This window comes from Melitaea cinxia, chromosome 3 (genome assembly GCF_905220565.1).
Source record: "Melitaea cinxia chromosome 3, ilMelCinx1.1, whole genome shotgun sequence".
In the NCBI taxonomy this organism is placed as follows: Eukaryota; Metazoa; Arthropoda; class Insecta; order Lepidoptera; family Nymphalidae; genus Melitaea; species Melitaea cinxia.
The window spans coordinates 3,743,810-3,860,547 of NC_059396.1; the positions used below are offsets into that span (position 1 = coordinate 3,743,810).

Here is a 116,738-nt window from a genome sequence, read left to right on the forward strand (position 1 = left end):
TAATTTTAAATAGGTATGATTACTGTAAAAGAAAACTTTTTCTGTACACCATTTACCAGTACCTTATTAATAATATTTTTTTTCACTAGTAATCTTATAACTGCCTACGTTAGTACAATCTGTTTTGAAAACAAAGCCAAAAGCCATTTATTATCTATAGCTTGTTAACAGTCATTAGCTAGTCTAGAGGGAATTGGAAAACGCGACGAAAATAAAAAATAAAATGTCGTTTATTAAAAGTCAAGTAAAACAAAACGCATAGAGTGACAGGCCCCGGGGAGCACGTAGCGAGTACAATCAACGGTAGAAGTAACTAAGTAACCTTATAATTAACTAGAGTTTTTAGGCGGTTTGACATGCATTGTCATTTTTGACGACCGTTATCTAAATAATTTATTTATTTGATATTTAAATATGCTAAAAATATCAGGAGGTAATTTTCAAAGGTTCCAAATCACAACATTTTTTACTTTTTGGGCGAAATTTACCACCTGCTTCTACTGAAGAATGGAATCAATTTAATTGATTGCAACCAAATTTTTTTTATATAAATTCCTTAAAGAAGCGTTTTTGAGTTTATTCCTATTTGTAAAAAAAACAGCTTATTTACAAACGAGATTTCTTCCAAACGTTGTCGTAGAAGTTGAATTGTAGAAAAGTGGACTTGGCTAACGTCTTCAACATACAAATACATATTAGGCATAGTGATGTCTAAATATAAGGTTTTAAGCTTTCATGGTTTTTATAACTTTGATTTACCTACCTATTTGTCAAATGAGATATTTATTGTTATGTCATATATGTGTCATGACATGGATGCACTCGACTGATGTGTAATTTCTATTGTCTTGGTAAAAAATTAACCTACCCTCATGTTAGCAGTGACTAAATCGAAAAGAAGTTTAAAGTTTTTTTTTAGTGTATGTGTGTGTGTGTTTTTTTTTGTAGTGTTGCGTAATTTGTTTTCCAAAGCCCAAGTTTTAGCTGAAAACTGCACAAAGGCACAACGTACCCTGGGGCAGGCATACGTCCACTGGTAGAAGTAAAAGGTAGATAATGATGGGGGATATATTGGTCAGATTGGCCGATTCAGGACATTTAATATCTCAACAACGTATGACCTATTTTCCTGGGTCTATCAGATTTGGTTACCATCACAACATTTTGATAGACAATAAGAATGGTATCAAAAGCATTTTTAAAGTTTTCACTAAAGGAACAGTAAAGAACTGCTTGAAATTAATTAATTAATTATAAAAGCACTATAATGTATTCTATTTCATTGTTTGACATTGTTTTATTTGTATTATAATAAATTATCATTTGTACTGATTCTGTAGGTTTTTTAATGTTTATTATAAAACTAAAAATAGTGCAATCGAGTCATCATTTTTTATTCAACGTCAGTTAAATACAATTATAAACTTGTTACAAATTGTAACAACAATAATGTCTAACTTCGTCTAAAACATCATTATATTACAAAATAAAAACTCTTTTATCACTTACCATTAATTGTTAAAAAACCATTAAATCTTTTGATTATTTTTACTATCACTAAAATAACGAAACCATAAAAACGGGATCGACGATAAAATGTAACACAATGAGAAGTTTTAGTGGATTTTTAGCGGAATCGTTAACTTTAATCAAGTGACCGTAAAATTAATTATCTAATCGAGTGTTTTAGACGGAAATTATTAAAAAAAAGTACGTCGCCCGTAGCAATTGGTTGGAAAACAATAAAAATCGTGCCCCGATGGGTCGTTGATTGAGAAAGATGACTGCTGTGTGAACGCTGTGGGCCCTTTATACTTAGCGATGTTTTAAAAGTTAATCTATTTGAATATTATAAATAGAAAACACGTTTGTTAGCATATTTAAAGAAATATACATAACATTATCCAGAATATAGGCTATATAGGCTATAAAACTTACCATAGAGGAACAGAAAACTTGGTTGGATTACAAATAATTGCAACTTTATTTGTTCAAATTGAAATGTGACACTTTATTTTTTAACATTTTTTCATTTCTTATAATTATGTGGGTTTTATTTAGGACGGACTAGTAGGTACATGTATGATTACATTAAAACACAAAACTGTTCTGATAATACTAAAATAATGTATACTTTTTACATATTAACTATTAGTCAATATGTAATTATTTACCTACGTTACTTTATCGGCGATTTTGTTTTCTTTACTAAAAATCGTATTAAAATCGTTCCTATGTCGTACAGTTTAAATAGCTTTGTAGCCATCTGAGTCACTCATTAAACACAAGCTGTGCTTTAATCAGTGGGAATAACATGGAATTAGCTGATATAGAACAACTTGGACTAATCAGCCCTTTGACTGCGCGATGAAGGATACAAAGGCTTACAAATAGCTTAGAGAATATCTATTTTAACCTATTTATTACTTATTAAAAAAAAAGTTTTCTTGTAAATGATAACGTTAATTTCGATTTGTAATAAATATATATACATATTTTATTTTTGAAGTAAAACTTCTTTACGCTCACTTGACTTGGGGAGTAAGCTGGTGAAGGCGTAACGAGAGCGTTATGGAAAGTGTGATCGAGCGAGGCGAACGGAGCAATAGAGAGAGGTGCGAGCACACATTTTTCTCTCTTTCTCTCATAGACACTTGTTTCGTATAACTAAGACAGTGCAGGTTTATTGCTAAAGAAGTGTTAGTTGTTACTTTAATCGTGTGGTCGAAAGGATACTCAATTTTTAATTTATTTGCTGAAAAAAATGATATGTCGAAAACTATTAAAGGTTTGATTTTTCGAAATCTTTATTATTACATTTTGAAATTATTTTTATGTTCTCCGCATTTACTACTGATCATGAATACTTTAACCAATATTCTTAATTTTTAATGTTTTTCTGGTCTAATAAAATAAGTAGTTCACGTAAGTATAAGATTTACACTCAATTGAGTTTATATCATAAATTCCTTCTAATAAACAACACAAGAACAGAAACGCATTTACCACAATGAATTTTTGGATGACTTATAAGTACAAACGTTTAGCATGTATAGGAATCGAAGCCTTAGCGTTACAGATTATATGAATACGTGCCGAAGAAAAAAAATTTAGATATCAAAACAAAAAAGCGTGATAACTTTAAATCAAATTTTGAACCATTGCAATGCTGGTAGCTTAAAATAAATTACATTATTAACAATAAAAGTTTTTTAACTATCCGACATGGGGACACGACTCAAAATAAAAAGCAAACATTTCTACCCCGTGGTCTATCCGTATCCATCACTAAGACAAAGGGTGAACGTACGGTGAACGAAAAAAACAAACAAAACATCGACACCCGCATGTCATTACCGTCACTTAAATGATTATACGTTAATTATAACGTCGCGTCAGATTGTTGATGAAGCAATCATTACGAAGATCATTTTCATTAGCATAATTATCAATGTGGATTTGTTTGTCAGTGTGTTTTAATTGAGGATACAGATAAAGTATTAAATGTATGGCCTGGGTCTCGGAGTTCGGGTAAAGGGTTCAATGGTAACAATATAGTGCTTGTGCTCTGAACTGAGAGTTTTTGTACGTCCAAAATCCTAATGCCGGGCAACCGCGTACTCTAAAGAGGATAAGAGTTGGATTAGTTGAACGTTATTTCAATGCAGGCTAGGCCTGCATGCGACAAAGCCTTTGCTTTGCACTGATGGGAGAATGTCTCCTCTATGAGTCTATATAAGCAGGGATGAATTAGTCCGATATGCATTGCTATGAACCTAGTGTACTAAACGCTTTGAGTAGCCTTTACAAGATCATCTTAAGCCGTAACAAAATAGAGCTAAAAAGACTTAAAAGTTACAGTTAGTTAACTTAGTTACTAAAATAGTTAATTCTCTAGCGTGAAATATTACTTCTAAGCAATGATTTAATTTATTAAATTTAATCATTCCATTAATAAAAGTACAAAGATTTTAATTATACTTTATCACACTTAAAAATGTATTATATTGTGAAGCCGTCAAAAAGCCCTCGTAGCGACGTTCTATATTTAGTGTTACGATAAAAACAATCGCATAGTGATGCGCTGATGCACCGAATTAACTATTTATTAATTACAAACTGTTAAGCCGTCTCTGTACAAAGAATAAAGCCTACAAATAGACATGTTATCTAAGTGTTTGCATTAAAAGTGCTTATATTAAAAAAAAATATAAATTTCAAACGTAAGTCATATACAATCCATGAAATAAGAAAAAAAATTAATTGAAGTTTTTGTTACAACATTGAATAATAACGGTCACTACGCAGGATTGCTAGGGTTAAAACCAAGCTCTTTAGTTTTTATAAAAGGCTTTTCTCTGCTCATTGACAGTTTTTGCTGTAACAAAGACAAAGTTACGCAAGTCATTAATAAAATCTATGAAGCCTCTGTTTTTATATTAGTTAGTCTATGCCAGCGGTTGCGTGAGCGCACATGCGGGCGCAACAGTTTATCAGCTCATCTGTTGACGGACAATTGGTAAAAACGGCCCCAACACTAAATTTACTGTAAATTGCTAAAACGGAGGTTTGATTCGATATTTAAAGATTTCGTTAAAAGATTGCTCGCTTTTGTATGCGGGTTTGGATGATTTTTTTTTACGGTTATTGTTTTCGATTTTTTTCTGATTAATACCGGTTATTGAGATAGTGGTTATGTGTTACTTCCTCTTTTCGGGTAATCTTACGGTAATGGGTCCCGCAAATATGTATGAGTAACTAATAATGGTTGAGAAATGATTACCTTCCGAATATATTGACAGTTTCATAACGTATATTCTTAGCATTTCATTGATTTATAATAAGGCTGATTTGTTAAATATTATAGATAATCTGACTGGCTTATTTTTTAACTAAATCATTTAATGGTTTCAAATGGTTGTTGGTTACTTTCCGAATAAACTGTACTTTAATCATTGGCTTCTACATTAATTATTCGTAAGTCCATAAGCTCTCAGCGCCTTGTCTCATCGGTCAATATAAACCAAACTAAACATTGCATAAGCAGTTCGCTGTAATCGTCACCTCTTAAAACAATAGTTTTAGCAAAGGCAGGTAGTTGATTGACACAATAACTTAATATTTCTGTATAGTGATAAAATGCGTCTCAATTGATAACCGGCAAAGGACAATGTATCGAATTCGCTTTGATCCTTAATCTTGATACGGAAGACTCTTGAAAACTGAAACGAATGTATTGCCTGTGTCTTTACAATACAAAATCTTCTCTTCTGTTTAGTTTGGTAAGGATATCAGTATTAATCTGCGTATAATATAATAATTATTAACAAGCTAAACTTACTCAAAGCCTCTATTGTGTGCCCTTAAGCAAAAGCAATACAAAAAAACGTTTATCAACAAAGTTAAATAAAATGTAACCACAATTGAATAACATCAATAACTCATCTGTAGCAGATACGATCTGCCACATGGACCGTACAAATTAGAAAAAAAATATATTCAATAACCCTCCAAGCGCCGATGGGTGATATCAATGACGTTTAACCCTAAAATAATCGAATACGAATCGAAACTACCTCAGGGACATCGGGGACTTTTTTGTACGGCGTAAAATTGTCGAGTATTTTTTGCAATAAAATTCACCCTTTAAAATGCGGGGTGTCGCCTGGGGGCTCAAGGGTTACGTATGGTTTATAGTTTTGGAGTGATCTCCGTGTAAATGCAGGACTATGTCTGACTTTTTCTTAAATAAATAATGAGTGCGTAGAAAAGACTTTAGTTGAATTTTCTTATTAATAAAGATATTTATCATACGTTTATTATCTTAATATTTTGTTACTATATATTATTTATTACTTATAAGTAACTTTTTTATATGACACACATGAGTTCAAGTTTTTTTTGGCGTAAACTTGTGGAGGCCTATGTCCAGCAGTGGACTGTATAGGCTGTAATAATGATGAACTTTTTTATATCAACCATAAAAGAAAATACGTAGGTACTATACCTATTGTATCTATGATAAATGTCACAGTAAACTGAATTAAAAAATAAGTCACCAAATAAAATAAAACTTATTATCATTAATATTAAATGAATTTATTTTAAACTTAATAAAATAAAAACTATTTTATGTAATATTGCTTAATTAAATGTGACCATAACTTTTATACGCATAAAGAATAAAACAACGTGAGGGGTCTATGTTTATAGTCTTGTTGATTTCAATGAAAAATATCTGATAAAATATATTTATTTCTAAATAACGATTTAATGTAAAGAGTAAAGGTTATGTGCAAAAAGCCCAAAGCTGTGCATGGAATAAATAAAAAATTAAAAAAAAATGATAAATTAAGCACTGAATGATAGAGGATAATTAAGTTATCAACAAATAAAAATTTGTGGAACTCTATAAATTTTATTTTATAAAAAATAAACACAATATAAGATATATTTATTCATCATTTTCGATCACAATATTTATTGGTTTGTGGTAACTAAAATATGACACATATGTTTGAGATCTAATATATATCATACTATAGCGTGTAATGTCAAGAAAAAGTCTTGTTACGCTATTTTCGATTCGCTATTTCGCTTCCATCCCGCTCAGTACATGTACAAAACTAGTACAAAACTTGTTATAAGCAGGTTAATCATGTAAAAAAATATCATAACGATACACGTACCAGTTAATTTCAATGTCGAAACACATAATCAACATTCAGATACAAAAGTTGATAGAAAGCAATGTACAAAAGAGTCAAAGCGCCATAACGCGTTAACCCTTGCGTCCCATATTTCCGCCCGGCGGCACCGTGTCTAAACGACCCCGTAATTGATAAGTAAAGGAAAAGAAGAGTACCGCCTTATACATATTTATGAGGATACCCGAAATTGCTACGGGACCATGCGAACGACAGCACTTGCGTTCGCCGTCTCATTATGTTTTTAGGGTTACTTTGTTATTGCGTCTTTGATGTTCGCTCGAAATCGGTAGACGGATTTCAGTCGGCGGCTACTGGGTTGAAATTGGGATTATCGTATATTGTATGTAATGAAATGATAACGGACATGTTATAATCTTATATTATAATATAATATGATTTGAGAAAAAAATAACTGAAAAGGTTAATTATAAATAATCGTAATGCACAATAAACAAGCACTGAGTTTAGCCAATGTGTCTCTATGTTACGGGTATGTGTTTCTCTACAGAATATATATTTTTTTATATTAAATCAGCTCTTAGCTATTACTAAAAAAATATCTCAACCAGCAAAAGGCTATGCTACAAAATGAATTAAATTGATAATTTAATTGTCTTCTTTACACAAATCGTAATAAAACACTAACATGACAATAGACAAATTGTAAAAAAAAAATATTAATCCGTAATATTAAACAATTGACAGATTAACTATAAACCAAAATATATTTAAAACATTAAACAAGGTCACGACAAATTGTTTCGGATTCTTTATACAATGTTATATTTGAAAAAAGAATGCATTCAAAACCTAAATCATCTCAGTTTAGAAATTCATCCCAATTTATTATCAGCACCGTTCAGAGTACCACGGAGACATATAACAACGGAGTTCGCGTTCAAAAACCACAATAACCAAACATTTTTACCGTCACAAATGCCATTACGACTCTCTTTACGACGATAATCCATTCTCGAATGTTTTCTGAATTCACACAACGTCTAATACGAAAATCCTGAAGTATTTTATCTGTGTTGTACACGAAGAAGGAAATTTCAAAAGAAAACAATGCCGTTGTAGGTACGTAATATACTATATATCGATATATGTATACATAAAGTAGTGCCTTTATATTATATAACAATAAAAAAATTATATGTGTATACACAAAATTTCAAATTTCTAGGTAAATTATCTACAGACGAAAAATAATTGTTGATATCGTCAGTTCTCAAACTCTTATGAAATAAGGTAATTTTTATTTTGCTAGTTAAAAAAAAAAACAAAAAAATTAAAATACAGTCGATTTAAGAACCTCCTCTTTTTTTCAAGTCTGTTTAAAAGCATGTTAAATAACAATGGAAGAAAAAAATATGTATCATAAGAGTAGTAAATAGTAGTATTCAATAGAAAAAAAAACAAAACATATATATATATATATATATATATATGTACAGAAGAATATATATACACACAGAAGCAAACAGCTATTTTAAACTATAAAATTTTGCACATTATAAATTTTCTCGTTCAATTAATTTTGTTGAATGAACGAATGAACGAATGAAATCGTGTTAATTCGCGTGTGAGCTCGTCGCAGATGTTCGCGACTTCCGTCACGACTGACGGACTGACATCCGACATCTCATGATTTGTTGTTTCAATATGTGATTGAAATAAAACAACACAACACTTATCCAAGAAGCACACAATGTGAATGTGAGTATACGCAGACTTCTTTAGAACACGATAGAACCTTTTAGAAAATGTATTCTAATATTTTTCAATGAGTGTAATATTAATATAGATATAGTACTACAAAATACATAAAGATCGGATTCAACGTTGATCTTAATCTGAAAATTATTTTTATTTTTAAAATCTATTCACATGTAAAAAGAAAGATTACTTTTCAAATGAAAAATGCGCACATATAACATTCATAAGATATTAAAAACAATTTTAAAAAATTTCAAAGTAGAAGTCAACTATATAAGAAAAACAATTGTTTATTAAACATTATACATATTTACAATTCACAACATAAGAACTAAATATTTACAGATAGTTTTGGTATAAATCATGTCCGCGTGGAATCGTGCCAAGAATGCTGGCAGTATTTCCCCGTTGAATCGCTATGCCGATTCTCTGGGCAAAAAATGCACCAGCCCTCTTGTCACCAGTGGAGGCAATAAGGCGAGGAGTTATCTCATTTAAAAAATTTTTAGCACTGCTACTCCAAGGTCCAAGTGTTAGTCAACTATATTGCGGTTGGCGATTGGTGCCATTAATATTGACTTTGATTTGGTTTGCTAATCAATATTGTCAGTCAGTCAGTCAGTTCAGCCTAGTGCAGTCCACTGCTGGACATAGGCTTCTTCAAGTTCGCGCCAGATATCCCGGTTTTCCGCAATCCTCGTCCAGCCTACACCGGCAATTTTACGTAGATCGTCGGTCCAACGGGCTGGAGGACGTCCCACACTGCGTTTGCCAAGACGCGGTCTCCACTCTAGGACCCGTGTGCTCCAACGGCCATCGGTCCTGCGACACAGATGACCAGCCCACTGCCACTTTAACTTGCTAATTCTGGGGGCTATGTCGGTTACTTTCGATTTCTCGCGGATAGAATAAATATTGGTAATCTATAAATTAATTTATCATTAAATTAGCAGGATATCTGTACTGACAATAAGGATCATAAACAACAATTAGCTGCTAAACAAAAATTAGCTGTTTTATAATACACATAATGAAGTGACATCATATTGCTTCGTGTGTGACCTCCCCACACATGACGGAGTGTTGAATGATTCCTCGGCTACGCGTACATCTGGACAAGTTGAAAATTTGTTTAGTTTGTGTACAGTAATATTTAAACTAATTTATTAATATTTATACTGTACAAGCAAATGATGAACTTTGTAACTTTTGAGCAGGTCATAATAAACCTATCAATAAAAGGTTTATATTATACTAGCTGAGCCCGCGGCTACGCCCGCGTTGAAATTAGTGTGTCACAATGTTTTCCCGGCAAACTTCTAGTGAAGCTCTCATCAAAATCGGCTTAGCCGTTCTGTAAACCTTCCTCTTGCCACTGGCGGAGTCCTCTCTCCAATGGTGAAACCGCATGAAAATTCGTTCAATAGATTTTGAGCGATTCGATCTTCGTTATGAAGATATGCATTACTATTAAGATGTTTAACGCAATTTTTTTTTTTATTAAATCACTTAAAATGCTTATCAAACTGAGTAACTTTTTAAAAGGCACAATTAAGTATAATTTAATAGTTATTTTTATAAAACCTCTCTATACACCACATTTTTTGTTTTATTTTCAGGCTGTATATGTTTCATACAAACTATCAACCCCAATTAAACCCCTTTGCGGTGGAATATCGTAAAATCCGTTCTTAGCGGACGTCTGCTATCAATAATCTACCTCCCTGCCAAATTTTATCTTTTTCCATCCTGGATGGATAGACCATCCAGCGGTTTTTCTGTTCTCGTGATGAGTAAGTTAGTGACCTTTCTCTTTTATATATATAGATTGCGATGCATTATTTGGACACCTCCTTACCATCTATAGAGCATACATTTTAAATTTCAAGTCGCTTACTTCAAAAACATAGGACTTTCATACAACCTCCCAACCCCCGTTTTATCGCCTTAAGGGTCGAGTTTCGTAAAATCAGCTCTTAGCGGATGTTTACGCCCTATAAGGAACCTACCTGCCAAATTTCAAGTTTGTAGCTGTTATAGTTTCGGAGATTTCGTGGTGAGGGAGTCAACCTACCATCCCCCGTTTTAACCCCAAAAATGAGTTGATTTCTAAAGATACATTATTTGGACACCTTCTCACCATCTAAAGAGCGTACATTTTAATTTCAAGTCTCTTACTTCATACAAACTTCCAACCCCCGTTTTATCCCCTTAGGGGTCGAGTTTTGTAAAATCCGTTCTTAGCGGATGTCTACGCCCTATAAGGAACCTACTTGCTAAATTTCAAGTTTGTAGCTGTTATAGTTCCGGAGATTTCGTGATGAGTGAGTCAATCTACCATCCCCGTTTTAACCCCAAAAGAGAGTTGCTTTCTAAAGATACATTATTTGGACACCTTCTCATCATCTATAAGGCATACATTTTAAATTTCAAGTCTCATACTTCGAAAACATGGGACTTTCACACAAACTTCCAACCCCCGTTTTACCCCCTTAGGGGTCGAATTTCATGAAATTCGTTCTTAGCGAATGTCTACGCTCTATAAGGAGCCTTCCTGCCAATTTTCAAGTTTATGGGTGTTATAATTTCGGAGATTTCGTGATGAGTGAGTCAACCTACCACCCCCCGTTTTAACCCCAAAAGGGAGTTGATTTCTAGAGATACATTATTTGGACACCCTCTCATCATATGTAGAGCTTACATTTTAAATTTCAACTCTCTTACTTCAAAAACATAGGGCTTTCATACAAACTTGCAACCCCCGTTTTACCCCCTTAGGGGCCGAGTTTCGTAAAATCCGTTCTTAGCGGATATCTACGTCCTTTATGAAGCCTACCTGCCAAATTTCAAATTTGTAGGTGTTATAGTTTCGGAGATTTCGTGATGAGTGAGTGACCTTTCGCTTTTATATATATTATAGATAATATAACCTGACGATGTAATTTATAGTAGATAGAAAAGGAGCTGTCAATTACAACGAGGGTTATAATGCGAGAGATCTCCGGTTTTATAATCATTTTCATATTATGTTTGTTGTTTGAAATTGTGGTTTAACAATGAAAGCCTATTTTCTGTTTGAAATAATCAGTTTAGCTTACAATCTCAAGCACACTGATCTCCTTCGTGTCTTTTTTATTCCACGTAACATTAACGAAATCGACTGTGCCCCTGGCACAACTGAAAGCCATTAATCCCAAGAATTAACTAATTAATAATATTCATATTTGATATAGTAACCGTTTCTTACATAAAAATGGTTAGTTATGAATTTTTATTTTTAAAATAAGACAGAGTTTTACAGGGTCGATATTTTAAAATACTGATCTACTAACTTAAGTTTAAGTTTTTTTTCAATAAACATCTCTGTAGCATTCTTCCAATATCACAGGTAAAATATACTTCTTATTATTATTATCGTTACACGTAAGTAAAAATAAAAATCGCTTCAGCCTGTAATATCCCACTGCTGGGCATAGGCCTCTAATCAGTTAGTCTTAATTATTATTATTAATGTAACAAATAACTTTAATTATAAATAATCTTATTCTCTTATAGAATCGTTAAGACACATCTGTAATCAATAAAAATTCGTCTTGGCTGTAAATACTATATATAATTAAAAGTAACAATTACTCGATAAGTTTGTTTATCAAATCATTTACAGTTGGGTATAGGATTTTCTTATTTGGAAGATAAAGGTTTTGATCATAATCTTCCACTCTGGTCACAGGTATCGCAGTGACATCATTTGATAGACGATTATTTCGTAATACCTATTATAAAAACTAGCTGACCCCGCAAAACATTGTTTTGTCATATATGTTATTAACCCCCTTAACCCTGGGGGTACCCTATAACTTAGGAGTAATGAAAAATAGATGTTGGCCAATTCTCAGACCTAACCCGATATGCACACAAAATTTCGGAGGAGTATGGTTACTAGCATTGTGACACGAGAATTATATATATAAGAATATATATTATCATCTTTGTCAGCTCAATACAATAAAAAAAAAATAGAAAGTTAGAAAAGTCATCGATACCGTCATGCATTTGAGCCTGCAACAGATTTTTATATGTATATAAAACGGGATATGCACCATATTTGTTGTTGGTAGTTTGACATGGTGTCAGATGCATTTAGGTCCCAATTTACACATAAATCATTGTGATAGTCACCACGAAAGTATATACGCAATATGGATGTATATTGTATAGTATTTTTCCGATTTCCCTTAAAAATACAATTAAAACATTACTAATTTTTCCAACCGTCGGGTAATTTAATACCTTACTTGTTACGTTCGTTAATGAACCATATGTGGGCTGTTGATGAACGTGGATAAGTTATGCAATGCGAATTTATGAATTGAGACTTTTTTATATCAACAGATGTACGAGCTACGGTACTATTTCAGTCAGAAGTGTTTTTAAGAATTTTTAATCAGTTTTATTTTTAAATAATAAGACACATTGTATGTAAGTACATAGTTGATAAACATATTCTATTATCGAATGGGATATTATTTTTAAACAACATATTTTACATGGAGTTTTCCTAGTCTACAGGTAGGTACGTAAAAACTACCCAAGTGTTTTTTTTTAAATCAGAGTTAATATTGGAAACTATAATAGGATTTTTTATATGACAATGAATGCACACAAAACCATTTATAAAATTTAACTTATGACAATTTAAAATAAAATCATAAAATAATAACAGTTTTTATTGACAGTACGTGAATATACTTTAAAAGATTTTTTTAGCTGTCAAGTAGTCTGTTTATGACAATAGTGTAGGAGCAGATGTAAATAATAAAAAAAGGCTAAGTGCGCGCAGGAAGTCACCCGATTGTCATGTGTCTGGGTGTCAACGACCCGAGCTAGATAGATCTAGACTCGCCTTGCTTCGGTCAAATAAGGTATAATTTTTACACTGAAATAATATAGTGATTCAACAGAATTGTTTTTATTTGTAAATATAAATAAAATAATAATAATAATGAGGTTTCCTAAAGTGTTCTATCGTAATTTTGAATGATACAGCCCCCCTTTTTTTGTTTCATTTTATCAACACCCTCGAAAGAAGAAACCAACCAAATAATAGACAAACTATAAAAATATCATTTACATATTACGCAAATTATTGTTAAAAAAATAAAAATCGTCGAAAATTTACCTTTAACCCTAAAACCTCTAATTTAACCCACGGTCAGTCGTTCAGAAAGTACCCGACTAATGTCACATCTGCATGCAAATTGTTTTGGGTCAGTATTTATACCGACTTTAATTTTCCACGGTGAGCACCGCAAGGGTTGAACTTCTGATCGTTTAAATATTTAATTTTAAAATTATTTTGAAAATCTCTTTTATTATGAAAGAAATAGTAGGTAAGGAATGAATGATTATTTTTGGTATAGAACGAAGTAACCGTAAATAAATCATTGCTTTTTGTTATACAAACAAGCTGTAGGTTGGTGATAGTAATTTGGTGGTAGCCATTGTAATTTCGTAGACTCAAAGAAAACCATAAATAAAGTAGCTAATGTTTATTTATACAAATTAAGTTACTACTTCTGCGCTGTTTATTTATATTACCTATCGCTTCAGCCTGTAATATTCCACTAATGGGCATAGGCCTCTTTCCCCATGTAGGAGAAGGATCAGAGCTTAATCCACCACGCTGCGCCAATGCGGGTTGGCGGATATATTCCCTACTATGAGTAACGATCGCTATCTGGTGTACATGTTATAAATCAGGTGTTACCTATATTAACGTTAAAATGTATTGTACATACATTGCATGCCTTTTTTTGGTACCGCAGGGGAACCCATTTACGGGTGATATCCAGAATGCCCGGGTAGGAAATTACATGCCTAAAACAAATAACATCAGAGACTGAAAAAAAATGTTTAGAAACATATACCGTTCCCGTGTGGTGTTACAGTGTTCCTATGGTAGCCAGAGAAAAGTAGCCAGAGTTCCTGGGGAGGGCAGGGATAGCGACGGCAATGATCTTGTAATGCTTCTGGTGTTACAGGCGTCCATAAGCTACGATATCCGACTTCCATAAGACTAACCTGTTTGCCACCTTTATAATATAAAATTATCTATTATTTTTCCTATACATATGTAGGTATATGGGCCTAGTGTCTAAGAAATAAAAAAATGCAGATGATTATTCAGCCTGTAACATTTTACTGCTTGACATAGGCCTCTTCCTCTATGTAGGCGAAGGTAGCTGACAGCAGACGTCCTTAATGTTATTTGTCGAGATAATTAAAAACGCTCGTCACTCGAGACTTGTACAGCGCCTGAGATAAAATTTGAATTAAAAGTAAACAATTGTGAGGTAATTTAGTTAAATACCTCGGTAGGCGAACTCCAAATGATTTTTGATAGCTAACTACCTGCTTGTGTTTAACTCTTAGTATAAATGTGAAGCCACGAAGCGAGCATTACGTACAAAATAATAAACAAAAAATTACTAATATTTTTTTTTTATCTAACGCTGATATAGTTTTTAGTAATTTTTTATTACATTCTTATATTTTATTTAAGCTGAAAAAGTTTTCTTATTATTATTATTTATGTGTAACTAGCTGTACCCTGCGCGCGTTGCTTTTTTTTTAATTTTTTTTCGTCGTATCAACTCTGAAACCTTTGTGGCCACAACACTTTGCTGAAGATCTTTGATTTACGATTCTATAAAGGACATACAGACAAACATTCATTTATATGTATATAGATTTTTACTACATATAGATAGGAATCGGACGGATACAAAACTCAGTTTGTTTGACTGCATCAATAAGGATTGGTGGTTGTAATAATTAAAACCTGCACAATTGACTTCTCTAAGGACGCTAGCTAATTTATTTATTTATAAGGAATGGTACACAGCACAGAAAAGTTTTAAAGAGACAAAATTGAATATTAATATTTTATGAATCAAAAGACGTCAATATTAGTTCACGTTCGACTGTGTGCAGCGTGCCATGTGTTCTGTTTACAAAGTTATTTCCTGAAAATACAACCGCTATATAAGCGTTTATTAAAATGTAGACCTCTTCTTTAGTGGCCTGTGTCGTAATGTTTTGTATTAATTAACTCGGTATAATTAAAGTGGTGCAAAATACCGGCCCGAGCTTCCACCTTTATCTTTTTCTTGTGCACACACAAAGTTACGCGAATATTACATATAATGTATAAAAACGCGTATGTGTTCTTATTACTTTATTATATGTGTTATGTAGGTATCATACGTATATATTGTAATGAATATTGAAGTTTATATTGAAATATTGTTTTTCGAGGACTATAAGTTTTGTGAAACAAAACGAGTATACTTTAGACCACAAGACATAAGTAAAACTTATGAAACGTATCTATCTCTTTCTATCTTTACTAACTTATACCACCCTCTCAACTTCCGTTCGCCTCGCTCGATCACACTTTTCGTATCGCCCTCGTCACGAATTTACAAGCTTACTCCCCAAGTCAAGCGTGCGTTAAAAAGTTTCACTACTAATATTTGTCAGCTACTAACTAAAATTCGTACAAAAGTATCAAAAACCGCTCACCATAGTTGGAAAACATAGCAATCTCGAATGGGTATGTAAATAAAATAACCTTATTGGGTTTACGACTTGAAACAAAATTGCACCGTGTTTCAACTGCCGGTCGTTTGTGTGTAAATGACGTCTGATCTCGAAAAGGTATTAAAACGAAAAGGATTGTTGTACTGATGGCCGCTATTATTTTATATTGTTACATTTATAATATTAACTCTGATGAAGTATTTTCACGAGGTACGTAAAATTAATTTTGATAGCCTGCAGTTTCACGAATATTTAGTTACAATTAACTCTATCTATTGTATATCTATGTATTTGTAGTGTCGTTATTTAAAAAAAACAACACAATTTGAAAAAAAAATGTTGAATATATTTTCTAGTCCTTGATTTTTTTTAATTTTGTTGTTTTGTTTTAAATTAAGTACAGTAAAAGGATTTAGGAAATTTAGTATTTTAGAAAATAACGAAAACCGTAAAATAAAATAAATCAAACAAAATAATAATTAAATTATTATTAAAACTATTAAGTGAAATAAAAAACATATGTTTTTATTTATTTTTGTCGACAGTATAAAATTACATAAATAATTTAAAAAAAAAAGTTTACTAGTAATATTTTAGTTTTACAAACGTCATATTATACGGTCGTGTGACTGATATTACGTCACTTCCGTTATATATTTTTCTTATAGTTTTATTATCACATTTTTTTCAGTTCGGTCGCCCAGCCATATGTAAAGCTTGCCGTAAGGAACTTCGTTCCAAAAATATTGTGATTTTAAGTAAAAAAAAAATAAACTATATTAGTTTTGATTGTGTTCGTGTAAGCATTTGACTTTTCCGTGTTTACAATATGAACTAGTATAAGTTAACTAAATATTAACTTTTACTAGATTTCGATTCTTGAAGCCCGTCTTACTTTTGCTACTTTATCACTACTTAACTATGAATGTTTGTGTTAAAATTTTCAAATGTTATTATTTATTGTCCGAACGTTAGTGTCTGCAAATTAAAAAATAAATAAATCGTATAGCGCCAAAAAAGATTTCTAGTGTGGACGTTATATGATATGTTACTATAATAAGAGCGCATCAATGAACACAATGTCTTGAAAAAAGTTTACGGTAAGTGATAAAACAAAAAAAAATCTTTCTAAAAAAGGTATCTAATAAATTCAACCCGCGTAAACGTTTACGAATGAAATCCGGAATCAAACGAACAAATCAAAAGTCCGAACCCGAAATTACGATTACGAATTACCATACGATAGCCATCTTTGTTTCGTTCTGAATCGAAAATGATCAAAATATCGTAAACGCAGCTATGAACGACACGTTTTTATATTTTCTATTACCCTTCTAGGTAATATGAGTGAGTTTAATACCCCTTGTTAACCAACATCAAAAAAGGTAGCAGTTTCTTAATTCGACTGTATTTTTTATGTATCTTCATAATTTTTGACTGGGTGTACAAATTTTGACGAAATTTTAATATTTTTTTATCGCAATCTAGTGCTTGTCGCATGGTTTAATTTAAAATGGGTCGAGATAAACAATTACTTTATGAGATATCCCTAATATTGTGTACTTATTTGACACTACCACCTTGGAATTTAAAAAGCAGACCGATGGTGGGATAACAACGCAACTGCTGGCTTCCAAATACACAGGCCGAAGACGGGCAGCAGCGTCTTCGGTGCGACAACCCGTCTGCCCATCGTGGTGACTATGGGCAATACACATGAGTTCGCGCCATTTTTAGCGCGAACTTATGGAGGCCTATGTCCAGCTGTGGACTGCGATAAGATAAAGTTTGACTGCCAACGCTGTAGTACTTGTCGATCTAAATTGAAGGTGGATTGTTTTCCTTTTTAAAGCAAACAATTCAGACGGTCAGAGTGACAAAGAAACGTACGACTCAGCTGATGATAAGCGGTTACTGGAACGTATCACTACATACACTATATACACTATATACACTCAAGCAACACCAGAAGCAATGCAAACGCGACTCTGATACTCCTCATGAGCTCTGGCTACCTTACCATAATACTTCTTGAGAGCACTGTTCTTTGGCTGCAATCTTCTGTACGGTACTTCCCCGATCGGGATTCTCCAGATTTTTGAACAAGATAAATATATTCCGCCTTATAATATGCAAGAGACAGTTTTTTAAAGAATAAGTACATAAAACTTACTACTTCTACAATATTTAGAATTATATTGAATTTATAAAATTGAATGCATTGATCTCCTTCTACTGTTGTCAAATTTACCCAGAATATAAAACTACTATTGTTATTTTAACACTGTTGAAATTAATTATTATTTCATTTCATAATAAACCACCATTAAAACATGAATGAATAAATTTATTTTTCATATCTATTAATAACGTGATGTTTACGTTTCTTCTTGATATTTATATAAATAATTCTAATGCAAAATTAAAATAAACAAAACGTGTGGCACTCGGGGACTGCCGCGGTAAAGCTATTGCATAGCATTTTGTATCAACTTATGCAATTATAATTATTTATTTATTTTATTTATGCAGTATTTCTTTTTCTTTGATATTAATTCAAGTTACACTTTTTGAGCGTGGTGACCGATAAGAAAACAATTTTTTTTCTTTTATTAAATAAATACAAAGTTAATATTGTTTAAAATATTTTTATTATTTTACAATACATGTGGGTTTTATTATCTAACAGTAGCTGTTGGTTATTCAGGAATATTTATCATTGAAACTATAGGTTTGTGATAACTGAAATAAGAAACATAAGTTTGCGACTTAACGCACGCACACAACGCCGTGTCGAAGACTGCCGAACTGAAACGACGTTAGACGATGCACGGCCTTCAAGTCACACCTCTGTGCCCGTCGGAGTGGGGAGCGTGGGGTTTTTTTCGTTACGGAATTTCTGGATTCGGTCCCCGCGCTCAAGGCCCGCGATAGAAGCTATGCAATAGCTTAATATTAAAATCAGTTGAACGGCAGGAATATATTTCCTTTTTTAACTGACTTCCAAAAAAGGAGGAGGTTCTCAATTCGACTGTATTTTTTTTTATAATATTAGTTTGATGCAATTACGTCATAAAAACGCAAATATGAAATAAGCTAGTATACTCAATAACCGGCATTATTTAATAATAAGTTGTACAAAAAACGAAGTGTATTATATCTTGTTATGACGTCACAGTGTTTTGCGTGTTACGATAAGCTTAGGTTACATATATCGTTTTATAATATTCTTAGAATATTGACTTTTAAAGTCACAATTTTTGAATATTCCTAATTCTAACTTATTTTTAAAATTTGAAAATATATTATTACGAAATGAATTGGAAATATTTGCAATTTTATTATCGGTCGGCAGCAGCGGCACTTACTATAGGATCTGCTCTGGATTATGATGGGATTATTTTATCCTGGGTGCTTACTAAAAAAAATTCCGTAACCCAGTCCACGTAGCAATCGTCATTCGAATATCAATCTTACGAGGTTAAGTTTTAGGTTGAAAATTGTATATTATTTTAAATCGGGGAAATTTCATTTTGTTCGAAATAAAAATATCCTATACGACGGCTTTGCTTTATCATTTCGAAGCTTGGGTGTAATTAGTTTTCGCAAAGCGAGCCGACGGGCTTATTCCTTATATTTACGTTTTCATTCGATTAATTTTATATTTCTTATAGAATAATAATGTAATTGTTATAAACAAAATAAACGCACTCATACTATATACTTATTACATTATATTTTAAAGGTTTTCCACACTATTTGTATACAGGATAATATTTGTATCACATAAGTGTCATAGGTAGATACTAGGGTCCTATAGATATATGAGAGCGATGATGTTCTATTGGCCTATTATTATAATAATAATCATCAGGAATGATTGTTTGATTTTCACAGAACAGCATATGTACATACATACATACATACATACCTTTTAGTATGTTGTGGTATATTAATCAGTATTTTCTGTCCTCGGTTACAGATTTGGCAGGGTAGTAAGTACTATTAGTATTCTTACTTAGAGTATCCACTAGTAAGAAATTTGACGCCGTGTTGGCGCAACGGTTACAACCATGGATTGTACCTGTTGCGCTGGCGGTTGCGGGCTCGATCCCCACCCATGACAAACATTTGTATTCGTCATACAGGTGTTTGCCGTGGTCTGGGTGTTTGTGCAGTCCTTGTGGGTCTCCCCACCGTGCCTCGGAGAGCACGATAAGCCGTCGGTCCCGGTTGTTATCATGTACACCTGAAAGGGATCGTTACTCATAGTAGGGAATATATCCACTAACCCGCATTGGAGCAGCGTGGTGGATTAAGCTCTGATCATTCTCCTATATGGGGAAAGAGGCCTATTATTATATTTAAGATACAATTACTTCTTGCAGCGAAAATGTAAAAAAAACAACATATTTTAAGTATGAAAAAAAGTTGTCTAAAGCGTTCTCAAACTGTTGTTTGATAACACCGGAATAAGCACGCGGTTCGGATTAGCGGTGTATTTCGGCGGGGCCGGTGAAAAATTGAGGCGTTCATTGTTTTTAATGTCGGCTCGTGACGCACGCAGTGGCCAACCGTTAGGGGTTCAAGGATTTTAAGGAATATCTTGCTTTTTTTACAGGTCTAATGACGTGACGTGGAGTTGATATGACTTAATTATAAATAATAATTTCTAATTAAATATAAATGGATTTAATATACAAAAATATTGTGGCAGTTGGTTTAGCTACTAGTTACATATCTAAATAAACAATTATTTGTAATATAATATATTAGTGAAATCATTTTATTCATGGCAATTTTTTTTAAACATATATTTATAATGTTCTTATCGTGGTTATCACAATATGCCTCAACACAGAATTAATTAGAATTATTACTAACTATATTAAATTTTCCATTATCCGTTTGTACTGTCTGGGAAAGACAGTTAATTAGCCATAAGTCTACCCATTGTACTACACCATCTACTATTACCATTGAGTTTGTTTTCACTTGCTATAAATTCGTAAATAAATGTTGGTATAAGCGGGACAGTTGTTTAAAAAAGTAAGCTTAAAACCCAGTAATAACTACACCACATCAAAATTAAAATCAAAATAGCCTATTCAAGGCATCAAAAGCACCTTCTAATCGTTATTTTACAAATTAAAATTTTAGTTATTGATGAAAGTGAAGCTATCATCAATTCAGAATGTAGTCTGCAGAGAAGAATCAACAAGAAATTTCGCAGTTAAGAATACTCTTTAAAAAAAAACTGTATTTTAATACAAAATTGATAATATTTTGCATGAAATACAGCGTCAGTGCCAAAGTCCACACGCAGTCTTCACGTCATTACAGATACATATATTTACGTAAATAGAAGTTAGTCATAACTTTCAAAAATCGAATTTAAAAAAATCCCGTATATTCTCAATTCATGGCAAACCTAGCGACACCTCTGCCCTTAATCCCGCTGACGTAACCTGTATATTGCATCTTTACAATAATAATGTTTTGCTGTTGTGTTGAAATATTTAATACCTTTAATCATTTTTATTTTAGAATAATTAAAGTAATATGGAAATTGAAGTACTTCCGAAATAATATGAACACAGATGTAAGCAATAAGATTTTAGTACGTATATCTGTCAGTCAGTTCAGCCTATTGCAGTCCACTGCTGGACATAGTCCTTCCCAAGCTAGCGCCAGACATCCCGGCTTTCCGCAATCTTTATCAAGCCTACACCGGCAAATCATACGTAGATCGTCGGTCCAGCGAGAGTACGTCCCACACTGCGTTTGCGATGACGCGGTTTCCATTCATAGTAAGTATATGATTATTTTTAATTAATTTCCCATAATTTTTCTTTTTCTGGTGTATTGAAAGTATATATAAAAAGTGTTAAAGGATAAAAATTATCAAAATCTTTAAGATCCAGGCCTTAAATAGAACAAGATGAAGTAACTCTAGCAAAGATTAATTTTAAATACTAAGTAAAAACGAAATTTTGATACCCAATAAATGTGAAATACTCTAGTTATTAGCAAATTTAATTTTAGATAATTATAATAGTCGTACCCAGTACTCCGTTCGACAAAAACGTTTAAGACTCTCTCAAGCAAACATTTCAGAATTTCGGAATAAAATAATGTCCAGGGTATACATACAGTGCTCATAGTACGAACTCAAAATCTACTTAAGTGCTGAGTTTAATTCACATTCATTTAATTGATACTTTCAGTATAGTACCTACGCCGCAAGATATAAACAAAGAAAATATGTTACGGCTTCAATACAGATTAGAGTTAGAGTCCAGTGGGATCAATTACAGTTTTATGTATTAATATTAATTACGTTTCAGCCTATAATATCCCACTGCTAGGCATAGGCGTCTTTTCCCATGTAGGAGAAGGATCAGAACTTATTCCACCACGCTGCTCCAATGCGGTATCTACTACATAATACTATGAGTAACGATCGCTATCAGGTGTACATGATAATATTGATTAATTACGTAATATCTAATACTAATATTATAAAGATGAAAAGTTTGTTTGTTTAAATTAAAAAAAATCCATTTCTGTTGGATAGCCTATTTATCGAAGTAGGCTATAGGCTTTTTTCCTCAAACGCGATTGAAACCTCGGAGCACAGCTAGATTATTTATAAATATATTTCAACCAACTTATTTTTTCGTATAAACTTAATTACGGTATAATTACGGAACAAATGCTTTCTGAGAGGAATGGAACTATAGCCCTGAAAAAGTTAACTAGTACCTACTCCTGTTATCAGAATATGTTTTTCTTAGACGTCATAAAGTTTTTTTTACTAAGAAATAATAATAAAAAAATAGAATAACAATATTCGTAACAATAAATCATTATAACGTTTTTTCTTGTCAAGAATTGTCATTAATGTAGTTTTATATGTTCTAATTTTATTACATTGTTTCCTATTATTTCATTTATTTAGCAAATATCTCTGCTAATGTAAGGATCACAGGAAAAATATAAATATAATAATTTTTTGCATTAAATAATATTGACAAATTTTTTTTCTTCTATTAATTGCAAATATTATTGTCAAATTTTATTGTCAAATGCGTTTGACAAATATTGTCAAATATTTAATTAGTTTATATAGTTTTTTTATAGATAATTATAAATCAATTTCCAAAAATGAGTGAAAAGTTAGTACTTTACAAATATGATAATGACATAGATAGACACCTATTCTAGTGCTGTGTGGCTACGGCACTAAAGAATTTAGCCACCCCCTCTCTTCCCGTGGGTGTCGTAAGAGGCGACTAAGGGATAACAAGGTTCCACAACCATCTTGGAACTTAAGAAGCCGACCGATGGCGGGATAACCATCCAACTACTGGCTTTGAAATACACAGGCCGAAGACGGGCAGCAGCGTCTTTGGTGCGACAAAGCCAGTACTGCGGTCACCAACCCGCCTGCCCAGCGTGGTGACTATGGGCAAAACACATGAGTTCACGTTATTTTTGACGTAAACTTATGAAGGCTATGTCCAGCAGTGGACTGTATAGGCTGTAATGATGATCTCGGCTAATGTAAGGATCACAGGAAATATATAAATATAATAATTTTTGCATTAAATAACATAGACAAATTTTTTTCTTCTATTAAATAATTATTATATTTTCTATCAAATATTATTGTCAAATTTTATTGTCAAATGTGTTTGTCAAATATTGTCAAATATTTAATTAGATAAAATATTGACAAACAAAAAAAAACGTCCTTTTTGGTTCGTTCAGTAATCTGTTAATCACGTTTTATATTGTTTTATATTGTTTTAAAATCAGGAAAATAACATATTAAAAATAGCAGCAAGTTTTTTTATAGATAATTATAAATAAATTTTCAAAAATGAGTGAAAAGTTAGTACTTTACAAATATGATAATGACATAAATATACATACACCTATTCTCAGATAAAAATTGATATGAAAAATTTATTAGCATTATATAATAAAGATAGAATTCAAATTTTAAAATGAAATATTGACTGTTATTTTATTTGTGATTTCTAAAATGCAAAAAGGTATCTTAGTATTGGGAATTAATTTAGTTATAATTAATTTAAATTCCTAGTTGTTTCCGTGATATACGGCTTTATGTATTATTTATTATATCATATGATATTAATCTTATCGACATTTCATAAAACATTAATCTATCAATATCGGAGCCTTATCTTCAACGATAATACAAAATAATAATAATAAAGAAAAAATATATAAATCCCATTAAAACAAAAAAAAACTAATCTAAATTATTCATAATCCATAATTAAACCGCATTCAAACGAATATGATTGAGAACAGTTTCCGCCGAAATATCCGCCAAAAAAAACAGCAGCGCCGTTACAATAAAATCTATCAGGAATCATTATTGTGTTACCTACATATACCGAGTGATTGTCACGCGGTCGGGGGGGAGTGGGCAGGGCCTGGTATACCACGCCCATCCGCGTGATAAGGTCGAAAATTGCAGCGAGACACGGCTCTACGACGTACAGTGTGCTAACGCCTTAATGCTATACAGCGGGCCGCGTCGCTCGCACGTACGCGCTTAGTCAAATTCGTGTTGTGTTCAATGTTTTAAAACTGTTTACGATGGAAGTAAGTGCGATGCCGCCGATGCCTTTGGACTTTTCAATGGTTAGGAGTGGTGGCAGTTCGCCGACTATGAGGGAGAGTTCGCCGAGGCCGGTGTCGAACAGCGCTTTCAGAGTTGTCACTCCGAAAGGTAAGTTGATAACATTTCTATTATTGTTATTGTAGTATTTTTATTGACGCTCGATACTTCGGATAAGCAGCTCTATATTATATTTTTTTGCTTAGAAAATTTAACATTAGTGTAATTCCAGATTAAACTATAACTTTTTCCGTATATTCAAAGAATTTAAGATTTCCATCAAGTTGTACAATTTAAGTTTAAACTTGTTAAGTATATGGAATTTTATTTCGAATCTATATTTTAAGACAAAACATTATCCATATAATTGTTACTTATTACTTAGAGATAATATTATAGAGATATAACTATTACTTAGAGATAATATTTTTGTAAAATATACCATTACTCTTAGTTTAGGTTTACAAAGTTAGGAAAGTTTATTAAAAAATATAAAATGAGAAAACGCTATACCTACTTTTAATTGACGATTTTTTATAAGGTGATGATGATGTAAATATTTTTCTGATCGTATATTTGTAGATATTTTAAATATGTACATAATATGGTCCTAAATATTAACTGCATATTCTAGTAATTATAAATTGATTTAGCTATAAGTTTTTCCGTTTCACGATATCTGCAAGATTATCGTTCAATATAGGTATTTGTTATGATCCGTGTCAAGGAATTATTTTTATGCCCAATTGATTATTTTTGTGAACTTTTTTTTATTTAACTAGGTCGGCAAACAATCGTACGGCTGACCTGATGGTAAACGATTACCGTAGCTTAGACGCCTGCAACACCAGGAGCATCGCAAGAGCGTTGCCGACCCTATCCCCAATTCCTCCAGCAGCTCTGGTCACCTTACTCACCAACAGGAACACAAGACTACTTGAATACATTATTATTTAGCTGTGATCTTCTGTAAGGTCGAGGTACTATCTCAGTCGGGCTGCTCCATGTTTTGAGGAAAAAATTTCCAGCTGTGTTCTAACTTCAGTTAAAAGTAAAGTTTCCATACCTCCATACATCATCATCATCATCATCATCACAGCAGCCTTTTGCAGTCCACTACTGGACGTAGGCTTCCACAAGTTCACGCCATTTTTGGCGAAACTCGTGTGTTTTGCCCATAGTCACCACGTTGGGCAGGCGGGTTGGTGACCGCAGGGCTGGCTTTGTCGCACCGAAGACGCTGCTGCCCGTCTTCGGCCTGTGCATTTCATAGCCATACATACCTATATATACATAATTCATCATGCAATAGGTTCATAGGTTCTGGGTCTGTTTCACGGGTTGTGGATAACCAGTATCGGACAGATAAAAGCTTATGATACAATATTCTTTTTTTTTCTATCTGATTTTCCATTCTATATATACCTGCCTATACCTTATATTAGTTAATTAATTGAAGAGAAAGTGATCCTAATGACCTTTTCTATCTCCTGCTGTTAAAGTGTTTTCGAAGCTTATGTGCAGGATATTCTTTATTTACAACTGGTGAAATAGACCCAAAGACTTTTTTGAAGTAGAACCTCTTTATGCAGGCTTGATTTGTGAATTAATAGGATTACTCAACCAGGGCAGCATTTATATTTATTTATTTATTTTCAAATTTTACGTTTACAAGTTGAGCTTTAGTTAAAAATAAAATATATAAATTCTTATTTTGTTGGAAAAGAGATATCCTAAGTGTGGTACCATAATAAGGAAACCAGGATCTGATGATGGATCCCAGAGAAATCGAGGGAAACCCTCGAAAATCTGCGCTACCTTTTACTGGGTGTACTGATTTTGATGATTTTTAATTAAATCAAAAGCCGATGTTTATCATGTGGTCACATTTAAATTTCATCGAGATCTGATTACAAAATTTAGAGTAATCTTTGAAAATGCGTATTTACTTGACTATTTTTTCGTCTACTTACGTTGTGTTACTTGTCGACGTAATTAAAGTCGGTCTTTTTTCGTTTGCCAGCAAACACAATTATTTCATTAAAATTGCGTTTTATAAGCAATTATAATTTTGACTTATAATGAAAAATATTATGAAATTAAAGATAAAACTTTATGAATTTTTTATTTATTACAAGTTACAAAATGTATATTAACTTATAATAGCAGTCGCTCGCGACTTCGCTTGTGTAGAAATTGATAATATCTTCAACGAGGGGCTGAAGTAGTGTATAATCATTATATGACAATAACTTATGACCTCTTTCTATACCGTATTTATGGTTCACTTTTAGTGCTTTAGAATTACCAGACTGATCGTCAAACGCGCTCTCGATCACGCTTCATGGACCAATCGCCCGGAAAACAGTGTTCCCTTAGTCTGCTGAAACTAATATTAGGTCATTTTAGTAATACGAACTAATCTCCTTTTATAATATACAGAATTTCCGTAAAAGTTGGAATTACTTATGTATGTATCTTTGTATGCCTTAATCAAATTTTAAAAATAAAATTTCATACTTCTAAATTTCTACTTCCGATGTCACAGGATAAGGTATATTGAGGCGTGAAAATTACATCAAGACTAAAAAAGTTAAATTAGACTGATTATATATTTATTTTTACTAAATATCTAACCGTGTCTAGGAATAAAGGTTAAAATAATATTTATAACGTCAAAACCAGTCCGCAATTTATGCAAAAAGAAGACGCATTTTTAAACGAAATGTCAAATGATTTTGATGTGAGTGATTTTCTTTCAATTTCAAAAATGTTGATCATACGTTTTTGGAAAAAGCTTCAAGCACATTAAGAAATATCGGATTTCCATACAAATTTTATCTCCTATTTCATCTATTTAAGATTAGAATTTCCACACAAACTGAAACACGTGTTAACTTTTTTTAATTAGTAGTCCAGAACTAAAATTTGATGTTTTTGCTTAAAAAATTATGAATTTCCCATTTAAACTTTTAATCCCTGTTTCATCCCTTTAACCGTAGATTTTCCACTTATGCCGAAATCCATCTTTATTCATTTTAAATCAATAATACAAAAATAAGTTCTAAGTTTTTAAATATAAAAAAAAATGATGGACCGACGGACGAATTGTATGACAAATGGGTACAAACTTTCAAACCCTATTTTACACCCTCAGTGGTATAATTATTAAAAATCTGTTCCTATTGTATATCACAACAAATTTATAGTATTTATAGCTTAAAAAATGTAAGACCTTTATACAAACTTGTTTGAGCTATTAGACCACCTTAATCCAGTCCTGTCAAAAAATCCATTCTTAACGCTATCAATTGCAAAATTTCAAGCTTCTACCACAAAAAATGAAGGACTTTCATACGAACTTTCTCGAACCCTTAGAATGTAGACCACGTCAATCCGGTCCTGTCACAAAATCCGATCACAAAAAGCGTCTTTTTACTAATATTAAATAACATCTGAGTCACAATTCAAACTTGTAGCAAATTAAAAGTAACGAGCTTACATACAAACTTGTGAGAGCCCTAAAACAACTTTAATCAGACACTATCGAAAAAACCGTTCTTATCGTTAGCGGAATTTTACTGACTATAAACTACATATCAGTCAAATTTCAGTTTTAAGGATAAAAAATTTAGGACTTTTATAAATACTTTCGGAGCTCAGACCTTTTTAATGTGGTTCTGTTGCATTATTCAGTATTTGGAGTTCTAGTAACTATTAACAGTCTCTGTGCTAAGTTGTTAAGCTTGTAGCACAAAAGTATAGTATTTTATAGAAATTCTCTAGAACCCTTAGACTTCATTAATGCAGCCTCTTCTAGCCAGTTCCCAGCATTCTTTATTGCCAAATCCATTCTTTTTGGATGTCTACTAACTATAAAATATCTCTCTGTTACATATCAAGTTCATAGTTTAAAAAATGAAGGACTTTTATAAAGCCCTAGTCCCAAAATCCGCTATAAAAAATATGTATAATATATATAGCGCTATAAAAAATGCGCTCTTGTCAGACGTCTAGTACTATAAACTACATCTGAAACATTTTTTTCTAGTACAAAAAATAAGGACTTTTATTAAATCTTTCGACATCCCTCAGGCATCTTTAAGCCGGCCTTATCGAAAAATCCGTTCTAAGCGGACGTCTACTAACTATAAAGTACCTATTTGAAGCCTATTTAAATAAAACTATGTGGATTTTATATTTTTTGATTACATATATATATATATATATATATATATATATATATATATATAAATATTTGCGGAAACTTGTGGCGTTGGTTTAAATCTTATATAACAAATCGCACCCAAAAAGTAATGATCAATGGATATGAATCTAATTTCGTATCTATTAGCTCTGGAGTGCCACAAGGTTCTATATTGGGGCCATTATTATTTATATTGTTTATAAACGACATTCACCACTGTTTCAAGTCTAGTTGCTTTCTATTATACGCGGATGATCTTAAAATATATCATAAAATACAAAATTCAGATGACCATAGGGGACTGCAAGAGGACCTTGATAGATTCTCAGCTTACTGCACGGTAAATAAATTAGCGCTTAACTTAAATAAGTGCAAAGCTATAACTTGTACAAAAAAAAGGACACTTAGCAGTTTTTCCTATATGTTATGTGGTGAGCGTCTTCAGGTTGTGGAACACATCAGAGATCTTGGGGTTATACTAGACAGAAAGCTACATTTAAATATACATATCGATTATATAATTAGCAATGCTTATAAATTATACGGATTTGCGATGCGTACTTGTAATGAGTTTAAGTTGGCTTCAACATATCTTCATATTTATAAATCACTAATACGTCCTCAACTTGAATATGCTGTACCTATATGGAACCCATATTATGGCAAATATATAGATGCGCTAGAGACAGTTCAAAAAAAATTCTTACGTTGTATGCATTATAAATATTGCTTTTCGCATTTACCTTATGTTCAGATGTTAGACAAATACAAACTCTCCACTCTTAAATCAAGACGAACATATCTTGAATTAATGATGCTTTACGACTTATGTCATAATAAGTATGATTGTATCCCCCTAAATAATAAATTATGTTATAAGATTCCAACTGGAACGCACTCTCGTAAGCCACATTCCATATTTGCCACTGCATTTTGTAGAACAAATGCTGGTAAACGCTCACCCTTGTATAGAGTTACTGATGTTTATAATAAGCATTTTTTGTCGGTGGATATCTTATTCGCAAGAGTTGCTAAGTTTAAAAAAGAAATTTTTGAATTATTGCATTAACAGTACAAACGTAAACGGGTTTACTCATTGAATTCAAACCTTGCATACGGACTCGGTGTGGGTAGCCTAGTAGTTAACACTGATCCCAAGATGTAAGTCGTAGGGCTAGGGTATCCATATCGACAAAAATGCACCCTATTTCTACTTTGGCTGCGCAATGTACAGTTAATGTTTAAGAGATAGAAAGATATATAAGTTGTCTGCTTAGTATGTATTTCTAGCTGAGTAATAATAACAATAATAATCACTAGTATTTGGTTGATGGTATTTAGGGAAAAAATGTATTTGTGATGTATTATGTATATTAGATACCTACCATTTCTTTTCCTTGATGTGCATTTTTTACTATTATAAAATTGTAATCTGGAGTTGACGATGTTGGTGTCACGATTAATAATGTTTGTATTGTAAGTCTGTTATGTAAAACTTTATTGTGAACACTGTTTGTTAACTTAAATAAATAAAAAAAATTAAAAAAAAAATTAAATAAAAGTGAGTTGTAGTGTTACAGAAACTGCCTGATTAATTTATTATTTAATATTTTGTTGATTGTAACAATATTTTAACTTACAAAAGTGCAAAGGCGGTCTTCACTAACAGTGTTTCCTTACAGACAATCCTCTAATAAAAAATCCTCTTTATTCTAAAAATAACTACAAAATTTTCCTGATAAGCTAAAGTTTTAAAAGATTTTTATTCTATAGACAAACTATGATTTAAATAATTATTTATTTGTCAATATCATAAACTAATTTACTGTTTTTCCGCGGTTGAAACTGAAGTTTAAAAATAACATTTATAACTAATATACATAATGTTTAATTTGCTATCACTTTTTATTTAGTATATTGTTTTTAAATCATTATTTCAATAATAAATAATCTAGTCTAAGTTATTTGCTTAATCCATTTTTAATTATTTTTATATAAAATTTTAATTTAATAATTGTGTTTGCTCGCAAACGAAAAAAAAACCGACTTCAATTACATCGACGAGTAATACAACGTAGATCGACGAAAAAATAGTCAAGTAACTACGCGTTATCAAAGATTACTCAAAAAGTAGTTATCAGATCTCAATAAAATTTATATGTGACCACATGATAAACATCAGCTTTCGATTAAATCAAAAATTATCAAAATCGGTATACCCTGTAAAAAGTTATTGCGGATTTTCGAGAGTTTCACTCGATTTCTCTGGGATCCTATCATCAGATCCTGGTTTCCTTATCATGGTGCTAAACTAGGGATATCCTCTTTCGAACAAAAAAAAGAATTATCAAAATCGGTACATCTAGTAGAAAGTTATGCGGTATAATACAACGGAAGTCAACGAAAAAAGCGTCAAGTAAAAACGCATTATTAGATATAACTCGAAAAGTAGTTGTTAGATCTCAAATAAATTTAAATGGGACCAATTGGCACAACCCACCTTTCGATTAAAACAAAATTTGTCGAAATCGGTCCACCCGGTCAAAAGTTCTGATGTAACATAGATAAAAAAAAAAAAAAATACAGTCAAATTGAGAACCTCCTCCTTTTTTGGAAGTCGGTTAAAAATTGGAATTAATATTGGAATGTTTTTGTGTTTTTTTTGTTTTTATGACTCTCAAAAACAATTTTTAAATATTTTTTTTAAATCGAACGCATGACAAATTAATTAATTAAAATGTTTAAGTAATTTTTTTTGTACCTACAATATTTTTTTGTTCAGTATCTCAAATATAGTACTATCAGCAATGTAATTTAGAATATATAATTGACTACATAATACCAATAAAACGTTGATAAAGCAAAACTAAGGAAGGTAAGGTTTTCCTGAATCTGTAATAGTAATATTTGTGGTCCCAGTATTAAAATTTAAACATTAATCTATACTAATTTTAAAAATTCTTTCTCTATTTGTATTTGTATAAATATTTCTTTCCGATTTGGATATCCTTCAAAAAGTAAACAGCCTAACTACAGTTTCGTAATGTTATAACATAGAATATATATATATATATATATATATATATGAATTTTATATAACTAGGTCGGCAAACAAGCGTACGGTTCACCTGATGGTAAGAGATTACCTTAGCTTATAGACGTCTGCAACACAAGAAGCATCGCAAGCGTGTTGCCGACCCTGTCCCCAATTCCCCCAGAAGCTCTGGTCGGTCACCTTACTCACAAACAGAAACACATCACTGCTTGAAAACAGTATTATTTAGTTGTGAGGTTAAGGTCAAGGTACTACCCCAACCTGGATGCACCATATTTGAGCAGGAAATTTTCTGCTGTGCCCCACCTCAGTTAAATTAATATTAATATATTGATAAATAATATAACGAGTACATATTAAGCAAGAGTAAATATTAATAGGTACGCATCCGCAAAACAAGAACTATAACATTTAGATTAAACAAAAACCAATAAAATAATTAAAACTTATAATATATACTAAATTGAAGTTTAGACTCGCGGAATAATAATTATCAACATTTAATTTACGAAAACGAACGATCGAATTATTTCAAAGATTTGAAAACCACGAACAATTTTACTGATTGCACATTATCGAACTAGGAACGAACGCCATTACGTCCCAGCACGATTGTGATTGGTCAAAGGCTTCCTACAAAGGAGACGATGTGGAGCTCAAGTTAAAAATTAATTTACAATTTCCCGATCATAGCTATAGTCATAGCTCGTTATTGTGATAGCAATAGTTGAAACCATTAATGAAACAATGGAAAGTATGCAGGAATGATATTTTGCGTAGTCATATTTTTTGTACGAGCTACTGAATCGAAAAGATACAGAGTTACAAGTCCATATAGATTTTGATTACAGTTCCATATTTGAATTTTTAAATAAATTCATAAACAAAATCTCAGTGTCTTAGAAGAAATTATCAAATACGCACTCTGCATTAAGAGAATACAGTCGAAAATTTACACAAATTTTAGACTAAAGAATGACAAAAATATTACCGTCATTATTATCGTAGCTAATTGAATGTCCAAAAATATTAATTTTAAAGTAAACGTGTATTTATTGCGTACGGTATTAAAACTATTTCCTTCCTTATTATTGTAACTATTTCCAAACTAATTGCTTAAGTCCGGATTTAAATATTTTCATTTATATTATTCGATAGTCTTTCAATGGAGATAGAAATTATTTTTTAATGTTATATATTGACTAGCCCGTTGGCGCAGTTTGTAGTGAACCTACTTTCTGCTCCGGGGGTTGTGGGTTCGATTCCCACCCCGAGTCTGGGTGTAATATATATTTATTGATGTATTATTTATATGAGTGTTTAACAAAAAAATATATATTTATAGCAATACCAGTCGGCTGTTACCTATAACACAAGCATTAAGTTGCTTACCTTAGGAACAGACGACCACGTGTGTATTATGTAGGTATTTATAAATATTCATTTTATAAATATTTGTATAGAAACCTAACGGCGAACTGGCCATCAGTATAAGTTATCACATCTAAATTATGATTGATGATTTTCGATATTTTGAAATAAAATAGTAAAATTTGTCAATATTGCGTTTTAATATTTTACCACATTTATATAAAAATGTGTAGTTATTTAAGGGTGCAGGAATCTCACCTTTCAGAAGATTACTGCTCAATAATGTTGCTCTTAATTCAAAATTGCACTACTCTGTTGGGCTCCTGTAGTGAATAAGGTAGTCAGAGCTCAGCATTGGTCACAGGTAAGGTCGGTAAGCGCGTCCCAACTGTAATTTATTTTTCGTAGCTCTCTGCAGAATGTGAGTTCCGAATCAGTAGAGCCACATTGAACATAATTAATTTATTAAAATAAAGTATTTATAAAAAGGCGATTCGAGAGTAAGGGGCTAGAGGCTAGTTGTAACACGTTGTGTTTTTCGGGTCTTGGCTATGATATCTCACTAGTTCAATATAAAAAAATACAACAGTACCGATTTAATGACCATGAATTACTATTCAATTATCGATTTCAATCAATATTGAAAAAATACAACAGTACCGATTTAATGACCTACTATTCAATTATCGATTTCAAATAAAACTTTGGTCAAACATTTGACAACTTCTTGTAAAAATGCCTTAGAAAAAAAAGTGACGAGTGTTACAACTTGCCCGTGATTGGGGCTAGTTGTAAAAGCCTTGGGGCAAATTGTAACAGTAGCTATTGAAAACTAGTTTTACATTTTGATGGTGTATTTAGAATTAGGAACTTGGTAACGCTGATACAGACTTAAGCAGATATTTGAGTGTTATTCTCAATGTGATAGAACGTTATTTAAGATATGAACAAAAAGATGGTCTTTGTAACATCTATTCGATTCTAAAAAAAGACAGTTTACCTAGAAGACAATCAACTCCTCAGTGACCACCAATACGGCTTTCGTCAGGGGTGGTCTACTGGAAATCTTCTGGTGTATGTCACACACTGCTGGGGCGAAGCCATTGAGAAACATGGTGAGGCGCTCGCTGTGTCACTAGATATCTCGAAGGCCTTTGACAGGGTTTGGCACGCAAGTCTCCTTAGCAAACTTCCTGCTTACGGCATCCCTGCTGACTTTTGTAGCTGGATTTCAGACTTTTTGAGTGAACGGTCGATCAGAGTGGTCGTGGACGGCTGCTCCTCTGACCTGATGGATATAAACGCCGGCGTCCCTCAAGGTTCTGTTCTCTCTGCAACTCTTTTCCTGCTCCATATTAACGACATGCTACGACCAGGCATTGTTGGATACGCAGATGACAGTACGATTGTTGAGAGATATTTGTCTAGCGCAAGAGACAGCAGGGACGTAATACGTTCTCAGAGAGAGGCCATGGTAGAACGAAAAAATTCAATACTGTTGCAAGTATCCCAATGGGGTGATTGCAACCTGGTCACGTTCAACGCCGCCAAAACGCAGGGTTGTTTATTCTCCGCCAAACGGAGTCCTTTCAACTTGACTCCTACTTTCCGTGGTACACCTGTCCCTGTGTCCGATACCCTCGACCTCCTTGGCATAGAGTTGAATTCTAACCTCAACTTTGGCAATTACATTGAGTCCAAAGCGCAAACTGCGGCCAGAAAGCTTGGCATCTTAAATAAGGTTAAGCGATATTTCACGCCTGAACAGCTTCTTACGCTGTACAAAGCTCAAGTCCGATCGTGCATGGAATATTGCAGTCACTTGTGGGATGGCTCAGCTAAATATCAACTCGCCACACTGGACTCAGTGGAACGCAGAGCCAAGCAGCTAATCGGTAATGCCAGTTTGGTGAAATCTCTTCACACTCTGGCTCACCGAAGAAAGGTTGCCAGTCTAACGATCTTTTACAGGTTGTATTTTGGGGAGTGTGCCCTGGAGCTGCACGAGCTCATACCCCCATCTCCTTTCTTCCATCGGACTTTCAGACGTACCGCAGGCTTTCATCCCTACCTGATTGATATACCTTTCATACGTACAAAGCGCTTCGAGTCATCTTTTTTAATGCGCACAGCCAAGGAATGGAATTCCCTGCCGGCGTCTGTATTTCCGAGTTCATACAACCCGAACATGTTTAAAGCGCGAGTGAACAGGCTTCTTCTGGGCGAACTCGCTCCATCTTCGACCTCGTCTGTGCTCTAGAGCTAGACTGAGGTCAAGAGTAAGCCCATAACATAATAAAAAAAAAGTCAAACATTGGTTGTATAAAATAATGTTGTAGAACAGTTTTGGATTTAGAGCATAAGGCTTTGGTCCAGGTTGCACTGGTATCATCACTTCAGCCTAATATAGTCCACTGCTGGACATAGGCCTGAAATCATGTGTTTTGCCCATAGTCACCACGCTGGGCAGGCGGGCTAGTGACCGCAGGGCTGGTTTTGTCGCACCGAAGACACTGCTGCTCGTCTTCGGCCTATGTATTTCAAACCTAGCAGTTAGATGGTTATCCCGCCAACGATCGGCTGGTATGTCAAGTCTTCAACTTGCAAAGCAAACAATCCAAAGTAGTATTTCAACATAGAATGTACATATAAGTAAGCGTTCAGATATTTTAGCTTTGTTTTCCTCTTCAAAAAATAGCATGGGTTTGGTATAGCTATGTTACTACTATGTCTATACTATATTACAACTAGTCCCTCGCTGCCCTACTTTTGAAAGATACTTGAATAAACAAATTTTTGATTTTGTTCTTACTCATATATACTTTCAGCATTTAGATAAAATCTGTAAACATATCAAATTAGTAAATAGCTATAATTCAAAAAGCGTAAAATGTGGATATTTAAATCGATAAACTATCCGTTATACCTAATACCTATTTTATTCTTATTTTTTTTTTAATTTTAAGTTTTCATTCACCGATTTCTTTACATAACAATAATTATACATACCTAATGAAAATAAAAATAAAACTTCGCAACAATTACAATTAAAATTAATACAAAAAAAAACAAATATTACTCAATAAATAATAAAACGCAATCACAATACCAGATTACCGAAAACAATTAATATTATAGAAGAAAAATAAGTAATCCCATATATAATTCCCCGGCACGAGACATCTGATCCCGGTCGTAATCGGATTTGTCTGATCGAACACCAGACATTATTGAATTTGTCCGTTGTTCCTCTGAATTACCGGCAACATTGATTTTTAATGCAATTGCATATACATATACATATTTATATGGATAATATTGTATAGTTTACATCGCTGTGGTAAACAGTTAACAAAATGTTTACATTAACGCAGAACCTGCTTTCGATTTGAAAATTAGTTTGAGAATAACTTTTTCTAATGATATGGTCACTAATACTATGTTGTATATGTCAAAGCGGATACCAACTAAGTTTTTGTGTCGTTTTGACACTTTGTAGGTACACTCGTGACCGCGGCGCTCATCAAAAGAACTTATTAAAATATAATGCAATGGAACGGGCTGGGCTTGGGGTTTCTCTCAAAGATAGAATCTGAAATAAGACTATCCACGAGAGGACAAAATTAACCGACATAGCTCACATATCAGCAAATTGAAGCCGCAGACGGCTGGTCACGTGTCGCAGGACCGACGGCCGCTGGAGCAGATGTGTCCTGGAGTGGATACCGCGTGTTGGCAAACGTAGTGGGACGTCCTCCGACCCGCTAGATCGACGATTTAGGTGAGATTGACGGTGATGGTTGGATGAGGATTTCAGAAAACTGGGATGTTTGGCGCGAATTTAGGAATATGGCCAGCAGTGGACTGCGATAGGCTGAAGTATGAAAATATAATGTATATCGAATCACCATAGTACATCAACTTAAAATAGCCATCAACTAACATACCATTTTATATAGATAACATAAAGTTATGTTCAAGTGAAGTAGCCTAATCATTACATAGTATAAAACAAAGTCGCTTCCTCCAAGTCTGTATGCTTAGATTTTTTAAAACTATGCAACGGATTTCGATGGGGTTTTCTTTAGTAAATAGAGTGATTCCAGATGAAGGTTTATATGTATAATACATGCATAATAACATAATAATATACGGAGCCGAGACGTGCACACTGACGAAGGGACTGGTCCACAAATTTAAAGTCGCTCAACGTGCAATGGAACGGGCTATGCTTGGGATTTCTCTCAAAGATAGGATTAGAAATGAGACTATCCGCGAGAGAACGAGAGGTCATCTGTATCGCAGGACCGATGGTAGTTTGAGCAGACGGGTCCTGGAGTAGACACCGCGTCTTGGCAAACGCAGTGTGGTACGTCCTCCGGCCGGTTAGACCGACGATCTACGTAAGATTGCCGGTGTAGGCCGGATGAGGATTGCGGAAAATCGCGATGACTGGCGCGAACTTTTGAAGGCCTATGTCCAATAGGCTGAACTGATACTGATACATGCATAATGTAGTAGAGGAACACTGATAGTTTTTACATCCGTGCGAAGCTGGAGCCGGTCGCTAGTAATATAATAAATACAATAGAGATATACTTTCAGCATCGGACCACGTCCTTAATTTACTAGGCATTCAGTCACAGGGCTGTTGATTTGCAGTCTCATGTAATACATGATCTTTATTTTAAATAATAATAAAAAACCATATAATAACTAAGCGATCTACGCGGCTTTTCCCGCACTAATTCCTATATTTACTATTTTACCTGGCTAGTTGGCCGTGTGCTGCCGGCAGAGTAGAATAGCACCACCCCCTTTCTTCCCGTGGGGGTCGTAAAAGGCGACCGAGGGATTAACCTGGCTCAAAATTATCAGGGTCCTGGAGAAGGAAAACTTCACTTGAAACCCGGAACGGGGTCTCCGTCAGGCATTCGTGGCATAGCTCTAAATGCGAAAGACCCCTGCAGCCAAACTGGCTCCACACGTATCGACTCGTCGTTCCTGTGGGCCTCGCCAGTGAGGTCGAGAGGGTGGCGCAGAGCTTAGGCAACTCTGCGTTTTCCTTAAGAATGTCCTAGGCGACACAGTGTCTGTCTGTGGAGAGGATACTCCACCCACGTCAGCTCGGCTTCGTGGAAAATAACACGGGGAGTGGCAGTTACCAGTTTTAAGTCCGCGCGTATGGACGTAAGCGCGGGCGCTAGGGGTCGCTCTCGTCAGTGGGAGGGTCCATCGAAGGCCCACTGATTGGTTACCGCCCGCTTCAAGCTGGGCAGCCCCCGGCCGGTAGGGTACCGATCCGTCTCGGTGCTGGTTTGTTCCTTTAGGGTGTAGGGAGCACCAGACTATATCTGGATAATTGGCGCCGTTATCTAGCACACCTGCGGATAAAGGTCAAAATAATAATAAAAAAAACAAAGAACCAACATAACACTGCCATGCGCATTTCGACATGGAATGTCCGTACTATGAGGACAGGTCTCCCGAACACCTGCGGAGATTTACAGAACGTACAAGATCCGCGTAAAACCGCAGTGATTGATATGGAGCTCTGTCGGCTGGGTGTATCATTATGTGCCTTGCAAGAAACGAGACTGCCTGGTGAGGGATCCATTCGTGAAAAAAATTATACATTTTTCTGGAAAGGTAAAGACACTGAAGCCGTTCGCGAGCATGGTGTTGGCTTTGCGGTAAGAAACGACCTCCTGTCATCCATAGAAACACCACACGGTGTGTCGGAGCGTGTTATGGTGTTGCGTCTAAATACCAAGTGCGGTTTTATTACAATCATCTCCGCCTACGCTCCAACGTTGATGGCAACCGATGAAGCCAAAAGTCAGTTCTACGACCAACTTGAATCTGTGATACAGAAAGTAAAACCCCGAGACCGCCTTTACATCTTGGGTGATTTAAATGCTCGCGTCGGCCAAAATCACAGTGCGTGGCCAGAATGTATTGGCACCCATGGCGTTGGTAAGATCAACGAGAACGGGCAACGCTTGCTCGAATTCTCTTCAAGACACTCACTTTGCGTTACCAATACCTACTTCAAGGGAAAGCCATCAAGTAAGGTTTCCTGGAGACATCCACGCTCTGGTCATTGGCATCAACTTGACCTAATACTCACTAGAAAGAGCGACCTGGGCGAAACACTTCACACACGTACCTTTCACAGCGCCGAATGCGAAACAGACCACTCCCTCGTCGTGGCGTGTATTGCCGTCGTAAAAAAAAAGATCCACTCATCCAGGCCGTTCGGTAGAAGACGAATTGCTCTTCAAAATACCAGAGACGATGAGATGGTCCAAAAATATGAGACTTCGGTTCGCAGCGAAACCGCTTCCTGGGATGCTTCTATGTCTGTAGATGAAGAGTGGAGTAAAGTCAAACGACTCCTAACAACAACAGCTTGTGAAGTGTTTGGCCACCAGGATACTAAATCACAGGACTGGTTTATTGACAACATCCAGCAACTTCAACCTCTGCTGGATTCCAAACGTAAGGCAGCTCTAAACTACCGAAAAAACCCCTGTCCGAAATCATCCGATGAGCTTAGAATTGCTAAAGCAAATTTGCAACGTAGTACGCGGCACTTTGTTAACGCTTACTGGAACGACCTCTGTATGAGCATTCAATCTTGCGCAGACACGGGTAATTTTGGCGGCGTTTACTCAGGAATCAGAACCGCTTTAGGGCCAGTTATTAAGAAGACAGCTCCACTAAAAGAAGCTGATGGCACTATTATATCAGATAGCCTGAGGCAAATGTCGAGATGGGTGGAATATTACACCGGTCTATATTCACAACCAGTGGACGTTCAGCGGGAGGCTGTGCATAACATGCCGAAACTGGCCACCTGGGAGGAGCTAGACGATCCGCCTACTGTAGAGGAATTGCTCAAAGCTGTCAAGCAGCTAAAATGCGGCAAAAGCCCCGGCAGCGATGGCACCCACGCCGAAATAATCAGACTCAAGTGTATATTACCTGTTCTGCACAATCTATTGTGGAAATGCTGGGAAAAAGGATACATACCGCAAGATATGCGCGACGCTAACATCATAACTTTATATAAGGGTAAAGGCGACCGCGGCGATTGTAACTGCTACCGTGGGATATCCTTACTAAGCATAGTAGGCAAGCTTTTTGGACGAGTGGTTCTTGGGCGAATCCAGAAACTAGCTAATCGTGTGTATCCGGAATCACAGTGCGGGTTTCGTGCACAGCGTTCCGCAATCGATATGGTGTTTACGCTCCGACAACTACAGGAGAAGAGTAGGGAGCAGAACATACCTCTGTTTGTGGCGTTCGTTGACCTGAATAAGGCTTTCGATACGGTTAGCAGAGATGGACTATATAACGGACTTGAAAGCATTGGGTGTCCATCAAAACTTCTGAGCCTGACGAAATGCTTCCATAAAGATATGAAAGGTTCTGTCATATTCAACGGAAACACATCCGGTCCGTTCGAGATGCGTAGAGGTGTGCGACAGGGCTGCGTATTGGCCCCTACCCTGTTTGGTATATTCTTTTCATTACTCTTAAGAGAAGCGTTCGGCAATGACCAACAGGGTATCCATTTTTATACGAGGACGGATGGGAAGCTCTATAACATCACAAAACTTCTCAAATCCAAGCGTAATCGCGAGGACATTTTTGTAGACAGCCTCTTATTTGCCGATGACGCAGCTTTTGTCGCTGACTCCGCTCTCGAGCTTCAGACCATATTGGACAGGTTCGCCCGGGCGTGTGCACTGTTCTCAATGACGATAAATGCCAAAAAAACCGTTGTGATGGTGCAGGGAAGCACGAAAATACCGAAAATTACGTTGGATGGCGTGCCCCTGGCTGTCGTAAACAAGTTTACGTATCTAGGGTCTACCGTGTCGAACAATCTCTCGCTTGATGCGGAGATCGATATTCGTATCGGCAAAGCGGCGACCACCTTCGGGCAGCTTAATACGAGAGTATGGAAAAACAAACATCTTACCACGCGTACCAAGATGATCGTCTATCAGGCATGCATCTTGAGTATTCTCTCTTACGGAGCTGAAACCTGGACGACGTACGCGAAACAAGAACGTCGACTAAACGCCTTCCATATGCGCTGTCTTCGTAACATCTTGGGCATATCCTGGGAGGACAGAGTTACCAACGAGCGGGTTCTTAATATTGCACAGCTGCCTAGCTTCACAGCGTTACTCAAGCAGAAGCGGTTGCGTTGGCTAGGGCATGTGCATCGAATGGAGCCCTCGCGCCTGCCTCGGCGGATCTTGCTTGGTGCTGTAGCAAACGCAAAACGTAACTTGGGGAGGCCCATGCTACGGTTTAAGGATTGCGCTAAACGAGATATGCACGCCTTTGGTATCGACCACCAAAACTGGGAAGCAGTTGCCGAGAGTCGTGACGGATGGCGTAAAGTTGTTGTGGACGGACGCAAGATACACGATCAAGCTTGGTTTGAGACTTTAGCGGCAAGAAGAACGCGACAACAACAAGCTTCTTCCGTCGCTGACACCACCCGGTTTACCTGCAGGGCGTGTGGCAAAGGTTGTCGCTCACGTATCGGCTTATTTAGTCACGAAAAGAGCTGTGTAATTAACTCAAGCTGACACTGTTTAAATCGTCTGCAACAGACGGATTGAGGCCAATGATGATGATGATTGCTAGTTATAATATAATATTAGAATTATTAATATGTCGTTCTTAAGTAAAGTATTAATTTTATTACTTTCATTATGTGTTTTTTTTGTATGTGGTCACGAGTTAATTTAGCAAAGAGTACCTGCACTTTTTCTTAGAAACGCAATTATCGTACTACCCTATTTTGTAAGTTCCCGGCGAGGATAAGTCTATTTCGCGGCAGTGAACCAATGAATTAGAATTATCCTGAATTGACATACATATGTTAATTTCAATAATTACATATTTATGTATTTATAAAAAATTATTTACTTTTTTATTGTGAAGGTTTATTTCACTTTTGTTTACCAAAAAACATTCTATCTAGTCTGACCTAAGGTTAGTTTCTAAAACAATGTATTTAACATTAAGCTCTACTTAAACTATATAAACTTATTTATATTATAAAAATATTATATATCATTTTCATTTCTACTCAATAATTCAACAAATCCTAAAAATCTCGCTCGCTAAAATTCACCTTTCCTCGTACATCTGATTTTAGCGATTCCATCGATCATCAAAATGGAAATCCAATTTCGTATTCGAACTAGGCGCCCTAAATGAATTAACGCTGACACGCGTCTCTATTATTGGTCTAACCGATTTATTTCTGACAGCGTAACTGTGGTAAAATTGAACCAATGTTGGACATATTGTTACCAATATAGCCAATGTATTACTTGTACTTAATACTGTTATTATGTACATCTGGCTTGTTAGTGAGAAAATGTCTTAGTTGGACTACTTTTTTCTATTATGAATTTACCGTGCCGTTATATGTTTTTTGAAACCAACACGTGAGGCAGAGCTTAATTTCATTTTTTTTCTGTTAATAACGCCGATTTCAGGATCAATTGTGTTATGTAAAATATTGTATCAATGTTAAAAATGAGTTTTAATACACCTTTATCACTAAAATCATAATTTTACTGACGTCATCATTATTGTACTGAATTTTATAAAGTTTAAATAAATTTATTTGCTATATTAGTTGGTTTAGCATTTCTCTACTTGTAACTCGCCTTTGGATAATTGTCTGACTATATGCAATTAATATATCGTTTCATTGTATTTATTATATGAAATATGTTTAACAACAACGTGTGAAAACAACAAGCATATACATATACAGTACGTTTCAGACAAACCAACGGTCGCCTATAGCAACATATAGCAAAATAACCGCACTCGAGTCCTCTCGCGAGCAACACATGCTGTCACAAAACGACAATAAAATCGCATGTCCTTGGCAACATCCTACATCCGCTTCTCACACTCCGCATCCACGCATTAAATCTTAATGCGTAATAAAAATTAAAAAATTACAACTGTCAATCACACCGATCTGTAATAGGTTGAACGATTAAAGATATGATGAAGACACAGCTTAGTTTTTTAAGTATTCGTCATGAATGAAAATGAACCGTACTTGATTCGTATTTTCATTAAAATTTTCTTAGGTTCTCGATAAAAATGTTCTTAAATAATAATGCGCACTCCTGTTTATAATTATAATTAAAGACAATGTTACGCATTATCTAGTGCATACTCGTAAGTCTTAAAATATAAACAATTTACTTGTTACGTGCTCTTTCGTTGTTGAATAAACAATTGCATTTTTTTTTTTTTGTTCAAATTGGTAATTCATTCATCTTACTTATTTCTTTGAGCTTTGACCTTTCTGTTTAGAATCACGTGATCTATTCTCTATGTCCATCTGTAATTCATAATCAACTAATTTTATTATTTTATCATAAATTTTTATTAATTCATAAAATATTTCAAAGACGAAAAAATTTCAGCATTAATTCCTTCACTCAAACCATCTCACTCTGATTACGCTCGCGACGAGAAGATTCCACCCATTAGAGTAATGACTCACACGTGGCGTAAATCCCTTCACGCACAAAAGAACGATTTGCTGCCCAAATTCATTATTAATGGGCCCTTTGAAAATGTGGTCCAGAGGAGATGATTAGTTGATTGCGAGGATTTTTAGTGACGAGATGATGACGCTGCTAATTATGATTTAATTTTTTAAATTTACATCAAAAATCAATGTTTTAATCAAAGCACTTTTGAATCGTTACTTGATAGGTGTATATTTTTTTTAATAAGCATATTTCTTGTAAAGCTACCCCCGATTTGGAATGAAATTTCTGTTAAAAAGAAGGAATAAGAAAACCAACGGCTATTACGTTGAAAACTTTCAATCATAATAAATTCAGGCCTTAAATGATATACACCGCTGGTAAACTCATACTTTTCGTAATTATTGTCGTTAACATTATTAAAACAATTTAATTTTACAGCATTTGCATATAGACCAGGGTATGAAGAAGAAAATATAAGTTACCGATTACAGCGACAACTTTAGCTGACCACTAAACGACCATAATTATATATTATTGATGTAGGTAAGATCAAATCCAATGAATTTCAAATTAAAATTCTGTTCTTAACCTACTGGTAAAAAATAACAGCTTATATTCTTTGTAAAGTTATTTCAATTACTATGTACATATACAATGACAAAGTATTTTAGGATATTATAGTATATTATTAGTATGTATGTATGTACTTATAAATGACAATGACAAAGTATTTAATAAAAGTACAGCTAGTTAACCGAGCCCAATTTTTAATTGCTTCATTATATTGTTAGTTACAGATAGAAGTTAACACATCAAATTACTACTTTACAAATGGAACAATAAGACTGATGTTTGTTACAAATAATAAAAATGAATAATTACGACAACAGCACTTACAGTACAACAACAACAGTAGCTCTTAGTGTTTTCTTTGAAAATGTCGTGTCCATCTGTCGGTTCTTGATGATATCTGTTTTTTTTTATATTTGATTATAATACACTATCAAGGAGTTTAGTTATAAATGCAGTCATCATCGTTAAATTAACCCAATTTAATTAACAAAATTTGACTGCGGAAGGCTGATGTGATGATGTATTAACAAAAAATCTAAGTAATTATAATCATTTAAATCTGTCGAAGAACTGTTTTCAAAAACAGTTACAAAAAATGCAGTCAAGAAAAAAATAAAAAACGCGCTGATACAGATAAAAAATAGTTTTATCCGAATGTCCTACTCATCTTATTCATAAAGAAGTGACTGAATATAAACATATTTTCATAGTACACAAGACACGCCCGAAATATGCTCCATCCATCTAGCCTATGACCCAACAACTCTAAATCTTAACCCTATTAGAATCTTCCTGTCGGCGAATTAGGTTCTGAAATGAGCGGCCGACATCAAACGTCGGCGACTCTCTGACCAATGACTCGAGCGATGTTACAATGTGAATCATAACTGCCAATGGAATTGATTGAAATGCTTCTGTTCCCGATGATTGTGGTAGTTAATGTTTTATTTGCGTAATAAGTTTATGATGGCAAGCGTGATATGATATAAAATTTAATGTATATTAAAGCAGATTGAGTATCATTTTATTTTAGTTGGGTATTATTATTATAATATTTTTTTTTTGTAAATTGAATATAAAAGTATGTACTTTTTAACCGAATTTTTTAGACCTTGCGTCACCGTGAAATATGTGCTAAGTGTAATGTCATCTGTCAAACTTTCCATGTATTCTTTTGCTTGTACTAGGAACTTACATATTGTATGTTTAATACGCATTACGATACGTAATAGTAAATTAAAAAGATAGAGCGTTCAGTGTCGGTAATGGTATATAGTACGATGACTTTGACCTCAATTCGCTCAAGCGTTGTCTCACGGGGTTTGGTTTCAGAAATCATTTTATTTAGTACAACTTACGCTCTTGAGATTATGTAGCGTTGTAAAAAACTGAAATTTACTCACACCTACACATACTATATATATATACATATTATGTACTATATGTTTACATACCATTTATATACATATTATATATGTGTATATGTATACACACACATAAAAATAAAGGGCATTATAACATTTAAGCATGTATGCAAGGATTAAAATAAAATAAAAATACATTTAATAAACATAAAATAATAGCAAGGTTTATGGCAAAGTTGGACTTATCTCTGAAAGAGATTTCTTCCAGTCAACCCATGGTCATGAGTAAGTGTTTCATATAGCGAGGCAAACAGTGCAAGAAGTATTATAAGTCGTATGTGAAAGAAAACTAATTAATACAAAAGGAAATAAAATTTCTGCTGAAAGAAGAACTTGAAAAAGAGAAAACAACTAATAATAGTAAGTAGTATGTAAAGCGGAACTTGATGAAGAAGAAAACGAAATAATTCCGGTATCGGTGAAAGAGATGGCAACAGTTTCCGTGGTAAAAACAGGCAGACAAACAATTGCGTCCAATTGAAATTCTGCCCTGAGAAAACATTCAATCACGCACAATTAACACCTCTTAACCCGTTCCGCCGTTCGCACGACAATCAGCCGAGCACAATTTAATTGTTCCTAAAACTTTTTTGAAGGTTTTCTCGGTTTGGCAAATGGGCCATTTGAGTGGACCCATAAATAAATTAGCTAAGTATTGTACCGGCTGAAATAGTAGTTCGATTATTTGGTTCTCTTAAAATCTGTTTTAATTGGATTATTAAATTGTGTAAAAAATCAGAAAAAAATTCTTTACTAATTATATATCTTACGTTTGCTGATCTTAATTATATTCATTGCTGTGTGGCTACGGTATCAAAGAATATAGCGATCCTCGCTTCCCGTGGGTGTCGTAAGAGGCAACTAAGGGATAACAGTTCCATTACTACCTTGGAACTTATAAAGCCGACCGATGGCGGGGTAACCATCCAACTGCTAGCTTTGAACGCGACAAAGCCAGCCCTGCGGTCACCAAACCGCCTACCAAGCGTGGTGACTATGAACAACACACATGAGTTCGCGCAATTTTTGGCGCGAACTTGTGGAGGCCTATGTCCAGGAGTGGACTGCAATAGGGTGAAATAATGATGAACGATGATCTTATAATGTATAATTATTTTGTCAAATGTTGAGACATTGTTAATCGATAAATATCATATTGTGGTTGTCTTAACGTAACATATTTATGTAGGCACTGTATATTAAGTAAGTACTCATTTTAATTTTTGTCGTGATTTTTGGAGAAGGGTTTTAAACTAAAAACATTGAGTGACATTAGTGAAATTATAATTTTTTTTTTGTAAGTTTGAAAACCAAACGACCAAAAGAAGAAGTAAATAATATTAACGTAATAAATTAAAATCTTCTCTGACTTAATTTACAATTGAATAATTTTATAACCCCTTACGTAATTGTTACCAAATGTACACATAAAAATATCGTAAAAAAAAAAACTGAATGACTCATAAAACCCATATTCACATAGAGAACATTGATGAGCCACGATTTAATTCACAACTAGATCTTAGATCAATTAGAGCAGATGACAAACATTCTGAGTAAGCATGCGTAGGAGGCGTGCCGTGGGAACCTCATCTAGCTCTTGATTAGACGTGGGCTAGACGGATGGTTTTTGTCAGGAGTTGATGTGAAAAAAATGTATGTTTACTAATATAACCTTATCTTTACTTTTTAATTAGACATTATTGTTTCATTTTTTAATTTATACGTCTACCTACCAACGTATCTAGTATAGTTGTACAATGAAGTTAAATAAATAAATTATACAAATTTAAATTAAGACAGACATATCGACAAGTACTAGTCCACATTACGATTTTCGAAGGTTGTCCTCGATTTTTCTGGGATACCATCATCAGATTCTGGTTTCCTTACCCTTGAGATATCTCTAGCTAACTTCACGTTGCTAACTTCTTCTTTTTCGTTGACTAGCTAACTTCAAGATATCGGTTTTTGGTGACGGTGAGCCCGCATCGGGAAAATTAACACTCATCATTTTTCCCTATTGCACCGAAAGATGTATAACTTCAAAAATATATATACGGTCCCTCCTTTTTTGAAGTCAGTTAATAATAACATCAGCAACAAAATGTCTTCTTTAAGGATTTGTGTATAATGATTCCAACTCCAAATAATGTTTCCAACATTGTTGTTTAATATATGTTGTATTACTTCATTTTGTTGTTACTATAATTCATTCATTTTGTTGGTACTATTAATTTCCTAAAATATAAAAATTAAATGAAAATGAACAAATATTTGTATGTAGTTTGTTATGTAAAAGCCTGTAAGATAAAAGTCGAGAAAATTAAGCGTAGTGAAACTTTGTTTAAAAGTTATTTTACAAAATATAAACTTAAGAAGAGCTTAGCGATGAGAGAACTTTATGTTATCAAAAAGCTTCCTTTGTATGGTACTGAGTCTAGCACTTAAGGAACAACTTTATAAAAATATAATTTTAATAAGGAAGATGCGTACCTACACCGCTTTAAGTTAGCATAACTGTCTTACTAAGAAGAAAATTTTGTAAGATAATTCAAAAATATTTTTAGTTAGACGTTAAGTTGATAAATTTCGTTTTAAATTATTTTAAATCTAGAAATTATTTCATCACGTCAACCTGATACAGTCCACTGCTGGACATTGGCCTCCACAAGTTCGTGCCAAAAATGGCGTGAACTCATGTGTTTTGCTCATAGACACCACGCTGGGAAGGCGTGTTGGTGACCGCAGGGCTGATTTTGTCGCACCGAATACGCTGCTGCCCGTCAACGACCTGTGTATTGCAAAACAAGCAGTTGAATGGCTATCCCGCCATCGGTCGGCTTTCTAAGTTCCAAGGTGGTAGTGGAACTGTGTTATCCCTTAGTCGCCTCTTACGACATCCACGAGAAGAGAGCGGGTGGCTATATTCTTACTGCCTTAACCACACAGCAACATAACATACAACAGTAAGTAGATATATTATACATTTGGACCTACTTGATGCTTTCACAGTTAACGTTAGGATTACCCCAAATCATAATTGCTTCAAAAGTATCAGAAGTTTTGTTACTAAGCGAGAATTTAATGAAAATATTAATTAAGTCTTACAATCAACAACTTCCTCTATTAGCGCGATTGTGTTCATGGAAAAGATTAGGCATTAAGCACTAGCACTAATTAAAAACAACATTGTTTAATAAAAAAATATATATCGAATATTCCGAAGTCAGGAAGGAGTGACCCCGCTGACCCCGAATGTTTCGCATACAAAAAGTCTTGTTTAAGAAAACAAAGAAGCAATGTGTTTATTAAGATAAGAATACCTAGTAGACAGCGCGTCACCAAGATAATGAGAACGGTCAACAACGAGCAAAACTAACAAGGATTCATGCATTCTTCAGCATCAATAATAATGTTATTGCAATGAGAAATTCAAATACATATGTTATACTTTAATTCTTACTAACTGATCTGGTGATCTTTGTACCTTTATATAAATCTTTTCCTGAAGATAATTAATACAAAAAAAGAATTTTGCTATTTGATTTGCCGTTAGTAAGTTACGCACGCAGGTTGTTATATTTCAGCGATTCATCTAGCGTCCATATAGACGCTAGCTGACTTCGCAAACACATACGTTTCGCCATATATATTATATATCTCCTCAATCCCTTATAACTTAGGGGTATGAAAAATAGATGTTGGCTGATTCTCAGACCTAACCGATGCACACAAATTTCATAGAAATCGGTGCAGCCGTTTCGAAAGAGTATGGTAACTAACACTATGACACGAAAATTTTATGTATAAGATTAAGAATAATGCGCTAAATAAAACGCGAATTTATTTTGAGTATTTGATCTCGCATTCAAATGAACATTATTTAATCCATTACCATCTGACCCGTTTTATAAAACAATGTTGACAAACAAATAGACCAAGTTGGTGGTAATGTGCGATCGTTTATCAGTAAAGCGATCTTGGTTTCCGTTTGAATTCTCTAGATTGTCATGAGTGGGTCGTTGTGGCCAATTATAATACGCTGCTGTACGATGACCACCCAGGCTTCGTGTAATGAAACACTTGGATTAACAGATGAAATCTTTAGAGATGCTATCGATATATTGAATATTGCGGATGAAACGTTTTATATTTGATATCTTAGATCAGGTTATTTAAATCTCATCGTCTTAGTTCACATTTGTATTAATAGGTACGCAAATGCTCTTGACTTATAAATTTTATGCAAATAATGCAAAATAGTTTATTTATTGTGATTGTATAAATATTTTCTTAACATCCTCTAAGTTTTATCTAAGTATTACTTGTATTGCGTATCAATTCCACTTGTATTAATGTTTACTCATTCCTCTTTTAGTATAAAATTAAGTCATAAAATTAAATCGGTATAAATAAAAACGATGCTTCTCCATGACTTCATACATTTCATCGAACGATTCCATACAGCACCTAACCGTGTCGAAATGAGCAAACATTGCAAGCGATATGTATCCGTAAGTTAATGTATAATAAGTGGCAAATTTCTCCGACATACTATTATGATGATTTATCTTGTCAATTGTAATTCATTTGCTAATAATAATTCAATGAATGAACTCGGGCCCATTGATGGTGATGAACGGTCGATTGTCTTTCAACTAGTATTATTGATAAGATCGGTACACTTCGATACTGAATATTACCTTCATTGATATTTCATAATCCAGCGGTTTCTAGGATCTATTTTCAGTTTTGTGTGACAGTTTTTTCCCGTAAACGTCAAACAAATTTTGACAAATTCGCTTATTAAGGTTATACGAGTACATATGTAGAGATTATTATGTTATGGGAATCCGATTTAAATAACATGAATATAACTTCAAAAAAATATATATAATGACTGTTTTGGAATGCGTCCATACTTAATTAAAGTCTCATTCATTTGAACGAATACTACTTAGGTTGGCGTATTTATTATAAAACGTAGCGTAGCATAAAACATTCTACAGTAGTTTTTTACCTAAACTATTGCATATACAATAAAACGATTGTTTAAAAAACTGTTATTTTAATTAAATATTATAAAATTAATTTTAAATTAGGACAAAATAGACCAACTCAGATTAATTGAATGTGTTTACTTTTTAATGTTTTTTACATTTACTATTTGTTTTAAGAATATTTTTGGATTATTCTAGAAAGCATTTTTTTTAAATCAGATTGCACACAAGAGAAGACGCATTTTCCTATGGGCATCTTAAAGTCACAGCTACATAATGCTCAATTATTTTATTACAAAAACATAATACAATTAGAAAATACTACTACGGCAAATGTGGTTTTACTACAATATAATTATAATTTTCTGACCACATTCCTCGCAAATACAACAATATTTATAATTTATTTGTCATTCATAAACATCCGAATAATAGTTACATTCATTTATTTATATTACTTCACTATATATTCATTTATTTATATTGCTGTGTGGCTACGGCACTAAAGAATTTAGCCACCCCCTCTCTTCCCGTGGGTGTCGTAAGAGGCGACTAAGGGATAACAAGGTTCCACAACCACCTTGGAACTTAAAAAGCCGACCGATGGCGGGATAACCATCCAACTGCTGGCTTTGAAATACACAGGCCGAAGAAGGGCAGCAGCGTCTTCGGTGCGACAAAGCCCGTACTGCGGTCACCAACTCGCCTGCCCAGCGCGGTGACTATGGGCAAAACACATAAGTTCACGTTATTTTTGGCGTAAACTTGTGGAGGCCTATATCCAGCAGTGGACTGTATAGGCTGTAATGATGATGATTTATATTATATTTTATTAAGACTAATTTGAAATAAGATGTGACTTCAATCAATTCTATTTGCAGTCTTATTTTTTCGTTATTTTTGTATCGCAATTACTTACAAAAAAACATAATTTACATATAGAAAGTATTTTATGGTTTCATTCGATGTTGTATATATTTATGAACACACAATTGTACTGAGAACGTTTCCTGTTAAGCAGAATTTAGACTAAGACCTATATATGGACAGTTGAAAAGACACAAACACGTTTAAATCAACCACTAGTCATATCTACTAATTACTTAATCTGTTCTTTTGTAAGTAAACTCCAATCCCCTTATGTACAAACGTATTTTATGGACAATCCCCATTGACAGACAATCACCTGTCCTGATCTGATGCTGACGTTTTAACTACCTCATGTCTGGGTAAATATGAAAAAATTGCATCCGCCACGATAACAATTGTAATAAAGTCAATCGTAATTGAATGAGCGATCACACGATCAGCGGGAGTGGCGTTATTTGAGAGGGCGCCACTGGCCCTGGCGCCGTCTGATAGACAGCTATAGTCTAACTCATCACAGGATATATAGCATTAAGTACTGATATCTTATAAATCAATACACATTTTACAATATAAGTCACACAAACCAAAACACACACACACACACACACACACACACACACACACACACACACGCACGTATCCACAGACCAAGTGAATTTTGAAAATTTTATTGTGTGGGTAAATAAGTTAAAAACTGAATTTTAGATTTCATAAATGCAGTAACTTAAAGAGACACTAATAACAATAATACTTGTACTGGCTGACAATTGACTAAAATCTTGATATAAATTATCCGCCAGTTTTGTCAAGCGTTAGACAAAGTAAAGTCAGCTTATTGTTTGTCTGAATATAGTAAAACGTCGCGCTGATTTCGTGGATTGTTGACTTTATAAACTCGTAATTTTATTGTTTTGGTGTGTTGGCTATAACGTTACAATACTAAGTGTTGATTAATCTGGTACTTCTTAGGAATACTATTTATAGATACAATTTCAATTAACCTTTCTCCGTCTCTTCGTTCTGATTCCGTCTTTCATTAATCGTCTTTGTTTACATTGCGGTTGTTAATGTCTTTATTAAATGCGAGTTATTTTTGTTTCTATAATTTTATTAAATTTGAAAGTAGATACTTACCACCTATACTTTCTACCTATTGAGTTCTAAGCTTTTTAAAATTACTAAAGCATTCATAGACAAGGTTTGTTTCATTTCTTATTTAAAGGTATTTTTAACGAATACGAATAATATTTTAAACACCGTACCTAAATAAATATTATACCCGAGATCGACTTAAAATGGAAAAAAGCTATTGGTTACGCAACGTTATTTTTTTGGGGCAGTCAATTTGGTGTAAGTAAATGACGCGAGCGGATATCGACGCTTATAAGAGTAGATCAAATTGTTTTATTTCACCGAAATATCAATAAAACAATTTTGTTAATAGATCCTTTACGTCTAAAATGCCACGTGTACGACAATATCTTAATTGAATTTTATCAATGAAATAGTGACAGCAATAAAGTGTAATTCAGATGATACAATTAAGTGCTAGCTATTATATAATAGGAAACTAAATTTTAGAATTACATTCCGATTGGTTGATTGACTAATTCATCAGAGTTGAGCCTAAAACTGAAATTAGAAACCATTTTTTTTTTCAAAGGATTATATAAATCTTTTAAGATTGATTTAAAATAAGTGTTCGTGTATTAAAAAACGCTTCACAATCTTTTGAGTTTCATTTGTTTTATTATGGCTTCAAAAAACAATGAGTGAACGTTTTAGCATATTTATTAATATTACATTACAGCTTCGGCTATACATTTTTGTAATCTACCATTGCATATATACATACTATACCACAAATAAAAAAAATATAGTATATAGTATAGCCAAACCAATGTTTGTCCACTAGTAAACGTCATCGGGTGGCCATTTAATAATATAAGATTTTATATTAAAAATTGATATTTCAAATAAATTAAACACTAAAAATATTACACACAGCATCTTTTTTTCTTCGACACATCTGGCATCTCTTTAATCCAATTAACTCAATTATGATTTAGACAAACTAATCATTACATAATTATCAATACATGCACATGAAAAGTAGGACATCGAAACTCAATTGTTAAATATTAATTATGAATTAATTTTGATTAAAATCACATCATCATCTTTACAAAAACAAAACAAACGAAACGCTGAAATCATCACGAAAGCATGATACTAATAAAAGTAACACACCTACCAACACCATATAATTCGGCTTCAATTAAATTCATTGAGACTCAATTCAGTTTACTTTAATAAGACTAATTTTAGATAAACTAATCACTAAGCATCATTTGTACCAAAACAGAACACAGGAAGCACTGATACAATTGGAGCTGCGAGCGACAAATTAGCGCTGAACTCGTGCCGGACGCCGGTCATTGATTCTTGAACAGTGTTGGCGCCGCTCGGCTCGCTTCGCTTTTAACATTTTGTTCCCTAAACCCCTGACTCATAATATTCTTTATGATTCATAGATGAATGGAGGTCAGTGTGACTATTATAGTAGAGGTATCAAATTTTGCGTGGATAGGGCTCCGTTCTGATACAGCTAGTGGTAGTGTACCAAGGTGTACACTGTACAGTTAACAGTATTGTATGAGAAATATCATGTTAGAGCAATTCCCCTAATCTTCACTAAAATGTTCTAAATTTTTCCCATTTTAATAAATTATTACTTGTATTCTCAGACTTGAAATCCGATATCAGACATTGAATTTGATACCCTTAAATTAAAAAGGATCATAAGAGACATCATAAATTACATCTGACCATAGCCCATTAATTAGGGCATATATTTGCTGCTTGGCTTAATTCTAAATGTTAAAGAGAATAATTTTTGAAGTTATGAATCTTTTGGCGCTTTAGGGAAAATTTTGGAAAGTAAATATTTACAGCGCGCGCGTACACCATCACGAAAAACCGACACCCTGATGTTAGCTGGTCAATGGAGAAGAAGTTAGCAACCTGAAGTTAGCCAGCCAATGAATGCCCGCGCACACCGTCGCAAAAAACCGACACCGTAAAGTTGGCTAGGCAACGAAGAAGTTAGCAACGTGAAGTTAGCTAGCCAATGAAGTATAACTACACACACACGCTTATTTTTTCTAAATTAAAAAATAATTGTAAATACGTTTGTGTCAAATTCCTGAAACAACCTGAGAAAAGCCTGAGATCGGTAATCTCATATATGAAATAATATGCTTATGGCTAATACCTACAATGTCAAACACTTAACATATACTTGTATTAAATCAGTTGAAACAGATTTCAAAGTCGAGTCCTGACATAGGGCTATAATTCTACATTAGCGGCCGCGTCCGCCGCGCTGGCGCCATCGAATCGCTCTCTTCCTCGAGGATGCAGAGATTGTCCTTGCTCTTATCATCCTTATCCTGTTTCGAAATGTCCGTCCGTGCCAAGATAAATCTCTTCTAATATTTCTTTAGAAATTTAAAAAATGCCTAAGTTTTGTGCATTTTGTGTGTATTTATTTACTATTATAAAGTACTATTACTATTCCAAGTTTCAAAAATAACAATTATACACTATAATGAATCGTACGATGTTTTATCATAAGTGTACAAAATTATATTAATTACTTCAGAGAATGTAGACAATTAATTATATTCTTATCTAGCTGTGCTTGTGACTTATAAACGCAGATATTATAACTTAAGACGCAGAGTTATAAAATAAGTATAAAAATTTCTAGAATAAATGTAGCCTAAGTTACTCCGTATTACATCAGCTATCTGCCAGTGGAAGTCCCTTCAAAATCGGTCCAGCCGTTTCAGATATTAGCCGGAACAAACAGACAGTAAGACAGACAGGCAAAAATTGTAAAAAAAAAAAATTTCGGTATATGTACCGTGCATAATATGCATTTAGTAAAAAGCGGTTATTTTAATATTACAAACAGACACTCCAATTTTATGTATTTGTATAGATTGGATTAGAATTTATCAGATTGATAAGCTTTTGCTATGTCTAATTTTGTTCTATCGATTTTAAATGGATTATATTTTTTTTAAAAAATTAATCAAAATTGTTCATCTAACTGATGTGACTACAGACAAAAAATTGAAAATCATCATTAGCACTGTTCGAAAATTTAAGCTTTGACTGTTTAATTCTCAAATGTTTCAAAATAGGGGAAAGAATTTCGTTCCTGTTTTAAAAATAATTAATCAAATGAATCATCCTAACGAAATTGTGTACTGACAATATCCTATCAAATATACACGGTATTACACGACATTACAGGCGATAAATGTAATTACACAACTGTTATCGTGTATCCGTAGCTGTGATTAACTTAAATGTATTTCGATAATGTATGTTTACCTTATTTTTTCATTAATTTCTTGTTTTCAATCAAAAAAAAGCTAGATATGTTTTAGATATCATTAAATAGATTTTTTCCAGTTAAGTCCGTGAAACAAGGATCGGAAGAGTTTGTAAACGGTTGATGGTGACAATTTTGACATTTCGCTAATACAAATTCATGCAACTTTCATTTATGACATTCTGTTGAAAATTAAGGTAGGCATAACACCTACTGCAGCATTGTAATCCATAGCAAAAATTATGAACAAATCAAGTTTGTTTGAATCATTTCAAATATCCATACTTTTTATTATACATCATGGCGATTTATTACTTAAACATTTTGCGTATAGTTTAGCGAATATATGCTTTTTTTATGTATCCACATACACACACACTCATACATAAATTTTAATCGTGGTAAAATTTTTAATAGTCATCGGATTTAGTACATTAAATATAAAAATCATAAAATTAAATATATAAATAATAAGTAGTTTGTGTAATTTATTTTTCAACCGACAGACCAGTGACCTTTTACAGTTTGTATTATATTTTTACTTAATAAATACTGCCTTCTTTCTTTATAAGATTTTTTTTTATGTAATATAAAAGAATTATATATAAAACAAAGATAACACACAAAGATTTTATATAAATAATTTTCTTATATAACAATATCGCAACCAGTAATACTGATTTGTTAAGACAAAATATTAAACCAAATAGGTACATGTAAAGAAGATCAATACACAGTTAAAGTCACGGTTAGTAATATGTTAATTTAGAACACAAAAACGAATGTATTTAAACAAGTACAATCGTAACAATTAAGCTTATAATTAATACGAAAGAAGTTTTTATCTTTTAATCTAAAGTCCCACCCATATGAAATCGAGTGATTCACATTTAATTATTGAATGAAAAATACGGAAGGACTCATTACAGTAAGGCGTGCTTAATTTTCGTTTAATAAAATGCTATTTAGACGACGGGGATTAATTTATTTAAATATTTTAGAGTTATTTTCGACTTTTTTAAACGTTTTGGTTTTAGCAAAAAATTGAATAAAAGTTTTTTACTAATGTTTACGTGAATTTCACACGTTATAATGAAACATTTTTTCGGATTTTGTCGCATCGAATTTTTTTATATAAAAAAGTTGTTTCATTATAACGAATAAAAGTTGTAATTGTAATAACAATAACTATTTTTGAATGACGTCAAAATATTATAATTTCTATATAATTCTAAACGTAGATAGATTGTATCTATTACAAATTTAACTTCATGGAAAAATGTAAATATTTTTTTGTTTTATTTTTGCATTATCATACGACACATAGTCATAAAAACACTAGCAATGGAATTAAAAGGGCGTGAAACTATATAATATGTATGTATGTGTGTATGTATGTACTATTTCGTAAAAATACGCTTTTGACATTTATTTTCCGTTTTCAGGAGTATCAGCAAGCGAAGCGCTCAGGAGCGGTCTATGTCAGTCTCTGTGGTCACCGGCGACGCGTCACGAAGCTCGTATATCCTCACCACCTCAACAAATAGATAGTTATCCTGTAAGAGGTAAGCTATTTTCAACTACTTAAATACGAATGTTAATACCTACCCCATCTATTATTACGAACTGTAAGAAATTAGTCAACGTTCGTAAAATATTACGCATGGTAAGTATATCAATGCTAAATAGAAAAAAATAAAAAAATAAAATAAAAATAAATAAACTAAACAAACACAGAGTTTGTTCTGTGTCGCGAACTGTTCGATAGGTTTCTGAAATTTAACCTAAAAAGTAACTTTTAAATGTTAATAAAACTTTTATATATGAGAAATAGAATCTAAAATAGGTACCATTTCACAATAAATCTACTTAACTTAATATTTACAACAATTAATTATCGTAACAATAATTATTATTATTCATAACAATAAATATCGTAATCTAAATAATTACGTTTTCAAAAAAACCAAAAAAAGCTCGAAATAAGATATAAACTAAAAATATAAATAAAATAACTCCAGTTATCGGTAACCAAAGGCTTCGACGTTTAATAAAAAATCTCATAAGCACGTAGGCCCTCACTGAAATTTCAATAACATTGGGTTTCAAATCCCACGGCTTCAGATTTGGGCTGACATATCTTATCGGGCCGACATCGCGTATCGCTCGGCAAAATTACGTTTGTTTTATGACTCTGATTTGCCGGCGGCAGCGACAAAGCTGATACCGATATGAGTATCGACAGTTTAAACGTTCGTGTTATGATGGTTGTAATTCATATATCGAACACAAAATTTGATATCGCTGATAAGGGTATCGTTGACAAAAAAAAAACAAAAACAAAAAAAGAGTTTTTATATTTGAGTTACACAGGATTTTCTGTCATCGTGTTTTTTCAATTCATCTACATTTTGGGTCATTTGTGTTTCTATTTTACACATAACGATAAAATCCTTGTCGCGTGTCCATGTGAATCACTTTAAATTAAATGCTAATTTCTAGAACTAATTGTCATTTCTGTAATTACGTTCGCTGGAAAGTAATATTGTCATCCACACATAGAATTAACTTTATTTGCTGACTCTCCTCTGCCCTCGTCTTGGCTCGTTGTAAATCCGATTTGGACATGTGTACCCGTGTAAGTAAACATTAGTTTACAAGATAACGCCGTGTCGTGTTTGAAATGTATGGATTGTTTAGGATTGTACTGTGTCGTTTTCTGAGAACCATATTTATTATTAATTTAACCTTAAAATTGATATATCTGTATCCTATAGAATCTATAGCTTTATACATATTTTAGTTCAGTCGATTTTAATTTTTTATACTCTTTACCAATCGAATTCTTAATTCCATGTTATTTATTCGTTTTTATTTTTATTCATCCCCCCTCTATTGATAATTTAAATGGAATTAGCCTGCATGTCTATTTCCCTTTACACGTTCAATTCTGAGGCACTTCAAACATAAGGTGACCACAATGCTCGATCAATCAAATGTTGTCCATTCGTGCACGCTGAGTCTCGTCAATATTTGCCAAGTGGCCACAACGTCACGACATCGCCCCACAATTTTATTTGCCCTGTTATTCAAGTTTCTGTTTGGCTAAGTGTGGCCAAGTCGGCAATGTTACATTATCCTCTTGTTTAAAGTTCGCGTGACTTAGCGCTATGACAATTGAATTCTGTGTGCCTCATGAATTGTTAAGGGTTTCGTGATTGTTCCGGTGTACTGTCGTTTCTTTGAAATGAACGGCTTATTTAACGTTGATGTATCCATCGTGATTAAAATTACTTTTATCATTTAAAATACGCCTAATTACTTTAGTGGTTCCACGAACGTTTTTTATTTTAATAATGTCGAGTGCCTAATTTAATACAGATAAAGCAACATGATTTAAAGTATACAGAAAATTAACGCCCATTAAGAAAACTCATTAAGACCGAAACCTTGTTAAATTGTGATAATCACAAATCTAGGCGCACGTATAACAATTATTGAGACAGAATTTAATCTCAAAGATGCCGCGAGCGACATTTCGTCAATGTTTACAAACTAACACAGTTAATTTTGCCGTTAGTTTTACAATTAAAATTGAAAATTCAACCTTATGATCATGTAATAAGAGTGCACGATGTATGTTTTAGTGATAATCTTAAGTTGCACAATGTCACAAACATGAACCGTGCTATTGTTTCAGCAAATAATTCGTGGAAACATTGGAGAGAAATCGGGGCACACACAAAGGTGCCGCCGAGATAGTGTAGCCACTGCGACCTCTGATTAAATTAAACATAACCGTCAAAACGCTTGCCGGATACGACTGTTAGGTTTGACTAACTTTAAAGAGTAATGGGAAAGAGAGTTGATAATTCGATAATATCAGTTTTTGTTAAATATAAAAAGAGTTATGTTATTTATATATATTTAAGAGCTTTTAGTTATTTGACCGTTCATGTCAATGACCAAAGAACAAGGCCCTACGGCATGGGGCTGCTTACCACTGCGCTGGAGGATGTTTTTAAGACCTTGGATTGGGGGGAACGTGGCATCAACGTCAACGGTGAATTAATCTCTCACCTTCGTTTTGCCGACGATATTGTCATCTTTGCGGAGACGTTGGATGAGTTAGGCCAAATGCTGGCCGGCCTAAACGACTCCTCCCGACGTGTCGGTCTCTGTATGAACTTGGATAAGACGAAAGTTATGTTTAACAACCAAGTCATACCGATACCAGTAGCGGTTGATGGTAGCCTTCTCGAAGTTGTTCAGGATTATATTTACCTAGGCCATACTATCCAACTAAGTCGCAACAACTTCGAGAGGGAGGCCGATAGGAGGATTCGATTGGGCTGGGCAGCGTTTGGCAGACTCCGTCAAGTCTTCACTTCGAAGATTCCGCAATGCTTGAAGACAAAAGTCTTCGAACAATGCGTCCTGCCTGTGTTAACATACGGAGCCGAGACGTGGATATTGACGAAGTGACTGGTCCACAAGTTTAAAGTCGCTCAACGTGCAATGGAACGGGCTATGCTTAGGGTCTCTCTCAAAGATAGGATTAGAAATGAGACTATCCGCGAGAGAATGAAAGTAACTGACAAAGCCCACAGAATCAGCAAGTTAAAGTGGCAGTGGGCTGGCCATTTGTGCCGCAGGACCGATGGTCGTTGGAGCAAACGGGTCCTGGAGTGGAAACCGCGTCTTGGTAAACGCAGTGTGGGACGTCCTCTGACCCGTTGGACCGACGATCTACGTAAGATTGCCAGTGTAGGCTGGATGAGGATTGTGGAAAACTGGGATATTTGGCGCGAACTTGGGGAGGCCTATGTCCAGCAGTGGACTGCAATAGGCTGAGCTGACTGGCTGAGTTATTTGACGTAAATTATTTTATATAAAACACTTAGAATATAACGGAGATTGTATGTGGTGTAGACGAGAATGAGCTATTTTAGAGGGATACAAAACTTGAAGTTTATGAGATAGGACTAGCAAAGATGTATTGACAAGTATCTTACATTTCGAAAGGTCCGAGTGAAATTTTCAGAGTGGAATTGACAGAACAAGTCATTAAAAGTAATGTTAATATTTAGTATTCCTTTCTTTACATTAGGCAATCTCTCCTCAGTTCAACGATTTATTATATATAAATAAAAATGAATGTTGCTAAGCGATAACTCGAGAATGGCTCGATCAATTCGGCTAATTTGTTTTTGTATGTTCCTTAAGGCCCACGGAAGGTTTTAACACAAAAAAAAAAGATAACAAAATATATTTTTACTATTAACTTTTGACAGAACGAATTCTGTCCGGACAGCTATATAAAAAAGCTATTTAAAAAATGTAGACGTTAAAATTTACGTCACAATTATCAAAAATCGAATAATTAAAATAATTTTCGTCACCAAATTTAATTTCAAGAAAACGCAAACTTTAAGAGCAGCGATTTTTGGATTTAATAAAATCCATCACACTTTCTGACAACATTAGATCTCAAGGTGTGACCGTAATCCCTTCCTCAGATATAGATATATAACGTATCACTCGAAGTTCATCTGATGTTACCGCTAAGACCTGATTTATCTCACGTATCACGAAAATGCTATCGATGCAAAATACTTGTAAAACATGTAGTAATTTATGATAAGTTACGTTATTGTGACGTATTATATTCTGGATATATCGTAAATTTTTCCTAAGAAAAGTTACATCATCGCTGCTTGTACCGGAATACTTGTCAAAATGCTTATTTGTGATTTTAATTAGCTCAAAATCAGAATAGGAATTACTACGTTATCATTCAGTCGTTTCAGTTTGTCGGTTTGGAACGTAGATACTTCTGGAAAAGCCAACAGCTTACTTTTTCAAAATAATAAACACGAAAAGAAGTTTTCAAATTCGAACTTCATACTTATTGCGATCGATTCGTCAATTTTTTAGAATAATAAAAAACGTTGCAGATGTAAAATGGTAGAACACATCGAATTATCCCGAGTAGAAATTTTTTAGTCTTCCTTAGAAGGAAAGGACCAGGCATGCCTGATCAGGACTAGATAAGGTATGTAACGCAGATGATCCTGACCTGATCAGGATGAGATGAGATTACCTGATCGGGTCCAGATCAGGAAATCTCATCTCACCCTGATCAGCCGGTTCGGTCCGGTCCTTTTAAAAAACAGGACTGTATATTCTTAAAAAAAATGTTTAACAAAAAAAAAGCGAATTGATGTTATAAATATGTTACTTAACATAATTATTATGATATTTATTTCCGTTTATTTTTTCCAATGTATTATTTATTTATGTTTACTTTAAATATTAATTATATTAATTTATTTTATGTTATTAATTAATTATTATTATTAATTAAATTTTATTTATTAACTTCTAATAATTAACTATTTCCTATTACTTACGACTGCTCCACTGTGTAGAAATGGACTCCCTGCTAGACTGTCTTGATAACTGTATATATACTAAGTGAGCTTAAAAACATTAATAGCGCGATTCAAGATCAGTTTGCGTAACTTCTTTCAGACTATCCTGATCTGGACCGGACTGGGTCCTGATCCAGTATGCCTTGTTGTTGTTGTTGTTGTTCACGGGCTCTTTTCCGCAACTCGACATCTTGGTGCGCCTTTTTTGCGTGATTAGCTGAGGGACACTATTCGTGCCAGCCTAGCTCCTTGAGGAAGCCTAGCAGATCCTTCACGTTACCAACGACTTCCTGGAGCAACCTCGGTGTCCCAAGGTGTAGTGCCCTGTAGTTCGCCACACCACCGCATTCCAGCAGGATATGTGAGACCGTTTCTTCTGCCTCCATGCATGCTCTGCATAGGGGCTGTCTTAACACCTAGATTGTGTAAGTGCTTGTTAAGCAAGGCATGTCCGGTAAGAGCCCCGACCAGTAGTCGGAGCTGGGCTCTTTCATAACTGCGAAGTTTGCGGGACAATCCTGGGTTGATCGTCGGAAGAGCTTCCTTGGTCTGCCTGCAGATAGTTAGGTTTGTCCAATATTCGTGGTGCATTACCTTGGTGTTGTGTCGCAGCTGGCTGCGCAGCCATCCGAAAGGCAGAGGTTCCAGTATGCCTTACCATACTTGATTATATTTTATATCCGACTATCCTGATCTGGACCAGACCGGGCCCTGATCCAGTATGCCTTACCATACTTGATTATATTTTACATCAGACTGTCCTGATCTGGACCGGACCTTGTCCTGATCCAGTATGCCTTACCATACTTGATTATATTTTACATCAGGCTATCCTGATCTGGACCGGACCGGGTCCTGATTCAGTATGCCTTACCATACTTGATTATATTTTACATCAGGCTATCCATGTCTGGACCAGACCTGGTCCTGATAGAACTTGCCGGAACTGACATGCCTCATTCTATCCTGATCCGGTCCAGATACATGATCTGGTTGAGCCTGACCTTTTTTCTAGTCGGGATAATATTAAAGAATCTTATGGCAGTAGTCAGAAGCAAGTACACCTTTGGTCAAAACTATCAAACCGTGTGGTTATGTTGACGATTTTGAACAATACAATTGTATATGACAATGATTGGGCATTACGACAATTATATTTGCAGATAATTTCTTATATATCTAAAAACCAACCCGCCTGCCCAGCGTTGGTGACTATGGGCAAAACACATGAGTTCACGTTATTTTTGGCGTAAACTTGTGGAGGCATATGTCCAGCAGTGGACTGTATAGGCTGTAATGATGATGTAATGATATCTAAATGTAATTTAAGTAAGAAATAAAATTGTTATAACCTTTTAAATAATTTTTAGACTAAGTAGATTTGGCCCATTTTGTCTGATTATAATCGAAACAGGAAATTTCACGCATTTGCTTCTTTTAAAAACTATTAACCGTTTTGTTACGAGCTCCTTGTCTTTGAGTTTAAGGGATTGATAATGATATAAAATACCGAATATCTGAAAAATATTTAACGATACCTGTTTATTGCTAAACAATAAAAAAGTATATTATTTACGACGGAGAACGTAATCAGAGTATAATCTCTGGTTTATTACCCATACGTCACTTCCTCGGTACACTAAAGATAAATAAATCGATATCGCGCGATCATCGCTAATCTTGCGCGGACCTTCGAAATATGGCTTTGAATGCTTTGATTAACGCCTAGTGAAAGGATTAAATATAAGAAATCCATTTGATTAAACCCGACGTTTGCGATAAATATGATTTTCGGTTTTTTAACGAAGCAAACGAAGCGTACTAAAATGATTTTATGAACTGATAAAAAAGGATTTGCTCTTTTATGATTTTACGATAACGGTTATTTGTTTTTAGTATTTTATTGTTTTACGTATCCGATTTTGTTTCAAGGCCATACAAGTCAACGAAATAATAGTGGATTTTTAATGTTGTTCATTCGATAGCTAAGGAATAAACAAAATAATTATAATATAGGTACTGGCAACAAGTACCATTTATCTTTCTTTTGATATATCTAATCATCCTATAGATCATACCATCAACGATTAACACCCAAATAGGTATAACCTATGTTTCCAAATTTACAGCTTTGCTTTTAAATCTTAGAATTAGTTCAAGTAAATTGGGAAATTTAAGATGGTTTAATGTTATTTTTACCAGTTTATTAAAATTTAATAAATATTTTGTTTTGTTAATAATGCTTTACAATAGCATTTTAGTCATAAAACGCAAACTACACCACACACATTCACACATGACAGCTTAAGATTACTGGCTAAGCTTCGACTTAGCTAGGCAGCACTAGGCAGAACTAGGTTAGTTTCTTTTCGCGCTTCTAAACTTACAAAACCAATGAGCAAAGCACCAGGTGAAGTCAAAATTTGATAAATACAATTACTTGCCTTGATTTTGAAATTATGAATGTTAGCTAATTATTTTTGATTTTAATTTGGTTTTAATTTAATTGTTTGGTATCAGCTAATTCAAATAACATTTTTTATACGAATGGTTTGGTAAAAAAGCCTACGACCCGCCAGATGATAAGCGGTTTTCGTAGCTTATAGACACTTGCAGCACTAAAAGTATCACAAAGGCGTAGCCGACCCCTATACCCGACCCTGCCCAGGAGCTCTTGCCACCTTACTGACCACAGGAGCACTAGCGCTACACGAGAGCACTGAGTTTGAGGTACTTCAGTTTCAGGTAGCATAACTTCTCTCTCAAGACTTAAAAATCTGCCGTATTAAATTATCACTTTAGATTTGTTTATGTACATATCTGCAGAATTACAATAACAGAAAGGTGTCTGTTTGTCTTTTTAAATATCAAACACGAGGTAAAAACTAAGCGATGCTCCAAATATGGTTCAAGATTCACGTGTGACTTTAATTTTTTACAACGTTTCGTCATTTATGATAAAAGTTTTAGTTAATCTGAGCCGATAAAAGGGATTATAAATGTTATTACGAGCGATAAAAGACATTAAAAAGAATGATAACATTTGATTTATACGTTTTTTTTAAATAATTTTTCTGATAATGTAGTAATTAGATGTGCCGAATTTTTTTAACGGAATAAGTTTTGTGACTATAATGCTATTGATTAATCTCTAAACTCACTTTAATCGTAACATTGAATTAACACTAAAATGATATTCACACCATTTGACCTTTTTTTTGGAATCAATCAATCAATCAGTCTTTTTTGTCAAATTTTGTTTTCTTAATATTTAATCTAATGATTATCTGTTTCTTTATGTTAATGCACTTTCTTTTGATTTTTTTTTTTGTTCCACGATGACCTAGATTTGGCTGATTAACTTAATTCTGTCTTATTGTGCTAGCTAGTGGACTAAATTTTCAAAAAAATCGGAAACCCTTTTTATCGTATTTTTTCTAACAACTATTTACCACATATTTAAAATTCTAATAAATGAACTTGTAGCTATACACTGAGAGCGGTGTCTTCAAAGTGTTTTTAAAAAAAGGTCTCAATGATCACGCCATCATGCAAATCATATGATTTACATTACCATTTTTTTTTTCACCTTACCTGTATTGTCTTATAGCACTTCAAATTCTATTAAATTTCAAAAACGCTAGTTGGGCCATCAACTATTTCTTGCATAGATATACATAGATAGGTAGGTTTTTCTATTTTTCTAATACCTTATTTCGACAATTTTTAGAAATCATTAACTTGTAAAATCATAATCAAATCATATCTTGGTAAATTTTAAGAGAGGATCTTTTCACAAATGAGAAATCTTGCAGGAAACGTTGACAAAAAATATATTACACTGACCGCAAGAAATTCTTATATCAAAAACTTAATTAAAATCCTCTTAACACCAAATTCATCGATATGGGTCTTATGTACCCCCAGCCTACTTTATTAAAAATGAAATTTGTCACGCACCCCATATAATTTAGATCATTATTAAACATTTCTCTGCAACTCCTAATCCTGACTAACGGTTGTGACGTGACTTTGCATTATTTATACTTATTAATTACCAATAAATATACCTCAATAATAACTTTACTAAAACATTGATACATACAAGAAACTTGCTTTAGGAAGAATTCATTAATTAGGGACAGGTTAAAAAAAGATGATCAATTGTCACAAAAATAAAAAATATAATAAGTGAAATGTTTGATACGTATCAAAAATCATCGCGGGTGGTGTAGCGACAAGAGCTCACTAATACATATATAACTATATAAAATACGTCCAATAAAATAGCTGTCATATTAACAAATGGCCTCAAATATATAAAAATTCTATGTCACAAAATGTATAACGGGGATTATTGCTAAAAATCATTCTCATACATAGAAGCTAAGGGTTAACTTTTTCAGAAGCTTAAATAAATCTTAGTTAGCAAGGAGCTTAGCCGTCTACTGAAAACCAATCTATTTCTATTACAAAGTCAAATTATTTGTAAAAATTTCGAAAAATGTGAAGAGGCTAGAACAATATGTCAAGAGCGAAATGAAAACCCGAGAGATACCTTTCTTTACTTTATTATATACTTACTTAGTATAATGCTTTTTTCGATCGTCACAATGCGCTGTGTAATTTGCGACCGCTCCTTTTATAATTAAAATTGCATTAGTCTGCAAATCGGCAGACTAAGCGATGCTAATGCACTGTTTGGATAAAAAATGTAATGTTGGTTGCATTTTAATGCCCTTAACGAGATTGCGTATGAATAGCATAGTTATAAATCCAAAATATAATTTAATAATTAGTTATCCATATTCAGCAGTAGACGTTGCAACTTGACTACATTAAATACATACAAACACACTTCTTGCTAAAGTCTGGAAGCTGTTGATTCTTGACGGTAAAGTTTGTAACAACGACCGTTACATCGGTGCTATAATACTTACATAAAACTTCTTTGAGTCGCATTTTTTGAAGCTAGATAAATATGGCTATCCTGTGAAACTTGTAAACTTGATGGATCAATTTCACGAGGGCGCAGCCCGTGTACGTCACAAGAACGACTTCACAGAAGAATTCCCCGTCACCAGCGCAGCGGTGTCAAGCAGGGCTGTGTTATTGCTCCGACCTTTTTCGCCATCTATTTTGCGAAAGTAATGAATGATGCTCTTAAACACAGTAACAATCTGATTACCTTTAATGTCCGCATGGACGGAAGCGTGTTAGACTCTCACGCCTTAGAGCAAAACGTAAAGTGTGCTCTATTTCGGTTTCCGAGATTCTTTATGTTGGCTTAATCAACACTTGGGCGTTCTATTTATTTATAGGGAAAACCCTTGGATGCAGCAGGACCTTTCAGGTACCTTGGGAGTCGAATGCGTAGTGACAATCGTTTGGATGGAAATCATACGATATAAAAATCTACACTAAATTCGCTGTTTACAGAGCGATAATCCAACTCAGCTGCACTATGCTTCGAAGACCTGGTGTCTGTACAAGGGAGACATTAGACGTGTTGACGTTTTCCACCTAAAATGTGTTCGGGCGATTCTTTATTGAGATGGCAGGATCATCTACCAAACTCGGAGGTTTTTCGCCGCGCCAAAATGTCTAAAGTAAAAGAAGTAAAATAGTGTAAACTAAATGACCATAACGGAATTATTATTCAATTATTTATTTAAATTAAATAGAAAGAATGGGACGCCTGACGACTATATTTGTGACTTCAAATAACTTATATTATCTTATTACAAAACTGTACACAATAGAGCTAAATAATATCCACCTTTACAGTTCACCCCATTACCCTGAATAGGGACCCATTCAATATTTCGCAAGGCCATGAATTCGAGCATACTGTCGAGGCGGAACAATGAATCCAAATAACCATTAATATGTTATAAATACTATGGGGTAATAAAACCGTTTCGCGTAGGGGACAAACAAACAAGTGCACGGAGGTAACCCTAAACTGCTACTATTGAAAAGTTCGAAGCGTAAAATGTTTTGAGGGACTAAGTCATCCCCGAACATTGCCGAATTCGGCCGATTGGTTCCGCTCCAAATGACGACAGCTGCAGAATTTCAGATATAGGGGTCGCTCTTCATTAGTGTAACTTGTCTAGTCTCGAGATGGATGCTTGTTTTTGGACAGCGTGAGTCCGCACTGATGGTTTCTTGATGATCTGCGGATTATTTATTTGAGTTTATATTAAAATATTATAAACTCTTTTCGGTCATTTACACTTTTTATCTAAAATAACGCTAAATAAGTATTTCTTAACATATATCACGAAACTAATATATGTGATTAGCTATAAAGTCTATTTAAAATAACAATCTTAAATTTTTACAGTAAGTAACGTTAAAGGAAAAATTGTTGAAAACGATACTTTATTTTGATTTTAAAAAGGTTATTAAAATTAATAAATTTATAAGTTTTACATACACACCATAAATTGCAATAACCAATGAAGTATCAAACCAAATAAACTAAGCGTAGAGTGATGTATTTCGTTTACTCGCGCCCGCGGATAAGCGAATTGTAAAAAAAGATTGGGGTCCCTCCGATCCGACGTGTTAATTACTGGGGTTGGACGAAGGGTAGAATAGATGAAAGTCAATTTGCTGCTACGACATGATATGGCTCATTTCGTCGCAGCGACAAGTGTGGCACCTGCGCTTTTTCACTGGCCTAGGGGCGTTTTAGTGTCCTTTGTGCTCTTTTAGCAAACAATAGTGAATTGCATTGTGTGCCTTTAAGCGCTCGCTCCAAAACACACTGAGCATTCTGTTACATTTTCGGACAAGCAGCTTATACGTTTCTAAACACTTTTAATTCTACGCGTAATTGTGTCTCGTATTTAGTCCAAGTGAAAGTGAGATAGGTAATGATGGTTGTTTTTTTTTCCAGAAGAAATCAAGTTCGGTATTAACCGATTGGTTGGTGAAAGGACCGATGAAGAAGACAATGAATCACATAACAATGAAACTTCAAGAGCAGAAGGTGTTTCTCCTACCTCCCGTTGCGGCAGTCCATGCTGGCCACCATCACCCCATTCACCAAGATCAGTGCGCTCAACATCTCCTGAATTAGAAGTGGATTCCCCTCCATCTTCTCCTAGACGACCACCTAATTCGTCTCCACCTTTAAAGAGATCAGAAGCATTTTCAGTGAGTGCATTACTAAGACCAGATGCACCAAGAGTACAACCACAAAGGCCTTTCATTTATCCACCACTACCATTTGCTGAGTTTTTAAGAGATGCTGGTAGTCTTGGCCTTTCTGGGTGGGGTGGATATAGCAATTTATACCTTCATGCAGTCCAAGCGGCTGGTCCGGAACTATTGAGATTGCGTGCGGCTGTACTTGGTGCTCCAAGTCCTTTATCGAGACCCTTACCCATCGGAGATGTTTACTCTTGCGTTAAGTGTGAGAAAATGTTCAGTACACCGCATGGCTTAGAGGTGCATGCCAGAAGATCGCACAATGGAAAGAGACCTTTTGCATGTGAACTGTGTAGCAAGACGTTTGGTCATGAAATCAGCCTCAGTCAACACAGGTACGTCTCCTTATAACCAATTACTTTTTTTAAAACTACTTAAACAGCAACTGAGCTAGGGCACGGCAGGAATAATCCTGCTCATAATCTGGAGCAGTGTGATTGGGGAAGTACCTTGACCGTACAAGAAGATCACAGCTAAATAATACTGCTTTCAAGCAGTTTTTTGTTCCAGTGGTGAGTAAGGTGGACTAGAGTTCCTGGCGGGAATTGGTGGTAGGATCGGCAACGTGCTTGCGATGCTGCTGGAGTTGCAAGCGTCTCATTAGCTACGGTAATCGATTACCATCATGTGAGCCGTACGCTTGTTTGCCAACCTAGTTGTGTAAAAAAATTTAAAACAATTAAATTAAAATTTATTAATATAAAAAAAATTAAGTACAATAAAATCGTTAGGTTATATAAGGTCTTATTTCATTAAACAGGGCTGTCCACAGCGTAGAGAAGGTTTTCGAATGTAAGCAATGCGGAAAGACTTTCAAGCGATCCAGCACACTGTCGACACATCTTCTAATACATTCTGACACCAGGCCCTACCCTTGCCAGTACTGTGGCAAACGGTTCCACCAGAAATCCGACATGAAGAAACACACTTATATACATACCGGTAAGTGACTTATTGGTGTTACAAAACATAATTCTTGATGATTATATTCTTCGTAAATAAAACAAATAAACGTTAAGAAAAATATTAGTAAGATATAAAAATATTACTAATAATAATATAAATAACCAAACATATATTTCTTTTAAGTTAAATTAAATTTTTAGATTGTGACTTATACGTCGGATTGCTAACCTAAATAATGATTTACAGCGAAAAGTGTCTAAAAGGCTACGCAATAAATTACTTAAAAACTTCAAGTACCCCTAACTATGTTTAAATGACGAGATACAACTAAGCTGATACAATAATTTAAGTTCCCATTTAAAGTACAGGCGTATTTCAAACCGGCGCTTCTGTCACAACATCTTAGCGCCCCTCGCCACATAATTAATGTACATTAACACCTAAGATGAGTCGAGGCGTTTTATAATAATTGCGAAGGAGTGAACGGGAGGAGTTTGCGGCGCGTTAGAAGGTGATTGTGTTATTAATACACACGGAACGCTTATACGGCTAACAAGTATCTGACTGTAAGACAAAGACTATTGCTACATTATTTTGTTCTACCATTACTTTTGATTGCAGAGATATTGTCCAACTTATAGTTTTAAATTATTTGCCCTTACGTCATATTCGCAAATTCGTTGTTCTTAGTTGTTACCTTTAATATAGTTGATCAGTATTATGTAAGCCCGAAGCTTTTCTTAAATAAAATTTAAATTTCTATAATATAATCGACCGTTCTGTAAAGCTCTGAAAGCTACAGTTACTCTACACAGTAATAGTTTACTATCAATAATAATATTGATGAATGTCTATCGTGGAGTATTTTACAGTACAAAATCGAAAATTTGTAAAAAAAAAATACACACAAAATATACTGTCTAAACTTCGTGCTCGTGTGTTTCTTCTGTAAAGCCCTTCATGAATACATGATGTTGTGGTATATAGTCCGTTGTTTCGTTAACACTTAAGCCGAGGGATAAGATTCTGTAACGCTTTGATGACTACTTAACCCTAAACAGCTCATAAGATTCTTACTTACATATCACGATACTACGCTCGTACCCACATAAATCTTAACATCATAAAATCACTTAATTTTATACCGTTTTTATTACGAGACAAATGTAATTATTGGTGACAAAAAGATGACAACCGACAACATACCGAATACCGAATTAAATGTGAAAGTATAATCAATAATAATTATTTTATGCGATAATTTCAATCCATAATTTTAAATTCGCCCTATCGTTAAAATTAGAGATTTCGAATCCCATTAAAAACCTTAGACGGAAAAATAAAACGGATTATTCAAAATATATCTACGCCACCCTACGTCATCGTTTTATAAGATAAAGTTTCAATCACTCTTTACAATAAGAATAACGGTAATAATATATAATATGTCAATACAAGAAATATACAAGAAACCCATTACTATACATAATATTTTCTAAATTAAAAGAACTTATTCGTGTAAAGTTCAGATATTAAAACAGGTCTGTCCAAGTAGTAAATTAAATAAAACATAAATGAACTATAACCTACATCGTTTAAGCTTAAGAATTATCATTGGTTTATACCCATGAATTTCCTCTATGTAACGTAAACACAGTACTTCGGATCTAAGAGAGGTTCCGACATACCTATCAAAATACCTACTCGCTCCCCAGTTCATTTAAGATGGGGTGGGGGGTTATCGTCCGTGATTCAGGCGAAGATTCGCTTTTCATTGCTTTACACTGGATGTGAGGAAGATAGAAATAGCTAAGACAATGAGTGTGACCGAGACAAAAGATTTAAGGTTCGGTTAGTTATTGTGGCACATGTTACGGAAGATGTACAATTGGTAGATACGTTTTGAGACGAATAAACTTTATCTACTGGTGGTAATCATGTGATTTAAAGATTTGATGTTTAATTTTTATAGTTACAATGAAGCCTGTAATGCTACAGGTTGATATTTATAATGGCTTTTACGAAAATATTTTCACCGACTTTAGATCAATATATCTTTGTCTAGTAACGAATCGATCAGTGATCGACCAGATTTTACTCTATTTATAAGTAATAAAAATATTTTATATACACTAAAAATCTCTATAAAAATATTTAGTTAAATAATAATGGGCTAAGTGCTTTTAAGAAAGACTTAGGTATATTACTAGCAATAACAATATAAGTAGGAGTCAAACGGAGCTCTATTCTTGTCTAATCTGTGTATCTAATTGTTTCCGTACTAAAAAATATTTAGTCTAGTGTGGGAAAGATTATAAAGTAATTTATAATATACACAAAACACTAAAAACAAATTTAATCTATTGTCACCTCCACAATCTCTATCAGACCTACGTCAAAATCTATTAAATTATAGTTAAAAAGGTCAAGTTAGCTTCTACGGAATAGCAACGTTTATTACTTAATTAAAAAAAAGGTTTAAAAATACATCAAAGAACGTCTTTTAAAAAGAAAAAAAAATTGACACCTCAACTTATATAATTGATAAAAAGATTAGTTTGGCCTTTCAAACATAATAAAACAGTATCGAAACAATTTTCTAAAGACACTTAATCAAGTCACAATTAAACCAACCCATTAGTAACCACACCCGATCGACTCCGCCCCTTCCACGTGTAAAATATTAACAATATCGAGTTAGCAAATAGTTGCACCAACAGCATTTTAATCAGCGTCCCAACTTCTTGATTAATGTTCCACCATACAATTTATCGTCGAAATTTTATTTATAATTGCGCCAGCTAAATTAAATGGGGAGCGATTAGTCAATGTCAAGACGTAGGACCGCGACCTGCGATTTGTCACCTCCCCGAACCGGTTTAATTCGACGCTAATTGAGCTTCGAAGTTTGTTAGCTCTGAACTTCTCTACCTGTTACTACGGTAATTATCTACCCAGTAGTTGTGAGTAGTTAATGAATCGTTCAATCCTTCCAATTTAGCACAGGGGTGCATTTTAAGATTATTTACATAGAACACTTTCAAAAGTATTTTTCGACTCAAATTATTTTTAAATAAATGAATTAAATAATTTGAGTCCAAAAGCGTCATTGTAAAAAATGTAGGGTACAAAAATTAAAAACAAACTTAAAAGCGAAATGAAAAAACCATGAAACAAATGAGTTGTATCATCTAAACGTGCCTTAGCAAGCTTCATGAATGTTTGATTTCCCGAATGCGCCGGTAAGGCATTTTTTAAACGCTCTTCTTTCTCTTAATTAGTCAGGGAATAAACAAGAGGCGCATTAGCTCTCGCAATAATTACACAACGGCTGAACTTTCCTCTCTGCTTTTTTGTTCGTTTTTTTTTTTTTCATTATTTTCCGGTCGTGGTTTGTTTGCGGTGAAGAATTTAGAAGCATTTACGAAATTGGTTTGCAATGTTATGCAATTAAGGGATAACGTTTATTGCGCTAAAGTTAATTACTATTGTATCATTTCCATTTGAAATAACTTAGGATAATAATTAATCACAAAAATTTGATTTCGGTTCACAAAAATATTTCGTAGTTACATAATAAAACCTAAATTAACTTAAAAACTGAAATAAAAAGAAATGCGATGTGCGAATGTGCGATGAGGATAAAATTAAAAGTATAAAACATTTAATAATTGCAATTTCTGCGCCAAATGTCCTCTACCTCGACTCGACATTCAACCCTCTGATTACTTGAGAAAGGCTTTTTCCGTTTAAAAATAGCAAAAAGACACTTGAAGACTTCTTTAAACGAATTCTAATTGCGTCATTGGATTCACAAGGCGCAATACTAACTAAAACGGTTGTTATTGTATGCAAATGTGTTAAGGTCTAAGATTTTAAGATAAAGAGAACAAGCTTATTTTGATTCTAAAATTTCAAGTTGTATTTCTAAATTTTCCATCCAATCCAAGATACAATGAGATTAACTGTATCTCGATACAACTTTAATGTCTAAAATACTTAGTCTTATACAAATCAGTTCATTTTATTAATATTCCAGAGTAAAATAATCTTATTTATAGAATGAAACTTTGCAGACAAAATACTTGGTTCTAGCTATCGTAAATATAACTGATCGTAGCGAATCGAAGAAAAAACTAAAACTATCTGTCCAATCTCTCACACCAATTCGTACAAGATTCAAGTCTTAGAGAATTCCGTCCGCAGTACCTACAGGGTGGAAATCTAAGCGGTCCATAAGGAAGGGAGGTGGGGGGCGCCCGTGGGGACTGAATCAAGGAGTGCTACGTGCCTCGAGTTTAATTAAGGACTCTGGAGGGTCTTCAGATACTTCGATTTTAGTGTCGTTTTCTTTTCATTCCTTAAACACACTTTCATAGTAATTGTCGCTTTGGTAGAACGTTAGGTTTTTTTAATGTATAGGTAATTGTTATAAATATGATTCGTAGTTGGAATTGAATTTGTAAACAGTATATATGTACAACGCTTTTTTATTTCAATGACTTGTGCACCCCAAATACTTAACTTTATAAAAAAAATATGATAGGTATTTCAAATTATAAAGCGTCTCCCGTTAGAGATACAAAAAATTCTTTATAAAAATAAAGCAAGTCAAGGCACCTATCACCAGATTTATATTTTTCCGTGACACACGTAACTCGATCCAAGTCGCTGGGGATGATAGCAGAAATCAGTTACGAGATTTTTTTATATATTTTTTTCTCACGCGAAAAACTGACATTTGAATTTGTATGCCGACCGCCTCACTCCCACACAATATTAGATGCTCCCGAGAGAGAAGGGTAATTAAATTAATGTCCTCAGCCCTCTTTTGCTCCGTTTCGTTTCCAGTAATCCGACACCTGCATTGTTTTCACTCGGAAACTGCTGGTGACGTATTACTCTGAGTTTTCAGGAGTAAGGTAATTCTGTCTGATCTTTGTTGTAAGATTACTTTTATGGATTACACTAAAGCGCCAGTTTTTGTGTTTTTTTTACAGCGTGTTTTCTTTTATCTTTGATGTATATCTTTGATATTTACGTTTAAAAGGTTTATTACTAGGGATTATACAGTAATTGGTAAAAGGAATATACAGATCACAAATCATGAAATTTTGTGATTTAAAAATATATACGAATAACATCATATGAAGTTATTATTGCAGTATAATTACTGAGAACCGTTTTAAAAGATCAGTTCAATACTTGAACCCACTTGATTTAACCCGTGTTACGCCCGGCCTTTTTGACGTCTACAAAAAGCAACCCCAAGTACTAGCAACCCATGTGCAACCGGAGAGCGCGGACACACGCCACCTAATTCAATAAACACATTATCGCGATTAGCTGAGTGAGAACCCCGCTGTGTCTGAACGACCCCGGTGAGTATAGCAGGTCTGAACGACCGGCAAAAGCACTCCCGAAGGAACAGATTTCGACGGATGATTTGCTAATATTAATCATGAGGTCTTATTTAAATTGACCTGGCGAGTTTAGGGTTAAATGATTCTCAGAATTGAAAAAGTATGGATATAGTCGACATAGAGTTATTTTGTTTAAGTCTTGGAATTTTTAAGGCTAAATAATTCATTCATTAAACACTGTTGCAAGTTTTATCGCATGCATGTTTCCGATTCTAATAATTGCATCATAAAGTGTTATTAAAACAAAGTGGAATAAATGGATATGAGTTATAAAGATAACAAATAATTGCAGAAAAATTCCATTTGTCAATTTTTTCGTAACCAATTTGAAAAATTTTCATTTCTGTTTTCGTTAATATTATTCAAGTCTCTAAAAATTCTTTACTATAATGATTTTGATGCATTTTTATAACATTACTTTTTATTTTTTATAAAACAAACCTTATGGTAGTGCTATAAATAACAAAATCATGTTTCTATAGGGATTGTTACACTTTTGGTGTCTATAGTGGATATAAAAACTGGTCGGGACCGGCGCGTGCACGACGCGTGTCATACATCAGACTTGTGTGATTATTTAAATAATTTGATTTTAAATCCGATCTGGCATTTTATCTAAATGAAACTATTACGCCATCTGCTTGAAATTATAGATTATGATAAATTTTTTTTCAAATATCTTTAACTTTGAAAAAAGATATCAAGTTAATTTAGCGGTTGAATATGGTTGTAGGTATATTGCAGCATATTTGTGACGGTTGATAATCCAAAGATCAAGAAGGAAACCAAATAATCGGCATAAATTGTAGGTACCTACTTCTGAAAACAAGTTATATGATATTTTTTTGTGTAGACAAAACACTGAGTGCAAATTATATTAGAATTGACAAAAGCCATATTTAAAATACAATAAAACATTATTATTGGCCACCTATAAGTCTTGCTAGAATAATACAGCGAAGAACTTATCTGATAAAATGTGACGACACTGTCGATTGTTGTAGGATACAATTATCTCAGATTTATCAGTTGTAGGGTTTATAGGATCTTCATTACATGAAGACAACATATACACCATCTTTAAAGGTTTGGCTGCTATCAGCTATGATGTTAGCGATATAGGTATATCGATATAGAACATAGATGTACCAGCTTGAGAAGGGATGTTTTTCAAATCTTCAGGAATTTTCGTTTCTTACACCTTATAATGTTAAAACGTTTCTAAAGCCCATTGAAATTTCTACTAATGATAACTCAACTGTATGTTAACTACATAAACACGAAAACATACGTGAAAATTTACAAAAACAAAGTCTCAGCAAAATCACAAAAGATACACAAAAAATAAACATGCCCCTCTCAGGTGCAATGCATAGTCATAGCAAGTAAAATATGGTATTTACTGAAGGTCAGTAGTCATTTTTCGGTCGTTTTGACGGAGGACTGAGTGGTACGGAAACATAAGCCTTGAAACGTGTCGGTTAAAAAGATACACCAATGTATCTGTTTTGCGTGCGCCTCGGTGGCGCCCGTTACCTTTCTAGGGTTAACGTTATTAATATTTTTTCTACTGATGAACCTCTATACTTTCTAAATAATAGCACTGCCTTTTTTGTAAGTTAGAATATTGTTATTTTCTTTAATGTAATTTTGAATGGGCAATATTGTATTAAATAATAACAATATTTGTGAATTAAGTTATGTAACTTATCCATTTATATTGTATTCTAATTAACACTTATTTTTTTCATTACAATAGTGCTTTGATTGATTATTAATTTAATAGGTTAATTTTTCCGAATTAAATTATTTAATTAAGCGATATCACTTGTGACAATGATAAGATTCGTGTACAAAAAAATACATTGCACAATTCAAAATCAATTCAATCTAGCTGCACTATATTTTACCGTGTGAATTATAATTAACGTAATTCCCCGATCGACGTGGTCCTGCGCACGCGACGGGCGCGTGTCTCTCCAGTTTTTTTACCCAATTATTAGATTAACTACTAGTATTGGCAATTAAACTTTACTCTTACATTTGAATGAAAATTGGGAATAATATGGGTAATTCGGATTGGAATTCCGTTTAGTTTAGATTCTATATCTTTATTTTACACAAAAGTAAGTGCACTATAATTAATTTTGTTAATTAAAAATATTCTTATTCCTTATCGAAATACAATTAAAATACCATTTTAGTGCGTACTAAATTTACGTGATAAAATGTATAAGATAAGTTTCAATAGGCAATAGCTATAAACCTATCTCCACATGAGTTAAACCGATTTGAACAGCACACATTAAAGCAACGATACGAAAATTAAACACAACACTAACACATTTTCAAAACAAACGCATTCTATAATCAAATTACCGTGTTTTGATTGGCCGACACGACTGCGCACGAGTGTTATGATTCGCTCACCCCACAATGGCGGCAGCTGTCAAGTGTTTTCTTTAACCGGCAAGCTCACGTATGCCACAGGTAGCCGCAACCCTTACTTCTATGCTATAAGGTTCAAAATAGCTGGTAATAGAATGTCAAATGAATAAGTGCAGCTAAGTGCAATGAAAATAGTGCCAAATGTACTTGCGTAGTGTTAAATCGTGTTAGATTCGATGGCTACTTTTGTTCGTTTTATTTTTATGTCTGTGTAATTTTTTGCCAGTACCCACGACTGTGATAACATTTGTTTTGCACAAACGATTTTAAAATATAATCAATATATATAAACTTTATATTAAAACATTACAGTTAAATAGTCATAGTATATTATTCGGTACAAGTCTTTAAATGACAAAGATGTATGGGTTCAGTAGGCACTGGCGTATTCTGTTTAAAAAGAGGAGGTTACTATTGGTTTTTTAACCGACTTCCAAAAAAGGAGGAGGTTCTCAATTCGACTGTATTTTTTTTTTTTTTTTTTTTTATGTATGTTACATCAGAACTTTTGCCCGCGTGGACCGATTTCGACAAATTTTGTTTTAATCGAAAGGTGGTGTGTGTCAATTGGTCCCATTTAAATTTATTTGAGATCTAACAACTACTTTTCGAGTTATATCTAATAATGCGTTTTTACTTGACGCTTTTTTCGTCGACCTACGTTGTATTATACCGCATAACTTTCTACTGGATGTACTGATTTTGATAATTCTTTTTTTGTCGGAAAGGGGATATCCCTAGTTTGGTACCGTGATAAGGAAACCAGGATCTGATGATGAGATTCCAGAGAAATCGAGGGAAACTCTCGAAAATCCGTAATAACATTTTACTGAGTGTACCGATTTTGATAATTTTTAATTTAATCGAAAGCTGATGTTTATCATGTGGTCATATATAGAATCTATCGAGATCTGATAACTACTTTTTGAGTAATCTTTGATAACGCGTAGTTGCTTGACTATTTTTTCGTCGATCTACGTTGTATTACTTGTCGATGTAATTGAAGTCGGTTTTTTTTTCGTTTGCGAGCAAACACAATTATTTACTGGTTTTTCTAAGTGTTATGGTCATTTCGAATCTGTGGTAGCTATTAATTAATTATAATTAGTAAAATTAAATAATAAACTATTACTGTTTGAAAGTGTGCTTTGGAAACATTATCGAATATTGAAAATAATATTGCAAAATAAATTTGATTAAGAGATGAAACAATCAAAATGTTTACTAGCAAACGAAAAAAAAACCGATATCAACTACAACGACAAGTAATACAACGTAACTAGACTAACAAAATTAACAAACGCACTAGTTGCCATTACTATTTTCGAATGTTCGTCTCGATTTCCCTGGGACGCAGACCTGATCCTTGTTTCCTTATCATGGTACCACACCTGGGATATCTCCTTTCCAACAAAAAAAGAATGATCTAAATCGGTTCATTAACAACGAAGCTATCCGCGAACATAAATAAAAAAAATATATACGGTTGAATTGCGAAACCACCTCCTTTTTTAAATAGGTTAAAAAGAGAACTCGTTTAAAAATAATTTGACACGTCTTGCTCAAATTGAAATGGGACCACATGATCAGCGCCAGCTTTCGAATAAAAAAACAATCATAAAAATCTGTAGACCCAGTAAAAAGTTATGAACAAAACAAAAAATACAGTACAATTGAGAAACGCCACCTTTTTTTAAGTCGGCTAAAACTACAAGTAGGCACTTACATAAAAATCGTTATTGCATTTAGCTTTAATATCACCAATCAAATTCCAGTCATATAACGCGTCACCCCACCGTGTCATGTTTGATTTACAACTTATAATGCCACTGAGATAATCCTTTAATTGCGTAATACTGTCATTATAACGCAGCTACCATATCTGCGGACTTGTAATCATCCATAAAATGCATACATACAAAAGTAAAGTTACTTTTGTCTTTCGCATTTTCAAGCATTTCTCTTTTAATCAAATAATCCTTAGTAACTAACGTGTAATAATATTTTAATTTAGATACCTATTTCTATATATATTTATTAGCTTTATTTACGCGAATTTGATTCCTCAAAAATTCCGTTAAAATATATGACTTTCATGGCGTTCTCAGGAGAATAAGGCAAAAGTATAATCAGTGCAGTAGTTTTTTTTTTAACTTTAAACTTTGAAAAATACAAAATATATATTATTTTGTAAAAAGATCTATATCTACTTTTTAAAATAATATTTTTTATCTGTTACATGTGTGGTGAAATGAATACTACAAAAAACCGCATGTATATACGTGTATTAGGAGTCTATCATGACTGTCACATCCCTATTATTGTTATTAGGTATAATCCGACTAAATGATAGCCCAACCCTTTAGTATTGTCTCGAAGCGACTGAGTGGCAATTTATTTTGTCATCATTGTATATTGGATTCTGTAATGCTAGGATTAGTGGTGTGGGGTGTCAAATGATTATTGAATATCATATGTGATATTAAGGGGGTGATCAGATGTAGTTGAGTTAGTTGAAAGAATCGATAACATAATTTTTCTTTTATGGAACTGTATTGTAACGTATTCTTATTTAGATGATAAATAGTTCTGTTGATTAAAATAACTTTTTTACATTTTTTCATCTCTTACAAGCTATCAATTTTCCGACCTTTGGAAAAATATTTAACCAACTTATGACCAACCAACGTTTTAACAACTTATTTATACAACTTATTACTTAACTTTATGTATGCTCCTTCAGAACTTTTGACTGGGTGGACCGATTTCGACAAAAAAAATTTAATCGAAAGTTGGTGTGTGTCATTTGGTCCCATTTAAATTTATTTGAGATATAATAACTACTTTTCAAGTTATATCTAATAATGCGTTTTTACTTGACGCTTTTTTCGTCGACCTACGTTGTATTATACCGCATAGCTTTTTACTGATTTTTTTAAATTTAATCGAAACCTGATGTTTGTCATGTGGTCACATTTAAATTTCGTCGAAATCTGATAACAACTTTTTGAGTAATCTTTGATAACGCGTATTGACTTGACTATTTTCTCGTCTACCTACGTTGTATAACTTGTCGATGTAATTGAAGAGAGCTTTTTTCGTTTGCGAGCAAATATAATTATTCATTATTTTCATATAATAAGAAACGCCTCACACTTAACGGTCTCCACTAGGATTATCTTCTATATCGGAGCCCCGGAGACACACACAATACACAATCACAAAATGGTTAATCTTTAATATTAATAGCATTTTGTAAACATATAACAATTATTTATATTTGATACTCCATCGGCAGTGATATTAATTAATTTTTATTTGTTTATAACTTTTAAAAGGTATCTAATTTACTATTATCAATATTATTTTTACAGTATTATACTAAACACACAATGAATAATTAAGTATTTATTTAACAGAGACACAATTTGATTAGCCTATTGTTTAATAAAGTGACAAACTGGTGTGTTGAGTGCACTCCTCTTCACTCGAGTGGAGTGCTCGAACCCCACAACAGAGTGAGCAAATAACCACTACCGACCACTTGTCACTTGTTTTGATTGAACATTTGTACTAGTTTTAACATTTTAGACGTTTTTAACCGACTTCCAAAAAGGACCTCATTACTATTGTTACCTCAGAACTTTTGAATGAGTCTTTCGATTATTTTTATTTTAATCGAGATTTTTGTTTCAATAAATTAACTTTTAATTAATGTCATGGTGATTTTTGTTTCAATAAATTAATGTTTAAGTATTGCGTGATTTCATGTGTTTGCGAGCAAACACATCTTACCTATACAAATTGAAATAAACTTTTTTTTTATATTTTAAGTAATGATTAATTTACTTTGTTTTTGTAGATACTTATATTTTTATAAGTATGTTGTAGTTTTTAATGGTGAAAAACTACAATTTATAAAACAGATAATTTTACAGAATTCAAATATATATAAAATGGGACACTATTTTATTGTTATTTTAAACGCATTTTTTATTTTATTGTTTAACTAAGTTAAAGTGAATTATTCATTAAGGAGTTAATAATTTGACATCTTCGCTATTTTTCATAAATAGTAAGTTTATTTCTCTAATGTAAATAACGCTTAAGTCTAATCGTCACGTCCTAATAAGGAAGGTGACGCTTACATTCTGAAGATTCCAAGCCCCGCTTTCGGAGGTATGAAAGACTGGGTGGTACAAAACATTTCTTACTAAGTCTCACGATTTATTTATATCACTGTCGTATAATTTCGATTTTGTGTTTGATTACCAACAAAATTTTATCTCTAAAACTTTTTTCTTGTGGGGCATAGTTAGATATATTATCTGCTATTTCTTTTTCTTTGTGTATGAAACAGTATCTTTTTCTTCAGCATATTTTTCTTTGTGTATGTAAAAGTATGAAATAAACGAAACGATCTTAAGATTATCATGTTCAAACAAAATGACTTAACAAATAATTTTATAGGAACAAATTGTTTGCATTAATACATCTGTTCAGGTTTAATTTTCCGTATCTAAATCCTTCGAATCGTGGAGCTTAGCGCACCTAATCTTAAAGGTACGCAGACGTTCGTTCTTTTTATTGACTTAATACGCGCGTCACTTATATTATCCTACTATTATTCTACTATTATTTATAAATTCAAAAGTTTGCTAAGATGGATGGATGATGATCTTTTGCATACAAACACAACTAAACTGATTGTAACGAAACTTGTTACCTAGATATCTGGAGATTCGGTTATTACACGGGTGGACATTCCCACAAGATCAGAATTTACGCATATATCGGACTGAAACTGTGTTGCCCAGCTAGTACAGTTATAAACAAAATCCAGACGAACTAGAATGTACCTAAAAGTCCCAAATCTAAAACACCATCCATTTAACAAGTTAGAGCGAGTCGTTTAACCCGCATCGCGTCGACAATATCACGTTAATGTGTGTCCCGAAAATCCCGAATTCCTGAGTACGACGCTCACAAATACATTGCAATAAGCGAAGTGACTCAGACATTCTCGCATTGCCAGGGACAATTCCGAAGAACAATCCCGCCGGGACAATCTGCTGCATACTTGACCGCTTGGACGTACCCTTGATTATGTGTGAAGGGTTTTGTTTGGCACCTTTATTGTTCGGTGATGAATGTTAATTTTATGAGTTTCTAGCTCTTATTTTCCCTTCTAGTTTTATATAAATTCTCGTAATATGTAAGTCTGTGATAATTAAGGAATATTATGATAAGCGCTATTCTTTCTGTTTTTGTCTGTATTTTTATAAGGACAATCGATACCAAAATGTAAGGTGTTTCTTTAATTCTCAAAAACTGGAAAGCATATTTTGAAGCTGGTATTTTATCAAAAATCGTGCAATATTGAAGAAATCAGCTTAAAACTTGTTTAAGAGATTTATGGCACTTATTTAATTAGAACTTGTCATCATGGCATCAGTCATGGTTTGTATCTAAACTTCCCATCTACTGCGAATGTTATTCTTTAACTAATAAGTAAAATAATTAGATTAAAAGTTAAAATCAAGTTTAACGTTATGTTGGACACTTATATTTTATTCAATTTTTATATATTTTTGGCCAGGTTTCAGCAGTTGTAAATAAAGTTTATCCCGAAAACAAGTTACGAATATACTATAAGAGTAAGATATAGAGCAGGCGAGGTCTTTTCTTCTCGATAATGGAACAAATATAATGGAATTCGATGGTAAATAGGAGTAATATATCAAAAATATTTATCTGCTGGTTACCATCCTTAAAGGTCCTTTATATCTCACGATACTATCTATACATATAATAAAATGGTAGGAAAGTCAAAACTGTACATTGAATATTTTTTTTAAAGAATACTTGGGGTGTGATCTACAATCGATACCGAAGCCAAAAATATTGATTTTAGAATTTTTGTCTGTTTGTCTGTATATATGTCCGGGATAAACTCAAAAAGTACTGCATGGATTTACTTCAAATTTGGCACGAATATTATTAAGAAGTCGGGTCAACATATAGGCTACAAATTATCACGCTATCACCTACGGGGAACGAGCAGTGAACCTTTATTTCTTCAACGCATTCTGTAACAACGTGTAATCTAACGACGCATATTTGAATGTTGTTATTATGTTAATAACCATGCTATAAGCTAGCTTTATACTATAAATAAAGACATTCTTAGTATATTTAGTATCAGCATTGCACCCGTGCAAAGCCGGGGCGGGTCGCTAGTAGTATAAATAAACGTAAACTTACTATTAAAGTAAATTAGAATGGTTGAATCTGTATTTGTCTCTGAACGTTAAAAGTATTCTTTTTCCTCGTTTCATCTCTTCGGCGTCTGTCCGAGGGTCCGAATAACGAATTTGTCTAGTGTCATCGGGGACTCTTATTAGTTCGAGGGTAGTTTACCGGTAATCGTTTACACGGTGACGTCCACTTTGTATTACTACACCAGGTTTTAGTAAGGAAATATTATAATGAAAAGATTGCTAAATTTTTACTTTATTTTGGTTTTATTTCATGTTTAGATTACTAAAAATTGTAGAATTACTATGTTTATTAGCTGTTGAACATTTAAAAAATTGTAATGTATTTTATTTTTATAAGAAAAAATATATAATTTTAACGTAAAAAGTCTTTTAGATTTAATTATAAATTAAATCTCATGTTCCCGAATTTATATTTTACAAGAGCTGTTTATAAAAGTGAGGATATCGAGACAAATTCCATGACAACAGGCCACTAAAAGAAGAAATTAAAACTGTACAAAACATAAACCGCGTACCTACGCTATAAAGTCGTACTATGATATACCGAGCCGGGGCACGGTAACCATACCAATAAATCCACCTGTAAGTGGCGTTTATACAACACATCTTTCACAGCACGGAGCAAATCGTAAAAGTCACTCGAAGCGCTGTATTTCTGTTTTGTGTATCTGTGACATCAAGGATTAGGTAAATACGTATGACTGCGTATGTACGCTTTTATATATCTCACACTAAATTTTGTCAACGAATTTGCTCATGATTTTTCTAATTTTGTCAATAGATATATTTGGACTAGTTTTATTAGTATAAAATTTTACATGCGATATAGGTATGGCAGCTCTATGAGGGCTAGGCTGAGGCTCTATCTCTCTAACTGAGGATTATCGGGAGGTTTTAACTGAGGTAGGGCACAGCAGGAAATATCCTGCTCAAAATCTGGAGCAGCCCGTCTGGAAACCTCGACCTCACAGAAGATCACAGCTAAATAATACTGTTTTCAAGCAGTGTTGTGTCCCTGTGGTGAGTAAGGTGACCAGAGCTCCTGGGGGGATTAGAAGTAGGGTCAACAACGCGCTTGCAATGCTTCTGGTGTTGAAGGTTACGATAATCGTTCACCATCAGGTGAGCCGTACGCTTGTTTTTCCGACCTGCATTAAGAAAAAAACGAATTGCTGAAATGCGTTTACGCGCATATCTTCCGAACGATAAATTCAAACGGGATCATTTAAATTTTTTATGACAGTATTGTGTAAAAGAAAATTATAAAAAAAATCGAAAAAACTAAAAACCTCCAAATAACAGTGAGTAAGAAATTCGCCGGATCAGGTACTGCAAATATAAATTTACTTATGCAAAATGCAATTTATTGGATTAGCAAGAAAGAAATTTCTTTGTACGTACCCAAGTTTGTCTATTATTTACATAAAGCTTTTAATATTGTAGTACCATTTATGTTGAAAATAAAATATTAATTATTAATACATATATCTACAAAAGCTCGTCGTTATATTAAAACAATTTCTTGATGCCGTGTTTGCGATCCTCTCAAGATTTCATCTTCGTTTTCCATTACATCGTTGAGAGCGTCGCTAGATTCGAGAGCATCTAGTTTATCTTGGCTTGGATTGTTTGAGATTAAAATTAGATTGTTTGATGATTTAATGGATTTATAGAAATACTAGCTTTTATAGTGACTTCGGCCACGATTTATATTTAAAAAAAGTAAATTAATTTTTGTACTGTGTGGCTACGGTACTAAAGAATATAGCCACTCTTCTCTCTTCCCGTGGGTGTCGTAAGAGGCGACTAAGGGATAACACAGTTCCGCTACCACCTTGGAACTTAAAAAGCCGACCGGTGGCGGGATAGCCATCCAACTGCTGGCTTTGAAATACACAGGCCAAAGACGGGCAGCAGCGTCTTCGGTGCAACAAAGCCAGTACTGCGGTCACCAACCCGCCTGCCCAGCGTGGTGACTATGGGCAAAACACATGAGTTCACGTTATTTTTGGCGTAAACTTGTGGAGGCCTATGTCCAGCAGTGGACTGTATAGGCTGTAATGATGATGAATAATGAGGTACATGTTTCTTATATTAAAAATTTGTTAATGAATAAAGTAGAAAAATATATTGTTTTCTAACGATTTTAACGCGGTTTACTAAGTTTTTTAAACGTTCGACGTATAAGTCCTCCCGTGATCATGGTTAGTGTAAAGTATCCGAAACGTCAGACGTTTAAAAAACGAAAAAACCGCGATAAAATCCGAAAAAGTTGTTACAGTAAAAAAATATATGCAATTAAAGGTAGGCCTGACAAGTGTGTCATGGTGGCATTCTGGCATTTTCTCCCAGTACCTAAACCTCATTACAAAAGAAAACAATATGCTGAATTAGGCTAAGTAAAAAAAGTTATTACGTATCTTAATAATATTTTAACTTAAATAATTCATAATCTTCGAAACAAAGTAAGTTTCTCCGTTTTAAGGATTTTTTTTTTTTTAATTTTCTTACATTCCACATTGTTACAAAATATTCGTATTTTTGGTAATTCGTATACACAAATATGAGGGTGAAATCACATCGCTTACGACCCCGAGAATCACGCCGACGCCTTGTCTGTAGATGTGTTGAAACATATACGTGGTATACCGTATACGACACCGAGTAGCACTATTGAACTAGACGTTACCTAAGTAGGTAACGTTGATCGCTATCTCGCTCTCATATAGTGTATGTTTGGGTGTGTGTGTATGTGTGAGTGTGTGTGTAAATTTTTTGTAAAGGTGAAAATTATTAAAATGTAAGATCACTCAACACTCACTTTAATACGGCTCTTTTCCTAAGCCTTTTATACCTAAAACTAGTAAACCCTATATTATATATACATAATATTAAATATTAATCTATAAAATGTCTGTGTTTTGTCTGTGATTACAAAATAAATGTTTTTTGAAGTGCATGTGCGTGTCTGTGTTTCCAGAAAATTATAACCTGGGGATCTTTAAGTCGCGAGTGAATAGGTTACTTCTAGGTAAGCGTGCTCCATCTTAGAACGCATTTTCACTTATCATCAGGTGAAATAGTGGTCAAACGCAAGCCTATCATTGTATAAAAAAAAAATGTTCAATATACTACTATACCAACACACAAACAAGCGATTTTAATTTTTTTGTCTGCCTTTCTGTCTGTCCGGGCTAATCTTGACTAGCCCGTTGGCGCACTCGAAAATATTACAAAATTGTTTAGCCTTTATCTATCCTTGGGAAATGGACCATCTAACACAAAACTAATTTTTTGATTCGAACCAATAGTTCCTAAGATTAGCGAGTCCAAACACATAAACTTTTGCTGCCTGCTGCTGCTGCTTCAGCCTGTAATATCCCACAACTGGGCATCGGCCTCTTTCCCCATGTAGGAGAAGGATCAGAGCTTAATCCACCACGCTGCTCCAATGCGGGTTGGTGGATATATTCCCTACTAAGAGTAACGATCGCTATCAGGTGTACATGATAACAACCGGGACCGACGGTTTAACGTGCTCTCCGAAGCACGGTGGGGAGACCCACAAGGACTGCACAAACACCCAGACCACGGCAAACACCTGTATGGCCAATACAAATGTTTGTCATGTACGGGGATCGAATCCACAACCGCTGCGCTGGTACAATCCATGGCTGTGACGTTGCGCCAACGCGGCGTCAAAAAATTTTTGGGTTTATAATATTAGTATTGATCATTCATACTTCAATACATGTACTTCCAAAGAGAATTTTCATAAAACTACTAGCTGTACCCTGCGCGCGATGCTATTTTTTTTTTTTTTTTGGTCACACCAACTCAGAAATATTTGTGGGCTCATGCACAATACTTTGCTGAAGATCATGACATGATCAAATGCATAATTTTCGATTCTATGAAGGACATACAGACAGACATTCATTTTTATATATATTCGTAAATTACCTACATTTAGATTCCTTCCCTTTGTTTTTTTTTACTTATTACGATTTTTAAAACAAATAAAATACTGCCTTCTTTCTCAATAACGAAACTTTAAACAGGAAAATTTTAAGCTTTCAGAAACAATATAAGGTTTTAACGTAACACTCTCGGCTATAAGCTGAATGCAGCGATGCACTTAGCGGTACCAGCTGCTAGATTAAAACCGCTCTCATTATGATATTCCGTGCCAACATACACTTAGATTTAGAGACTATCGCCGAGTTGAACGAAACAAAATTAAATTTTAGTAGAGATTAAAATAATTTAATCACAAGAATTTCATACAATTCTTGCGATTAAATTAGTTTAATCACTATTCAAATTTTAATTTCTTTTCGTGCAACTCGGCCGCTATACCTTCAAACTACGAAAATCGTTCCTAAATTATTTAGTGAACATTTATACAAATTAAAATCTTTATTACTCGCGTCTTCTATTACTAAAACGCAATTTTATTTTCATCCTGAATTGCTTAAATCCAAAATTGTTTCTTCATAAAGTTTATACCGAAATTACGTAATTAAATTCAACTAATAAAGTATATTAATGATAGTCGAAAGAGGTACAGTCGACGGCGAATCTACCAACCAATGCATGTGTAATAAGTGCCTCCATACCTAAATAAAAAATTTCCCTTTGATTTCATTCTAAATTTTTCAAGATGTAAAATGCACCCTAAGTCCCGCTGCATTTTTTTGTAGTTGAATTATTAATGGCTGAGCCGCATTACTATTATTACGGTTTGCCAGTCTTGAGACGTGTCCAAAATTTTGATTAAAAAATTATAGTGGGTGCCTAACATTTATATTATACTATATGTGTAGGTAGGCTTAGTAGATTTTATTATTTAAAAAATTCAGGACAACTGTAATTGAAAAAAATACTGCAACTATCTACAGTGAGAGAGTATTTTGGCAATTTTTTTCTTTTTCATTTTTAAACGCTTAAATGGGTCTGGAATCGTTATTAGAAAACTTAGATTACCGTACCTTTTAAAATTGTAATAAAATTTCAATCCCACAAATTCTCAAAAAAAAACTATGACATTTCCATCAACCACAACACTCCAAGTACGCCATTATATTCCCTATTTTCAAAGTAATAAATATCAAATTCCCACCCACTGTACTCTTATATAACAGCTATACCATATTTCGTGAAATCTTACCCGAGAAGCACTTTAAGCGTCGTATATTTAATTCAGGCACGAAGCACGTCGCCATAAAAATCCCGAGTGAAACTGTGCAGATGAGCCTGCCAGGGACGGATTTTGTGTAATTTAATTATATTAACGTCTGTTTTATTGTTAATCTGCGTTTAGTGGCCCGATAATGGGCGGTAATGATTTGGGGGCGATTGGACGAGATTGATGGATATTTTTTGCTTTATTGTGTTATTATATTATATTTATCGTTGAATTTACTTTCAAAAATGATGTTATTTATAGGTAATACTGTAGTACGTACTTAGGTGTATCTAAATGTTTGTTTATGACTAGGTACTAATCATGTCCATCGATGTAAAATAACTGTCTTAAGGTATACCAATCATAAGCGTATGAATAAAAAAAAAACGAAGTTAAATCTTTTCAAATTAAGTAAAACATATTAAATTCATTTACCTCATCCCTAGAACTTACATCAAAACCTTTGTCTATCAAAAGACATTCCAAGACGTTCGAAAGTTCCATTCCATTATATACAATAACGTAAAACCGTCCGACCCTGGACATTAGGGATTCTATGTATCCGGGATTTACGGTTATCTCTCGCCAGGCTCCGTTCAATCACAACCCGGGTTAATACTTAAGCGAACCCCGGCTTAAGAGCAGTATCTTTTCACCACTACTGCTTGAGGAAGCGCTGAAATTGAACACGGCAAATCGAGGGCATGGAAATACGTCTAAACGTTGGATCTTTTGGTTTAAAAATACCTATATATTAAATAAAATAAAACACGATTATAATTGTGCATCACCGCTACTAAATGTTAGTGATTTAGTTTCTCTATAGATTAGATAGATACTCGAAATAGACATATTAGATACAATTTATGAAGACGTTGGCGCAGCGGTCATAGCACTGGCTCAAGACAGACATTTGTATCGGCCATATAGATGTTTGTCGTAGTATGGACGTTGTGCTTGTATATTGTGTGTGTATTACACAGGAGAAAATCCTACTGGGGCCCGTTGAGTGTGAAGCGTTAATTTGATTCTAATGTAAATTTATCGATGTAAGAAAAACATATATATATTTTCAAAGCAAAATGTTAAATATCAAAATGTTAAAAAATATTAATTAGCATGTCACCGAGGAACGTAATCAGTGAATACACTTTTGAAGCAAACAATATAATAAACCTTTCAAAATGATGAGTCTTGAAAGCCCTAATAATAAATATAGGCACAAACTTATACATATATTCGCAACTATAAACATCCAGTTTGCAACTCATTAAAATGAGTATATATATATATATATAAATCCTGATAAAAATATTCCTAAAATTATATTTCAGCGTCTAAATTGAGAAATGTATCAAAGAGACTACTCGTACATATACCTACCAAACAAAACCATCTTACTCTTCAAAAGAACGCTGCCCTAAGTACAGTTCGACCTCACCCTCCTCGGTCGTAAGACGGTCTGTAATTACGCTGTTAAGATTTCCGACTGGAGGATTTTTAGTATTTAAATTTACGACTGAACCTCGTCAAAAAAAGCGTAAAATATAAACTTTTAAGTCTCACTAATTTTATGTCTTAGGTACGTACTTATTTTAGACTAGGTTTATATTATTTACAAAATAAAAATTAACTTTATTTAGCTCAAAGCTAAGACGATGTTTACGATACCTAATTTAGGTTTTTGAAATATCTGAATAATTTAAAATTCACTAACCCGATGCCAGTGTTGAAAGTTATTGGTAGGAACATACATACCTTCATCAATTTCCTTATTTCTTCGCCACGTACGAATTAAATCAAAAATAATAATAAATAATACCTTGAAATAACAGTACATATTTTTTTTTTATTAACAGAAGTTTTAAAGAATTTTTCTTGTAAGTTAGCCTAAGTTTCTAAATAAAAATCGTTAGAAAACGTTACAGTGTAATAATCACATTTATAATTATAAATATTTTGAACAAATTCATCTAGTTTCATTCAAGAGATTCCGAGAGCCCCGAAACACAATTAAGAGGACCCTCCGCGCCCATAACCGCCTGTAATTGCACTGTCAAGACTTACAACGCAAAGATTTTACGCACTTGGACTTAGGTAACAACTCGCAAATGTGTATTACGTTCGCAAGTTGGTCCCTTAATTTCAGTTTACGGTCGAAACTCGGATAACGTCTTGGAATTACACTTTGAATATTGTTTTATTGTTTGACATCGTGTTACTGTCTTTGTAATAGACGACTGTATGCTTAGAATAGGCGTTTGAGGACATAGGCTTAAAGAAATACTTGTAATAAAGTTACTACGATGTGGCGGAGTATTTGAGAAATATTAGAGATAGAGTGCTGAATAGGTATATGATTGTGGAAAACCGGAATGACTGGTGCGAACTTGGGTAGGCCTATGTCTAGCAGTCTGCAATAGGCTGAACTGATCTGATCTGAGTATATGTTTTAATAATATAAAATATATTTTTGAACATTTCTTAATAAAAACGTTCAAGAAGACTTCATTACACGAATCGACGACTTAAATTCGAAACGATATAAAGGAAGCGAAACGTCGAAATACGTAAAGGAACATCTTCACTAAAAATCTGCTATCTCAAAGATGGAGGACTAACGAGGGCTGCGAACTCTGATTTCCAATTCAAAGGAAAATTGCGATCCATAACGGGGTGGGGGGTGGCCGGAGTGGGGGGCAACCCCTCCCGTTGCTATGCGACGCGGGGTGGAGCCGCCGCAATCACGGCCAATAGCACGACGGATATAAATTGGTCTCGCAGCGCGACATTCACGAGGAAATGAGACGGTCGCCGTCCTCCCGTTCTCTCTAATGAAGTCGCCAGTCGTCAGACCCCTTGATTGACGGACTCTACGGCCCTTTTTCGAAATGCTATACCTAATTATTGGGTACCGGTGCTGTGATTTGCTCACGGTTGCTTCGTATCGCCGTTATTGGCCGTTTTCTTCATCTGTTATTTCAACATATTATATTTTATAAGCTTTAATAAACAGGTACGTAATTTTAAGCAAACACTTCGCAACTTATTTAAGATTATTATCACAAACAAAAGCAAAGTTATTCAATAAAAATCCTGCTCGGAAGAGAGTCAAGAATGTCTCGGTCAAGAAATCCAGAACAAAGAGCGTCCGATATTAAATTCCACACCTAGAATCACGATACATAAACTGGTAATGGTCGCGAATATAACGCGCTATAAATTTTTGTAGACCGGCCGGGAGTGCGGCGAATAATAATGCGAACCGGACTTGGTAGAGATTACACGGACTTGTATTAATACGGGCACGTGATGTATCCGCGGACAGGGCTGAGGGTACAGATGCATTATGCGTGTTAGGATACTGTCACAATAAGTGTTTTATAATTTTGGGAATATGCATGTTAGGGTAATTTCACACTAAGGACATACAATTTAGGGACATACTAGACCAATTAGACGGTAGTAAACGGTAACAAGAAAATAGGCGTATCTAAAATAGGTTCCTTTATATTTATAGCGGAATGTGAATGTTATATTTTATGTTGACATAATTAGCACATTATGGAGCAGCACCTAACTGTAACTTATTTATAAGTATATTATATAAATGTTAAAGTTACGATTTAAGAATTTTAATTTAAAATTTTCACCATCATTACGTCCATTCTCACATCCCAAGAATTTGTGTTTGAAGTTCCCAATAAACTGATATTACGGCTGTCAATTTTATAAAATATCGTATCGTATGCGAACTGTTTTTTATATTTTTTCATTATCGACAACCCTAAAATATTTACAGCCAGCATCACGTGTCAGCGCGGATCGATACTCGGATATGAGGCACAGATTATATAGGGACTATATCGTCGTCTCCGCGTCAACGTGATTTCATTATGATAGTTTTCTTCCCTTATATAATCTGTATCTTTGTTTTGTTTACTTTATCGGTAGCTGGACTTCTCTTCATTGATACTTTTTACTTATTTCTGGGATTTGTCGATACGAGGATTATGTTTTTAGACGCATATTACACCTTTAGATTTTTTTTATGACAGAATTTATAAAATCTTTCGAAGCAACAAACTTAATAAATTACGTTAATCGGAATTAGAATTAATTATTTAGGAAGACATTTTTAATAATCATTGATCTATATTATCTATCGGTATGCGCTATGAAAATAGTGATAATAATAAATAAGTGCATTGCACTAATTGGTTTATGTGATGCAAATTGTATTAGGTATTAATTATCTGTCTAGAGTTATAGATCTATGAAATGATTTTTCTTTTAGTCACAATATCACAAGATTCAATAAGTACCTAGACTATTTAAATTATGATTACTTTTTTTTTGTCGACTGTGTCTCAAATGTAAGTTTAAGAAATCATATCTGTTTCGTTGTTTTTAATCAACATGTAATCTATACAAGTAAATAAAATTGGAGTGTCTGTTTGTAATATTGGTATGACCGCTTTTTACTAAATGCATATGAATCTATACATTGTACATATACCAAAATAACATTTTATTAAATTTTTGTCTGTCTGTCTGTTTGTTCCGGCTAATCTCTGAAACGGCTGGACCTATTTTGACTCGTGTTTCACTGGTAGATAGCTGATGTAATAAGGAGTAACTTAAACTACTTTTACTTTAGAAATTTATTTAATTTGTAACTCTGAGAACTGAAAATATTTTTTTTTTGTTTTCCACACGGACGAAGTCGCAGGCACAGCTAGCACAATAATAATATTGAAAAAAAAAACACATTAAACAATATTCTTTATAATGACTTGAGTATACCTAATACAGCCTAGTTTTTTTAAAACACTAGTAAAAAAGTTACTTAAAAATATATTATCTTTTTTGTATTTGACGACCGCTCTGGTGTAATGGTGCGTGTACCGCTGTCAGCGGCGCCTAAACACGGACGGTCGCGGGTTCTATTCCCACTCGGAGTGGATATTTGGGTTACAATACACTTATACGTTACAAATATTTATTTCCGGTCTTTTCCGCATTAGAGCAGCGTGGTAGATTAAGCTCTGACCATTCTCTTACATGGGGAAAGAGGCCTATACGGCATAGACTATGCTCAGCCGTGGAATACTACAGGCTGAAACAAGCAAGCATAGTTTTGTATAGTTTTATACTTAACAAAATAGATAGTAGATATTTTAAGAATGATTCCACAAGTTTCCAAAATAAAACGACTTAATCTAAATTCCATTTCGTCCGCAGGTGAAAAACCTCACAAATGTCAAGTGTGCGGTAAAGCGTTCAGCCAAAGTTCTAACCTCATTACGCATTCCCGCAAACACACCGGTTTCAAGCCGTTTGCATGCGAACTTTGCGGACGAGCTTTTCAAAGAAAGGTCGACTTGAGACGGCATAGAGAAACTCAACATGCGGACTTACGGAACCCTCAGCATATGCAGCCGCCGCATACGGATGTGCATGGCATGCATGCCCCTGACATGCATGTCGCGGATCGGATAGGTAACTTGATTTTTTTTAAATGTAACAATAAGTAAATACCGTGCTTAGGTATATCAATATTGTAAAAGGCAGTTACCGTTTTTAACAGTATTTTGTATAATTTTGACGACAAATGTATTTTTGCTTACAATTGTAATCATAAATTTTCTCAGCTTTAGACATTTATACTTACCTACCTGCCTTTTACCTAAGGATGGCTGTATTGTAAGTGAACATTTGTTCATTTTAATATGTCATATATAAGAGATTCCATAATGAAAGTAATGCTGAATAAAAGTCGCGAGTGAATAAGTTACTTCTAGGTAAGCGTGCTCCATCTTAGACCGCATTTTCACTTATCATCAGGTGAAATAGTGGTCAAACGCAAGCCTATCATTGTATAAAAAAAATAAAAATAAAATAAAATTATATTTTTGACTTTAATTTAACTACCAAATTTATACATAAAAAAAATATTTCAAACCTTACAATCAACGTAGTAATTCGTAGTAAATAATAGTTCTATAGTAAATAATAGTACCTTCAAAACTAATTGATTTATCTCTCCCCAGATCTTCGTCCACCACACCCTGATCTCCGACAACCTGACTTCAGGATGAGTAGCGCTGTGGCCCCCCTACAACCACTTCCCTCCTGAACGTCAACCGCCTTCGCGCCCTGGCGCTGAGGCAACCTTACAGACTTGTAAATAAGACTCAAAATATAAAACCTAAATAACCAAAGACACTTGAGTGATGAAATAGTGAAGAAACTTTAGTATTTAAATAATTATCTCAGTGAATTTTTTTCTTATTTTTTTAAAGGTGTTTTTTTTTTTATTTGACTCCCAAAGAATGGATCAACTAAAGAATTATTTATTTTTATTATACATACAAATAAAATAAAAAATAAAATTATTTAACGTCTGTTGTAAGTTGTATATAAGTTTTTGATCTCAAGGAGAAATTATTTGATAAAATTTCTATATAATGTGTACCGTATATTTTATAAAAGACATCACCGACAGCTTAACATATTTAGTTTAAAAAAAAGTATAATTTAAGACAGTAAGAGATTTTGAATTTGGTTTTAGTAGAAATCATATAGGTATAAAGATGCCCGTTTATAGATTACTTTAAATAAAGCCCGTTTAAAAATACTTTTTATAATAAGTTTTAATACTTTGTAGCCAGTCATTTTGAGATAAGTTTATACGATCTACAGAAATTATGGCAAAACTAGTCAAAATTAATTCTGATTAATACAATATTATTATTGCCATCTGACAAAAACGTTTTTTAAAAATAAAAAAAAATCTTTATTAATTACAAGAATTGTTAATTTGAAAATATTATTGAGGTGTTATCAAATCACATAACGTAGATTTTAAAACATTATATTTGGAATTGGTCTGGTGAATAGGGCAGTAGCAACACCATAAAAATCTCGAGATAAAATATGACACCACTGTATATCATAGAACCTTTTATCTTAAAGTCACGGAGACTAGGTGGTAATAAGAGAAGGCGTCGGTATTGCAGTACACCGTACAGGCAATCTAAAGCTATTTTTATTCGAATTTTTTAGTCTTTTAACCCTTTACTCAAAAGATTAATACAAATATTTTTATTTTTACTGTAGACGTACAAATGTAATAAAAATGTCTGAAGTCATTCCTAAAATTTGCTTAATTGTTTTCCATCATTATTTAGTGAATGAAATCCTATATACGTTCCACATGTACCATTCCAAGTAAATTTTTTATATAATATATTGAAAGATTATAAAAGAAAGGAGTAGGGAAAACGTATAGACTCTTGGAAGCAGTAATGATAAGCGCTACTTCTCTATCACAACTACTTCTATGCTGGAAAATCCTGATTTACTATAAGAAAAGATTGAGATAGAGAGAGATTTCGGAATTCATTCCATAGTAAAAAAAATATTGTTGAAAAAATCTTCTTGATGATTTATCAGTATATTCTTGTCCTTAAAATATGTAAAATACATTTAAAGTATGTAAAATACATTTGTGATATTCTTAATTTTCTTATAGTTTTTAGTCAGAAAATGTAAATAATATTGTTAAGAACATATCGCACTCTTAATTAAAAATATTAAATAAATTTTAATCTTACAACAATTAATATACAAATAGCTTTTTGTATAAATAATTTTGCAAAAATAAAATTAATCACAAAATTTTACATAATTACAAATATTGTCATTCGTACACATACACATATATACATAATATTACAAATAATTAAAAAAAAAAAAACGTAATTAGCACTTCAGCTTATGAACGAAGTAAAAAAAAAACCTATTAAGAACTTCAACTCATAAACGACAAAGGAAAGGAGTTCAATAAAAAATACGTTACACATTCGTTCTACTACTTAGAATGTGTTTGTACATTATTATAATAATTATTTTCGATTTGCAAAATGTAACGTTACATTTACATAACGTTACTTTACAATTCTTGTAACATTACATTTATAAGAGTAATTGTAAAATAAAGTAGAAATGGCACAAAGGCGTAAATACAATGATAAAAATTATGTAATCTATACAATTAAATTAAATAAATAAAATTAACATTTTACAATACGTTTACACTTCAATTGCTTCGAATTGCTATAAAATATGTTGTCGTGAAATCCATTATGCCAAACACGTAGGTATAGATGTATTTGTACATAAAAAAGTGTGTACTTATTTACGCACGTAAGAAGTTATACTTCATTGGCTAGCTAACTTCACTTGCTAACTTCTCGTTGACTAACTATCTATAGGGTGTCGGTTTCTCGTGACGGTGTGCGCGCGCATCGTAAAGATATTTACTCTCCTCATTTTTTCCTATCGGGCCAAAAGAAGTATAACTTCAATAATTCAAGAATATTTCAGTTTTATACGTAAAAATTGTATACGATAAAATGTCGTCACAGCTATGTATTTATAATTAAGAATGTCAGTTTTTCACAAAAAATTACTTTGTACTCATTATCTCACACATCATTTTTAATAAAAAGTTTCACCAAAGAGTCCTTATAAATTTAAAAAAAAAATGATTAATCATACGCCATAATAATTGTTACTATCTTTTAAGTATTTATAATTTATTTTTAATCTGTCTACCATCGATAATGTAAGACATAGGAAAAATACGTTTATTTATGTATAATTTTAAAAGGTTTTATTTCCTTATTGTTATAATAAATAACGATGTATATTTAGAATAAATTTTATGAATTTAATATCCTGAAATTTTAATTAATTTCTAGTTTAATGTTATAGTGTTTCTGTAAATAATGTAAAAATTAATGTAAACTATTCCAAAGAAGAACGTGCAATCATTATGTCATTATAACTTTTATTGTTATAAGCAACTGTCACTTAAATATATAAAAAAAAATGTATTAAAAAGTTGTTTTATTGACTCTTACCTTATACTTGCACACTACCGTCTATTACATAATTGTGTTTGCAGGCAAACGAAGAAAAACCGCCTTCAATTATATCGACAAGTAATACAACCTAGGTAGACGAAAAAATTGTCGAGTAAATACGCATTATCAAAGATTACTCCAAAAGTTGTAATCAGATCTCGATGAAATTTAAATGTGATCACATGATAAACACCGGCTTTCGATTAAATTAAAAATCATCAAAATCAGTACACCCAGTAAAAAGTTATGCGGCTTTTCGAGAGTTTCCCTCGATTTCTCTGGAATCTCATCATCAGATCCTAGTTTCCTTATCATGGTACCAAACTAGGGATATCTCCTTTCCAACGAAACAAGAATTATCAAAATCGGTTCATAAACGACGGAGTTATCCCCGAATATAGATAAATAAATATATATATTATGTACGGTCGAATTGAGTAACCTCCTCCTTTTTTTGAAGTCGGTTAAAAACTTATGAGAAAAAAGTAGCATTACATTTTAAATCTTCAGTGATTTGTATCAATCAACATACTGTCCAGTAATTTTTCAGTAAAAAATTAATGAATATTTTTTTATCCTAACAAACTTATAGATACATTCTCAGTATCTTTAGGTTTTTGTTTTAGTAAATAGTTCTATATAAATTATTAGAAATCTAAATTATAATATCAAGCAATAGAGAGTAAAATTATTTTTCAAATGGTACCTACTAAAGATATCTATAAGGACTTTTTTCATCAACTTAACATAATTAAAAATAAAAACTTTTTATTTAACTCGCTAACCGCCATGATACTTTTCTGTGTTGACAAATTCGAAAAAAATACAGACATTTCGTATCTCTTACGAAAGAACAGTTTAGTTTGAAAATGGAATTAGATTTTTGGTTATTTTTAGGTGTAGTACTACCGAAGACTGGCTTGGTACATAAAACAATTATTTATCAACCTATTGTGTATATTTATATAAAATAGTTTTATTATGGAGATAAGATACAAGTTGATGTTAAAATCTATTAAATAAGCGCTTCACACTTAACAGCCCCGATAGGACATGAATCCTATGCACCCCTCCTCACGCACACAAGACTCAACCACAAACTAAGTTCTATCCAATTTTTTATGTGAGGGTACTACACCCGCAATTTAATTTGGCTGCTACCAGAGTTAAATCATCATCATCATCAATTCAGCCTATCACAGTCTATTCCTGGACACAGGCCTGCCCAAGTTCACGCCAAACATCACGGTTTTCCACACCCCTCATCCAGACTCCACCGCCAATTCACGTAGATCGTAAGTCCAGCGGGCCGGAGGACGTATTACGCAGCATTTACCAACATGCGGTCTCTACTCCAGGACTCTGTTCCAGCGACGATCGATCCTACGAATCGGTTGACCAGCCCACTGTCATTTCAAGTAGCAAATTCTATAGGCTGTACTGGCTGATTTTTTCTACTGCGTATAATCTCATGTCGAATCCTATCTTTGAGAAAGTCCCCAAGCATAGCCCGTTCCATTCCAAGGTTAAATAGGTATTTTTAATTTGGAATATTGACAATCACGTTTCTACCTTTCACAATATTTTATCATCCCTCGATAAGATACACGCAAGGTTGTATGAAAATCATGTATATAAATAAAAGCTTTACATTCAGTGCCCCTAGTAGGGTTTATATCGTATGCAGGGCGTCTAAAAATACACAACAGTAAGTCAGGTCTTGAACAAATTTAATTAGGACCAACATAATAAGCAGCATTCGAATAAAAAAAAAAGAATCATGAAAATCGGTAGGTACATCCAATACAAAGTTATGCTATAACATTTAGTCCTTTTTTTTGAAGCGGTTTAAAATACTCTAAGAGTTGTATATTTGTAATTTGCAATATTGATAATATCGTTCTTCATCTCACAATACCTCGTCACCCCTCGTAACCGGAGAAGTCACTTAGTTCATAAATCGCGTTACTCCTCCGATAATGGAGATATTGGATTAATATCAGAATTATCTTCAACTTTATTAGCATAATTTCCTTTGTTTGCTTTTAGGAGGAATTTCCCACTAAATTATCAAATATACCTTCATATAATTTTGGTGAAAAAATTCTTAAAAAATATATGTAGTGAATTTAGAAGCTTCCACATCAAAATTGAGATCTTAAATCTACCAAATCAAGTGTAGTACTCGTACACGAATTCTAAAAACTCAAATCCTATTTCACGTTACAATTGAAATATCATGTAATAAAATTCATTGAAAAATACTATTAATCTGTAAAATGTTTGTGTTAAGAAAAGTAAAAAACTTTTAAAAAAAAAACAAGCTTTTAGGTACTTCAATTCGCTAAACAGAACAAAATTAACTTTTCCTTAAAACTCTTAATACCAACATAATATAACGTCATTACACTGTTTACCTATGTGATATAAAAGGTTGTCACGAGATCTACCTTTGTAGATAAACAAGGAAAAATTAAAAGCTAAACGTGTGTGCAATTTGAGCTCGATGGGTTGAAGATATTCTGTATGCTTCAAAATTGAGTTGCAAGACACACTAATAAACATTCATACTTACATACATACATTGCAAGTTAGGTAAAAGTTTTTAAAAATAAAAATAATAGTTTAATAAAACTAAAAAAAAAAACACCAACCAACACACCACCAAAAACTAATCTAAAAAGTAGAAAATCTTATAAAAGTAGTGTATTGTCATCGGTCCCCGATAAGTCTACTATGTTTAAATGAAATCTGAACGTTTGAAGTGGGTCAAAATTAAGTCTAAAGGAGTCGGTTACAAACATACAAACATACAGGTGAAGCTAATAAAAAGCGTGTAATGACACGATCCCAGTCACGATATAAGCTAGTTCATAAGAGAATTAAACCATTAGTGTAATGAGTCATCGATCATCAATAGCAAACACGGCGACCGTTCGACAAATATACGAATCGTAGTAAATTGGATTAATTTATATCGCTAATCGATATCTCTGTATGATAAAAATAGGCCGAGCGTGTCTGAATCCCTCACGAGGTGTTCAGTGTTTACTACAAATAAAAATATTTTAATGTGTAACAATGTTTCATAAACTAAGTTCCATTTAAAATAAGGTGTGTGTACTTATGTACGCACGTAAGAAGTTATACTTTATAGCCTAGCTAACTTCACGTTGCTAACTTCTTCTTCGTCGACTAGCTAACTTCAGGGTGTCGGTTTTTTTCGGGACGGTGTGCGCGCGCATCGTAAAAATTTACTTTCATAATTTTTCCCTAACGCGCCAAAAGCAGTATAGCTTCAAAAAAAAACTTAATGTATCTGTGCGTATGACGACAACTGTGATTGTGTAGCACATATGATAGGTTCCGTGTTGTTTTAAATTTTATGTCTCTGAAGTCGTGAGGCCTTGGGTGGGTAACGACATCTGTATGACAGGGTATGGCTTGTATCCTTTGGGTACGAAATTCTAAAATAACTCTAAAATTATGTGACTTGATTTATTAATCACTAGCTGTTGCCCGCGATTTCGTCTGCGCAGGATTAGTAAGTACTTCGAGTAGATTATTATCTTCTCCATATATATCTTTGTACAAAAATTCATCAAAATTGGTTCTGAGATATAAAAACAATTTGTTACTACCAAATGGGCATTAGAAATATATATTTTTTATTGTTTTTATGTTTCACTGTTTTTGCGATAACACCTTACTCATAAAAGATAGATATATGTTGTCGCGGGCTTTTTTGAAGAAACGGATTAAGATAAACATTTCTCTCTTACATTATATACGTGTAAACTCTACAGTTTTTGCAGCGTACGCCAGAATAGCTCGCATATGCCAGATTTGTTTCCGACTTACTTGACAATTGTCGTTATATTTTGGACAATTCACACACTATCTTTAAAAATTGTAGCTTATGTCTTATTCTAATGTATAAGTTATATTATTGTAAACTTTCATTAAAATCCATTCAGTAGTTTTTGTGTGAAAGATGAATAAACATCCACACATCTATACATACCAACTTTCGCATTTATACTGGATTGATTAAATGTTTTTTTTTTTTTACTAGACAAGTAATATATAAAAAAAACTACAGTACACTTTAAGAAGGAATTAAATCTCCCGAAATAAATGCGTAAAAATTTAGCGATAACACTAATATTAATTACACTTCGAATGAAAATCCATTGGTTAAAAATTGAATAAGTTCAAGTGCTTTATAAAAGGCTGTAAATGCCAACAAGCCAATCTGCTCCCAATAATGAGAAAAAATTATACCTGATTCGTCATTCTGCTACATTGTGGGTGGTAAGATATACAGGTCTTCGAGTATGATATTATGAGATAGGGCACAGGAATATATCTTGCTCAAAATCTGGAAAGAGGATGCTCATCAACCTTAAAGAAGATCACGGCTAAATAATACTGATGTCAACTAGTATTTCATTCATGTGGTGAGTATTTCAGCCCGAGCACTTAGGGATGCACTGTGTTGACAACTGGGATAGGGTCAGCAACCCGTTTGATGATAACTCTATATCGAGATCAAGCTGACCGTAAACTTGTAAATACATGAAAAAAAATTATTATCGAAAACTCAGTGGTACTAACTAGGTATGGCGTAAAAATATATATTTCTCGAAAGCTTAGTAGAAGATACCAGCCTGAATTCGAACTTGTATCATTCGCATTTCTAATATATAAAATTTTCGTGTCGCGGTGTTTGTAGTCAAACTCCTCCGAAACGGCTTGACCGATTCTCATGAAATTTTGTGTGTATATCGGATAGGTCTGAGAATCGGCCAACATCTATTTTTCATTTACCTAAGTTATAGGGGGGGGGGGGGTGAGAAAGTTAATAAAATATATGGCAAAACAACGTTTGCGGGGTCAGCTAGTATACCTATATACAGTGAGATATCTCAGTTCTATGATGATTCTATCAAACAGGCCGTAAGATAAAAACGTCAAAAAATCCTCATATATTATTCTATCACATAACAAGTTTTGCTTGATTACGCAGGACTTGGTAAATATTTTTTTCATCCTTACCCCACATTTAATAGAGTCTATTGTGTTACAATTTTATTTCACATTTTTTGCGATTTTAATTCTTACCGCTATTTTTATAAGGGTGGAATTGTCATGTATAGGTAGTATAGAGTTAGATTTAGTCATAAACTAGGAAGGAGACTGTCTCACGGGAGCTTGGTAGACTCTAAACGCCTGTTAGCACGCACTACTACGTACTGGGTGCGTTCACGCTATTGTTCGCAACAGGTACGAATTCGTAGGCTTATTAGCAAAACTTAAGCAATTTGATAATCGCGCAGTTATGTTACACTTTATGTCAATCGTTATAGTATTTGATAGAAACATAATGTGTCCAACATTCGCGTGTTGTCAAATACATTTTTTTTAAACAGTTGAAAAAGTTACAACAATTTATCCCAATATTATAATTAACCTGTGACGAGGGTCAGAAGCGTATTATGTTAGTAACAAAAGCGCACTTCACGTCCACTTCATATATGAAAATATATCTTAATATATATAAATCTCGTGTCATAATGTTTGTCCTCAATGGACTCCTAAACCACTTAACCGATTATAATAAAATTCGCACACCATGTGCAGTTCGATCCAACTTAAAAGATAGGCTATAGTATTTTATTTTGATATATTATGTTATTATTATATTTCAGAAAAAAATAAGATGATACGAAGTTCGCCAGGTCAGCTAGTTATTATATAAGTATATATTAATGAAGTAATTTAAAAAAATTGTAAATGAATTATAATAAATTCGTTAAATTTTACTCACTAATTATTCACTAAATAATCATATAGGAATCGCTAAAAGTGTTACTTGTTTTAGTTTTAAGTTAAAAACAAAACTCAGGTTCCACCGAGATTTGAACTCGGATCGCTGGATTCAAAGTCCAGAGTGCTAACCATTACACCATGGAACCGGTTATCCTTTTTGTATAATTTGCTATCCACAAACGCGAAGTATTATAAAGACGACGTTACATTTACTTTTATACTTTCATTTTTAAGTCTTGTTTGAATAGGTGTGACCTCGTCATAAAAATTGTTTCACAATGACACCATTATTGACACATCAAATTAAATATAATTAAGGTAATAAAATATTATACAAATGTTGCTTTTAAATAAAAAATAAAAAGTGGTTTAGGAACTCTATAAAATGTTTGTTTGTCACGCGATTACCCTGTCTGTTTTGTGTCGCTTTTTATAATATTTAATAATAGTTACTTATCAAAGAGAGTCCCATTTAAATTAAGATCAAAACATACTGGACAAACAACTGGACATATGAACTCTACAGATAGTGCTCCCCACTCCGGGAACCCACCCCGGCTTTAACGCACGTGGAGAAAGGTTCTTAATACTCTACTGAAAATGTTATCTATATTTTTTTAATATATATATATATATATATATATATATATATATATATATATATATATATATATATATATATATATATATATATATCTTAAAGTTTTTTCAAAAAGAAGGAAAGGTGTCTTAATAAGAAAGGACATAAATAAAATAAAAATACCTTTAAATAAATACATTTATACAATTTATTTAGGATTTGATATGATTATTATTTTTCTCAACAATTCTATGAAGGCGATGCTTACATAAACATTATAATCTAAATGATTTATCGTATTAAACCTTTTACGTTGAAAATTTTCAGTTTTAATGTTGTATACAAATTTTTAAATTCAGTAAAGTTTTCTTCCAGACATAGGAAAATAAATTATAACTAAACATTCAGAAACAATACGTACAACTGAGTCCGTCCCCGTCTGGTCCGAATCGCCAGTCATATATAATTCAACGTATACACGTGCGTCCCGGCTTCGTACGCAATCAGTATTGTGAATAATGTATGGGACGCTGGACCGATGATTGTGCGGCCCGCGAGATTCAAGATTTCCTCCCTGTCGACTTTTCTCATTATATCTGTATAATAATATTTTTATTTACCAGAACGAAATAGGTACTCAATAATACTTATTTCTTGTTATTAAAGAAAATATTAAATTTAATGTAAATTAATGACCTGCTATTAATGTTAGCAAAGGTTATGTATTTATTTATTGTTATTGTAGCAATTGCTAAATTTTTGTTTTTTAGATTGCTTATGGATCACCAGATGCTTGGTAATTATTTCAAAACCCCTAATTAGGATATTGTGTTTCAATTTTTTTTTTTTTTTTTTGAGGATGCTGCCCTAAATGAGAGTTAATGCAAAGATATTGCGTAGAGTAGGGAGAAGTAAAAATAATATAACTAAATTATTCAAATTCGTATAGTGGTTACAATAATAATACGAAAAATTCTTTGCTGTACATTAATTCATAGTATTACATAACTAGTACAAAAATTTTATAGGTTAATAATTAATGTACCTACTAATAACTAATGTATCAGCTGTGTGGTTACGACAGTAAAGAATATAGCCACCCCCTCTCTTCCCGTGGCTGTCATAAGAGGCGACTAAGGGATAACAGAGTTCCACTACTACCTTGGAACTTAAAAAGCCGACCGATGGCGGTATAGCCATCCAACTGCTAGGTTCCAAATACACAGGCCAAAGACGGGTAGCAGCGTCTTCGGGGCGACAAAGTCAGCCCTGAGGTCACCAACCCACCTACCCAGCTTGGTGACACATGAACAAAACACATGAGTTCACACCATTTTTGGCACGAACTTGGGGAGGCCTATCTCCAGCAGTGGACTGCGATAGGCTGAAGTGGTACCAAGTAAACCATAAATTTATTAAGTTATTATTTACTCTTTTAAAGAAATGTTTACATCGTCTTTGTTTAAATTCTAATCATATTATATTATTCTAATATGTAAATATAATCTATCTAATAATAATTCTTTGGATGGTCAAATTTACAGTAATTAGTTCTTCAAAATCTTAGAACAAATCGTAAAAGCCGTGCTCTGTATGTGTGTTGAAGGTCATTAAATGAAGTTGGACTCTGTTTATCTTACGCTGATATTAGTTGACCTTTTATACTTGCATTCTCGTGTGATTTACAATTTAATGTAGATTTACTAAATTTTGATGAATGCTTAGTAACTTTTACGCATTTAGTTTGTTAAAAAACTAGCGTATTTAAATTTCTACTCGACATCTTTTTACTCTTAATACGGTTACTGTTTACCATTTCAAAATTTAACTAATATTTTTAAATTATACACTTTATTTTATTTGGTACTGTGTGATCAACTTAAAAATAAAAACTATTTTATTATTATTTTTTATTTTATCATAAATAAATAAATAAATTTATAGTGTGACATTATATAGTCAATATTTTTTATTAATCAGGCTATATAATATGCTGTTTTACACCCGCGATTAACACAACACAAGAGCAATAAGTAAATTTCAGTAATATTATATATTTTCTTTATAAATGGGCGTATTTGAAGTATGATGTTTTATAGCCTATACATACTGAAATTACCAGGACTTGTACAAGCAACTTCAAAAATTAGTGTCATTAAACACACATACGACAAAATTTAACTTTATAATACTTATAAGTATAGTCGCTGTATAAAGATTTAGATTTTCGTTATTTAACACGTGTTTAAAATACCAACGAGAAGCCTTTCACATATCATCACGGTATCATCACGTTCTTGACCTCGAGTCGTCATATAAAAGAGAAAGGTAAAAGAATGCTGTCGCTAATTTAGACAGATTTCTTGTGAGGTTCCATGGTGTAATGGTTAGCACTCTGGACTTTGAATCCAGCGATCCGAGTTCAAATCTCGGTGGAACCTTCCCTTTTACAATTTTTTAAATAAATATATATTTATTTATCTGTATCGATTTTAATAATTAGTTATATTACGGCTTAGATATCAATTGGTTAAAATTTTCTCTTCGATTTTCCTATATAATTTTTTGTAAATTTCTTTTTTTTTTATTGTTTTTTGTTTCTAGAATAGAAATCTGGTAAAATGTCAAAACGAAAATCGATAAATTGACTCACCAATGTAATATCGACTACCATTAAGATGTCATCAATAAATATATGTATATGTATTTTTACTTGTTTCTTTTATTTTATGTATCATTACATCCATAATTTATTTTTATGTGATATTATATATAATGTGTATTTTTGTTTGAAGTAATGGAACATATTTAAAAACAGGAAAGTGGCAACTCATTTTTATTATGTACGTAAATATACGAAATATAATATATTTATAATAATTTTTTTAGTAACATAAGTATTTATTTTTTAAAGAAGAAGTATATTATAACTTCTAATATCGATTAAAAACTTTTTATTTCTATGTAAATGTTTATTGAGAAAAGAATTATTTAATTTTTTTTATACCTATTTTATGTCAATAATTATTAAACAAAATATGAACAGATTCTTATAATACAATGTGAAATTAAAAACGAATCAAATAAAATTCTTTATTATAAAAAAAAATCGATTTGTACTATACCCGTAGTAATATCACAGAAGCGACATACACGTAAAAATATTACGATTGAATATCATATGTCATTGGAATGTAAAAGTGTAGGAATGATTGATTCGAGTATAGAACTCATAAAATATTGATATTGTCATAAAAGAACCCCAAGTTTGACCACGTTGCTCTTTGCATAATTTTTCTGGTTCCATACACCTTGATCCTCAAGGGGCTAGCCCTTTAAGTGTCGTACTGCTTTTCAGTTTACGTTCGACAGAGTTGAGCCGGAATTGGTCTTCGAATAAAAATATTTTTGATACTTTTATAATTGTCACTCGAGTGAATAATTTTGTTTCGCAGTCTACAGTTTTGTGAGGAGAGTCGTTAATATTTTTATTTTATTTTCATCTTTGCTTATCTTGAGACTAATTTACTGGATTAAGCTCTGAATCTTCTCCTACGTGGAGGCCTATGCCCAGCAGTGGGATGTTACAGGCTGAATATAATTACTCCATAAAAATGGGGGTATAATAATTAACTAATTATATACTAAACAATAGACTATAATTAAATATTCAATAGTCATGGATTGTGCCTGTTGCGCTGGCGGTTGATTTTCGATCCCCGAACATGACAAATATTTGTATTGGCCATACAGGTTTGCCGTGGTCTGGGTGTTTGTGCAGTCCTCGTGTGAGTCTCCCCACCGTGCTTCGGAGAGCACGTTAAGCCTTCGGTCCCGGTTGTTATCATCTGCGCCCTACGCCTGATAGCGATCGTTACTCATAGTAGGGAATATATCCACCAACCCGCATTGGAGCAGCGTGGTGGATTAAGCTCTGATCCTTCCCCGACACGGGGAAAGAGGCCTATGCCCAGTAGTGGGATATTCCAGGCTGAAGCGTGTATATTTTATGTTTATTTTAAATGGCAATTACTAAGTATATAACTTTTTTACTTTTCAATAGTTTTCATGGTAAAAGCAAGTAAAAGTAAAAAGTAAAGCAAAGTATTGCCTTAATGACCGCGTTCCTATCATCTCAGTTGAATCGAACAGGCGAATAATTTTTCGTATGTAAACTTACTTTAAAAATAAATTGTTTTGGTAAAACAAATTGAAAGTGATAATTTATACAAAGTATGACAAACTGGTTTTTTCCTATATTCAGTAAACAGAAAATGTGGATTTTGAGTAAAAGACAGTTAAGTCAAATTTGAAGTTACAAAAGTAATTCTGTTCAACAGTTAAAATAAAATTAAGGAATAAAGGTCCTAGAACTAGTTTCACTAAAACAATTTGGAGACACATATTTATATGCCAAAGTATAGTAGGACTACGTGGTACACTATTCTAGATCCTATCTTCTTAGTAGATAAGTCTGTGTCCAGTAGTAGGGTATTGCTGAGTGTTGATAGTAAATTCAAAACATTAATTGTGAACAAAAAAAACATTCCAGAAAGAAAATAGCACAGCATATCATCGTAAAACAACATCAAAATCACTCAAAATCGAATAAAACCGTTTTATTCGGTACAATCGATTAAAACGACAGACGTCGGTACTTAGCTATAACCGATATTAATACGTAGACTTTGACGTTTGACGCACGTTAGTCGAAATAAATTTTATCATCCTATCACTTAGTAACGTATCGCCTGCAATAAATATCGAAGGGTTTGTCGTATTTATGGCAATGCATAAAATTCTGTATGATCAACTTTTTTACTGCAGTAATCACATTTCATGAGATACTAGCATATTATATTTTCTGATGGCCAAACGATTAATAAATACCTTGACCGTTTGGTGTGGAGAGAATCGTAATTCTTTGATTTTTTTCGGGATATTTCTTTGAATTGAAGATATTACAAAAAAAAGTTATTATATATTACAGTAAATGAACGTTATCTTTTTGAGTTCAAATTTCCAATCTACTAGTCTACTACACCGGTACAAAGAAAGACGATGGTTTCACCGGGGATTGATTTTTTTTAATTAGTGTTATAAAATTACATATACTGTGTTATAATTATAACACATATTATGTAATTTTAGATACCATTCATATGATTAGCACTCATATGTGCCAACGTCCATACCACGTTGAATACACCGGTTCTCGTCCGATCACCGAAGTTAAGCAACGTCGGGCGCGGTCAGTACTTGGATGGGTGACCGCCTGGGAACACCGCGTGACGTTGGCTTTTTTATTTACTAAAAAAACACCAAATAACGAAATCCAGTTTGATTTATAAGCAATTCTCGCAATATAAATTACGTATACGTGTATAATTTTGGGTACCGATAATAATTTATGATTGTTGTTATTTTTTGACGACGTCCATACCACATCACCTGGAGTGGAGACCGCGTCTTGGCAAACGCAGTGTGGGACGGCCCGTTGGACCGACGATCTACGTAAAATTGCCGGTGTAGGCTGAATGAGGATTGCGGAAAACCGGAATGTTTGGCGCGAACTTGGGGAGGCCTATATCCAGCAGTGGACTGCAATAGGCTGAGCTGACTGACTGGCTGACACCACATCAAGGACACCGGTTCTCGTCCGATCACCGAAGTAACGTCAAGCGCGATCAGTACTTGGTGAGACCGCCGGGGAACATCGCGTGCCGTTGCTTATATTACTGTTTGCATTTATTCAATTCAGCATATCCAAATGTATGTTAGCTTAGAAAATATACGTAACCTACTCAGTTCCCAACCTAGTCTTAGGCTTTAAACCCTCTCTTCGGTCATTTGCTTCATTGCTGAAGGTCGTATCCACTCTGATCCAGGGTCTGGTTCACGATCTCTGTGAATTTTCTCCGGTCCGTCCTGTCCTCTGCTTTCCTCAGGGCTGCGGTCACTTGGAGACCAGTGAGGTTGATAACTTAGTCCGACCACCGTGTAGGGCAGCGACCACTTTAAACAATATACATACTTAAAAGATAAATCTGGTTATATCCTACCTCGTAGTTACTTGTTCGCTACCCAAGCACCTCCAAAGGTAGCTCTGTACAGCCATTTTTCTCGAATGGTTAAAAAGCACCAAACGTATGATCATATTATAAACTCTAAGTTGCTAAGTTTTATATAAATCCGTTCAGTAGTTTTGGTGCGATTCATGGTAAGACAGATAAAAGTGAAAAATTGTAACTAGATACATAAAATTCAAACAATAATGATTAGGTACATAGTTTCTATATATTAATACGTGAAGCAAAAACTTTGTACCCCCTTTTTACGAAAATTGCGCGGACAGAGGAGTCTGAAATTTCGCACACTTATAGTTTGTATAGAGGAGAAGTGCAAAACGCTAATACTTTTTTTTAAATTATGCATAAAAAGATGTTAAATCAATAAAAAAAACATTACACACACTACCGTGTATTTGACACACGCGCATAATTATTTACTCTTTTCATGGTCATATTTTGACCTCTCGGCGACCACTAGTACCTACTAAAATCGATTCAGCGTTTATCAACAATACAAGTATGAGAATAGATAAAGATATATTTAAAGAATTGCTTCTTACTTAAAAGCAATTAAAATGCGAATATAAATAGCATAGTATATAATTACATACAAAATAAAGACGTCTCGATACCTCCATCGACGGTTTGATTTACAGCCATCACGACGTCTTACACCGCTTAATCTCTCATTAAAATTCAGCGAGCACCTCGACGAATCAATTACAGCGAACATTCAAATACGCCCCCTGATAGAATTGTTATTGAAGAATGTGCGTGTGATAGAATGTCAGCCAATACCTATACCACGTGTAGCTTATGTACATGTTACTTACCTATGTAATGTTATATATGTTGTGCTTTGAATTTTATTTAGTACTGTTACGTTTTGTTTTTATTATCATTAATATTAATGTGACTGGTACAAATTATGTTAGTAAAATAGCTTTACGTTATTTTTAATACGTTTTAAATATACATATATATGTAATAAGGTAATCTATAGAATAGTATACCTACCTATTTTTGTTATTTAATAACATCACGACCTATATAAATCTAAGATAGTATTAGGAAGCTAACGACTGTTTTAATGTAATTATTTTCGTATCTAGTTACCGATTTATAGAATTCCTTACTGTTTTAGAACTATAACAGGCGAAGTAAACAACATTAATAAAAATTATAACTGGGTGTATGTTACTGAAACCATTCTAAACATATGCATATATGCAGTGAACAGTAAACATTTGTCAAGTCCGATTGTTATGCTACACAAAAACCACCATAACATCTACATCGAAACCCGCTTAGAAAATTAAGTTCTTGCCCGATTGATTAGCATTTAATTATTTATATGTATTCGTTAATTATCGAGCAGTTGGTTTTATTATCGACTATCGATAATATAGAAATTCTGTTATTAACAACAGTAGCGAACACCAACAGGAGGCGACCGGAGTGCTATTATGTAAATAAGAAGATTACAACGTATAGATATTATAATGGCGTTGGTACGATGATACGATTGGACCGAGAGGGCGCGTAACTCAATACGCAACTTGGACGCCTCTGGAGATGGATAGGGATGGGAAACGTCGTCACGATACTTTCGACTTTCTGGATATGATTTTCTAATTAAATATGGTTCAGGTTTAAGTTTTAAATCGTTTTGGGAATATCATTTAATATGTATATTGGTTATAGAACTAAACTATGTGTAGTTGACTAAAAAGGTACTTGGCTCTATCAACCGAGGGTAGTTGCATCACATCCTCATAGAAAAATCGCCCCTAATATTTTATTGTTTAATTATGTGTACCTATATGTATTCTGTTATATTAAGACTATTAAAATAAAATTAAAAAAAAAAAACCGTTTTATTATTATCTGTTTCTTAGCACCATTTGCATTTTCATATTTCAGGGAAAGTAAAGAGTATGAGATAAATTTTAGAATAATATTTCATCAAAAACATATGATATTTTATTATTGCTAATTGTAGAGACTTTTAGAGGTCTTATTGTTAAAGATATTAGATACTACATCGTAAATAGAACGTAGTCACATAATTATAATTAAGAAAATTAAATTTCGAAAAAAAATAAAAATAAATATCGATGATATTTTAATCATTCACTAAGCCGTAACTCGCGAAAACTCAGATCGGATAAACGGATTCGGCGTCTCAACTAAGCGACAGTTTTAAAGTAACTCCGCCCCTAACTTGATTCCGATGCGTCACAAACTCACCGTTCGTGCCATCTTTATGTAAATTCGGCAAAGTTAACATTGCAAGCGTCGACGACGAAATTACACTTTGCCGACGAACTGAAACTCGTTTACCGGCGGCAAAGGAACGTTGGTTGACGAGACGCCGAAGGAATTTCATCTTATTGGTAGCGTGACGGTTTTTTTAATGTCGCGTCATGTCATGTGTTCGTTGCTTTTTAAAAATGTTTTATATTTTTATCAGTGAAATATCTGCTTTGCCTAATATATATGGCGAAAAACTTTGAAAAAGTGGAAAAAGTATGACTTTTTCTTTGAATTGTTTAGGTATTTTAGGCATTGCATACTTAACAGGTATAGTTGATATAAACATTTCTCAGACGAAGCAACCGAATTACACGGTTTAAGGGTATTGACATTTTTATCATTTGCTTAAACTACAGACCAACAAAATTTTTAGTACTTATATGTGATAGATATTAAAGAAAATGATACCTACGCCTGGGCTCATCACCTCGCCGGATATATTCCTTAAATATTTTTAATTCTTTGTCACATAAATAAAATAAATAATCAATCACGTGTTTAGAATGTTATACTATACTTATAAAAGTGTGTAAAAGACACGCTACTCTAATTCTTTCAAGTCTCTTTTATATGTAGTATTAAGAAGAGAAATCACAGTTTTATGCGATACACTAGAAATTAGCAGGTAAGTATATCCTACCAACATTTTAAAACCAATTAAGTACGTTAACTCATAATGGTTACCTATGTGTACCTCTGAACAATGCAACAGTAAATCCTAATTTTGACCTGTTATTTTGGTCGGTCTTACAGCGTATTTATTTTTAACCGTCTTTAAAAAGGAGGTTTCTCAATTCGACTGTATATATAAATTTTTTCTTATGTGTGTTCGCGGATAACTTCGTCATTTATGAACCGATTTTCTGATCCTTTTTTTGTTAGAAAGGAAATATCCCAAGGGTGGTACCATGATGAGAAATCTGATGATGGTATCCCAGAGAAATCGAGGGGAATCTTCGAAAATCGTAGTAACGACTAGTGCCTTTGTCAATTTTTTTCGTCTACTTACGTTGTATTACTTATCGATGTAATTGAAGTCGGTTTTTTCGTTTGCCTGCAAACACAATTATATAATAACTAATTTAACTACTATTTTTGAGACAACAAGCTGCTAAAATATCACGTCGCGTGGCTTTTAGCTACAAAATGCGTTGGTACAAGACTTCACAAACGTACTCCATGCATTCCCATTTTCCTAACCTCGCTCACAATTGAAAGTGCACTTAACACACTTATTACAAATAGCATAAAGTCTAGTTTCGCATAATAGTTTATCAAAGACGAGTGAACCTCTGCTAAGAGAAAACGTGTGTTACTTTGAGTGGAATAAGAATTTCTATCCATAATCATACAGTGTTCGAAATGGAGAAACCGTTTCTACTATTGTAAATTCTGCCTTATTTCATGAGTAGTATAGTTGAATTTTGTTTGTGGAAACGTCATGGCAGGTGTGACAAAATTGCGGTTGCGACAAGGTACAATTTGAATAAATTTGATAGCGTCTGCGTCTATTGTGGAAGGGTGATATCGGAAAGTGATATGGTGATGAAATTGAAACCGACTGCGGATTATAAGCGATCAAATCGAATTGAGTTCATTGGGTCTGTTGTTTATAACCGAGGATATTTCCTATATTGTGATCTGATACATAGATATATTATGTAGGTACTTACTGTATGTTAAACAATTTTTTTGTATATATATATATAAGTATGTATTTTGTTTTTGGGAAATTGAACAAGGAATATTTGTATTGTATTAGTATTATTCACCCATTTTGGATATTACTACATATTTGGAGATAAGTTTTGATTGACGATTGTATAGACTTTATTTAATTTATAAAAATTTGCATACAAAGTAACAGTCTTATATTATAATCTCATATTGCATTGACACATATTTATAATATATAGCATAACACATGTGTCAATAAAAAAAAATCGAAAATAGTGCTTCTAATATTTAAGTAATATGTAACTCCATCAACGAGGATTGTTTTAGTGAACAAATTAGTCAATCTCAACTTTAAAGAAACCATTAAAGAATAGTAATTTTAAAGATATATAATGTAATAGAAGGACACTAGGAAATGGTAAGGGGGACGATTGGAGAATGATTGGATAACTCTTTCGCTCTCTCGCGACATGCTGCTACAGCTTTTTTATAACGCTACAGTGCTACGCCTTTTACACCAACCGGAATCTCTAGCGTAGACTCTACTGCAGGAAACTTAAAATTAGCTACCTGTTTACAATATTAAATGACTTTTAATACAATAAATCTATTTGTTAATAAACTAGCAAAAACTTTGTAACCCTTATTTTAATATGAAATTTCGCACACATAGTTTATATAGAAAAATATTGAAGAATGATATTTTTTTAATTATATATAAAAATACTTAAAATCAAAAAAAAAAACATCATGCACATATACATATATACTCGGTTGTTTATTATTATAGAAGTTATAGTCTGAAAACAGAACCTTAATAATGTTCAAACTTATAATCTATATATTATTATTTATTATACGTGAAGCAAAAACTTTGTACCCCTTTTTTACGAAAATTGCGCGGACGGAGGAGAATGAAATTACGTACACTTATAGTTTATATAGAGAGAGAGTGCAGAATGCTAATATTTTTTTTAAATTATGGATAAAAATACATTAAATCAATAAAAAAATACATTACACACACTACCATGTATTTGACACACACGCGCATCTGCTCTTTTGTTTAGTGTCAGTCTGTAGTCAAATTAATTTTTTTTAAAAAGTTTCTTCATTTTCATAATTTATGGCTTTCTTTAAGTTAAATTTTTAATTATGGTCGAATTTCAACTTTTGGGCGACCACTAGTTTCAATAATTATGGCCGGATTTAGACCACTGTGCGACGTCTAGTATATTTTAAACTGTCAGCGTGTGTAAGGTCTATTTTTAAGG

At 33.4% G+C, this 116,738-nt stretch overlaps 1 protein-coding gene and 3 non-coding genes across 4 annotated transcripts; 3 read left to right on the forward strand and 1 right to left on the reverse strand.

The window, feature by feature from the left end:
- The first annotated feature begins 24,588 nt into the window (after positions 1-24,588).
- Positions 24,589-96,329, forward strand: LOC123669312 (zinc finger protein Gfi-1b). The gene is made up of 6 exons (XM_045602922.1): positions 24,589-24,798; positions 57,600-57,719; positions 69,496-70,144; positions 70,570-70,751; positions 95,300-95,557; positions 96,109-96,329. Exons 1-6 carry the CDS (start codon positions 24,666-24,668, stop codon positions 96,192-96,194), a joined length of 1,428 nt encoding a protein of 475 aa, XP_045458878.1. The 5' UTR covers positions 24,589-24,665; the 3' UTR covers positions 96,195-96,329.
- An 8,565-nt stretch (positions 96,330-104,894) lies between these two features.
- Positions 104,895-104,966, reverse strand: Trnaq-uug. The gene has a single exon. It is a non-coding gene; the product is annotated as a tRNA-Gln (tRNA).
- A 2,803-nt stretch (positions 104,967-107,769) lies between these two features.
- On the forward strand, positions 107,770-107,841 carry Trnaq-uug. The gene has a single exon. It is a non-coding gene; the product is annotated as a tRNA-Gln (tRNA).
- A 2,740-nt stretch (positions 107,842-110,581) lies between these two features.
- LOC123669792 lies at positions 110,582-110,700 on the forward strand. Its single transcript, XR_006745790.1, has one exon. It is a non-coding gene; the product is annotated as a 5S ribosomal RNA (ribosomal RNA).
- Positions 110,701-116,738: the final 6,038 nt, after the last annotated feature.

Bases quoted from the DNA above. Each gene is read 5' to 3' on its own strand.
- LOC123669312 (XM_045602922.1), top strand. From the start codon at position 24,666: ATGGAAGTAAGTGCGATGCCGCCGATGCCTTTGGACTTTTCAATGGTT. The intron at 70,752-95,299 runs GTAAGTGACTTA...TTTCGTCCGCAG, and splicing joins ACACACTTATATACATACCG to GTGAAAAACCTCACAAATGT. The intron at 95,558-96,108 runs GTAACTTGATTT...ATCTCTCCCCAG, and splicing joins GCATGTCGCGGATCGGATAG to ATCTTCGTCCACCACACCCT.